The sequence below is a fragment of the Coregonus clupeaformis genome, chromosome 28 (assembly GCF_020615455.1).
Source record: "Coregonus clupeaformis isolate EN_2021a chromosome 28, ASM2061545v1, whole genome shotgun sequence".
NCBI classification, from domain to species: Eukaryota; Metazoa; Chordata; class Actinopteri; order Salmoniformes; family Salmonidae; genus Coregonus; species Coregonus clupeaformis.
Window position 1 is genome coordinate 17,985,712 of NC_059219.1, and position 138,134 is coordinate 18,123,845.

General features: G+C 43.8%; 4 protein-coding genes and 1 long non-coding RNA gene across 6 annotated transcripts; 4 read left to right on the forward strand and 1 right to left on the reverse strand.

Annotated features, from left to right (window-relative positions):
• Positions 1-24,382: 24,382 nt before the first annotated feature.
• LOC121586030 (cytosolic non-specific dipeptidase) lies at positions 24,383-29,076 on the forward strand. The gene is made up of 12 exons (XM_041902449.2): positions 24,383-24,489; positions 24,671-24,801; positions 24,912-25,055; positions 25,268-25,430; positions 25,879-25,967; positions 26,148-26,345; positions 26,454-26,538; positions 26,765-26,925; positions 27,190-27,354; positions 27,652-27,793; positions 28,328-28,475; positions 28,650-29,076. The coding sequence occupies exons 2-12, from the start codon at positions 24,673-24,675 to the stop codon at positions 28,720-28,722; spliced, it is 1,497 nt and encodes a 498-aa protein (XP_041758383.1). The 5' UTR covers positions 24,383-24,489; positions 24,671-24,672; the 3' UTR covers positions 28,723-29,076.
• Positions 29,077-29,245: 169 nt separating this feature from the next.
• On the forward strand, positions 29,246-34,426 carry LOC121586031 (beta-Ala-His dipeptidase). 2 transcript variants are annotated; one of them, XM_041902450.2, is made up of 12 exons: positions 29,246-29,340; positions 30,014-30,154; positions 30,546-30,689; positions 30,838-31,000; positions 31,346-31,434; positions 31,731-31,928; positions 32,024-32,108; positions 32,352-32,512; positions 32,822-32,986; positions 33,352-33,493; positions 33,587-33,734; positions 33,897-34,426. In XM_041902450.2, exons 2-12 carry the CDS (start codon positions 30,014-30,016, stop codon positions 33,952-33,954), a joined length of 1,494 nt encoding a protein of 497 aa, XP_041758384.1. In that variant the 5' UTR covers positions 29,246-29,340; the 3' UTR covers positions 33,955-34,426. The 2 variants fall into 2 exon arrangements, with proteins under 2 accessions (XP_041758384.1, XP_041758385.1); XM_041902451.2 differs by lacking the exon at positions 29,246-29,340 and adding an exon at positions 29,700-29,923.
• Positions 34,427-38,253: 3,827 nt separating this feature from the next.
• On the reverse strand, positions 38,254-40,404 carry LOC121585468. The gene is made up of 2 exons (XR_006003843.1): positions 39,883-40,404; positions 38,254-38,344 (listed from the first exon to the last, which is right to left on the reverse strand). It is a non-coding gene; the product is annotated as an uncharacterized LOC121585468 (long non-coding RNA).
• A 1,125-nt stretch (positions 40,405-41,529) lies between these two features.
• LOC121585467 (G-protein coupled receptor family C group 6 member A-like) lies at positions 41,530-53,492 on the forward strand. The gene is made up of 8 exons (XM_041901812.1): positions 41,530-41,825; positions 45,790-45,955; positions 46,098-46,232; positions 46,680-47,468; positions 47,609-47,821; positions 51,105-51,228; positions 51,422-51,726; positions 51,955-53,492. The coding sequence occupies exons 1-8, from the start codon at positions 41,629-41,631 to the stop codon at positions 52,819-52,821; spliced, it is 2,796 nt and encodes a 931-aa protein (XP_041757746.1). The 5' UTR covers positions 41,530-41,628; the 3' UTR covers positions 52,822-53,492.
• A 26,832-nt stretch (positions 53,493-80,324) lies between these two features.
• LOC121585333 (G-protein coupled receptor family C group 6 member A-like) lies at positions 80,325-120,315 on the forward strand. The gene is made up of 8 exons (XM_045208342.1): positions 80,325-80,358; positions 96,785-96,885; positions 96,979-97,149; positions 108,977-109,115; positions 117,689-117,882; positions 118,605-118,728; positions 118,921-119,225; positions 119,458-120,315. Exons 1-8 carry the CDS (start codon positions 80,325-80,327, stop codon positions 120,313-120,315), a joined length of 1,926 nt encoding a protein of 641 aa, XP_045064277.1.
• The last annotated feature ends 17,819 nt before the right edge of the window (positions 120,316-138,134 follow it).

Genomic DNA, 138,134 nt, shown 5'->3' on the forward strand with positions numbered 1-138,134 from the left:
TTGAATTCCACGCTGTCACAGTCACTAGCCCATTTAAGCTTAATATCCTTGTCATCTATCGCCCTCCAGGTTCCCTTGGAGAGTTCATCAATGAGCTTTACGCCTTGATAAGTTCCTTTCCTGAGGATGGCTCACCCCTCACAATTTCTCTCTGCCTCCTTCTTTCCACTCCTCTCCTCTTTTGACCTCACCCTCTCACCGTCCTCCCCTACTCACAAGGCAGGCAATACGCTTGACCTCATCTTTACTAGATGCTGTTGTTCTACTAATCTCACTGCAACTCCCCTCCAAGTCTCCGACCACTACTTTGTATCCTTTTCTCTCTCCCTCTCCTCCAACACTACTCACTCTGCCCCTACACAGATGGTAATGCGCCGTTGCAACCTTCGCTCTCTCTCTCCCGCTACTCTCTCCTCTTCCATCCTATCATCTCTTCCCTCTGCTCAATCCTTCTCCCTCCAATCTCCTGATTCTGCCTCCTCAACCCACCTCTCCTCCCTTTCTGCATCCTTTGACTCTCTATGTCCCCTATCCTCCCGGCCGGCTCGGTCCTCCCCTCCAGCTCCGTGGCTTGATGACTCATTGTGAGCTCACAGAACAGAGCTCCGGGCAGCTGAGCGGAAATGGAAGAAAACTAGACTCCCTGCGGACCTGGCATCTTTTCACTCCCTCCTCTCTACATTTTCTTCATCTGTTGCTGCTGCTAAGGCCACTTTCTACCACTCTAAATTCCAAGCATCTGCCTCTAACCCTAGAAAGCTCTTTGCCACATTCTCCTCCCTGCTGAATCCTCCCCCCTCCTCCCTCTCTGTGGATGACTTCGTCAACCATTTTGAAAAGAAGGTTGACGACATCCGATCCTCGTTTGTTAAGTCAAATGACACTGCTGGTCCTGCTCACACTGCCCTACCCTATGCTTTGACTTCTTTCTCCCCTCTCTCTCCAGATAAAATCTTGCGACTTGTGACGGCAGGCCGCCCAACAACCTGCCCGCTTGACCCTATCCCCTCCTCTCTTCTCCAGACCATCTCCGGTGACCTTCTCCCTTACCTCACCTCGCTGATCAACTCATCCTTGACCGCTGGCTATGTCCCTTCCGTCTTCAAGAGAGCGAGAGTTGCACCCCTTCTCAAAAAATCACCACCTCAAGCTGAACCTTGGCAAGACGGAGCTGCTCTTCCTCCCGGGGAAGGACTGCCTGTTCCATGATCTCGCCATCACGGTTGACAACTCCGTTGTGTCCTCCTCCCAGAGTGCGAAGAGCCTTGGCGTGACCCTGGACAACACCCTGTCGTTCTCCGCTAACATCAAGGTGGTGACCCGATCCTGTAGGTTCATGCTCTACAACATTCGAAGAGTACGACCCTGCCTTACACAGGAAGCAGCACAGGTCCTAATCCAGGCACTTGTCATCTCTCGTCTGGATTACTGCAACTTGCTGTTGGCTGGGCTCCCTGCCTGTGCCATTAAACCCCTACAACTCATCCAGAATGCCGCAGCCCGTCTGGTGTTCAACCTTCCCAAGTTCTCTCACGTCACCCCGCTCCTCCGCACACTCCACTGGCTTCCAGTTGAAGCTCGCATCTGCTACAAGACCATGGTGCTTGCCTACGGAGCTGTGAAGTGAACGGCACCTCCGTACCTTCAGGCTCTGATCAGTCCCTACACCCAAACGAGGGCACTGCGTTCATCCACCTCTGGCCTGCTGGCTCCCCTACCTCTGCGGAAGCATAGTTCCCGCTCAGCCCAGTCAAAACTGTTCGCTGCCCTGGCACCCCAATGGTGGAACAAGCTCCCTCACGACGCCAGGACAGCGGAGTCACTCACCACCTTCCGGAGACATTTGAAACCCCACCTCTTTAAGGAATACCTGGGATAGGATAAAGTAATCCTTCTACCCCCCTCCCCCCCTTACTTTGTTGTTGTGCACTCTCATCAAACAATAGCATGGTATTTTTTTCACTGTACTAGCTACTGTAAATTGGACAGTGCAGTTAGATTAACAAGAATTTAAGCTTTCTGCCCATATAAGACATGTCTATGTCCTGGAAAGTTTGCTGTTACTTACAACAGTCATGCTAATCACATTAGCACATGTTAGCTCAACTGTCCTGTATACGGGACACCGATCCCGTAGAGGTTAACAAATAGATTAGCTGACTCAGATCGCTAGCGGCTGCCAAAAATCATTAAAGGGACATGACAAAGAAGTATACCGCATAGAGATACAACATAATATTAGAGTGGTCTATGTCTTACAGGAGCAGGACAAAACACACTCTTTTTGACTGATGAATGATATAAGGGCATGTACTACTTCCAGCTTATGTAAGTCGCTCTGGATAAGAGCGTCTGCTAAATGATGTAAATGTAAATGTAAAATGTAAATATACTATAAACATTTTACGGACACAATCTATTTGACAATACTTATACTTTCTTTGTTTTTAGTCCTTCCTCTATCCTCAACCTCTCCCATCTATTTATGATGTCCATCCAGTTTGATTTCTATTTGCCATATATTTTTGACTGTGCTGTTTCACAAAAGTTCTGAACCTATATACATTTCACAGACAAAGTATATTTACATTTACATCTTGTTGTTATTAGTCCCACCCTTCAGCTCCATTCAACCCCTCCCATCTATCTCTTAACACCATCCATATTGGATTTCTATTTGCAATATATTTTTCAGTACTGTGATGCTTCACAAAAGTTCTGAACCTTTCTATTCTCATAGTTTCTACAGATTGTAAATGAAAGATAAACATTTTGGCTAAAAGTATTATTATATTATTGATCGATTGGCTATGAATTTTCAAATCATCCAGTATTGCTATCTGCAGCGTTAGCTCCAGGTAAATGTTGCAATTCTTCAGCCATTCCTGGACCTGTGACCAAAAGTGTTACCGAATTTTGCTAGGACTGTCTGGGAGTGGTCTGAGTGGGGAGGGGAAAACTGAAAACTAGCTGTTATTGGCAGAGAGGTTTGGTCTATTAACCAATTTACCATATGGTGATGACACCATGGAAAGCCGAAATTCCTGCTCATGTAAACCTGCTAATTAGAAGATCCTCTGTAGATCGTATTTTCAACTAGCAACTATCAGGAAATAACACTGATACATTTTTTCCCACACTTTTACAGTGTTAGTTTCTTCAGCTGTTGTGCAATAAGATACAAAACACAGGAAAAATATAATTTTGACTGCACTGGGCCTTTAAAGGAGATAAACATATTGCATAATCCAGCTGCATGTCTGATGATTGTTTCAAAAAGTTTAGTAATGGTGATTTGCCACATTACTGTCGCCCTGCCAATAGAAGTTGGTTAAGATTATCTTCTGGCTTCAATCTGCACAATGACTAGGCTAATTGAAAGAGACTGACCCACAATGCAGGACTGATCCTGTTCCATGTTACACCGTCTTATAGCAGAACTTAATGACATAGGAGTGACATTTAAATTAAATAACGTAAGCAGTGAAAGGAACTTCGATAAATATGTACAACAATTAAATGATAATCAACTCATCAAATACACAATTTAATCCATATGAACAGAATAGCTGTTTATGGGTCCAACATGGACAAAAATGGCCAAAACCATCCTTAGATAGGTCTGTACTGTCATTATTGAAACCTCCATTACATCCTTGCTCTCTTCAGGAGACCCACTATGAGTAACTAGAGCTTGCCACCTTGTGGTGACAGCCTACCCACAGGTCCTGAAAAGTATAGGAACATTGTTGCCTACAGCCAGTGAGAAAGGTTCCCTGCTACAAAACCAAATAGTACAACCTTCTCCTTCAAGTCGAAATGATGCTATGCCAATATGTTTGCAACACGGTGACAAATGAGGAATAGGAAAAAATACCATGCTATTGTTTGAGGAGAGTGCACAGCAACTGTAGCGGGTGATTTTGGACGGAGTCAGGCGCAGGAGGGTAAATCACAGTATATATGGTTTATTCTGCAATACGGTGGTACGCAGCAATGCGTAAAACACTCCAGTGCGGTAATACTGCGCACTGGAGAAAACAAGTCACACGGGTGAATATCCCGGCGATACAAAATATAATATAGCTCCACCGAGCTATAGTCACCTCCACAATAAACAATCACACACAAAGACATTGGGGGCAGAGGGAATACATATACCGATACTGATGAGGGGATATGAACCAGGTGTGTGTAATAAACAAGACAAAACAAATGGAATGATGAGATGAGGAGCTGCAGTGGCTAGAAGGACGGTGACGACGAATGCCAAAGCCTGCCCGAACAAGGAGAGGAGGCAGCTTCGGAGGAAGTCGTGACAACAACAAAAAACGTATAACGGCAACTGGTTTGATACATTCACCTCTGAAGGTAAATAATGTACCTATATTCAGTAATCTTGCTCAGATTTTTTTTTTGGGGGGGGTAGATCAGCTTTTAATATTGCAGATAGATTGTAAATTCATCAATGTAATTGTCTGCATCACTTCCAATCCCCCATATGTTTTTATTCTCGCAAATATATATAAATACATATACATACATACACATACATATACACATGCAGTGGCTTGCAAAAGTATTCACCCCCCCCTCCCCCCCCTTGGCCTTTTTCCTATTTTGTTGCCTTACAACCCAGAATTAAACTTGATTTTTGGGAGGTTTGTATCATTTGATTTACACAACATGCCTACCACTTTGAAGGTGCAAAATATTATTTATTGTGAAACAAATAAGAAATAAGAAAAAAACTTGAGCGTGCATAACTATTCATCCCCCCCAAAGTCAATACTTTGTAGAGCCACCTTTTGCAGCAATTTCAGCTGCAAGTCTCTTGGGGTATGTCTCTATAAGCTTGGCACATCTAGCCACTGAGATTTTTGCCCATTCTTCAAGGCAAAACTGCTCCAGCTCCTTCAAGTTGGATGGGTTCCACTGGTGTACAGCAATCTTTAAGTCATACCACAGATTCTCAATTGGATTGAGGTCTGGGCTTTGACTAGGCCATTCCAAGACATTTAAATGTTTCCCCTTAAACTACTTGAGTTTTGCTTTAGCAGTATGCTTAGGGTCATTGTCCTGCTGGAAGGTGAACCTCCGTCCCAGTCTCAAATCTCTGGAAGACTGAAACAGGTTTCCCTCAAGCATTTCCCTGTATTTAGTGGCATCCATCATTCCTTCAATTCTGACCAGTTTCCCAGTCCCTGCTGATGAAAAACATCCCAACAGCATGATGCTGCCACCACCATGCTTCACTGTGGAGATGGTGTTCTCGGGGTGATGAGAGGTGTTGGGTTTGCGCCAGACATAGCGTTTTCCTTGGGAGCCAAAAAGCTCATTTTAGTCTCATCTGACCAGAGTACCTTCTTCCATATGTTTGGGGAGTCTCCCACATGCCTTTTGGCGAACACCAAACGTGTTTGCTTATTTTCTTCTTTAAGCAATTACTTTTTTCTGGCCACTCTTCCGTAAAGCCCAGCTCTGTGGAGTGTACGGCTTAAAGTGGTCCTATGGACAGATACTCCGATCTCCGCTGTGGAGCTTTGCAGCTCCTTCAGGGTTATCTTTGGTCTCTTTGTTGCCTCTCTGATTAATGCCCTCCTTGCCTGGTCCGTGAGTTTTGGTGGGCGGCCCTCTCTTGGCATGTTTGTTGTGGTGCCATATTCTTTCAATTTTTTAATAATGGATTTAATGGTGCTCCGTGGGATGTTCAAAGTTTCTGATATTTTTTTATAACCCAACCCTGATCTGTACTTCTCCACAACTTTGTCCCTGACCTGTTTGGAGAGCTCCTTGGTCTTCATGGTGCCGCTTGCTTGGTGGTGCCCCTTGCTTAGTGGTGTTGCAGACTCTGGGGCCTTTCAGGACAGGTGTATATATACTGAGATCATGTGACAGATCATGTGACAATTAGATTGCACACAGGTGGACTTTATTTAACTAAATATGTGACTTCTGAAGGTAATTGGTTGCATCCGATCTTATTTAGGGGCTTCATAGCAAAGGGGGTGAATACATATGCACGCACCACTTTTCCGTGATATATTTTTCAGAATTTTTTGAAACAAGTTATTTTTTTCATTTCACTTCACCAAGTTGGACTATTTTGTGTATGTCCATTACATGGAATCCAAATAAAAATCCATTTAAATTACAGGTTGTAATGCAACAAAATAGGAAAAATGCCAAAAGGGATGAATACTTTTGCAAGGCACATATAAATACATATACATACACATATATACTTATCCTTTTTAAAAATATATTTCCCTTCATTACTTTCCAACCCCACCACCCCTTCCCTAATTGGAGTAAACTAGTGAACAACAATGCTTAGGCCTCTACTTCCAGCTTATACATACTATATACAGTGAGGGAAAAAAGTATTTGATCCCCTGCTGATTTTGTACGTTTGCCCACTGACAAAGACATGATCAGTCTATAATTTTAATGGTAGGTTTATTTGAACAGTGAGAGACAGAATAACAACATAGCAGACCTTTTCAAAGTCTGCTATGAATTGCAGGCCTCGTTTCCCAGATTTTTCATAGTGTTCTATTGTTTCCAGTACTTGCCTTATATCATCTCCAATGTATCGTCCATGTAAAAAACCTGTCTGATTAGAATGAATAATGTCCGACAATACATTTTTAATTCATGCGCTATACATTTTGCTAGAATTGAAGTGTAAGGGGCCTCCAATTTCTTTATATTTCCCACTTGTATCCTGTTTCAGTAATAATGAAATCAGACCTTCTTCTTGAGTGTCTGATAATCTACCATTTACATAGGAGTGGTTAAAACATGCTTATAACGGTCCTCTGAGTATATCAAAAAAAGGTTTGGTATACCTCAACTGGTATGCCATCCAACCCTGGAGTTTTTTCGGACTTAAAGTCTTTAATTGCATCCAGAAGTTCCTCCTTTGTAATTTCACCTTCACATGAGTCTTTCTGTATGGCTGTTAATTTTACATTATCAATAGAAAAAAAATCCCTACAATTAGCTTCAGTTAGAGGAGATGGAGGCGACTGAAACAAAAATATATGCTTAAAGTACTTTGCTTCCTCCTTCAAAATATAATTTGGTGAATCATGGGTGACTCCGTCATTTGTAACCAGTTTCAGTAAATTATTTTTGGTAGCATTTCTATGTTGAAGATTAAAAAATTATTTGGTGCATTTTTCCCCATATTCCATCCAGTTTGCTTTATTTTTATAATATATTACACTTGATCTTCTTGAATAATTTCTTCATTTATTTTTGTTTTTCCTCTAATTTATTCTGAGCCTCTATGTTACAGTTTTTATTGCTATCTATCTGTTCTGTTAGACCTTCTATTTCCTTTGATAGTATGGACTCTTTTGACCTAAATTGCTTTTGTTTTCGAGATGAGTACTTAATTGCATGGCCTCTAAAGGCACATTTAAAAGTGTCCCATACAATAAGGGGATTTACAACAATGTCCCATACACTAAGGGGTAAGAATTTTAAGCAGGTCAACATTCACAAGACCGCAGGGCCAGACGGATTACCAGGACGTGTACTCCAAACATGTGCTGACCAACTGGCAAGTGTCTTCACTGACATTTTCAACATGTCCCTGACTGAGTCTGTAATACCAAAATGTTTCAAGCAGACCACCATAGTCCCCTTGCCCAAGGACACTAAGATAACCTGCCTAAATGACTACCGACCCGTAGCACTGACGTCTGTAGCCATGAAGTGCTTTGAAAGGCTGGTCATGGCTCACATCAACAGCATTATCCCAGAAACCCTAGACCCACTCCAATTTGCATACCGCCCCAACAGATCCACAGATGATGCAATCTCTATTGCACTCCACACTGCCCTTTCCCACCTGGACAAGAGGAACACCTACGTGAGAATGCTATTCATTGACTACAACTCAGCATTCAACACCATAGTGCCCTCAAAGCTCATCACTAAGTTAAGGATCCTGGGACTAAACACCTCCCTCTGCAACTGGATCCTGGACTTCCTGACGGGCCGCCCCCAGGTGGTAAGGGTAGGTAACAACACATCTGCCACACTGATCCTCAACACGGGGGCCCCTCAGGGGTGCGTGCTCAGTCCCCTCCTGTACTCCCTGTTCACCCATGACTGCATGGCCAGGCACGACTCCAACACCATCATTAAGTTTGCCGACGACACAACAGTGGTAGGCCTGATCACCGACAACGATGAGACAGCCTATAGGGAGGAGGTCAGAGACCTGGCCGTGTGGTGCCAGGATAACAACCTCTCCCTCAACGTGACCAAGACAAAGGAGATGATTGTGGACTACAGGAAAAAAAAGAGGACTAATTGGCTTTGATTACATTTCCAATATCCTCGCCCACGTGGAAATTCAGTAAGAGTAATGTATATGCCAATTATATGATGGTCCGACCGCATTCTGTCCCGTATCAACACTTTTAAAACTTTTGGTGCCAACGAGAATGACATAAGAAAGAAGTCAAGACGACTAGCTTGATTGAGTCTCCGCCATGTATATCTCACTAGGTCAGGATATTTAAGCCTCCATATACAGTATCTACTAGTTCTAATGTATCCTTGACATTCATGATTTCCTTAAGAGCATGAGGGTGATAGTTTGTAGAGTGATTTCCTTTACGGTCCATTGAGCTATTTAAAACACTATTATAATCTCCCACCATAATAATAGAGTCTTGTATTGCTTGCAGGGTTGATAATGTATTGTAACGACCCGGTATTGTGTTCTGTGTTCGTGGGTGTGTTATTGTTCTCATGGGTGCTAGCAGGGGTTAAATATGCCAGGACAGACGGAAAGGTTGGGGGGTACGATGGGTAATCCCGCGGGGTTTTGAAATGCATAAATAGGAACTGTCTCATCTCTCTCTCTTCTGTTCGGGACCCTGGTCTGCTCCTATGAGGGTGACCCTTAACTTGACATGGTATATGTGTGTAAGTTCGGAATTTAGCGTCGTGGGCTGTGGCCTGAACAATAGCCCAGTTTAGGAATAAACCTGTGTTCTGCCCTGCACACCTGGTGTCCGTCTCTTTTTCCTTTATGACTCAGCTGGGTCATTACAGCATTATATATATTTTCAAAGAAGTGTGGATCATCATTATTTGGTCCATAAAGGTTAATGAGCCATATCTGTTTATGGTCCAACAACATTTAAAATCATCCATCTTGCATATCTGTTTGGACAATTTGCACATTTGGATCGAAATTACTGTTAATTTATATCATCACCCCTTTTGAGTTTCTTTGCCCATGGGAGAAGTATATTTCCAACCCCCCCAGTCCTTTTTCCACACAACTTCATCTAGAATTGTTGAATGAGTTTCCTGTAAATAATATATATTGTATTCCTTCTCTTTGAGCCATGTAAATATTATTATTCTTTTGTTATTATCTGCTAAGCCATTACAATTATAACTGGCTATACTTATTTCACCACTTACCATAATGAGATACAAGTTTCAAATCAATTTATCGTAATATATGATTGTAAATTGACCAATAAAAAATACCATGGTGATTGAGTGTCCATATAAACTCAGCAAAAAAAAGAAACGTCCTCTCACTGTCAACTGAGTTTATTTTCAGCAAACTTAACATGTGTAAATATCTGTATGTAAATAACAAGATTCAACAACTGAGACATAAACTGAACAAGTTCCACAGACACGTGACAAACAGAAATTGAATAATGTGTCCCTGAACAAAGGGGGGATCAAAATCAAAACTAACAGTGAGTATCTGGTGTGGCCACCAGCTGCATTAAGTACTGCAGTGCATCTCCTCCTCATGGACAGCCCCAGATTTGCCAGTTCTTGCTGTGAGATGTTACCCCACTCTTCCACCAAGGCACCTGCAAGTTCCCAGATATTTCTGGGGGGAATGGCCCTAGCCCTCACCCTCCGATCCAACAGGTCCCAGACGTGCTCAATGGGATTGATTGAGATCCGGGCTCTTCGCTGGCCATGGCAGAACACTGACATTCCTGTCTTGCAGGAAATCACACATAGAATGAGCAGTATTGCTGGTGGCATTGTCATGCTGGAGGGTCATGTCAGGATGAGCCTGCAGAAGGGTACCACATGAGGGAGGAGGATGTATTCCCTGTAATGCACAGCATTGAGATTGCCTGCACTGACAACAAGCTCAGTCCAATTATGCTGTGACACACCGCTCCAGACCATGACGGACCCTCCACCTCCAAATCGATCCCGCTCCAGAGTACAGGCCTCGGTGTAACGCTCATTCCTTGGACGATAAACGTGAATCGACCATCACCCCTGGTGAGACAAAACCGCGACTCGTCAGTGAAGAGCACTTTTTGCCAGTCCTGTCTGGTCCAGCGACGGTGGGTTTGTGCCCATAGGCGACGTTGTTGCCGGTGATGTCTGGTGAGGACCTGCCTTACAACAGGCCTACAAGCCCTCAGTCCAGCCTGTCTCAGCCTATTGCGGACAGTCTGAGCACTGATGGAGGGATTGTGTGTTCCTGGTGTAACTCGGGCAGTTGTTGTTGCCATCCTGTACCTGTCCCGCAGGTGTGATGTTCGGATGTACCGATCCTGTGCAGGTGTTGTTACACGTGGTTTGGCACTGCGAGAACGATCAGCTGTCCGTCCTGTCTCCCTGTAGCGCTGTCTTAGGTGTTTCACAGTACGGACATTGCAATTTATTGCCCTGGCCACATCTGCAGTCGTCATGCCTCCTTGCAGCATGCCTAAGGCACGTTCACACAGATGAACAGGGACCCTGGGCATCTTTCTTTTGGTGTTTTTCAGAGTCAGTAGAAAGCCCTCTTTAGTGTCCTAAGTTTTCATAACTGTGACCTTAATTGCCTACCGTCTGTAAGCTGTTAGTGTCTTAGCGACCGTTCCACAGGTTCATGTTCATTAATTGTTTATGGTTCATTGAACAAGCATGGGAAACAGTGTTCAAACCCTTTACAATGAAGATCTGTGAAGTTATTTGGATTTTTTACGAATTATCTTTGAAAGACAGGGTCCTGAAAAAGGGACGTTTCTTTTTTTGCTGAGTTTAGCTGTACCATGATATTTGCAACGCTACTAAGTAACCTTCCAATTGTTCTCCACTATTCCCCCCGCTAAAGCACCTCCACATCCCAAGTTGGGTTGCCATCCCATTGATCGGCATACCACCCCCGTCCCCCCGGATCCCTTGGCCCCCCAAGAGGCCAGGACCCATCCTTCGAAAACAGCACACAGTGCCACCCATAAAACAGAAGCAGGTCAACCGCCAAAAACATTTCCAATGCTCTCACCTCAATATATATATAGCTATTAAAAATATATATCTATTCAAATATCTTGTATATCTTAAATTCTGTCATTATCAATTAATATGCGTAATAATGTCAGCAGTTCATGCGAAAGATTGTTACCTATAACCCAATTGCCATTGTATTACATTACATTTTTGTCAAGCAATTATTATTTTAGCGAACAATTATTGTGGTTCTTCCTATATTCTCCCTAACATCCGTACCCCCTTGCAACAGATGTGGGATACACACACACACACACACACACTCGCACACACTCAACCCCTTTCCTCCACAATCAACCATAAGCTCAGATGCTCAACGGTTGTTACATCCCAGAGCCCAACTCAAGAAAGGACCTGATTCACGAATGCATATACAGTTACAGCTGTTTGAGAAAGCATGCAAGATTGAGTAAAAATTGACAAATATTTTAGATTTGATTAACCTATGTCAAGTCCTAGGTGATGGAGATCAGATCCACACTCTTCCCCTGAGACACAAACACTCTGGTCCCCTGTTGTAACTATTTTTCCCAAGCATCCAGGACCACAATAATATGCCCCCTCTCTGATTGTCCGAGTGTGACCCCCTCCCCATGGGTTACTGCAGCCAGTGTTGCCAGCACTGCCACTACCAGGGTTGGGGTACCCCACCGGAATCCCCACCGGCTAGGTACAAAGTCGTCAAGGTTCCCATTAGCAGCTTTGAGAATTTCCTTGTATATTATGCTCTCCCATCAGGGGGCTCTGGCTTTGTAGGACCAACCCTGCCAGGCAGGCTCAGAATCTTGAGGGGGTGGTGCTGCTCTAGTAGGTCTCTGACCGCATTTATCTTTCTGTTTTGGCTGCATAGAGGCAACTTACAGCAGGCCCATAAAACAGATGGGGACTTCTCTTTGGTGTATGGGTCGCTCAGGTGGTGTCTAGGATAGAGGGTTGGGGACCGTTCCATCATGATAGGACAATAAAAAAATTGATTAGATGTATACTTTATTTTAAAATGTATATCCCTCAACTGCACAAAATTGAAAGCTCTCTTTCACAACCCCTGCTCAGAGACACACGTTGGTTCTGGGATATGCAACCATTTCCTTTCTCACTCACTTAATGCCACACTTTTCCAAACACAAAAATGCACACCACACCTTCCATCACAATACATCCACACATACCCACATACTGTGCCTTCTATGTCTTCTGTTTGCTATGTTTTTATCTCTACTATGTTGATTGAGTACTTGTGTTCTAATTAGTTATATTTGAAGATGTATTATTTCGCTTGTTATCCTTTCTTGCTCTGATTTGTCATCCTGAGGGTCCCAGAGATAAAATGTAGCATAGTTTTGTTTGATAAAATCAATTTTTACATTCAAATGTAGGAACTGGGTTCTACAGTTTGAACCCTTGCTGTCTCTGGCTCCCCACCCACCCCGCCCGGCCAGATGTGTGAAAGTTAGTGTATAAGCTAATGATCCATCATGTATGACATTCCTAGGAGTGTGTAAACTTACATTTTGTATTACCATATCATTTTTGTATGTTCTCTATAGTTATGTACTTGAAAATGTATCAATTGACCAATTTGGCACATTTGGGCAGACTTGATACAAAATAGTCCAGTATTGCAATGCTTCACTGGATCAATCTGAAACTTGGCACGCACACTGCTGACATATAGTGGCCAAAATCTAAATTGCGCCTAAACTGCAATATTATATTGTGGTCTTTCTCTTGCATTTCAAAGATGATAAAAAATAAAATAAAAATAGGAAAACGCATGTTTTTTTTGTTTGTATTATCTTTTACCAGATCTAATGTGTTATATTCTCCTATATTAATTTCACATTTCCACAAACTTCAAAGTGTTTCCTTTCAAATGGTATCAAGAACATGCATATCCTTGCTTCAGGTCCTGAGTTACAGGCAGTTAGATTTGGGTATGTTATTTTAAGCGAAAATTGAAAAAAAGGGTCCGATCCTTAAGAGGTTATTAATACTGTTAGTTTTTTATTAAACTTCCTTTTTCGTCAGCATGCTAGGCTAGCTAATGCTAAAGTAGCCCATTGGATTGTATGAAATGTGATGCATAGCATTGGGGTGAGTAGCTGCTGGAAGTGTTGTGGAATCCAATGGGCTGCTTTAGCATTAGTTTGGGGAAATGTAAGATCACCATTGAAAAGGAAAAGGCACAACGCTCACTCACCATTAAAAACTTGTTATTTTATTTAAGCAACTATTAAAAGCTTGATGTTTCAGCCTTCAACAATGGCCTTCATCAGAACGTTGTTATGGATTTGTCTCATATCTGTTGATACTGTGATTGACGCCAGGCTGGAGATCCTAGTACAAGGACGAGGACACACTGATTATTCACTGTTGTATTGTACAGTATTGATGACATTCTGTGGACACTGTGTGATTCTGTAGCAGCTGACAAAGTCACTGTCTTATGGTTTGATGTGATATGTGACATTTATGTGGTTGTCTCACCTAGCAATCTTAAGATGAATGGACTAACTGTAAGCTGCTCTGGATAAGAGCATCTGCTAAATGACTAAAATGTCAAATGTAAATATTTTACACACAGATCCCATATTACTGTATTTATTTTATTTTTTATCATTAAATATTGATGTCACAAATGTATCATTTGTACAGTTCTTTATTACAAATGTAATTATTTGTCACATTTGATTGTATAAAACCTAGCAGGACTACTTATTTCTCTGAGAGTGAGGTGGATATATAGTGTTTTGCACACGTTTTTTCCACGAACCTGCACATCATAATCTTCTCTCTTTTGTGGCACCAATGTGAGGGTTTATGGCAGGGGAAACAGTGTTGCAGTAGTCTAGTGTGTCTAGTGTGTGGTACGGGAATAATGACAAGCGAACCTGGGGAGCTTTGTGTTCCCATTGCCCTAAAAAAGGAAACCGGACCGCGGAATTCAAGCAAACGGAAACTCAGGACACCTCTCGAGATGGTCTCAGTTCGGTTTGCTTCGGGGGCTCTTTTGAGAGGTCTGAGTTCCTTTGGAGTGTTCACACTGCACAAAAAATTCAGAGAACCGCACTGAGTTCACAAAAAATGGCTGAAAGGGACCTAGTGTGAAAACGCCCTAACATCACCATTGAAAAGGAAAAGGTGCAACGCTTGCTCACCATTAAAAACATGTTTTTAAAAGCTTGACTATTCAAAAGCTTGACTATTCATCCTTCATCAATGACCTTCATCAGAACATTGTTATGGATTTGTCTCATATCTGTTGATAGTGATTGATGTCAGACTGGTGGTATAAGAACCGAGGACACACTGTTTATTCACTGTTGTATTGTATTGATGACATTCTGTGGACACTGTGATTCTGTAGCAGCTGACAAAGTCACTGCCTTTTGTTTGATGTCCTACAAGTCTTTGGGCTGGTGTTTACAGAACTTTTGGTGCTGTCTGATTAGGAGATAAAGGGCCTGTACCCAAGTGGCCAGTTAGACATCTTCTCTGCTTCTGTGCTGGGTGGTGTCTCCCTTTTGCAACTTGTAGTAAACCGGATAGATTTTTGATTGACTTTATCAACGACTACTCAACTTTTTGAACACCTGGAAATTCCTATTGCATTAGCCTAGCATGCTGACAAAAAAGGGAAGCTTATTTATAAACTATAAGTATTTTAATATTCTTGATTTCGCAACTGGGATAAATAGGAGTACAGCGACATCTTCCATCTTCGAAATAAGGTACGCTTTCAAGCCATATCCTTCATTTGTCACAACGGTGCCAACAAATTGGCATAGCAACGTTTCGACTTGAAGGAGAAAATTGAACTTACCACTGAACCTCAAGTAGGATCCATTCTGGCTAGGTAGGCCTACGTATTTCATTGACCTGGAATCAGAGATAATGAAACCATCGAAAAGGGGAAAGAGAGAGAGAACTAAGAGACACAAAGAACAATACAGAGCAAAGTAGGCCAAATCAAACAGTTTTCTGGTTAACAATGCAAACTTTTAAAGAAAAGTAAACCCTTATTTTCCAACCTTTTAGGATACATACATGTCTTGTATGTCAGTTTAAAGGGTCCTTGATCTTGCTATTTTTAATTAATCTGATTTTCAGCTCTGTAAATAAAGTAGTGATGGGGTGCATGCTTTATTGCCTAGTATTTAATCTCAAAGGAATGGGCTTAATCTGTTTCCCTAGAAACACTCTACATCACAAACACACACAAGACTGCTAAAAGAGACTAGCGTATACCTTGTTTTGGTGTTGTCACAAGTGTACTATTGTTATGCATTTTCATTTAAAGACACACTTCAGGCTCCTTTTCACCTCATTTATCACCTGATTTACTTAACAAAAGGCACATCTCAATAGGGGGTCCAGGTATGACATGACATGGCACAAGTGGGGCGGATTGGCCTTTCCTCTTTTGTCCTCTATTGCTCTTCTATTGTTCCCACAAGCAAGGGTGGATGCCGATGACATCAGAGTAAACGCATCAGACCAACTCCTTGAAAGGCCAACTCTTGAAGTTTCCAGTTGTGTCCCAAAAAAAACAATTTTACTCAAAACATATTGTTTTACCCTTGTGTACATGACTGTATTTATACTTGGAGTATTGTTTTTCAACAGGAGAAGGTCAAAAATAGCTGGATTGCATCTTTAACTTATTTTAAACTGTCTGGCTGTGTTTACACAGGCAGCCCAATTCAAATATTTAGCAAATTTTTTTGGAAGCATCCAGCTGCAGATTTTGTGGGCTGAAGCTACCTGGTCTGTGAATATCAAAGTGCATGCGCATGTGTCTCAGATGGTATTTTTGCATCTAAGAAGGTATGTTCGTGCGCAATCTGAACTCGAGCCGTAACATAGTAGACGTTTTCTTGTATCCCTCCATTTCAAATGATATATTACGTTTCTATGATATGTATGCACTTGTAGCTGTCCCTACAATTTGTACGTTATGTTACACATTTGTGGCTAACATTAGCTAGGTGTCAGTGTTAGTATCATAGTGGTTGAAATTGGGAGAGTGAGCTGATTGTTCAGGATTATTTTAGTTTTGTCATACAATGTCAATACCATACTTGTACTTTTTTGGCGAAAATCACTACAATCAATCGAAACCAAGCTTTAGCTGTCACCTTGATAAATTGGCTACACTAGCTAGCTAGCTAGAAGCTAGCTCTCTGGCACTATTCAACATCCGTTCTCAGCTCGCATGTCTCACAGCATCTGTGTCCTGAGAAGGTATATGCTGGAGCCAGACCCTATTTAATTATTTGGCATACTGATACCTATCTGATCTTTCCCTAATGTTTAAACAGCAATAGTTTGGGTAGCCATGATTAGCTGTTCAGGAGTCTTATGGCTTGGGGGTAGAAGCTGTTGAGAAGTCTTTTGGACCTAGACTTGGCACTCCGGTACCGCTTGCCATGCGGTAGCAGAGAGAACAGTCTATGAATAGGGTGGCTGGATTTTGAGGGCCTTCCTCTGACACCGCCTGGTATAGAGGTCCTGGATGGCAGGAAGCTTGGCCCCAGTGATGTACTGGGCCGTACGCACTACCCTCTGTAGTGCCTTGCGGTCGGAGGCCGAGCAGTTGCCATACCAGACGGTGATGCAACCAGTCAGGATGCTCTTGATGGTGCAGCTGTATAATTTTTTGAGGATCTGAGGACCCATGCCAAATCTTTTCAGTCTCCTGAGGGGGAATAGGCTTTGTCGTGCCCTCTTCACGACTGTCTTGGTGTGTTTGGACCATGATAGTTCGTTGGTGATGTGGACACCAAGGAACTTGAAGCTCTCAACCTGTTCCTCTACAGCCCCGTCGATGAGAATGGGGGCGTGCTCAGTCCTCTTTTTTATCCTGTAGTACACAATCATCTCCTTTGTCTTGGTCACGTTGAGGGAGAGGTTGTTATCCTGGCACCACACGGCCAGGTCTCTGACCTCCACCCTATAGGCTGTCTCATCGTTGTCAGTGTTGTGTCGTCCGCAAACTTGATGATGGTGTTGGAATCGTGCCTGACCATGCAGTCATGGGTGAACAGGGAGTACAGGAGGGGACTGAGCACGCACCCCTGAGGGACCCCCGTGTTGAGGATCAGTGTGGCAGATGTGTTGTTACCTACTGTTACCACCTGGGGGCGGCCCGTCAGGAAGTCCAGGATCCAGTTGCAGAGGGAGGTGTTTAGTCCCAGGATCCTTAGCTTAGTGATGAGCTTTGAGGGCACTATGGTGTTGAATGCTGAGCTGTAGTCAATAAATAGCATTCTCACGTAGGTGTTCCTCTTGTCCAGGTGGGAAAGGGCAGTGTGGAGTGCAATAGAGATTGCATCATCTGTGCATATTGGAGTGGGTCTAGGGTTTCTGGGATAATGGTGTTGATGTGAGCCATGACCAGCCTTTCAAAGCACTTCATGGCTACAGATGTCAGTGCTACGGGTCGGTAGTCATTTAGGCAGGTTATATTAGTGTCCTTGGGCACGGGGACTATGGTGGTCTGCTTGAAACATGTTGGTATTACAGACTCAGTCAGGGACATGTTGAAAATGTCAGTGAAGACACTTGCCAGTTGGTCAGCACATGCTTGGAGTACACGTCCTGGTAATCCGTCTGGCCCTGCGACCTTGTGAATGTTGACCTGCTTAAAAGTCTTACTCACATTGGCTACGGAGAGCGTGATCACATAGTCATCTGGAACAGCTGGTGCTCTCATGCATGCTTCAGTGTTGCTTGCCTCGAAGCGAGCATAGAAGTGGTTTAGCTCGTCTGGAAGTCTTGTGTCACTGGGCAGCTCGCGGCTGTGCTTCCCTTTGTAGTCTGTAATAGTTTTCAAGCCCTGCCACATCCGACGAGCGTCAGAGTCGGTGTAGTACGATTCAGTCTTAGTCCTGTACTGACTCTTTGCCTGTTTGATGGTTCATCGGAGGGCATAGCGGGATTTCTTATAAGCGTCCGGATTAGAGTCCCGCTCCTTGAAAGCGGCAGTTCTAGCCTTTAGCTCAGTGCGGATGTTGCCTGTAATCCATGGCTTCTGGTTGGGGTACGTACGGTCACTGTGGGGATGACGTCATCGATGCAGTTATTGATGAAGCCAATGACTGATGTGGTGTACTCCTCAATGCTATCTGAAGAATCCCGGAACATGTTCCAGTCTGTGCTATCAAAACAGTCCTGTAGCTTAGCATCTGCGTCATCTGACCACTTTTTTATTAACCGAGTCACTGGTGCTTCCTGCTTTAGTTTTTGCTTATAAGCAGGAATCAGGAGGATAGAGTAATGGTCAGATTTGCCAAATGGAGGGCGAGGGAGAGCTTTGTATGTGTCTCTGTGTGTGGAGTAAAGGTGGTCTAGATATTTTTTTCCCTCTGGTTGCACATTTAACATGCTGATAGAAATTAGGTAGAACAGATTTAAGTTTCCCTGCATTAAAGTCCCCGGACACTAAGAGCGCTGCCTCTGGATGAGCGTTTTCCTGTTCACGTATGGCCTTATACAGCTCATTCAGTGCAATCTTAATGCCAGCATTGGTTTGTGGTGGTAAATAGACAGCTATGAAAAATATAGATGAAAACTCTCTTGGTAAATAGTGTGGTCTACAGCTTATCATAAGATACTCTACGTCAGGCGAGCAAAACCTCGAGACTTCCTTGAGCATTGCATCTGTGTGCTACTTCAGAGGCTACATCAGTGTGAATGTGCACATATGATATGGGTCACATATGCTGTGTTTACACAGGCAGCCCAATTGTGACATCTGTAGAGTAGTGTGAATCCCAGTGGGATAGGCTACAGTGAAACATCTATAAAGTTGGCTTTGGGCTCTACCTCTCATACTGGGAGGACTACAGAGACACAAAAGAGCAGGAAGCAACGTTTCTATTTTTAAAAGCACTAATTGTCCAACTGTCATGCAGGATAATGGGATTATACTTGGTTTTCCAATTAGTTGGTTTATTATTTGGTGTCCATACTGTGTGCACAGCGTGACCACAAGGGATTCCCTCAATTCCGTGGGCCATTATTGGTGGTGATTATTCTGCATCAACAGGCAATACAGTTATGCAAAAGTTACATTATTGACTTCATTGAGAGATTTGTGCTAAAATCCGATTAATGCGCGGAAATCTTAAATTAGTATTCGGCAATGTTAGAGGAGAGTGCAGCCTAGTTGGACGCCGACAGTTTGTTGCTCTGTTAATATTAGCACTTGTTATCTTGTCTTTTGTCAAATAAATGTCACCAATACAAATGTACGAAGTGCAGATGTTTTGGTAATTAGTCCGCTATTTACATTTTGTAAACCAGCCCCCGAAATTACTCTCAACAATACTGTATGCAAGGATTCCTTTGTCTTCTCAGGAATTCTTCCTTTTCTGTGTTGCTATCTCTAAGCCCCCATCTTGACACCTCTGGGAAGCAGAGATGCTGTTGTGATCACATCCTGTAAGCCTGATGATCTGATTGGAAGTTAACGTAAAGACGTCCTCCAGCAATTTTTGAACTTTTACTGCTGAAAAGCGAGGTAACACTATATTTTAAGGTTCTGTAATAAACAATTTATAAGGCATTTGATGTCATCAGCCTTCCCCTTGCTTGAGGAATAATAGAGGAGCAATAGAGAACAAAAGAGGAAAGGCCCACCTCCTCCACTTGTGCTACTGTATGAGCCATGGTTTCTTTGTCTCTCTCTCCCTCTCTGATCATGCCTAGATTTTGACTGCCTTAATGCCAGTGATGCCTTGTAACTTATGGTTTTGCCTTGTATAAAGGATTCCTTAACCTCTTACAATGAAATTAAATATTTAGTCTTATTACGGGTCGCAGGTGAGGTATATATGAAAAAGATTCCAGCACTACAATAACAAGAAATGTTTGCAAACTTACCTGTAGTGTATATTGTTGGAATTTAAGAGGTGAATTCTTTATTCCTATACTATGCTTGGGTAGGGGGATTTGAATTTCCGAAACAGCTGCATCTCAGAAGCGGCAATTATCATGGGTGTTGGGTGGTGACAACGTTTCTAATTGACCAATACTGGTGTGGTCCAGTTACATGCCACATTAGAAGGACATTTAAGCGCCTTTATTTCTGTCCTGAGGACTGAGAAGACATCGTGAGGTTGACGTAGGTTCAGGCATTTATCAAAGGTGCGCACGATTTAGGAGTTAGGTGAAAGGGTTAAGGTTAGGGTTAGGGAAAGGGTTAGCTAACATGCTAAGCAGTTGCAAAGTAGCTAAAAAAGTAGTAAGTAGTTGAAAAGTTGCTAATTAGCAAAAATGTTAAAGTTGTCTCTGATGAGACGCCCACCAATAGATTTTTGAACTCACAACCTTTGGTTTGCTAGATGTTCACATTATACGCAAATTAAGGCGTTTTTGTTACCATAAAAGGTGAATGGAGGGTGTTTTACAGGCAGGGTTGTAGCGCTCTATCATGACGCACAAATATAATATGGCTCTACAGTGGCAGTCGGTTACATTTAAGATGAGGGAGGAAGATACATTATTTTAATGAGCATGGCCTTATTTCTATTACAGCATATTGGATGACTGTCATTCATACCCAGCTCAATGTAACGTCGATAGGTTTAGGCTACTACATGATACTTGAATTTTCCCTATTCAGATCATGAGTTTGCTACAACATAGCCTATGAATGAACGTTTACAACGTAGGTTCCCAGGTTGAGAGACAAATTTGAGTATTCAAGGTGGCAGAGAGTGACACATTCAATACCGCCTTGCACACTCTTGCCTGCATCTAGCTGATCTAGGGTGTAATCATTAGTCCAACAGTTGCAAACAAGAGTTTCTATTGGGCAAATTCAGGTGTGTTTATCCTCGTTTCGTTCCATTTGCTTCCGTTTAAGAAAAGTTTTTCAACAGAATCGGCGGAATGAATACACAACCTGATCACACGCAAACACAGGTCACTTTCATAGCAGTCACATACAAACAGCATGCTCATTTTGCTCATTGTAGAATTCCTTCTCGCATCTACGTGCTCTGCTCCTCTCACCTTTTCCCTTTGCTTGTGGACTTCAGTGCACAACACATCAGCTGTCTGTGACCAGGCGGAAAAAAACAAGCCAAACCTACATATCATAACCGCTAATCGCTACACACAGCCTACCTACATAATCGTAGCTACTAGAACTAACGTGTTGGTAAACCCGCTACAATCATGCAGTACAGTGTAGGCAGCAAGCAGTTTAGCAGTTACACCGGCAGGCCCCAACGGCAATAAATTAATAAAACCAAAAGCTTACCTTGACTTGGAAGAGTTCCAGTGTTGGATAGCCATAGCCAGCAAGCTAACATAGCATCCCTCTCTGTTTGAGCCGGGTGTTTGAGTAGGCTAAACTAGCTAGCTGCATTCACTAGCTACAGTGCCTTGCAAAAGTATTCATCCCCCTTGGCGTTTTTCCTATTTTGTTGCATTACAACCTGTAATTTAAATTGATTTTTATTTGGAAGTGAAAAAAAATAAAAAAAGTTTTAAAGAAAATTCTAAAAATTAAATAACAGAAAAGTGGTGCGTGCATATGTATTCCCCCCTTTGCTATGAAGCCCCTAAATAAGATCTGGTGCAACCAATTACCTTCATAAGTCACATATTTAGTTAAATAAAGTCCACCTGTGTGCAATCTAAGTGTCACATGATCTGTCACATGATCTCAGTATATATACACATGTTCTGAAAGTCCCCAGTGTGATGAGGTGATGTTGAAGGAGTCAAGCGCAGGAGGGTAAACCACAGAATAACAGGCTTTATTCTGCAAATACAAAGTTACGCAGTAATGCGTCAAAAACAAGGCACACGGGAAAATATCGCGGCGATACCAAATACACGGAGCTCCACCGAGCTTCACTATCCTCCACAATAAACAATCACACACAAAGACAAGGGGGCAAAGGGAACACTTATACAGGTACTGATGAGTGGATATGAACCAGGTGTGTGTAATAAACAAGACAAAACAAATGGAATGATGAGACGAGGAGCGGCAGTGGCTAGAAGGCCGGTGACGACGACCACCCAAGCCTGCCCGAACAAGGAGAGGAGGCAGCTTCGGAGGAAGTCGTGACACCCAGAGTCTGCAACACCACTAAGCAAGGGGCACCACCAAGCAAGCGGCACCATGAAGACCAAGGAGCTCTCCAAACAGGTCTGGGACAACGTTGTGGAGAAGTACAGATCAGGGTTGGGTTATAAAGAAATATCCGAAACGTTGAACATCCCACGGAGCACCATTAAATCCATTATTAAAAAATTGAAAGAATAGGGCACCACAACAAACCTGCCAAGAGAGGGCCGCCCACCAAAACTCACGGACCAGGCAAGGAGGGCATTAATTAGAGAGGCAACAAAGAGACCAAAGATAACCCTGAAGGAGCTGCAAAGCTCCACAGCGGAGAGTGGAGTATCTGTCCATAGGACCACTTTAAGCCGTACACTCCACAGAGCTGGGCTTTACGGAAGACTGGCCAGAAAAAGCTATTGCTTAAAGAAAACAATAAGCAAACATGTTTGGTTTTCACCAAAAGGCATGTGGGAGACTCCCCAAACATATGGAAGAAGGTACACTGGTCAGATGAGACTAAAATTGAGCTTTTTGGCCATCAAGGAAAACGTTATGTCTGGCGCAAACCCAACACCTCTCATCACCCCGAGAACACCATCTCCACAGTGAAGCATGGCGGTGGCAGCATCATGCTGTGGGGATGTTTTGGATCGGCATGGACTGGGAAACTGGTCAGAATTGATGGAATGATGGATGGCGTTAAATACAGGGACATTCTTTCAGTCTTCCAGAGATTTGAGACTGGGACAGAGGTTCACCTTCCAGCAGAACAATGACCCTAAGCATACTGCTAAAGCAACGCTCGAGTGGTTTAAGGGGAAACATTTAAATGTCTTGGAATGGCCTAGTCAAAGCCCAGACCTCAATCCAATTGAGAATCTGTGGTATGACTTAAAGATTGCTGTACACCAGTGTAACCAATCCAACTTGAAGGAGCTGGAGCAGTTTTGCCTTGAAGAATGTGCAAAAATCCCAGTGGCTAGATGTGCCAAGCTTATAGAGACATACCCCAAGAGACTTGCAGCTGTAATTGCTGCAAAAGGTGGTATTGTGTGTTGATTGATGAGGGCATTTTTTAAATTTAATACATTTTAGAATAAGGCTGTAATGTAACAAAATGTGGAAAAAGGGAAGGGGTCTGAATACTTTCCGAATGCACTGTATATAGTTTTATAGTTTTATCTAAAAATGATATATTTTTTAATGTTTCACTCTTTTTATTTTTATGAAATTCACTTAAGAGGATGGTCCTCCCCTTCCTCCTCTCAGGATCCTCGACTGTGCTCTGATTTATCAATGAAAACATGCGTAGCCTCTGGCACATCCTAGAATCTCCACGTACGCCAGAATTTAAGTAAGAAATGTATGCATGGTTGATAAATGAGGCCCCAGATTAGGCCTACTGTATTATGATTTGAGTTAGGCCACTTCAGTTTTTGGTTGCTGTTTCGTTCATCGTCCTGTTTGTTATTTTTGTTTGTAGACTACATTCTGATCCTCACTCCACCACCAAGAGTGCCATTTTCATAGGCACAGGCCAAGGCTCAGGCTATAGAAAGAAAAGGCTTTTAGATGTTTGGGAAACTGAATCCATTACTCTGGAATATAATAAGGCATAGGTCAAGAGCTAGGCAGAATGTAGACCTACATGTTTTACTCTATAACCATTTTATTTTGTATAATGTGGCCAGATAAAGACACAGCCGTTTATTAAACCCTGCCAGAAGTTATGCTTCCAGTGTAGCAGGTGAACAAGTGTAGTGCTTCTACAACTCCCCTGCTAGGCAAGGCCCCACAAATTACCTGACTATTAAGTCCTTCACTGTAATTTGTTCATGACTTAATGTTGTTCATGTCGAGGGGACGCAGCATGCATTCTTTCTTAGAGTTGGATCAATTGTGCCACAATTGTGCCTGTCAGCAAGAAAATGTAATTTGTCAGCTTTCTTGGCTTCTCTCCAGGAAAGGCTTGACCTCGTGACCCATCCCATCAGGAGGTGAGCCAGTTACCGGAGGTATAAAAACCCTGTGTGCCCCCGGAGACTGCAGTCCAGTGGGTTCTGAAGACAAGTGCAACATTAAAGAAGGTCCAAACTTACAAGGCTACGGTAAGACTTATTTTCTTTGTCGTTATAGTTTAAAAGTTTAAAAGCAGAAGAGTAGTGAGACATTATGAGATATAACAATTAGCTTTTTAAGAATGTAATAATTTGTTTATTAATATCTCCTTATTAAATTGCTTTCATCATTGCTTAGTTTTCAGTGAAATAATCCTTCTATTCTTTCTAGAGATGAAGATCTGGCAACTGCCTTCCATGCTCCTTGTTTTTATATCAAGTGTCTCTCCTCACCCTCATCACTTATTTGAGTATGATGAGCTAAGCCAGTATGTTGACAGCCATCAGGAGGAATATGTACAGGCAAGTTTCTTAACAGGATCATGATGTTGTCTGTTTTATTATCTGATAATACAATATTCATTTTAAATAAATGCTGTGTGTGTGTGTGTGTCTGTGCGTGTGTGTGTTAGACTCTGAGGGACTGGGTTGCTGTAGAGAGCGACTCCAGTGATGTCTTGAGGAGGCCAGACTGCCATCGCATGATGGATATGACGGCTGAGAAACTACAATCCATGGGAGGGAAGGTGGAACTAGTGGACATCGGCGTACAAGAGGTCAGTTTTCTGGAATGTGGTCAACTTAATGAGTATGTTATAGGATCTTTTAGTTTGCTTTTAACTTAGTCTTTAGAGTCCTTTAGTATCAGATCAGACTGGTTTGCAGAAATCAATACTAAAAGTTGGGTGTTGACAGAAATGCTCCCTGCCTTGCAAACTGTATTCAGGTTATTTTCTGTATCTACCATGTCTTTTATCATCATGCTTAGCTGCCTGATGGCAAGACATTGGCCTTACCCAAGGTTGTGACAGCCCAGTTTGGCAGTGACCCCAGTAAGCAGACAGTCTGTGTGTACGGACATGTGGATGTCCAGCCTGCTAAACTAGAGGACGGCTGGGCCACTGAACCCTACAACCTGACAGACATCAACGGTAGGTTATGGCTTCCAACAGTAGTCTATGGGTTCAAACGGTAGGCCATGGGTTCCAACGGTAGGCTATGGGTTCCAACGGTAGACTATGGGTTCCAATGGTAGACTATGGGTTCCAACAGTAGGCTATGGGTTCCAATGGTAGGCTATGGATTCCAGGCGTTCACAATCACAGCAATCAAATGTATTATAAGGATTTTTTACAGTACTTTACAGTGATCCATTCTAGACCCAACACACATAAACATCTATCTACAACTAACAGCCATTAGATATTATAGCTAATGTGAAGGAAAGAAGCAAGTACTTGGGTGTGGGATGATTTTTACCATGCGTATTTTGAACCAATGAAATGTAACTGGTGTAATTGATACATGCATATTAAATGTCAATGTGAGGTGAAGAATGGACATGTATCTGAAAATAATGACTTTGAGTCTACCCCTAAGGAAACCTCTACGGCAGAGGGGCGTCTGACAACAAGGCCCCTGTCTTAGCCTGGATCCATACAGTGGAGGTCTACCAGGCCCTCAGCATTGTGAGTTTCCAGTAAGAAAATATATCAGAGTGAACTCATAGGAGATGTAGAGACATAAGACATGTGGTGAAACAAGTTGAGTTGCAGTCTAACTGACCATTATTAGCGAGCCACCCTTTGTTATAACAATTCTTATTTTTTCCCCTCCTCCTGTCCACCCCCTGCCCTCTCCCCATGCAGGACCTGCCAGTCAATGTGAAGTTCATCATCGAGGGGATGGAGGAGACCGGGTCCAATGGCCTGGACGCCATGATCGTGGCGCAGAGAGACACGTTCTTCTCCGATGTCGATTACATCATCATCTCGGACTGTGGTTGGCTGAGCCGACGCCCCGCCCTCACCTACGGGACCAGGGGGAACTGCTACTTCTTTGCTGAGGTAGGATGGGCTGGGGGCATTGCCAATTCTGTGGGAATTTCCAAGGAAACTCCTTTACTTTTTCAAGATCATTAATGAATAGCCATGGTGACTTTGTATGTTTGGTAGGTAGAGGGCCCCAAACAGGACCTACACTCAGGGGTGTATGGAGGCACTGTTATAGAGCCTATGACAGATCTGATCGGCATATTGGGTGAGTTTTTAACCTCTATGAATGACAGAATGTAATACTATCTTAACACCAAATGTATAGCTATCTCAGGCTCATGTTTGCATGAAAAGCTGCCGTCCGTGTGTCTGTGTGAGCTCTCTGTTGGCACAAATAATAAAGAATTTGATATTCCTACAAATGTGTGTCCATAAGGACTGCTTGTGTGTTGACCTATGTTGTTTTCCTATCCTCCATCTCTTCCCCACAGACACACTGATCAGCCCCAGTGGAAAGATCCTCATCCCAGGCATCAGAGAGGCCGTCGCCCCACTCTCAGACGAAGAGTGGAAGATGTACCAGGACATTGACTTTGACATTGAGAGCTATAAGTCCAAGATCGGCGTCAGCCAACTCATGTACAGCAACAAGGTAATGCACAGGGGAGTGGATTTTTTTGGAATGTTTTTTTTTCAGTTTTTCACTCCTCCTATCTCTGTTTCTCTGTTTGTATATAGCCTGTATGTATATAGTAACACAATATATTTTATTGTGATACTATTTAATTTTTATCTATTTGTACATTTTAGTACTTTTTAACTGCATTGTTAGGAAAGGGCTCGTAAGTAAACATTTCTCGGTAAAGTCTGCACTATTCGGCGCATGTGACAAATAAGATTTGATTTGATTTCTCAGGTAGATCTGCTGGCCCATCGTTGGCGCTACCCTACTGTTACTATCCATGGCATCGAGGGGGCCTTCTCTGGCCCTGGCACCAAGACGGTCATCCCTGCTAAGGTCATTGCCAAGTTCTCCATCCGACAGGTCCCCAACATGGACCCAGCAGTGGTCAAGAAACAGGTGGGTGGTACACGCCTCTCACCAACTGCATTGTACAGTTGCATGACAACACAATTACATGCAGTTACACACAGTTACACAAACATTTCTGGAATTGTTCTAACCTTCAGACTCTCTTTATACAATACATCCAAGAAAAGGGAACATTGATCCAGGTTGTTACACTATTATAATGTCCCTCATTCTGCTCATTCAGTTAATTTACTATTCAGTTATTCACTATTTCAGTTTGGTTTCAGTTAATGAAATAGACGTGAAGACTGCATGTATGCCTGTTACGTATTTGTTCTATTGCAGGTCACAGACTACCTGAACTCTGTGTTTGCCAAGAGAAAGAGCCCCAACAAGCTGAAGGTGACCATGATCATCGGGGCTAAGCCCTGGTTAGCAGACACCAAGCACCCCCTGTACGAGGCAGGGAAAGCAGCCGTGAAGAGAGGTACACTTAGTCAACTCTGTTCTGGACAAACCTTCATGTTCAGAGGACCTTTCTTATGCTGTCTGTGTGTGTGTTTGTATGAACAGTGGTCATAGGGGTAATGATTACCGTATAGTAGCTGACTGGACATTTATTGCACAACAGCAGCTTCACAGTGATAGGCCTATCTGTAGTCGTTAGAGTTGTTAAGTTACCAGACATAGATAGATATCCTTATCACTAAAAGAAGCCAGTGTGCTGTGGTTGTACTGTAGACCTATCAGTGGTTAAGGCATGACAGTGCAGCGATATTGTAATGTTTGTGTAGCAGAAGGGATTTGGAATCACAATATCGCGAAGAGGTAGCCCTGTCTGAGACTTGTATGCCCAAATAACACCCTTGGACCTTGCAGATGTACTCTTGGTCTAAAGGTTAAGGCATTGACTTGGTGAGCAGGAGACCTAGCTTCTAATCCCACTGGTTACATTTGGTTTTCCTCTACTGCAGGTATAATGCATTATGACGCAGTCAGACTTGTCATTGTTTTCCTCTAGTGTTTAACATGGAGCCAGACCTGATCCGTGAAGGGGGAACCATTCCCATCGCCAAGACCTTTGAGGATGTGACCGGGAAGAGCATCATCATGTTGCCCATCGGAGGCTTCGACGACGGCCTCCACTCCCAGAATGAGAAGATGAGCAGGTTAGCCCTTCAATCTCCTAATACTTTATGTATACATTTTTTAACGATGAACATCTATTGATTTTTACGCATGCATGCACGGACACACACCCACAGATGTATCAACAGTGTCTTATTTCCTTTTAAAGGATTGGTTGAGGACATATTGTTTTCTCTCACCCATTCCTTTCCCAGGTACAACTACATAGAGGGGACCAAGTTGTTCATCGCCTACCTCCATGAAGTGGCCCATCTCAAGAAGAACTGAGAGCACCTCTTTTTTTTCACCACCATTAAAAGACAGTTCTATCATGTTTAGCTTGTATGAGTTCCCGTCAGTGGAGTCAGGCTTTTCTTAGCCTTTTTCCTGATGTTATGTTGTAACTTTTCTTGTTTCTTTCCCTCTAAGCAAAACATTCCAGAAACCATGTGAGTTCTTGGCATCTGATATAGCCTCAACACTCCGCTTCTCTCTCTTGCTCTCTCGCTCTCTCTCTGTATCTTTCTTCCTCCCTCACTTTCCTCCTTTCTCTCTCTCAATGTCTCTCTCTCTCAATTTCTCTCTCTCATTCACACACAAATATCTACTTGAAACAGCAAATAAAACTGGTTTGACACACTATATGTTTTCTAAATCTTTTATGTTTTCTAAATCTTTTTTTATCTGGGATTCTTTAGAAATAACATTTTCAAGTGTTAACCAATATCCACCACTCCAAGACATAATGAAGTGTTTCACAATACCACCCCTGAAACCAAGACATAATGAAGTGTTTCACAATACCACCCCTAAATATAAAATCAGCCATAAAAACAAAGAGCAGCAAATATTACAGTTCTCTCTTTTTGTTTGTCACACGGAAACACTATTTTCTTCAGCATTACGGTGAGTCTTTACTATTTTAGCAAAATATGTGTACATGTTTTTCATGGACTTCCTTAATTAAGTGCACTACTAAAGACTTGGTCAGGGAAAACCAGAAGCTGCATGTTCATAGAAGGTGTGATAAAGAAGATGAAGAACGGTGAAATTACATTCAACATAACAGAAAAATGTGTGTGATATTGAACATCAGTATGATTGTGTGATGACCTGAGTGGGGTCGTGAGTGTGTATGCATGCATTATTATGGCATCACCAACTTTAGCTTATGTTATCATCCTTCCCAGTCTCTGTATTAGTTCCGTTAGAAAGTTAAATAGTAATCCCAGTTGAGACAGTGCTAAGTCGTGTGTTGGGTCACACTGCACTCTGATCTTTGATCCTCGAGCCCTGGCAGAGTCCATTCAAGTCAATCAGATACCAGAGACTACCTACAACCATAGAAATTGAATTACTAGAACAGACAATCCTATTCAAGTCACTGCTCTGTGTTGTTTGGGAATTCTATTTCAATGCCCCCACACTCTCAGGAGGAACATCGAAATCTACACTCACCAAACCAGTAGTTAGAGACAAGCAGAAGCAGGTAGAATGAGCTTGACGCAGATATTGCTAGAATGTACGGTATGGAGTAAGTTATTAATAGCTTCCTGTGGCGTCTTACTATCCTTCACAGATGAAGCCCATTGTTGTTGCGTTGCTCTTACTCCACACATCGGCTTCCTCTTCTTCCACCTCTTCCTCTTCCCCTGGAGCTGCAGGCATGTTGAAACCACTGTTTCAATACATAGATGACCACCAAAATCAGTTTGTTCAGGTGAGGGACGGGCACTTTTATGACATTCTACTTGGAGTTGGGACTCATACCTACTCGCTGTTACTGAACTGTACAATGACACAAATATACATGTTTATGTGCTGTAGCGAGGTGAATAGAGAGAAACCGAAGCAAACTAATGAGAGAGATAGAGAATGGGGGGAGTGAGAGAGAGAGCGAGATGGGGGGGATGGGAATGTGGTTGAACACTTTAAAGATAAATACTGTGGTATCTGATTAAGTCATCAAAATGATTCTGAATGTGGGTCAGTGGTGCTGTTGCAGTGTTCTCTGCAAATATTCCTGACCTAGATAGTCTATGGCTGTGTCCAGTTATTATAATACAATCTATGCCATATTCTGACCCTCTCCTGGTTGCTGCCTGACTCAGAGGCTGACGGAGTGGGTTGCTGTCCAGAGTAACTCAGGAGATCACACAAAATGGGGAGAAGTTGAAAGGATCCTGAACATGACAGCAGTGAGGATCCAAGAGATGGGAGGCATAGTGGAGTTAGCAGATGTAGGCACTCATCAGGTAGACTACAATACACACTCAGTTTGTGTGAAAACACTCACCACCAGTCATACGTATTATTCTCCAGATAATGTCATACAAATGGGAGTAATAATCTGTCTTAAAATACATTTTAAAAAGCATGTACCTTTCCGGTCTATCACACAAGCTGCCCAGTGGGGAGACTGTGCAGCTTCCACCAGTGATACTGGCTGAGTTTGAGAGGGACCCAAATAAATCTACTCTCTGTATCTATGGCCATGTGGATGTCCAGCCAGCCAAGATGGCGGACGGCTGGACCACTGACCCCTTCAATCTAACAGAGATCAGAGGTATTGCTGCATGTTACATGCCATGAATGGAGGGGTTTGATGTAGGTCCAAAACAAAAACAGGAGCTGGACAAAAATAAAGTCAATTTTGAGAAAACGTAATGTTTTGCTGGGCCAAAATGGGATCTTTTTAACAAATTAAAGTTTGATTACTTAGAAAAAAGAGGAAAGTCCACTCACTGTTTTGCTGCTCCCATATGGCATCTTTTAATAAACCTTAGATGACATAATCACAACCAGGTTGCCTGCCTGCCATTCATAGGCCAGCTTCAACTAGCTCATGTACCCTGGTATTACAAGTGTGATAATATGAGGATGGTGGTGGCTCAAGGTTTTGGTTCCCTAGGTAACCTGTATGGGCGAGGGGCCACGGACAACAAAGGGCCGGTCCTGGCCTGGCTTCATGCTGTGGAGTCCTACCAGGCCACAAAAAAGGTTAGGATTTGCCCTGAAACAACACAGCTGAAATCTGAATCTGAATCTTTATGTTTCGCTAGCAGTCTCTAGTTAGTTTTCAGACATTCTCTAACCCATTCAGCGTTGCTTTACATAGCAATGGTTATTAAAGGGTTTCTGTAATCTATGTATCATAACCTGAGTGTTTGGGGTAATATGTGAGTCTGAGTATAAAACAATTTATGTGATTGTAGTGGATTGTAGTGGAGTCAAACAGTATATGAATAAGAGAAGAGTGATTTACTGGTAGGATTGCCTGGATCTATTGATTTCAGGAGATACCAGTAAATATAAAACTCATCATTGAGGGTCTGGAGGAGGTGGGCTCATACGGTCTGTTGGAGTTGACCAGGAAGAGAAACGACAGCTTCTTTGCAGATGTGGACTTCATAGTGATCTCTGACAATGTGTGGGCGACCAGAACCCCAGCCCTGACCTACGGAACCAGAGGGAGCAGCTATTTCTTTGTGGAGGTGATGATATAGCTCATTTGATTGGTCAAATTAAAATATGACACACTCTACCAGGGTACCATTTGTTCAGTATCTTTCTCTGTTATGTGTTTTAGGTTGATGGCCCTAAACTGGACCTCCATTCTGGAGTGTACGGGGGTTCTATCCAGGAGCCCATGTCAGATCTGATAGCCTTACTGGGTGAGATACAGAGGCGTTTGACTGACAGCTCTTCCAATCCTCAAGAAGATATAGGCTCTACTCTCTTGTCTGATAGTAAAAATTAACATTTCATTCCATTATAGTTCAGGTCAGAAGTCCCTGCACCAAGCAAGAAATTAAGATAACGTTGTATATGAGCTAAGGTGCTTACCCAAACTCAGTTCTAGTGAAAACATGTTTGATCCAAAAATGTCTTCATTATTTCTTATTCCTCCCAAGCAGGAAGTCTGTTGGACCACACAGGTAAGATCTTAGTTCCTGGGGTCACTGATGATGTCGCGCCCCTCACTGAGGATGAGAGGAAGCTCTATGACAATATCAGCTTTGACCTGGAGGAGATGAAGAGGGTGGCTGGGGTCAAACACTTCCTACAGGACACTAAGGTACTGGGTACTGGTGCAACCCTTTAGGAATGACAGGTGCAACTGTGACTCAGGTTTGGCTTGGTTGAGAGGACTAGCCTAGCCCCAGGCTGTTTCTGCTGTCTTACCAATTATGGTCATTGTCATGCCAAACATAACAACCATTGGAGTTGGCTATACTAAACTAATCTGGGCGTGAGGAGGAAGACGTGTTTGGTCAGTGGATACTGTAGAAGTCGCTGTTTGACAGAGGGTGATTACTCTTTTTTGGATACACACTATCTGAGCTATATAACATGATACAAACAAACAGTGTTCATTAATATGCAGGAGGATGTCCTCATGGCTCGATGGCGCTACCCATCCCTGTCCATCCATGGGATCCAGGGGGCCTTCTCAGATCCAGGCACCAAAACTGTCATCCCCAAACAGGTCACAGGGAAGTTCTCCATCCGACGGGTCCCCAACATGGACCCTCCAGATGTGGAAAGGAAGGTACAGAGTGTCTACCTGTCATGGTTTGAATTACAGGGGTACCAGGGTTGTTGGGACAGGAGCATACCCACAACAAACACTTTAAGGATCAAAATACAAGCATGGACACCCTCGTAACCCCTGTAACCAGTGAGTGAGTAGTAAGTGACTATAAGTTGCTCTGGATAAGAGCGTCTTCTAAATGACCAAAATGTAAATATATTAGTCTCTGAGTAAGTGTACAGTATAGAAACGGTGGCCCACTCGATCTTGGTCACTCCAAGAGTCAATGTGTATATTTAAAACCCTGAGACGAATGCTTACTTAACCACCCTCTCCAAGCCTCCATGCCCAACTCTCCCCTGTTACAATGCCATGTTTCACAGGTGAAGGAGCACCTTCAGCAGGTCTTCTCCACTCTAAACAGCCATAACAGGCTGAGGGTGACTGCAACTGTTGGGGCTAAACCATGGGTGGCTAACCTGAAGGACCCACAATACATTGCCGGACAAAGAGCGGTCAGAGAGGGTCAGTTGTAGAGGCCATTTACATAACCGCTCTCATTTGAAACCATGTCTAACTTTATTGTTTAAGTTAAGACGTGGTTTACCCTTGTGTTAGTGTTTGGAGTGGACCCGGAGCTGATCCGTGAGGGCTCCACCATCCCTATCGCTCAGAACTTCCAGGAGGAGACAGGCAAGAGTGTGATGATGCTGCCCATAGGTGGCCATGACGACGGAGAGCACTCTCAGAATGAGAAGATCAGCAGGTAAGAGGAGATGAGAAAAATAAGAGATACGATTCCAGACCTGTTTTCACCCCTAAATTCGTTTTTTAGTTTGTACACTGCAAATAAATCATGACAAACATCAACACAGATGTAGTTCAGCTCTTGTTCAGTAAAATACTGAATCCTGTTTTTCTCTCTCAGGTACAACTACATTGAAGGGACGAAGCTGTTTGCGGCTTATTTTTATGAGCTCTTGTAGTGCCTAAAAGAAACACTTTTGCTGGTCCATGCTTGTGATGATAAAGGAATCCGCCGACACTGTACTCTGTTTTCAAAGGTTTATTATAACAAAGAGTTTACAGCATCGAATTTTGACCAACACCTGCAGATGTCTGGAGATAGCCCGAGCCAATCTGATTAGCTATATCCATTCTATTGTTCAAGACATGCTTTTATATCCTACATGGCCAGAGCATGGCGTGATTCTAACATCCAATCCCTGGCCATTACATATCCTCTTTTCCAGGAATTTAGTAATGCTTTCCAGATGTTTCCAGCACAGTAGAGTACACCATTTTGCCACATCAGCAAAATCTTAGGGCCAAGTTCCCTCTATCACACTTTCTGCAACAATCAGCATTTCTAGACTGTTTAAGATACTACATATTCCCCCCTTCGAGACTAATTAAGTCTCGAAAACAAAAAGAATAGGATTATGACAAATAACAATTCTTGCTCTTGAGTAACTTTAACAATAAACCAAAATTAATGGAGATTAAACACATGTTTATATAGACACATTTTTGTATGTAGTGTAAATACATTATTATGGAGTGTAAATAAATTGTCATGGAGTGTAAATGAATTGTCATGGAGTGTAAATAAATTGTCATGGAGTGTAAATGAATTGTCATGGAGTGTAAGAGCGAAAAACCTGTCTGGCAGCTTTCATTCCAAATATCCATCAGTCAGTCAAGACAGGAAAATTCTCTCACGGCCCCTCTGCCCTAGGCGACCACCTAAGTACTCCAGATCAATTCACACATCTTCATGAATACATTTTAAGCTATGATGCAATTGAATACATATGAAAAACCCCAGCAAACAAAATACAATCAAAATGTCCACATTCAGGCTGGTCGACCCATCGGACCCTCCTGTGGATTCTCTCTGTCCTTGCCTAGACCCCATATCCCTAAACTTCAACGAAATAAACAAAAACATCTGAGGTCCCCACATGTACCCAACACAGAAAACATAATTGTTCAGAAATTAATACAGAAAGAATATAACACTGGAATGTAGTCCACTACACTTCATCTCCTCCACAGTGTCAACTTTCAATGCGACGTTGATGATGGAATCGGAACATTTCCACTCCTTCCTTGTTCCACTTCCTCCAGTCCATTCATATTGTCCATGTTTGAGTATTTGAGTCCCTCTACTTATTCCCCCATATGCTTCTGGAAGAAAAGAAAATACCAAACAGTATCTTTTGCAAAACAACATATGCAAATTAAAACATCAATGTCAACTAAAAATGATATATAAAATTAGATATAAAATGAATCACATTCCATTTCCCCCCTTTGATTCATCACAATAATATAATCATCCCACAATCAGATATTCCAAATTTCCTAGAGTTATTTCAACCCTAGTTTTCATAACATTTTAGTCTGACTTTTTCCAATTTTTTTTCTTTCTCTAATTTTTCAAAAACCATTTCACTGATTTATTCACAAAACTCTTTCCCATTTTCTGAGGATATTAAATCGGGAAATTCCCACCTGCTGATGACTTCTTTACACAATAACTTTGCAACCGACTGAGCATCTTTTAGCTTAGTTGAACATCTTATGCACCACTTGGTATATGAATGTAACCAAGAATAACAGTCACACATTATTTTTCAGACAGATTATGCACCTACCTATGACACAGTCAATCTATTCAAGAAAATATGGTTCCCAAAAACTCTACTCCTTTGTGATCTTTATCCTAATCTCCCCTTTTACAACATTAGCTAACCCATAGGTTACTAAATCATCATGGTTTCTCCAAAACAATATTTGATTGCTACTCTAACGATTTTTCTCTTTCATTGTCTTCAAAACACTTGCTTTCGAAAGTCCTTCCATTTATGGTTCAATCCCTTGACTTGCTTCATCTTTCAATGGATACTGATTCTTCCAAGGATGTCTTCCTCCTCAACTTTCACCTCAATTGGGCTGATTTCACAAATCCAATATCAGTCCTACTTTGATATCTCAAATATTCTTGAACCTTTTTCAACATCTCTTCTTCCATAGATTCTCAATCCATCTTCACACTTCAAACACATTCATTTATCTTCCGTACAGCTTATGACTCTCCTTGTCCTTGAGCCAAAATCATCATTTTCAGAAATCGCTGATTTTCACTCCTCCAAATCCTTCTCATAATTTAGTTGATTTGACATAGTGAGATGTGTAACCTCTTCAGGCTGAACACAGATAAAAGCCTTTCTGCTATCCATCATCACTTCCCATAGTCCATTGTTTATTTTCACTTCCATTGTTGGATCTTTTTCTCTTCTTCTCTAATCGGTGCTATCAGTTGAAACTCCTCCTTTCGGATCTTCTGGGCACCTCTAGAATTCTTGCTCCTTTCCTCTAAAGGGTTCACCTGTCCTCCAGATGATCTTCACTTGCTCCTGTATCTTCCTCTGAAATTATTTCTTTCCAGAAACTATCTATGGATATGAAACAACTTGTACCACTAGTTGTGGCTGGTACAGTTGCATTTGACCTTGTTCAGTTGAAACTGTAGCAGTGATTGTTGATTCGGTTCCCTCTGATTGATCATAACCAACACTTCTTTTCTTCTTCTCCACCAGTTGTATGATTTAGTTTTCAGAGTTTCTTCGTCTTGTTCTTTCTTGTTGTTGACATATCAGTATTCTTCAAAAGGTTCTCTTCTAAGTTCTGTTCTTGAAATATCATCTTCTTACCAGTGGCCTTTCCTTTGGCCTCACTGTATTATTATTTTCCTTCAATTCTTGAGGTCTTCATCCAGTCGTGTTACTTCTTCCACTTCTCCATTTCTTCTTTCCTCTCTTGCCAACCTCTGTCTGATGACAGGGTCATATCCACCCATGATCTCTTCTGAATCACTCTCATCTTCATCATCCTCTTCTCCTTCACGTTCCAGACATCTCATTTTCTTCCGTCTTCTGGATTCATCTTCATCGTTGTTTCTGCGGGTACCCTATCTATTATTAATCTATATTTCTGATGCAATAATCACTCCTGGATGATCATTGTAAGCTGAGAACAAACATCCCCAAGCTCTACTTTTTGAACCTATCTTATCGCTGAAATATTTTATCAATTTCTGTTTGAGAATGAAGGGCAATTTTTGTTTCACTTGCCGGATAACCTAGCAACACTTTAATTAAAGGATTACCCCTATTTCAACCCGTGTAATGACTTTCATAGTCCTGATATCTTTTTCCCCATTGTAATGACTATGTTATGTGTTTCCCTCTTGTTTCCCTCCTTTTTTTTTTTTTTTTTTTTTTTTAATTAAAAAATAATTAATCAATTAATCGAATCAATCAATTAACCAATTAAATCAATCAAAAATCAATCAATCCAATCAACTAACTAAACAAAATCAATCAATCAATTACTAATCAAATCAATCAATCAATTAATCCAATCAATCAACCAATCAATCAAATCAATGAACTACTAATCAATCAGTCAACTAATCAATCAATAAATCAATCAATCAATTGATTACCAATCAAATCAATCAATCAATCGATCATCAATGAAATCAATCAATCAACCAGTCAATCAATTAATTAACTAAATCAATCAATAAACTAACTAAATCAATCAAACAATCAATCCAATCAATCAATCAACTAATTACTTCAATCAACAAATTTAACCAATCTACTAATCTGATCAATCAATAATCAACCCAACTCAATCCAACCAATCAATCAAATCAATTAATTAAAAATAAAATCAATCAACCAATTCAATCAATAAATCAATCAATCAATTAATCAATTAACCACACCAATCAACCAATTAACTAAATCAATCAATCAATTAATTAATTAACCACATCAATCAACCAATTAACTAAATCAACCAATTCAATCCATCAATTCAATCAATATATCAATTTGTTTGTGAATTCTATTTTACCAAATTATTGATTGGTGGCAGTCTTACCACATCCGATCAGGAAAGGTAAAGGAAAGTAGTCAACTCCAGAGCAATTAAAAATAAAAGATCTGTACCAACTCACAACCCAATTGCTTAATAAGCACCTAATTACCTTAATTTTACAGAATAATGTTAATGCTGGATTTCCAAGACAACTCTAATCAATACAAGTCATTCACGGAAACTGTAATGTGCAATTATCAATTACATAAAGTCATCAGTCTGTTGCCAAGCTCTTGCGAAATGGTCACAACATGAAATATTCTATGTAAACACAATGTATCAATTATATCCTGTGAGGGAAAGTAGATTTGTGAATAATAACAGCACTGGCCTTGATTTGGACTGGGTTGCCGTCACTGGTGTCAGTTGATGTCAGCCCCTCCTCTTTCTCTCTCTCTCTCTGTCTCCTCCTTCTCGTCTCTCGTATGACAGAAAGACAAAAGAACAAAGAAGAGTTTAGTTTATACTTTTTTTCCACATTCACGCTAAGAAATAAGCAAACAGCTTAATTCAAGAATATTATAAATAGCTCAATAACATTTTATTTTATTCATTTATTTTATTATTATTATTATTAATCCGTCAATATATCTGTCATTCACCAACTCAACCGATTATCAACCAAACAGTTTTACAGTCAAGCAATAGTTAATTCAAGAGAAGATTTCACTTGTGTGCAAAATTCCCCCTCCCGTTTTCTATTTTGTCTGCACTGAAAACGGACTCTCCCGTTCTCTCTCCAGTTCAGTGCAGGGGAGTGGCTAACTCATGAATCCTACGCGTGCGCAGTTCAGTCACCAATGTGATTTCAGAGTGGTAGGAGCTATAAAAAGTTGCTCCGTTCTCTTCTCCCATAGACAATAACTGTTTAGACTTTAACAGAGCTCACAAACTGAACACATAGAACATACAGAACACAGAACACAAACCCACTACCAAGCTTGTTATCTTTCACTTATCTGCAGATTTATAGTTATGCTGTTATCAATTACAAAACATCTCTATACACTCTTAAAAAGTCCTCCCTGTAGGCTCATGATTAGTTAGTAAACTATAGAGACTCATAAGATCTTTAAACTTATAGTCCTTCCAGGGGGCTCATAGTTTATATAGTTTAAGAATTACAAACGTTCTCACAAACAGAGACTCATAAGATATTTAACCTTAACTGTGTTGTAGGGGTTTTCAACTTTTTACTCTAGGGGCTTAACATTTGAAAACCAAGATACCTAACACATTTATTTACAAGAGACTAAAAAGTCTGCTCAAAATCTTAGTCGACACACATCTGGAAGTCATCAAGCACGCAGCCACACTCACTCCGTTTCACCCAAACACACACACACTTGCTGACAGAGAAATGTGCTTTTTCCTCCTCTTAGACACACACATAGTTACATACAGGATCCATTAATCGCCGTTCCTATCTTATTTTTTGCTAAATTTCTGCTACCTTAAGTTGACGACATTAAATGAGAGGCGACATTGGATATACAATTCGTCAACCATATCCCAAGAGGTTACATACAATTTAATATATGTCGTACAAACTCACTGTTCCCAGAACAGACCAGAGAGTCAATCTAACAACTCCCCTGGTTTTACGGCCATCATATGGATGCCTTGGTCTCACAAGGGCTTCCTTAAATTAACGGCGCCCTAAAAGTATACTGTTGACTCATATCACGCGTTATCCTCTAAGCCTTTCATTGGACACTCCTTTCACTTTTATTCAAGGCAAAATATGCGTGTCCAAATCGGTGTGCCCTACAGACACTCCCCACTGTTTGCGTTGTTCTCAACGCAAACTAATTCAGAAAATTTAGAACGGAACTCCTACCACACAGCAAAAAGAACCAGCAAAATGCACGCATAAGTAATTTAACGGTACATCTCTAACGCACACACTCTCTGGACTCACAAAACGGCCAGCGTCCAATGTAAGGGATTAAACTCACCTTATTTTTTCCGGCTTCTTTGAGCGGTAGTCGTTTTGTAGCCCAGGAATGGAATGCAAAGAAGAGACATAGCACGTCCCAAAGAACAATAAAACAAAAACCTCGTCGCCATTAAATGTAGTGCCTAAAAGAAACACTTTTGCTGGTCCATGCTTGTGATGATAAAGGAATCCGCCGACACTGTACTCTGTTTTCAAAGGTTTATTATAACAAAGAGTTTACAGCATCGAATTTTGACCAACACCTGCAGATGTCTGGAGATAGCCCGAGCCAATCTGATTAGCTATATCCATTCTATTGTTCAAGACATGCTTTTATATCCTACATGGCCAGAGCATGGCGTGATTCTAACATCCAATCCCTGGCCATTACATATCCTCTTTTCCAGGAATTTAGTAATGCTTTCCAGATGTTTCCAGCACAGTAGAGTACACCATTTTGCCACATCAGCAAAATCTTAGGGCCAAGTTCCCTCTATCACACTTTCTGCAACAATCAGCATTTCTAGACTGTTTAAGATACTACACTCTCACTACTACAGTAGATGCAGGATATATTTCCATCCAAACTGTGACCATGATAATTATACTGTAGGTGACAGTATTGAGCTAATTGAGTGCCTGGCTGATCCCATGCCGTGACTCAACTCTCCCAGGGTGTCTCAGGAGGAGTGGGATATGAAAAAAACACATTTCCATTTCACCACACAATGAATAGGTTACACACTTGTACATGTGTGAAACAGGACAAATATAAGCACCCCTATTTGACCTTTGAAGTTGTATTATTATACAGCCCGTATGAGGGTTATTACTTACCATAAGAACAACATTTTAGCACCCTCAAGAATAACTATTTCTACCATTTGTATTTCATGAATGTATTCTACTGTGTATTAACTAATAAAAGACAAATGTGGCATGTCTTGTGAATTCAATGTGTTGATGTTGAAGGAGTGGCTAACAGGAGACAGTCAATCAATCAATTTCTCTCTGAAATGTTACGCTTAAACATTGTGACTCAATAAACACTTAAGTGTTACTCAAGTGTTAAAAGACCCACGTGTTGAAAAAAACCTTGGGTATTGTGAGAACGTTTCAGGAAAAGAGGTGTCAGCACACTTGTGTCTTTCACCTTTAGCTGGAGGCAAGTGTGTCAGTCAGTGTGGATGTCTCTCAAAGAGAGTGGGCTGGGCTGGGAGGGGGCAGGGTTATGCATGCATTAGCTGAGATTAGGAGGAAGCAACAGGTGTGTGTTTACTGAAGATACTGACATGTCACTCAGTCAGTCTGCTAGAGGAGCTTACAGAGTGAGAGAAGGAGAGAGAGAAAGAGAGACAAGGACAGGGAGACAGTGAGAGGAAGGGAGAGAGGAAGAGAGAGAGAGAGAGAGAGAGAGAGAGAGAGAGAGAGAGAGAGAGAGAGAGAGAGAGAGAGAGAGAGACGGAGGCAGTGAGAGGAGGGGAGAGAGAGTAGGAGGCAGTGAGAGGAAGGGAGAGGAAGGGAGAGGGAGAGAGAGAAAGAGAGAGACGGAGGCAGTGAGAGGAAGGGAGAGAGAGAGAGACGGAGGCAGTGAGAGAGAGAGAGAGAGACAGAGAGAGGAAGAGAGAGAGACAGAGGCAGTGAGAGAGAGAGAGGGAGAGAGAGACAGACATACACAGTCAGGGAGAGAGAGGGAGAGTGTGAGAGCAACTGCAAAGGAGAGACACCGAAATTGAGAATTGGACAGTACCTACAGAGAGACGTGATGGAACCCATGGGTGATGTTCTCCATCTTTTAGTCATCCTGTCCTTTTTGGAGACAGGCAATGCCAAAGTGAGAGACTTCAAAGCAGCAGGAGCTACAGCACCAGGAGATATCATCATTGGAGGGCTGTTTTCCATCCATGAGGGAGTAGAGGAATCCCTGAACCTCTCAGCACCCCATGCATCACAGTGTGTCAGGTAGGGTAAGTGCCAAGATAAGATTGGGTGTTGTAAAGAGATTTTGAAAGAGTCTGTCTGTCTGTCTGTCTGTCTGTCTGTCTGTCTGTCTGTCTGTCTGTCTGTCTGTCTCTCTCTCTCTCTCTCTCTCTCTCTCTCTCTCACCCCTCCAATTATCTCTCTCTCTCTCTCTCTCTCTCTTTCTCTCTCACCCCTCCAATTATCTCTCTCTCTCTCTCTCTCTGTCTCTCTCACCTCCTCCAATTCTCTCTCTCTCTCTCTCTCTCTCTCTCTCTCTCTCTCTCTCTCTCTCTCTCTCTTCCATTTCAATCTAAGGGCTTTATTGGCATGGGAAACATATGTTAACATTGCCAAAGCAAGTGAAGTAGATAGTAAACAAAAGTGAAATAAACAATAAAAATTAAAAAAAAAAAAACATTACACTCAGAAGTTCCAAAAGAACAAAGACATTTCAAATGTCATATTATGTATATATACAGTGTTGTAACAATGTGCAAATAGTTAAAGTACAAATGGGAAAATAAATAAACATAAATATGGGTTGTATTTACAATGGTGTTTGTTCTTCACTGGTTGCCCTTTTCTTGTGGCAACAGGTCACAAATATTGCTGCTGTGATGGCGCACTGTGGTATTTCACCCAGTAGAAATGGGATTTTATCAAAATTGGGTATGTTTTCGAATTCTTTGTGGATCTGTGTAATCTGAGGGAAATATGTGTCTCTAATATGGTCATACATTTGGCATGAGGTTAGGAAGTGGAGCTCAGTTTCCACCTCATTTTGCGTGCAGTGTGCACATAGCCTGTCTTCTCTTGAGAGCCAGGTCTGCCTACGGCAGCCTTTCTCAATAGCAAGGCCATGCTCACTGAGTCTGTACATAGTCAAAGATTTCCTTAAGTTTAGGTCAGTCACAGTGGTCAGGTATTCTGCCACTGTGTACTCTCTGTTTAGGGCCAAATAGCATTCTAGTTTGCTCAGTTGTTTTGTTAATTCTTTCCAATGTGTGAAGTAATTCTCTTTCTGTTTTCTCTTGATTTGGTTGGGTCTAAATGTGTTGTTGTCCTGGGGCTCTGTGGGGTCTGTTTGTGTTTGTGAACAGAGCCCCAGGACCAGCTTGCTTAGGGGACTCTTCTCCAGGTTCATCTCTCTGTAGGTGATGGCTTTGTTATGGAAGGTTTGGGAATCGCTTCCTTTTAAGTGGTTATAGAATTTCATGGCTCTTTTCTGGATTTGGAAAATTAGCGGGTATCGGCCTAATTCTGCTCTGCATGCATTATTTGGTGTTTTTCGTTCTACACTGAGGATATGTTTTGCAGAATTCTGCATGCAGAGTCTCAATTTGGTGTTTGTCCCATTTTGTGAATTCTTGGTTGGTGAGCGGACCCCAGACCTCACAACCATAAACGGCAATGGGTTCTATAACTGATTGAAGTATTTTTAGCCAGATCCTAATTGGTATGTCGAATGTTATGTTCCTTTTGATAGCATATAAGGCCCTTCTTGCCTTGTCTCTCAGATCGTTCACAGCTTTGTGGAAGTTACCTATGGCACTGATGTTTAGGCCAAGGTATTTATAGTTTTTTGTGTGCTCTAGTGCAACGGTGTCTAGATGGAATTTGTATTTGTGGTCCTGGCAACTGGACCTTTTTGGAACACCATTATTTTTGTCTTACTGAGATTTACTGTCAGGGCCCAGGTCTGAACGAATCTGTGGAGAAGATCTAGGTGCTGCTGTAGGCCCTCCTTGATTGGTGACAGAAGCACCTGATCATCAGCAAACAGTAGACATTTGACTTCAGATTCTAGTAGGGTGAGGCCGGATGCTGCAGACTGTTCTAGTGCCCTCACCAATTTGTTGATACAGTGGGGAGAACAAGTATTTGATACACTGCCGATTTAGCAGGTTTTCCTACTTACAAAGCATGTAAAGGTCTGTAATTTTTATCAAAGGTACACTTCAACTGTGAGAGACGGAATCTAAAACAAAAATCCAGAAAATCACATTGTATGATTTTTAAGTAATTAATTTGCATTTTATTGCATGACATAAGTATTTGATCACCTACCAACCAGTAATAATTCTGGCTCTCACAGACCTGTTAGTTTTTCTTTAAGAAGCCCTCCTGTTCTCCACTCATTACCTGTATTAACTGCACCTGTTTGAACTCATTACCTGTATAAAAGACACCTGTCCACACACTCAATCAAACAGACTCCAACCTCTCCACAATGGCCAAGACCAGAGAGCTGTGTAAGGACATCAGGGATAAAATTGTAGACCTGCACAAGGCTGGGATGGGCTACAGGACAATAGGCAAGCAGCTTGGTGAGAAGGCAACAACTGTTGGCGCAATTATTAGAAAATGGAAGAAGTTCAAGATGGCGGTCAATCACCCTCGGTCTGGGGCTCCATGCAAGATCTCACCATTAGTAACACACTACGCCGTCATGGATTAAAATCCTGCAGCACACGCAAGGTCTCCCTGCTCAAGCCAGGCCTGTCTGAAGTTTGCCAATGACCATCTGGATGATCAGGGGAGGAATGGGAGAAGGTCATGTGGTCTGATGAGACAAAAATATAGCTTTTTGGTCTAAACTCCACTCGCCGTGTTTGGAGGAAGAAGAAGGATGAGTACAACCCCAAGAACACCATCCCAACCGTGAAGCATGGAGGTGGAAACATCATTCTTTGGGGATGCTTTTCTGCAAAGGGGACAGGATGACTGCACCGTATTGAGGGGAGGATGTATCGCGAGATCTTGGCCAACAACCTCCTTCCCTCAGTAAGAGCATTGAAGATGGGTCGTGGCTGGGTCTTCCAGCATGACAACGACCCGAAACACACAGCCAGGGCAACTAAGGAGTGGCTCCGTAAGAAGCATCTCAAGGTCCTGGAGTGGCCTAGCCAGTCTCCAGACCTGAACCCAATAGAAAATCTTTGGAGGGAGCTGAAAGTCCGTATTGCCCAGCGACAGCCCCGAAACCTGAAGGATCTGGAGAAGGTCTGTATGGAGGAGTGGGCCAAAATCCCTGCTGCAGTGTGTGCAAACCTGGTCAAGACCTACAGGAAACGTATGATCTCTGTAATTGCAAACAAAGGTTTCTGTACCAAATATTAAGTTCTGCTTTTCTGATGTATAAAATACTTATGTCATGCAATAAAATGCAAATTAATTACTTAAAAACCATACAATGTGATTTTTCTCTCACAGTTGAAGTGTACCTATGATAAAAATTACAGACCTCTACATGCTTTGTAAGTAGGAAACCTGCAAAATCATCAGTGTATCAAATACTTGTTTGAGTCCCCTCAAAGCCTACCATTGACTATGTACATACCCAGCGTGCGACAGAGCTGCAGGAGTTGTGACCCGTTTTTGTTGGTTATGTTGTCGTAGGGGGGCATATGGGGGAGGAAAGGCTGTCATGTCTAGGTAGGTGTTTGTCCCCCCTGTGTGCTGAGGATGTAAGGCTCTTGTCCAGTTCTGGCATTTAGGTCGCCACAGACTAGTACATGTCCCTGGGCCTGGAAATGATTGATTTCCCCCTCCAGGATGGAGAAGCTGTCTTCATTAAAATATGGGGATTCTAGTGGGGGGATATAGGTAGCACACAGGAGGACATTTTTCTCTGTTGAGATAATTTCCTTTTGAATTTCTAGCCAAATGTAAAATGTTCCTGTTTTGATTAATTTAATAGAGTAAGTTAGGTCTGCTCTATACCAAATTAGCATACACCCTGAGTACACCCATACATCCTGCTCTTTAGGCCAAAGGCCGGTGACCTCAGGCCTGGGATATTCCAGGATGAGACTCTCTCTCTCGCTCTCTCTCTCTTTCGCTCTCTCTCTAATGTATGACTAAGTGTTCGTGAGAGAGAGTTGATTTACTCTGAAAGGTGATGATCAAACCATGCCTTATGTACCTTGAACAAACACACACACTCAAATGCACACAAACACAGGTTCAACACGGATGGGTTCACCCAGGCATTGGCTATGATCCACGCTATAGAGTCGGCCAACAGATCCCCTGTCCTGACTACACTAGGGATCTCTCTGGGGTACCGTATCCACGACTCCTGCTCTGATGTCACCACCGCTCTGAGGGCCTCAGCTGACTTCACACAGGTATAAGCTCTTTAGCCAAAACGTTGGTCAAATCAATCCACAGCAAGGATAGACGACTGTGTGACCTCTTTTTGATTTGTATAGTTTATCTTCCATTAGCCAGTATCTCATATAAAGGGTGTACATTCTTTACTTCACACAGGAGCCAACCACTGACTGTGTGGGAGGGGCCAACACCTCTACCTGTCTCCCGCCCATCATGGCCGTCATAGGGGCCTCTTCCTCTGAGATTTCCATCTCCGTTGCCCAGCAACTCAACCTGGAGCTCATTCCTCAGGTAAGCAGTCAAAACCCACCCACAGAGTGACGATTGATGGACAGTAACAAAAGGGTTGATAAAATAATGAATAACCGAGTTGTGTCAAAAAAATGACAGACAGCAATGATGATACAGATAAATGACAAAATCACTTCAACATAGGACCACCGGAAACCGTGTGGCCAGGCAGCATTTTTCTGTCCATCACATCGGAGTGCTGCTGTACACTCTTTGCGTGTCTTGACTAATCAGATTCACGGAAATTGCAGGTCGCGCGGGCAGGGCACAAAGCTCAAGGTGTTTTTTAAAACCATCGGTCCTGATTAGAAAAACTCTGGTCCCATCATAGCCCATATTAAATATTTTTAGAACAGATAAATCACGTCATACCGTGTAAGGTCCTGAGTTTTACCTGGTTAGGTTACTTCTGATCCAACATAACCTTATCTATTTGAATCATCACAGATCAGTTACGCCTCCACCGCCATCATCCTGAGTGACAAGATCCGTTTCCCCGCGTTCCTGAGGACCGTGCCTAGCGACCTGTACCAGACGCGTGCCATGGTCCGGTTGCTTAGCGACCACAAATGGACCTGGGTGGGCATGGTCACCACAGATGGAGACTACGGCCGCTCAGCCCTGGAGAGCTTTGTCTCCCAGGCAACCGCCTCAGGGATCTGTGTGGCTTTCAAGGAGATCCTTCCTGATTCGCTGACCAGCCCTGACATCATCTCAGCCGTCATAAATGCCAGCAACACCATCCGCAGCAACCCCAAGGTCAAGGTGGTGGTGTCATTCGCCAAGCCTACTCACATGACGTACCTGTACCGGGAGCTGAGGGGTCAGGGGCTGGGGTCGGGGCTGGGGGAGAGGGTGTGGGTGGCCAGTGACAGCTGGTCCTCGTCCAAAGAGGTCCTGGGAAAGATGGACCTCCCAGATATCGGCCATGTGGTGGGTTTCACCTTCAAAAGAGGGGACCTGGCTCCTTTCCATCACTACCTGATGAATCTGAGTGACAGCAATGATGTCATAGGAAACAACTCCTTCCTAAAGGAGTTCTACTCCCTGCCAAACAGGTCGGGAGACCCCGGGGTTGTGTCCTCCTCCACATCCGCAGCAGAGATCCTGCTAAACAACAGCCATGCAGACATAGTCTTCAGTGTGGAGATGGCTGTCAGTGCCATCGCCCATGCAGTGGCTGATATCTGCAGCAAAAAGGACTGCAAGACAGCAGGCACTGTCCAACCCTGGAAGGTAGCTACTGCACAACTCCTCATGTCTACAGCACATCAAACTGAACTTATATACTGTGTGTCATCTAATATATCTAATGTATTTGGGATATGGCTTTGGTCTACGATATGTGAACGAACTTGCATTTTCATTTGTTTCAGGTGCTTCAAGCCCTGAGGGGAAGTCGGTTTGAGCTGGAGGGGAAAAGCTATACGTTTGACCAGAAAGGGGACATCAACCTGGGCTATGATGTAACCGTGTGGAGGTCTGTGAGAGGGGTCATCAACATCAATGACGTTGTGGCTGAGTACCATCCAATCAACAACAGCTTCAGCTACACCAGCAGACACACCAAAAATATCACTGACCTGAGGGTAAGGGTTAGGGTTAGGTTGAGGCAGTGGCGGCTCCTGAAAAAATTCTCAGGAGGGGCAATTTTTCTGATGATTTAGGTGACCTACACACATTTAAAAAAAGATATGTCCAGCAACAACATGAAGACAGGGGCAGCATATAAGTCAATACCAGAAGCATTTATTGACTGATCTCAAAAGTGTTGGCTTACCAGGGTTGGTGGAGCCCTCAGTTTCATCTTTGCCTCGCAAAGCTAACTCAAACACTCCGCAAAACTTCACACACTGGATTAGCCGGCTGAGGATGTGGCGGTTCTTGCTAATGTCGTAGTAAATATATTTGTTATAGTGAATATGGAATATGATATGTTGAGTAAAATGTTGTGCTAAGATCTATTTAGGTCAGGAGCTGGTTATAAGTTCTGTTCCTATCCAATAACAATGGACAAAAGGGTCCTATCTTGTCAGCCTTGTCAGCAGGTGGCCAAGGACAACACCCACGCCATAGGCCTCTCAGTTCTTCCAACTCACGAGTTCTTGCTCTGAGGACACACACACACACAAACACACACACACACACATCATCACTGTTAAACACACACACACACACACACACATCATCACTGTTAAACACACACACACACACACACACACAAAAATCCCCTCTCTTAGGCTGAACATTTGAAGACAGAGAACCCGACTCAGAGCCAATGCAACAGTGACAGTAGCCTGCAGGGGTCCTCGCCCAACTCATCAGGACCAATCAGAAGATCAGAACTACTAGATTGAACCTACTTCATTTATTGCATAAAATGTCTGCACACAATGTTTCGGGGCTCTCTTCAGATAATAATAATAATAATAATAATAAAAATAATAATAATAATAATATGCCATTTAGCAGACGCTTTTATCCAAAGCGACTTACAGTCATGCGTGCATACATTTTTGTGTATGGGTGGTCCCGGGGATCGAACCCACTACCTTGGCGTTACAAGCACCATGCTCTACCAGCTGAGCTACAGAAAGTGGATACTCATGGATGCGCATTGCAATTGTAAAATGTCAACACAATTGGAGACACCACGTCATTTTTGGAGACATGTTATTGACAGTAAACTATTGTAGATGCGACTGCTAACTAACTAAAACATTTTAGCTGGCTAGCTAATCATCTTAGCTAAATGTGGGGCAAACAATTCAGTTATTTACCGTTAATTTGAGGGATTGGGGTGAAAGAAATCGAGTTACATAGTGATACTTTACGATATACTGTATTGACAATATCGCAATATTTTAGCGCTAGTTGGCTGTACCTGCACCAAAACACCATTATTGTTCCTTCATAGCTTGTTCTCAATCTTTTCACATTGGGAGCCAATTTGTTTTCAGCACTTTTATTTCCATGACTGATCAAAACTCGTTCTCATGGCTTTCTGATCCCTCTGCAACAGACATATGGTGCGCAATAAAATCACAGTATCGAATCGCAATACGTATAGAATCATGAGACTCGCAATGCTGATGCATATATCTTATCGTGAGGTTCCTGGCAATTCCCAGCCCAAGTTCATTTGCCACAACAAATCTCTTCGCTAGCAAACGCGATGTCTTCTCCAAAACGGCAATGTGTCTCCAGCAATGTTTACTTTTTTGACGTTCTATGGCATCTCCACTTTCCAAGCATATATGACCACATGTAATATTTTGGTAAGTGATGCAAATAGTGAACTATGTAGGGCCAGGATGTAAAATATATGTAGCTGCAGCAATTTCTCTTATCTGATATGGTAAGTAATGGGGCTTAATTTATAGCTCCCTAAGAGTTTGACGAACGGGTCCGTGAACGCGATTCCAGATATATTTACCTCTGAATAAACTGCCTTTATTACACCATATCCACATCCAGTAAACTTGTGATTATCAACACTAACCTCATCGTTGTGGCGGCGGACAGCTAGCCTGTATCCCTCGTCATCCAGTTGAGTGAGTGGCAATGTCTTTTTTCGTTCCGTACCAATTTTTGGAAAATCCTCGGGTGTAGGACTTTCCGCCTTTAGTAGAAACCTGTTGAATTATTAAATTTGGTCTGGGAGGTCCTAATTGTTTCGTTGCCAATTTATCTTCATTTGTTCGCCGACAAAAAGGAACTTCTTTCAAACAATCCACTCTTTTCTCAGTTACGTTCATGGTTACGTAACGTATGACGAAAGCGCGTAAGTGCAAGCCCACAGACACCCATTGAGATTGTATTGAAGGCTCTGAAATTTGAAAAAATAGATTTTACATGGGAGTCTATGACAGAAGTTCTGGGCGATTTTCAATCTGACTGAAATCGCCCCAAAAGGGGGTGGAGCCATTTGAAGCACGACTTTAGCCTGATTCGACATTTAGTGGCAGTGTGGCACTGTGGCAGATCAGACGTATAGATTACAACACTGATAACTACTGTTGCCGTGATATAATTGATTAGAAAAAAAATCCCTTCCTTTTCCCGTTTGGCAGTGCGTCGCCCATATCGCCCTATTGAACAGGCCGTCCCTGGGTTGAGGGTTAGGGTTAGGGTTAGGGTGAGGGTTAAGGTTAGGTCTCAATCTATTTTAGTCTGTCTGCTAGGCTGCCACACAAAGGTTCATGTACACATCCACGTTAACCGATTATCACACTTGACATAGAGAGACACAAGCACAAACAGATCGGAAGGTCAAACAATCTACTTTTTCTTCCGCAAAGTGACTAAAGAAAACTAAACATACCTGTTTTAGAGACATCTCTGCAAAACTGGAAAACAAATAGAGATGGAAATTCAATAACCCCTGATCAGTTAAACAATGGGCATTGTTTGAATATGAAAACCAAGTACCTTGGCACACACTGGGTGCACCTGTATCACACATTCATGTTAGATATCAGTGATGCTCTAAAAACAAAAGTAAAAACTGTTGTGTAACAAACACAATACTCAGAAGAATATAATCAGTGGTTGAATAGTTTGTATACGCCTCCCTTACAGAAAAACTACATGATTTCACGTGGAACATCACATGATTTTACATGTGAAATCATGTGAAAATGTGTTTATGGAACACTTCACGTGATTACGTTTTCACATGTGTAGTTTCATGTTATCACGTGTTGCTTTACATGTTGTCACATGGTTTTAAGTCGACAGCTAGGTTTAACTGTGCCCAGGAAACTGGCCATACATGTAAAGGCTTGCTTGAAAACTACAATTAATAGATTTCAGTCACTTCAGTTCTTCTTGGGTCAGCCATTTAAATTAGTGCATTGTTTCCTGATGCAGGATGTGGTGTCTGTGTGCTCAGCAAGCTGTAAGCCTGGGGAGTTCAAGAAGACTGCTGAGGGTCAGCACACCTGCTGCTATGAATGCATCAACTGCACTGAGAACCACTACTCCAACAACACTGGTGAGTTCTCCTGTACTATCTCTCTATACACACCAGTGTACTCTAACTATCATCAGTTCACACAATCTTCCAACACTGTCCTTATCCAACACTGTTAGTACTAGGCAACAACAAATATATTTCTAAATGCTAAACAGTTGTTCAAGCACTATCCTCCCTTCCAACCCTTTGTGTGCCTCTGTCTCCTCTCCAGACATGGACCAGTGTCTGTCTTGTGACACAAAGAGAGAGTGGTCCTTGGAAGGGAGCTCTGGGTGTACCAGTAAGACCCTGGAGTTCTTCTCCTGGCAGGATGGCTTTGCGGTGGTGCTGCTGGCACTGGCGGCCCTGGGCATCATCCTGGTTCTCCTGGTGGGGGCGCTCTTCCTACACCACCACCAGACCCCCGTGGTGAAGGCTGCCGGGGGGCCTCTCTCCCAGCTCATCCTGCTCTCCCTAGTGGGAAGTTTTGTTAGCGCTGTGTTCTTTGTAGGTCATCCCAGCAGCCTCCAGTGTAAGGTATGTACGGTACACACAGTTTGGGAAACACTTCTGTAATGTACTGTCTGTGACATTGATCTGATTGTACCAGTGTCAGTTTGTGAATTCATGGTTTATTGTGTGTGTATTGTTCTGAACCTTTTGTAACTTTGCAGTAAGGAATTTCGTTTGTAGATGCAAAGAAAATGTAAATACAAAGAGATAATCAATTTCTGTCTCATTGTCTCATCTCTTCTCATCTTCAAGACGCGTCAGGTGCTGTTTGGCCTCAGCTTCACCCTGTGTGTTTCCTGCATCCTGGTCAAGTCCCTGAAGATCCTGCTGGCCTTCCAGCTCAACCCTGACCTGAAGGACATTCTCCGCCGCCTCTACCAACCCTACGCCATCATTTGTCTCTGTGTGGCCCTTCAGGTTCTCACCTGCACCCTGTGGCTGGTCCTGCAGAGCCCCCGGGAGAAGGCCACCGTCTTCGCCACCACCGTGCTGGCCGAGTGTGACGAGGGCTCCTACGTGGCGTTTGGCGTAATGCTGGGCTACATCGCTGTCCTGGTGCTCGTCTGTTTCGCCTGTGCATTTAAAGGCCGCAAGCTGCCACAGAATTACAATGAGGCCAGGTTCATCACCTTCAGCATGCTCCTCTACCTCATGTCCTGGGTAATGTTCGTGCCCATCTATGTGACCACCTCAGGGAAGTACCTGCCAGCGGTGGAGATGGTGGTCATCCTCATTTCCAACTACGGCGTCCTCAGCTGTCATTTCTTCCCCAAGTGCTACATCATCCTCTTCAAGAAGGAGCACAACACCAAGAGTGCCTTCATGAAGAACGTGCAGGACTTCTCCTTTAAGAGCATTACTGACTCTAGCTCTGTCTCTGAGACTTCAGTCTCTCAGACAGAAGGGAAGTGTACCAGTCACACTTATTCCATCAGTTCACCTTCTTTCTGCATGTCTCCTCCACCAATAGAACCCACAGCACCTCAGAATTTCTGGTCCGTTGGCCAAAACATTCAGAGCATTGACACTGCAACCTATTGCACCATATTTGACCATGGAGTGTTTGTCACAGGTCAGCTGACCCGACCATACCGTCTGAGGAGAAGCATGAGCCTATGAGTGGAGTGGACCACAGTCTGGAACTTTAACTTCTCACGGTACATCACACAGTGTGTCTATGGTTCTCTCATTGGTTTGACTGTTCCCATTTTGCTTAGTCTGCTGGTATGTTTTTTGCCCAAGTGGGTTGTTGATTTGAACATTCAAGGCAATTTGGGTAACACTTTATTTGACACTGATATGGACAGTGTCATAAACAAGAAAAAACTCAGTCATATGGTGTTATGTTCATCTATCAATATTTGTACTGGTTAAGCATTATTTGTGAACTGCATATGGTGTCGATACTGTGTGAAACATTCTAACTAAACATCATGGGGGATGTTGGTATTTGCTATGGACAAACTGTCATGTTGTGTGTTGGATCCCTGAATAGGCCGTTTCTATGTGTAATGTGTACAGTAACCAGCATTTCTCTCTATTATGGGAGCTGATGCAGCAGGATACATATGAGATATTACATTTCATTTTGAAAACATGTATACGATGAACACTATATGGGAATTTGTGTCACTGTTTCTTAATGCATGCTTGGTTTGTCAGTGGACGTTCTTGAAGTTCTTACATATTTCTAAATACTTTGAAATCTATTTCCACATTATTCATGTATATTATGAACTGTATATATCCACATTACTTAATGTACAGTATATTAAAAGTTTGAATGTGCAGTTGACTTTCAGTTGCTTTTTCCATTCTCTACATACACACCCATTCAAATATTTACCAATTTAAACAGGTGTAACTTCTCTCTCTGTTGACATCTTGACAGCGTATCTGCTTCTTCTCACTGTCTGCTCTGTTTGCAGATCCCACCTGATGAGCACACATAAATCAAATCAAATTACAATTTATTTGTCACATGCGCAGACTACAACAGTTGTAGTCTTTCCCCCTTCTGATAACCAGGTGGCGAATTGCATCTCTGCACGTCTGGCAGACATATCAGTGTGGATGTCGGATCACCACCTCAAGCTGAACCTCGGCAAGGCGGAGCTGCTCTTCCTCCCGGGGAAGGACTGCCCGCTCCATGATCTTGCCATCACGGTTGACAACTCTGTTGTGTCCTCCTCCCAGAGTGCAAAGAACCTTGGCGTGACCCTGGACAACACCCTGTCATTCTCCGCTAACATCAAAGCGGTGACCCGATCCTGTAGGTTCATGCTCTACAACATTCGCAGAGTACGACCCTACCTTACACAGGAAGTGGCACAGGTCCTAATCCAGGCACTTGTCATCTCCCGTCTGGATTACTGCAACTCGCTGTTGGCTGGGCTCCCTGCCTGTGCCATTAAACCCCTACAACTCATCCAGAACGCTGCAGCCCGTCTGGTGTTCAACCTTCCCAAGTTCTCTCACGTCACCCCGCTCCTCCGCACACTCCACTGGCTTCCAGTTGAAGCTCGCATCTGCTACAAGACCATGGTGCTTGCCTACGGAGCTGTGAGGGGAACGGCACCTCCTTACCTTCAGGCTCTGATCAGTCCCTACACCCAAACGAGGGCATTGTGTTCTTCCACCTCTGGCCTGCTGGTCCCCCTACCTCTGCGGAAGCACAGTTCCCGCTCAGCCCAGTCAAAACTGTTCGCTGCTCTGGCACCCCAATGGTGGAACAAGTTCCCTCATGACGCCAGGACAGCGGAGTCACTGACCACCTTCCGGAGACACTTGAAACCCTACCTCTTTAAGGAATACCTGGGATAGTATAAAAGTAATCCTTCTACCCCCCCCCCCCCCAAAAAAAAACAACACACATATAATACAATGAACATTAAAAATATACTCTACAAATAAAAATTCCAAATAAAATTAATAAAAATGTGTAAAGTGGTTGTCCCACTGGCTATCATAAGGTGAATGCACCAATTTCGTAAGTCGCGCTGGATAAGAGCGTCTGCTAAATGACGGAAATGTAATGTAAATCTGTAGACCTTACAGTGAAACGCTTACTTACAAGCTCTTAACCAACAATGCAGTTAAGAAAAATAAGTGTTAAGTAAAAAATAGATAAGTAAAAAAAAAACAGCTGGGCCCCCTACCTCTGCGGAAGCACAGTTCCCGCTCAGCCCAGTCAAAACTGTTCGCTGCTCTGGCACCCCAATGGTGGAACAAGTTCCCTCATGACGCCAGGACAGCGGAGTCACTGACCACCTTCCGGAGACACTTGAAACCCTACCTCTTTAAGGAATACCTGGGATAGTATAAAAGTAATCCTTCTACCCCCCCCCCACCCCACCCCACAAAAAAAACAACAACATATATAATACAATGAACATAAAAAATATACTCTACAAATAAAAAATTCAAATAACAATAATAAAAATGTGTAAAGTGGTTGTCCCACTGGCTATCATAAGGTGAATGCACCAGTTTGTAAGTCGCGCTGGATAAGAGCGTCTGCTAAATGACGGAAATGTAATGTAAATGTGTAGACCTTACAGTGAAACGCTTACTTACAAGCTCTTAACCAACAATGCAGTTAAGAAAAATAAGTGTTAAGTAAAAAATAGATAAGTAAAAAAAAAACTAAAAAACAACTTTAAAAAAATAATAATAATTAAAGAGCAGCAGTAAAATAACATTAGCAAGGCTACATACAGGGGGTACCGGTACAGAGTCAATGTGCAGGGGCAGGCTCGTGTCACTGGGCAGCTCGCGGCTGTGCTTCCCTTTGTAGTCTGTAAGAGTATGCAAGCCCTGCCACATCTGACGAGCGTCGGAGCCGGTGTAGTATTATTCAATCTTTGCCTGTTTGATGGTTCGTCGGATGGCATAGCGGGATTTCTTATAAGTGTCTGGGTTAGAGTTCCGCTCCTTGAAAGTGGCAGCTCTACCCTTTAGCTCAGTGCGGATGTTGCCTGTAATCCATGGCTTCTGGTTGGGGAATGTACGTACGGTCACTGTGGGGACAACGTCATCAATGCACTTATTGATGATGCCAGTGACTGATGTGGTGTACTCATCAATGCCATCGGAAGAATCCCGGAACATATTCCAGTCTGTGCTAACAAAACAGTCCTGTAGCTTAGCATCTGCATCATCTGACCACTTCTTTATTGACCGAGTCACTGGTGCTTCCTGCTTTAGATTTTGCTTGTAAGCAGGAATCAGAAGGATAGAATTATGGTCACATTTGCCAAATGGAGGGTGAGGGAGAGCTTTGTTCGCATCACTGTGTGTGGAGTAAAGGTGGTCTAGAGGTTTCTTTCCTCTGGTTGCACATTTAAGAAATTAGGTAAAATGGATTTAAGTTTCCTTGCATTAAAGTCCACGGCTACTAGGAGCGCCGCCTCTGGATGAGCGTTTTCTTGATTGCTTATGGCCTTATACAGCACATTTAATGCAGTCTTAGTGGCAGCATCGGTTTGTGGTGGGAAATAAACAGCTACGAAAAATATAGATGAAAACTCTCTTGGTAAATAGTGTTGTCTACAGTTTATCATGAGAGACTCTACCTCAGGCGAGCAAAACCTTGAGACTTCGTTAATATTAGATTTCGTGCACCAGCTGTTTACAAATATACACAGACCGCCACCCCTTGTCTTACCGGAGGCAGCTGTTCTATCTTGCCGATGCACCGAAAACCCCGCCAGCTGTATGTTATCCATGTCGTCATTCAGCCACGACTCGGTGAAACATAAGATATTACAGTTTTTAATGTCCCGTTGGTATGATATTCTTGATCGTAGCTCGTCCATTTTGTTGTCCAATGATTATACCTTGGCTAATAGGACTGACGGTAGAGGCAGATTACTCACTCGCCATCGGATCCCCGACCTACGTCCCCGATATCCCCATCTCTACTTCATGCGAATGACGGGAATTTGGGCCTTGTCGGGTGTCTGAAGTAAATCCTTCGCATCCGACTCGAGGTGAGTAATCGCTGTCCTGATATCCAGAAGCTCTTTTCGGTCATCAGAGATGGTGGCAGACACATTATGTACAAAATAAGTTACAAATAACGCAAAAAAACACACACAATAGCACAATTGTTTTGGAGCCGGCGCCATTCTTCTTCTATGCTGTTTATTTAGGCTGCAGGCCTAATGCCACAGTGACATGGGAAGAAAGAGAGAGTGAAAGTTCTGCTGGCATTTTCCTAGTGCCCAAACACATGTGCTTTTAATAACTGTATGAACACTGAGCTCTTCCCTCCATAGTCTGGAGCCCTGTCCTTCAAAGCTCAAATATCCTGGGCTCTACAGTAGTAGAATATATCATGAATGAACTCTGGGCTACTGCTATGTTGCTAAACAGTAGTCTCAGAAACCTGACCCTAGGCAAAAGCAGAGACTAGGGTCTGGTTTCAATGACAAACTCTTTTGGCAACTTCGATAAGGTGAAAAAAATTCAGACAGAGAACTCTCTTAACAAATCACGAGGAAGACATGCCAGAACGCGGCGATTCGAAACCAAAGCTTGCAGGCAAAACCTTTGCAGTGGTTTTAGTGAAAGTAGTTGGTCCAAACTTGCAAAATGCACATGTCAAAAACAACCTCTGTGATCTCCATCTTGCTAGCTACTATTTTGGAATTTATTCAAGCGGATAAGGTAGTGACGTAGGTCCTCTATGTCAAAAGATTCCGTTACTGAAACTAGACCCTAGTCACTGCTGTTGCCTAGGGTCGGGTTTTCGAGACTAGATGAACAGCATCTCTGCTCTATGTCGCTATGTCTTTGTGGTAAAAGAGCAGTTTGTAGAACAGAGAGCACATTTCTATGCAAACGGATAGGCCCAAATCCATGCTTGTAACTCAATGCATTATTAACAAGAAAGTTTGAGTTAAGTGCACACATCTGAAGTTAGAAGATTCATCTCATCTCTGTTGTCTCCTCCTCATCAGTAACTCCAGTAAACATCAACTCCTGTCCCTGCTATTGTCACCAGACTTATCAATCATTTCAGGCTGATGTTGACTTTGGCCATGTTCAGAGCATCAACACCGTGTATCATGGGTAAATTGTGACTGACTAACTGATACACTAATAACAATAATAATGAGTAGTTATTTATGATGCAACGTGATTTGTAGATCAGTCAGTCTCGACGCCTTCAAAGATGGCTGAAATGTCAAACGCCCTTGTAGTATCTAAACAGTTTATGACTTTGCTGACGTTTGCAAATGGTGTGTTAGAGGAAGTTGACTCAGCTTGCGGAAGCATCTGGAAAGCATTACTATAGGGGCCCCCTAAAACAGAGGAAGTCTGTTATGTGAAGGCCAGGGATTGGTCTATTCAAATCACGCCATATTATGTTACATATTATAAATACCATGGTTGGAACAAAGGACGGGGAGGAACAACATATTAGAGATTGGGTCAGTTGTTCTCCGGATTTTCTGCAGAAATCTGTAAATTGACGCTGAAATCTTTGATGTAACAAACCATTATAATCGAGGACAGTGTCAGCGGATTTCTTGTCATCACAGCATCTCAGCATCGTTATCTCGACACTACATTAATGGCGATGAGGAAGTTGGGATGTGTTGCGTCTTTTCTCAGCGTTCCATTCATGGGCGCCGAGCTGACTCCCGCTCAAGAGGCATGCAGATACGGTGAGCTTTCTCACAAACTTTGGGCGCTGGTCAGTTCGTGTGCTTGTGTGTGTGTGCGTTGAATGAATGTACCGTTAAAAACTTGCGTGTGCACTTTGCTGTTATTTGCTGTGTGATAAGGTTCCATTCTAAATTTCTAAATTTGTTTGCGTTGAAAACAACGCAAACAGGGGGGAGTGTCTATAGGAATTGATAACACTGGGCACAGGGATATTTGGCTTGAATAAAATTAAAGGGAAAAGGAATAGCATGAAGGAATAAGGCCAGGAAATAAGGAAAATGTATACTAATTAGGACGTCGCTGATCTACGGAAGCCCTCAAAAGAGGCGATCATTAGGATGGGCCGAAAATCCTGAAAACTCACTAGGTTGATTTTTAAGGTCAGTTCTGGGAACTGGAGTTTGTGGAAGATACATTCAGTTGCATGTTACCCCTCGACATATAGTTGACGAGGTATATGTTCGAAGTAACCTCTCATTGAATATCTGCAACTCGAGGTAGCAGAAATTTAGGAAGGAACGATGACAAATAAGGAGCGACGGTAGCATGCTTTAGAGGACCGTAGGAACGGATGCATTCCTCTTGAATTGTGTGAGTGTGTGTGAAAGAGAGCCTGTGCATGTGTGAAAACAAAGGGGAGGTCTCTGCTGTGTGTCGACTAAGGATAAGATAACAGGGGTTTTAGTTTTTTGTAAGGAAATATGTTAGTTAAGGTTAAAATCTTATGAGTCTCTATAAAAAGAAAACGTTTAATAATTGTTAAAAAACGATGAGCCCCTGGGAGGACGATTATTTGTAATGGATAAGAAAATAACTATAAGTCTGCAGATTAGGATAAGTGAAGTTAACAAACTTCAAAGTACGATTTGTGTTCTATGTTCTGTGTTGGTTTGTGAGTTCTGTTAAGTGTTACTGTTTGTCTGTGTTGGGGAATAACGGAGGGACAGCTGGTCTGTCTGCTTTCTGTTGTTTAGCTTGGGAGCTCTTCTCACTCTGAAATCGCACTGGTGAATGAACTGCGCATGTGTGGGATTTTATGAGTTTAGAGTTACGTAGAGCAAATATGCCACTCCCCTGCCTGCACTGAGCTGCTGTGACATGCAGACAGAGAAGGAGCGGGAGACTTACACACTAATAAAGTATTATTTACATTTTAGTCATTTAGCAGACGCTCTTATCCAGAGCGACTTACAGGAGCATTTAGGGTTAAGTGCCTTGCTTAAGGGCACATCGACAGATTTTTCACCTAGTCGGCCCGGGGATTAGAACCAGCGACCTTTCGGTTACTGGCACAACGCTCTTACCCACTAAGCTACCTGCCACCCTGTTTGTTAAATCGGCTGTTGCTTAATTATTAAACTATTTGATTGAGATCTATTGAATTTATAAATGAGAGATATGTTAACGGATTAAAAATTAAAATAATTAAATAAGCTATTTATAATATTCCTGTGTTAAGCTGTTTGCTTATTTCTTAGCGCGAATATGAACATAGGTATGCATAAAATACTAAATTATTGTCTGTGTTCTTTGTTCTCCTGTGATGTGAGAGACGAGAAGGAGGAGACAGAGAGAGAGAGGAGGTGCTGACGAGTGCGTCACGTGGCAGTGTGTGCTGCTCCGGATCCAGTCCAATCAAGGCCAGTACTGCTCTGTTCACAAAACTTACTTTCCCATAGAGGATATTGTGTGTGCCTAGCATATTTCATGTTGTGACAATTTGACAGGGACTTGGCAACAGACTGATCAATTGATGTAATTAAGAATTGCACATTGGAGTTTTTTGTGCATGGGTTGGTTTGATTAGAGTTGTGTTGGAAATCCAGCACTGACATTATTCTGTAAAATTAAGGTAATTGGGTGCTTATTAAGCAATTGTTTTGTGAGTGCTGTAGTGTTGCTGGATTACAGGTCTTTCTTTTTTTGGATTGCTCTGAAGTTGACTACTTTCATTTACTTTTCCTGATCGGCTGTGGTAAGATTGTCACTAATCAATAATTTGGTAAAATAAAATAAAATAAAAATTAAATAAATTAATAAATTAATACAAATAAATAGATATATTGATTAATTAATTAATTAATTGATTAATAAATAAATTATTTAATTAATTTAAATTTAAAAAAGGAGGGAAACATAAGCTACACAGTCTAAAGTATTTTTGGGTTTACAAATTAATTGTTTTAAAATAATAATAATAATAAAATAATTCACAATAAAGGAATATAAAAGAGTTGTTACAATGGGGAAAAAGGACATCAAAACTATTAAAGTAATTACTCCTGTTGATGTAGTACAAAATAGTAATCCTCTAGTTAATGGTATTGCAAGGTTATCTGGAAAATGGAATACATGTTGGCCTGACATTGAACAACCATGGCCAGTGGAAGGGACTCTTAACCCAGACGTCATCAACATGATGAAAGTGCTTGTATAATGGAGAGAGGACAAGCAGAAACGAGCATAAAGATGAATCCAAAACTCCAAAAGTAAGAAGAAAACAAGATGTCTGGAAACTAAGGGTGGAGTGAGGTTCAGGAGGATGGAACTTGAAGATGATGATGATGATGATCAGAGTGATTCAGAAGAGATCATGGGTGGATATGACCCTGTGATCAGATGGAGGTTGGCCTGAGAGGAAAGAAGGGGTGATGGAAGTTGGAAGAGGAAGGATACAAGAGATTCGATCTCTGATGAAAGTGAAGATGGAGACAGCGATGAAGATTTGGAGATTAAAGGTGCTTCATGTTCAAGAGGATTTTATCCTACAATGAAGGGAGCACAAGTAAGAAGATGATGCCAGTGATAATTTGAGGACAGAACCTGGAGTATAAGCCTTTGAAGAATACAGATATGTCAGATGTACTTGAGAAGCTCCCTACTCTTCAAGATGGAGCATATCCTTGGATTTCAAAATTGGAAGAAATTACGGTGGGAACACAGTCTGCCATAGGAGACATTAAGAGACTTTTGGCTAATCTCCTTGGGATTCCAGATATGGGAGATATTTTTCAGAGAGCTGGACTTAATAGATATGTGGAGACTGCGGTGAATGATCCTGAATTGTTGGCTGCAAGTAGAAATCGGCTGTGGAGAGCACTGAAAGATATGTTTCCAACAAATGTGCATCCTGACAACATTCTGATTGACCCACTAGGACAACAAGAAAATCCGAGAGCCTATGTGTCAAGAGTTCATCAAGTGTGGAGAAATATTACCGGAAATGATCCAGATGTGAGTCAAGTTGAGCAGTCAATTTTGAGAGCTAAACTGCAGATGGGACTGCCCTCACCAGTAAGGAGCAAACTGGCAGAGGTGGTTGGACTTGGAAGCATGACAAAAGGTGTCTATACAGATCAATAGCCCATCGAGTGGATCTACATAGGAAAAAGGAACACAACCAGAAAGAACAGGACCAAGAAACTCTCAAAAACTCAATCAAATACAACTGGTGGAGAATAAGAAGGAGAAGAAACAAGCTTTGGTTATGCAGAATCAGTGTGCACCAAATCAACAATCACTGCCACAGCTTCAACTGAACCAGATCAAATGCAATTGTACCAGCCACAACTAGTGGTACAAGTTGTTTCATATCCATAGCCAGTTTCTGGACAGACACAGAATTGGAGAGGAAGAGGACGAGAAGGCTTAGGAAGAGGAAGAGGAGGAAGATTTAAGCCATACTTTCAGCAATCTTCAGAAGTGTGTTATGATTGTGGACAGGTTGGTGACTTTGCTGTGAGTGTAATGGGCCAGGAGGAAACACCAGAGGGAATTTCAGAGGAAGATACACTGGCCAGTCAAGATCATCTGGAGGACAGGTGAACCCTTATAGGGGCCCGGAGCAAGGATTCTAGGGGTGCCAAGAAGATCCGAAAGGGGGGTGTCAGCTGGTAGCATCAGGACCGGAAAAAGATCCAACAATTGAGGTGAAAGTAAACAACCGACCATTGGAAGTGATGGCGGATAGCGGAGCTGCTTTTATCTGTGTTCGGCCTGAAGATGCTACACATCTCCCTATCAACTAATTAGGACAATTGGATTTGAGGGAGTGAAACAGCTGATTCCTCTTACGGAACCAATTGATCTCTGCTATGAAAATCAGAAAATTACAATACCCATACTAGTATCAGAACATACACCTATTGCATTGTTGGGAAGAGATGCATTGTGTAGATTGAATTGTACAATAAAATGTACACCAGACGGCTGTCTGGTAGAAGTGTCAAAGGAAAAGGTTTACCAATTGTTGATGACGACAGAGATGGATTCTTCTTCAGTATTCTGGATTGGAAATCTCAGTGAAGATTTTTTGAAGCAGGCTAAGATATGGGAGAAATTCATTGTGGCAAATATGCCAGATACGAGGCTTCGGGAATATCCATTTCATTGTACGCTCAAGTATTTCAAGAATGCTGCCCAATCGAACTCAGAGGAATGGTTGAGTCATCAACCAAAGAAAGTTCAACTCAGCTCATGTTGCGTAATTTTAGGACCAAAAGGAGCAGCTATGAAGATAAACACAGATGATTATCTTGATAAAGAATTTGAGATTGAGAAGAGTGTGCCACATGTGACCTTGTTGGTTTCTGAAGGCTATGAGCAGAAGCAAATAGGAGAAATGATGACAGAAGCAGAGAAAGCTGTTTTCGTACCGATGAAAGAGAATTTGGGGATTTGGAGGAGTGAAGATCAGCGATTTCTCAAAATAATGATTTCGGCTCAAGGACAAGGAGAGCCATAAGCTGTACGGATGACACATGAATCTATTTGCAGTGCGAAGATGGATTCAGACCCTATGAAAGAGGAGATGTTGCAACAAGTTCAAGAATGTTTGTGGTCTCAACACAGTACCGATATTGGACTTGTGAAATCAGCCCAATTGAGGTGAAAGTTGAACTTCGACCAGGAGCCAGACCTCCTTGGAAGAATCAGTATCCATTGAAAGATGAAGCAATCCAAGGGATTGAACCACAAATTGAAGGACTTTCGAAAGCAGGTGTTTTGAAGACAATAAAAAATCCTCAGAGTAACACAACTTGGTTGTCTTTGGAGAAACCATGAGGGGTTGATAGTAGCGCCTCTAGACCTATTAGGTCTGATGATTTAGGAAGCTATGGGTTAGCTAATGTTGCAAGGGGGGAGGTTAGGAGAAAGATCACAAAGGAGTATGGTTTTTGGGCACCATATTTGCTTGAACAGGTTGACTATGTCATAGGCAGGTGCACAATCTGTCTGAAAAATAATGTTCGCAGGGGTGTGACTGTTATTCTTGGTTACATTCCTACACCAAGAGGTGCATAAGATGTCCAACTAAGCTAAAATATGCTCAATCGGTTGCCAAGTTCTTGTGTAAAGAAGTCATAAGCAGGTGGGGACTACCCGATCGAATATCCTCAGACAATGGGAAGGAATTTGTGGATAAATCAGTGAAATTGATGTTGCAAAAATTGGGAATTAAGCAACGTCTTGGAGCAGTTTATCACCCACAAAGTCAAGGCATTTGTGAAAAAATTAACGGTGTCTTGAAAAATCGCATTGTCAAAATTTGTCAGCATACGGGTCTAAACTGGATAGCGGCGCTTCCTTTAGCATTAATGGTGTGTCGCTCAAGTGAGTTGTGTGATCTACGTATGACACCCCATGAACTGGTAACAGGAAGAAGGATGCCTACGCCTTGTTTGCGAACAAGTGGAAAGGGTCCAAGCTTGGCTCTTTTGGAAGATGAAATGAGAGCGTATGTTACATATATGGCCAATTTTCATAAAAAATTGTCCACATATGTTTCTGACAGGCAAAGAAAAGAAGAGGTGCAGGAGAAGCTTGATGTGCAAAAAAGGAGTACAGTGCAACCTGGGGACAAGGTGTTCGTGAAGGTATTTAGAAGGAAGTGGTATAACGAACGTCGTGAAGGACCATTTGAAGTTGTTCGTAGTACTGGAACAGCTGTCTAGGTTAAAGGCTATCCAATGTGGTATCATTTGTCACATTGTGTTAAAGAGCCTGGAGAAGAGGTGCCATGCGCAGAGAGACAGGATGTTGAAGGCTCAAGAGAGCAGGATGAAGATAGGGGAGAACAGGCAGAAGGAGGGATGCATGACAATATCCAGAGAAAAAACCCAGAAGGAGAGATTGTCCATGTTGTGGACAACGTTGATGATAATGTTTACACTTCTGATGATGCCAGAGATGACTCTGCAATGGATGGAAAGGAAAGGAGATTTGGGGACATTGATTTTCAATACGTCCCAGAAACAACAGGGAATATTTCAGTGGAATGTGAAACAGCGGAGATCGCCAAGGGCAACTCTGTTACAGGAGAAGCTGGTGATTCAGTTAGACAAAGTAGGCCTAGACCAGTTAGGAGAAAAGTCAGACCAAAACGTTACGAAAACTAGGGTTGAAGTAACACTAGGAAAGTCAGCTCAGCTTCCATGTCAGTGCAAGAGAGAGAACAGTGGTGAAGGGAAATGTAGAGTTCAGTGGGAAGATAGCTATGGCAGGAGTTTAGATCTGTTAGGAGCAGTTGCATTGAGAAAGTATGCGTTGCTGAATGATAAGAGAAGACTGAAGATTGAGGGTGATTGCAGTCTCTATGTGTACAATTCCCAGCAGGAGGATCAAGGTGATCATACATGTATTTTTTATAATCCACAGTTTGAAAGTGTGGGATTAGAGTTGGGACTGAGAGTTAATGTAGTGAGACTAGTGGTGATAGATGGAAATACAAGTAAAGAGCTCCAAGCTGTAGGGAAAATAGATGAATCAACAACAATGACATCAACACTTCAGCCTAATACAACAACAGTGAGAAGCAATTCAACTCTTTCAACATTGACAGATATTAAAGCTATAAATGTATCACATTTGATTACAATGGCGCCTCAGAAAATCGCTCCAACACCAATTTTAGAAGAAAAGACTGTAATTAGGGTTAGGATGGGTGGTACAGCTCATCTTCCTTGTAGATGTGAGAGACGGAGTGGGGGTGGTGACATTCCTCCCACGTGGAGAGATAATTATGGAGAAGAAGTGTTGTTATCAGGACCAGAAGTAGAGGCTGTGCCATCTAGTCAAAGGAAGTATATTTTGTACAACGATATGAAGTGGAAGAGGGTTATGAGTGATTGCTCACTTATTTTGCGTAATGTTACATGGGAAGATCAGGGAGAATATATGTGTACTTATTTAGAGCCAGCGTTAAAATTTATTCCGGTTAAGAATGATTGGTTAGAAGGCTATGTAATTTGTAAGGTGACGCTTATGATGGAAGATTTAAAGTCTGCTGAAGTTTCCACAGTCACCAAAGGAGTTCAGGAGCAGTATATTACAGTAGCCACTCCAACAGTAAATAATACACAGAGGATATCTGTCACTTTGCCACTGGAAATAATTAAGAGTGTTAATACATCAACTAAAGCCACTATTTTAACAGTAACTTTGAAAGAGATTAATGTTACGACGGCGATAACAAATTTCGGAAATGTGACACAGACACCAACAACAACTTTTCTGAAACTAAAGGATTTAGTAAGAGTGACGCAGAAGTTTATGATACAGATGGAGAGTGCTGTGAATGGTAGTAAGGATAGTGTTGAAATAGGAGAGCAGATGGTAGTAGAGAATGATGTAGATTCATCTGAAATAGTGCAGAATACTATCCCGGAGGTAAAGGATGAGTTCTTTAATTTTAATGGAACACCAGAAGATATATCTGATCAATACCGCTCGTTAGGGAAGAGAGAAATTAAATGGAAGGCATATGGATTTGATTCTTCTGTTTTGCAAATTAAAGATGGATGGGCAGGTGGGAATCTATGGTTCCAGCAGTTAACTCATTCTGTAAGATCAGTGAGGAATCTTGAGGGTCCATGTCTGTTGAGAATTCCAGCACCAGGCACATGGGGTTCAATCTTAGAGACGGTGGCTCAACGTCTATAAACTACGTGTCAATCTTATGCTTTATCATGGCTGTTGTATCAGCAACAATCATTAGCAGATATAATGATGTCGTTGTCGAAGCATTTGTTTAGGCCTAGGTTTAATTGTTCTGGGTTAAATGAATTACCCTATGTGAATTTGTTAGATCGGAAGGAAAATCAGTTAACCGCGATTCCTGAAGCATTGGAGGTGAAACCCGTGAGGGCTAAAAGCTGTTTTTGTTCAAATAAAACATATGATGGACCGGGTATGTTTATGGGAATATCAGATTGTGATGATTATATGATGACTTTGGGTAAGCATGAATGTAAGGTTAGTAATGAGAAATATAAAGTAACTTTTTATGTTCCATTTAGTAAGAAGAGCAGGACTTTGATGGTGAAAGATCAGCTTTTGCCTGGCAATGTGACTATTGGGAATTTTCGAGATATTTGGTGGGTTTGTGGTGATAAAGCATATATATTCTTACCCTATGGATGGACAGGATGTTGTTACATGTTGACGTTGAAGCTTCCATATGAGGTTTTTACCATTCAAAGAGGGGAAGCACCGGACACAGATAAATCTGATTCTAGGTCTGGAAATAGGGTGAAAAGGGAAATGGCGCAATTTCATAGTCTGGAATCCTACCATTGGAGGATAAGTCTAGGAGAGAAGTGGGGACTTGGACTTTTTCCATGGTATGGTGTAACATTTTTGGCAGATCACATTGATAATATTACCTATACTTTGCAGTGTTTTGCAAATGAAACGATATGAGGGTTTAACCTTCTGTCAAATACTCAAAGAAGTCACAGACTGACGCTGTTGAAACATGACATGGCTCTTGACTATATTTTAGTCAAACAAGGTGGCTTATGTTTGACTATGACCTTGACGGGGGATGATTGTTATACTTTGATCCCCGATAGTTCCGATAATATCACTAGTGTTATAGATGCATTGAAGAATATAAGGGATGCGTTTGGTAGATCTGAAGGAGCTGGATGGTCAGCGAAGGCTTGGTTGCAAGATCAGTTAGGCCCAGTGGGAGAAGTGATAGTTCAGATTTTAGTGGCCGCTCTTGTAGTGCTGTGTGTGATGTTTTGCTTTTGTACTTTGTTATTGACTTTTGCGAAGGCTATGATATTGAGATGGGTTGGAGTTGTGATGCCTGGAGACAACACTCAGATGCCATTGTTAACTGTTACTGATCTAGATGGAGATAAACAAGTGGGACTGGATGGAGTATTGATGGATATATATCCATTTTGAATATCCGATCATTTTTCACATCTTTACATATTATTGTGATATTTAGTATTTTGTTATGAATCAAAGGGGGGAAATGGAATGTGATTCATTTTATATATCATTTTTATATTATTGTTGATATTGATGTTTTAATTTGCATATGTTGTTTTGCAAAAGATACTGGTTGGTGTTTTCTTTTCTTCCAGAAGCATATGGGGGAATGTGTAGAGGGGATTCAAATACTCAAACATGGACAATATGAATGGACTGGAGGAAGTGGATCAAGGAAGGTGTGGAAATGTTCAGATTCCATCATCGACGTTGCATTGAAAGTCGACACTGCTGAGGAGCTGCAGTGTAGTGGACTACATTCCAGTGTCTGCAATGATATACAGTGGGGCAAAAAAGTATTTAGTCAGCCACTATTTGTGCAAGTTCTCCCACTTAAAAAGATGAGAGAGGCCTGTAATTTTCATCATAGGTACACGTCAACTATGAAAGACAAATTGAGAAAAAAAAATCCAGAAAATCACATTGTAGGATTTTTTATGAATTTATTTGCAAATTATGGTGGAAAATAAGTATTTGGTCACCTACAAAGAAGCAAGATTTCTGGCTCTCACAGACCTGTAACTTCTTCTTTAAGAGGCTCCTCTGTCCTCCACTCGTTACCTGTATTAATGGCACCTGTTTGAACTTGTTATCAGTATAAAAGACACCTGTCCACAACCTCAAACAGTCACACTCCAAACTCCACTATGGCCAAGACCAAAGAGCTGTCAAAGGACACCAGAAACAAAATTGTAGACCTGCACCAGGCTGGGAAGACTGAATCTGCAATAGGTAAGCAGCTTGGTTTGAAGAAATCAACTGTGGGAGCAATTATTAGGAAATGGAAGACATACAAGACCACTGATAATCTCCCTCGATCTGGGGCTCCACGCAAGATCTCACCCCGTGGGGTCAAAATGATCACAAGAACGGTGAGCAAAAATCCCAGAACCACACGGGGGGACCTAGTGAATGACCTGCAGAGAGCTGGGACCAAAGTAACAAAGCCTACCATCAGTAACACACTACGCCGCCAGGGACTCAAATCCTGCAGTGCCAGACGTGTCCCCCTGCTTAAGCCAGTACATGTCCAGGCCCGTCTGAAGTTTGCTAGAGTGCATTTGGATGATCCAGAAGAGGATTGGGAGAATGTCATATGGTCAGATGAAACCAAAATAGAACTTTTTGGTAAAAACTCAACTCGGTCGTGTTTGGAGGACAAAGAATGCTGAGTTGCATCCAAAGAACACCATACCTACTGTGAAGCATGGGGGTGGAAACATCATGCTTTGGGGCTGTTTTTCTGCAAAGGGACCAGGACGACTGATCCGTGTAAAGGAAAGAATGAATGGGGCCATGTATCGTGAGATTTTGAGTGAAAACCTCCTTCCATCAGCAAGGGCATTGAAGATGAAACGTGGCTGGGTCTTTCTGCATGACAATGATCCCAAACACACCGCCCGGGCAACGAAGGAGTGGCTTCGTAAGAAGCATTTCAAGGTCCTGGAGTGGCCTAGCCAGTCTCCAGATCTCAACCCCATAGAAAATCTTTGGAGGGAGTTGAAAGTTCGTGTTGCCCAGCGACAGCCCCAAAACATCACTGCTCTAGAGGATATCTGCATGGAGGAATGGGCCAAAATACCAGCAACAGTGTGTGAAAACCTTGTGAAGACTTACAGAAAACGTTTGACCTGTGTCATTGCCAACAAAGGGTATATAACAAAGTATTGAGAAACTTTTGTTATTGACCAAATACTTATTTTCCAACATAATTTGCAAATAAATTCATAAAAAATCCTACAATGTGATTTTCTGGATTGTTTTTCCTCATTTTGTCTGTCATAGTTGACGTGTACCTATGATGAAAATTACAGGCCTCTCTCATCTTTTTAAGTGGGAGAACTTGCACAATTGGTGGCTGACTAAATACTTTTCTTCCCCACTGTATGTAGTATCTAAACAGTTTATGACTTTGCTGACGTTTGTAAATGGTGTGTTAGAGGAAGTTGACTCAGCTTGCGGAAGCATCTGGAAAGCATTACTATAGGGGCCCCCTAAAACAGAGGAAGTCTGTTATGTGAAGGCCAGGGATTGGTCTATTCAAATCACGCCATATTATGTTACATATTATAAATACCATGGTTGGAACAAAGGACGGGGAGGAACAGCATGTTAGAGATTGGGTCAGTTGTTCTCCGGATTTTCTGCAGAAATCTGTAAATTGACGCTGAAATCTTTGATGTAATAAACCATTATAATCGAGGACAGTGTCAGCGGATTTCTTGTCATCACAGCATCTCAGCATCGTTATCTACACCTGCTTTGACTTGACCAAGTTTTTGAGGTGTGAGGCATTGAGGAAATGTTGAAACTTAGGTCTGTCCTAAATTCCACCAAACAACAGGTGATGATGAAGACTGCAAAATCATTGGAACGGTAAACAAACTATTCACAATGTCCGGAAAAAACATTGAGAGACCCATACATGCATGCAAACCAGTGAAATAGGATATGGATGGAATTATTCTCTTAGAATACCTAGTCACTGACACTCTGAGGAAATAATCGCCCTTGAGCAGGGAGAGCCAGCTTTAACTGGGAGTGTTTATACTTTACTATTCTATGACAGCAATCTTAATTCTGGATTGCTAATCAACTTGTTTGTGAGAAAAGGTGACAATGTGTTATACGAGGGATAGTTTAGGTGTTTTTTGTGTGCAACACAACAGTTAGAACTGCAGGGCAAATTATGCGAGCTCTGTAGACCTGCTATCATGATGTGAACAATAAATATACTTCCACTGTCATAATAAACACAATAAACAAGGAAGTTTCCTTTGATGGGAGACATTTTGAGACGCAGACTCTGTCTTTCAAGCCGTGGTAAACTGTGGTGTGAAGTGAAGTTGTCGTTGTTGTTTTACAGTGGATGCCTCCAGTCCTGTGACGTATGACACTCTCAGGTAGACTTCTTGTGATCACACTGAGGTTGGGTTAGGTGAAAGGGCATGGGGGTGGAACTGGATCAGCTGGATAGACAGCACCCATATACAGAAAGTGTCTGGAGGTTTTCTTCCTTCTGTCACACATAGGACTAATGCCTCCAGGTAATGTATGCACTGTTACCTCAGACAAAGATGTTCTGATAACAGGGCCAGGACCAGACTTCTAAAACCAGCTGCAGTAACAGTCATTACTAGTCACCATGAGGAACTGTAACAGGCTAGAGAAGGTATATTGTAAGGTCCACTGTGTGTATGTGTGTGTGTGTGTGTGTGTGTGTGTGTGTGTGTGTGTGTGTGTGTGTGTGTGTGTGTGTGTGTGTGTGTGTGTTTCATAGGAATTGAACAAGTTCTGTCGAAACCATCATTGCTTTTGTGCAGAAGAATAGACAGATGTCCTGATGACAAAATCCACTAAATGTAATCTGACAAGAGGCCTTACGTGTAACAGATCATTTTATTTATTTTTTCTTTATTATTACAGTCAAGTCCACATTAACCCATCATAGAAGAGCCAGACAACAGCTCGATGAGTAACACGGTCCAGCTTTACACACAGCCCTCTGTGGTCCACTGGGTTAAAGGAAACAGAACCACAATGGTGGCATGATACGGTCATCACCTAAACTAGGGGATTCTGGACAGAATACCCCAGATGTCCTTATAGCCTCTGCATCAAAGCCATAACAAAAACACAAAACAATTCCCAAATGGGGGAGAAATAAATCAACCTAAAACATAAAAAAATATATATCATCCAATCGTGAGAAATATTAGAAAACTATACATTATTTTTAATGTGCTTGACAAAATGCAGCACTAAACAGTTTCCATCTCACGTAAATGTATATAAATATATATATGGTAATCAAAATGTACACAGCATTTTTTTTACATGTCAAAAGTAAAGAGCCAGGTTTCAGGAGTGGATTAAAACTAAAAGAAAAGGAGAATGCTGAAATACTGTGCTTGGGGTCACACACACTAATAAAGACTCAGCAGTTCAGTATAGCCAGGTTGGGTTTCCTCCACCAATAAAGCGTTCATACACTGCTCAAAAAAATAAAGGGAACACTTAAACAACACAATGTAACTCCAAGTCAATCACACTTCTGTGAAATCAAACTGTCCACTTAGGAAGCAACACTGATTGACAATATATTTCACATGCTGTTGTGCAAATGGAATAGACAACAGGTGGAAATTATAGGCAATTAGCAAGACACCCCCAATAAAGGACTGGTTTTGCAGGTGGTGACCACAGACCACTTCTCAGTTCCTATGCTTCCTGGCTGATGTTTTGGTCACTTTTGAATGCTGGCGGTGCTTTCACTCTAGTGGTAGCATGAGACGGAGTCTACAACCCACACAAGTGGCTCAGGTAGTGCAGCTCATCCAGGATGGCACATCAATGCGAGCTGTGGCAAGAAGGTTTGCTGTGTCTGTCAGCGTAGTGTCCAGAGCATGGAGGCGCTACCAGGAAACAGGCCAGTACATCAGGAGACGTGGAGGAGGCCGTAGGAAGGCAACAACCCAGCAGCAGGACTGCTACCTCCGCCTTTGTGCAAGGAGGAGCAGGAGGAGCACTGCCAGAGCCCTGCAAAATGACCTCCAGCAGGCCACAAATGTGCATGTGTCTGCTCAAACGGTCAGAAACAGACTCCATGAGGGTGGTATGAGGGCCCGACGTCCACAGGTGTAGAATAATAGTTTAGACATCAAAACTATGAAATGACACATACAGTGAGGGAAAAAAGTATTTGATCCCCTGCTGATTTTGTACGTTTGCCCACTGACAAATAAATGATCAGTCTATAATTTTAATGGTAGGTTTATTTGAACAGTGAGAGACAGAATAACAAAAAAATCCAGAAAAACGCATGTCAAAAATGTTATAAATTGATTTGCATTTTAATGAGGGAATTAAGTATTTGACACCCTCTCAATCAGAAAGATTTCTGGCTCCCAGGTGTCTTTTATACAGGTAACGAGCTGAGATTAGGAGCACACTCTTAAAGGGAGTGCTCCTAATCTCAGTTTGTTACCTGTATAAAAGACACCTGTCCACAGAAGCAATCAATCAATCAGATTCCAAACTCTCCACCATGGCCAAGACCAAAGAGCTCTCCAAGGATGTTAGGGACAAGATTGTAGACCTACACAAGGCTGGAACGGGCTACAAGACCATCGCCAAGCAGCTTGGTGAGAAGGTGACAACAGTTGGTGCGATTATTCGTCAATCTCCCTCGGCCTGGGGCTCCATGCAAGATCTCACCTCGTGGAGTTGCAATGATCATGAGAACGGTGAGGAATCAGCCCAGAACTACATGGGAGGATCTTGTCAATGATCTCAAGGCAACTGGGACCATAGTCACCAAGAAAACAATTGGTAACACACTACGCCGTGAAGGACTGAAATCCTGCAGCGCCCGCAAGTCCCCCTGCTCAAGAAAGCACATATACAGGCCCATCTGAAGTTTGCTAATGAACATCTGAATGATTCAGAGGAGAATTGGGTGAAAGTGTTGTGGTCAGATGAGACCAAAATCGAGCTCTTTGGCATCAACTCAACTCGCCGTGTTTGGAGGAGGAGGAATGCTGCCTATGACCCCAAGAACACCATTCCCACAGTCAAACATGGAGGTGGAAACATTATGCTTTGGGGGTGTTTTTCTGCTAAGGGGACAGGACAACTTCACTGCATCAAAGGGACGATGGACGGGGCCATGTACCGTCAAATCTTGGATGAGAACCAAGAAAAATGGGTTGTGGATGGGTATTCCAGCATGACAATGACCCAAAACACACGGCCAAGGCAACAAAGGAGTGGCTCAAGAAGAAGCACATTAAGGTCCTGGAGTGGCCTAGCCAGTCTCCAGACCTTAATCCCATAGAAAATCTGTGGAGGGAGCTGAAGGTTCGAGTTGCCAAACGTCAGGCTCGAAACCTTAATGACTTGGAGAAGATCTGCAAAGAGGAGTGGGACAAAATCCCTCCTGAGATGTGTGCAAACCTGGTGGCCAACTACAAGAAACGTCTGACCTCTGTGATTGCCAACATGGGTTTTGCCACCAAGTACTAAGTCATGTTTTGCAGAGGGGTCAAATACTTATTTCCCTCATTAAAATGCAAATCAATTTATAACATTTTTGACATGCGTTTTTCTGGATTTTGTTGTTGTTATTCTGTCTCTCACTGTTCAAATAAACCTATCATTAAAATTATAGACTGATCATGTCTTTGTCAGTGGGCAAACTTACAAAATCAGCAGGGGATCAAATACTTTTTTCCCTCACTGTACTTGGTCTTTTACCAAATAGGGCTATCTTCTGTATACCACCCCAACCTTGTCACAACACAACTGATTGGCTCAAATGCATTAAGAAGGAAAGAAATTCCACAAATTAACTTTTAACAAGGCACACCTGTTAATTGAAATGCATTCCAGGTAACTACCTCATGAAGCTGGTTGAGGTGACCAAGAACCCGATGGTCACTCTGACAGAGCTCCAGAGTTCCTCTGTGGAGATGGGAGAACCTTCCAGAAGGACAACCATCTCTGCAGCACTCCACCAATCAGGCCTTTATTGGAGAGTGGCCAGACGGAAGCCACTCCTCAGTAAAAGGCACGACAGCCCGTTTGGAGTTTGCCAAAAGGCACCTAAAAGACTCTCAGACCATAAGAAACAAGATTCTCTGGTCTGATGAAACCAAGATTGAACTCTTTGGCCTGAATGCCAAGCTTCATGTCTGGAGGAAACCTAGCACCTCCCTACGGTGAAGCATGGTGGTGGTTGCATCATGCTGTGGCGATATTCTTTGGCGGCAAGGACTGGGAGACTAGTCAGGATCGAGGGAAAGATGAACTGATCAAAGTACAGAGAAATCCTTGATGAAAACCTGCTCCAGAGCACTCAGGACCTCAGACTGGGGCGAAGATTCATCTTCCAACAGGACAACGTCCCTATGTACACAACCAAGAAAACGCACGAGTGGCTTCGGGACAAGTCTCTGAATGTTCTTCAGTGGCCCAGCCAGAGCCCGGATTTGAACCCGATCGAACATCTCTGGAGAGACCTGAAAATAGCTGTGCAGCAACGCTCCCCATCCAACTTGACAGAGCTTGAGAGGATCTGCAGAGATTCAATGGGAGAAACTCCCCAAATAGAGATGTGCCAAGCTTGTAGCATCATACCCAAGAAGACTCGAGGCCGAAATAACTGCCAAAGGTGCTTTAACAAAGTACTGACTAAAGGGTCTGAATACTTATGTAAATGTGATATATACGGGGGGCGGGGTTATTTTATACATTTGCAAAAATACCTAAAAACCTGTTTTTGCTTTGTCATTATGGGGTATTGTGCGTAGATTGATGAGGTGGAAAAAACAATTTAATAAAGTTTAGCATAAGGCTGTAACCTATCAAAATGTGGAAAAAGTCAAGGGGTCTGAATACTTTCCGAATGCACTGTATATCACTATGTCTTTGTAGTGAAGAAGCGGTTTGTAGACCGGTGAGTACATTTCTGTGCAAACGGATAGGCCTAAATCGTAACTTGAGATCCATGCTTGTAACTCAAGAATTCACTATAATCTTCCATTCACATCAATGCATTATTAACAAGAAAGTTTGATTTAAGTGCACACATCTGAAGTTAAAAGTTTTATCTCATCTCTGTTGTCTCCTCCTCATCAGTAACTCTAGTAAACTTCCACTCCTGTCCCTGCCATTGTCACCAGACTTATCAATCATTTCAGGTTGATGTTGACTTTGGCCATGTTCAAGAGCATCAACACCGTGTATCATGGGTAAATTGTGACTGACTGACTGATATACTAATAATAATAATGAGTAGTTATTTATGATGCAACGTGATTTGTAGATCAGTCAGTCTCGACTCGCTTCAAAGTTGGCTGCAATGTCAAACGCCCGCATTGACTTGAACAAGTTTTTGAGGTGTGAGTCATTGAGGAGATGTTGAAACTTCGGTCTGTCCTAAATTCAACCAAACAACAGGTGATGATGAAGACTGCACAATCATTGGAATGAGGAAAAAAACTATTCACAATCTCTGGAAAATACTTTCAGAGACCCATACAGACATGCATGCAAAACGACAGACATTCAAAGAGTCACACGGATACATCAAATCAAATCAAATCAAATCAAATTTTATTGGCCACATGCGCCGAATACAACAGGTGCAGACATTACAGTGAAATGCTTACTTACAGCCCTTAACCAACAGTGCATTTATTTTTAATAAAAAAGTAGAATAAAACAACAGAAAAGTGTTGAGAAAAAAAGAGCAGAAGTAAAATAAAATAACAGTAGGGAGGCTATATATACAGGGGGGTACCGGTGCAGAGTTAATGTGTGGGGGCACCGGCTAGTTGAGGTAGTTGAAGTAATATGTACATGTGGGTAGAGTTAAAGTGACTATGCATAAATAATTAACAGAGTAGCAGCAGCGTAAAAAGATGGGGTGGGGGGGCAGTGCAAATAGTCCGGGTAGCCATGATTAGCTGTTCAGAAGTCTTATGGCTTGGGGGTAGAAGCTGTTGAGAAGTCTTTTGGACCTAGACTTGGCACTACGGTACCGCTTGCCGTGCGGTAGCAGAGAGAACAGTCTATGACTAGGGTGGCTGGAGTCTTTGACAATTTTGAGGGCCTTCCTCTGACACCGCCTGGTATAGAGGTCCTGGATGGCAGGAATCTTGGCCCCAGTGATGTACTGGGCCGTACGCACTACCCTCTGTAGTGCCTTGCGGTCGGAGGCCAAGCAGTTGCCATACCAGGCAGTGATGCAACCAGTCAGGATGCTCTCGATGGTGCAGCTGTATAATTTTTTGAGGATCTGAGGACCCATGCCAAATCTTTTCAGTCTCCTGAGGGGGAATAGGCTTTGTCGTGCCCTCTTCACGACTGTCTTGGTGTGTTTGAACCATGATAGTTTGTTGGTGATGTGGACACCAAGGAACTTGAAGCTCTCAACCTGTTCCACTACAGCCCCGTCGATGTGAATGGGGGCGTGCTCAGTCCTCTTTTTTTTCCTGTAGTCCACAATCATCTCCTTTGTCTTGGTCACGTTGAGGGAGAGGTTGTTATCCTGGCACCACACGGCCAGGTATCTGATCTCCTCCCTATAGGCTGTCTCATCGTTGTCGATCAGGCCTACCACTGTTGTGTCGTCTGCAAACTTAATGATGGTAATGGAGTCTTGCATGGCCATGCAGTCATAGGTGAACAGGGAGTACAGGAGGGGACTGAGCACACACCCCTGAGGGGCCCCCGTGTTGAGGATCAGTGTGGCAGATGTGTTGTTACCTACCCTTACTACCTGGGGGCGGCCCGTCAGGAAGTCCAGGATCCAGTTGCAGAGGGAGGTGTTTAGTCCCAGGATCCTTAGCTTAGTGATGAGCTTTGAGGGCACTATGGTGTTGAATACTGAGCTGTAGTCAATGAATAGCATTCTCACGTAGGTGTTCCTCTTGTCCAGGTGGGAAAGTGCAGTGTGGAGTGCAATAGAGATTGCATCATCTGTGGATCTGTTGGGGCGGTATGCAAATTGGAGTGGGTCTAGGGTTTCTGGGATAATGCTGTTGATGTGAGCCATGACCAGCCTTTCAAAGCACTTCATGGCTACAGACGTCAGTGCTACGGGGCGGTAGTCATTTAGGCAGGTTATCTTAGAGTCCTTGGGCACGGGGACTATGGTGGTCTGCTTGAAACATGTTGGTATTACAGACTCAGTCAGGGACATGTTGAAAATGTCAGTGAAGACACTTGCCAGTTGGTCAGCACATGCTCGGAGTACACGTCCTGGTAATCCATCTGGCCCTGCGGCCTTGTGAATGTTGACCTGCTTAAAAGTCTTACTCACATCAGCTATGGAGAGCGTGATCACATAGTCATCCGGAACAGCTGGTGCTCTCATGCGTGCTTCAGTGTTGCTTGCCTCGAAGCGAGCATAGAAGTGGTTTAGCTCGTCTGGAAGTTTTGTGTCACAGGGCAGCTCGCGGCTGTGCTTCCCTTTGTAGTCTGTAATAGTTTTCAAGCCCTGCCACATCCGACGAGCATCAGAGCCGGTGTTGTACGATTCAATCTTAGTCCTGTATTGACTCTTTGCCTGTTTGATGGTTCGTCGTAGGGCATAGTGGGATTTCTTATAAGCGTCCGGGTTAGAGTCCCGCTCCTTGAAAGCGGCAGCTCTACGCTTTAGCTCAGTGCGGATGTTTCCTGTAATCTATGGCTTCTGGTTGGGGTATGTACGTACGGTCACTGTGGGGACGACATCATCGATGCACTTATTGATGAAGCCAGTGACTGATGTGGTGTACTCCTCAATGCTATCTGAAGAATCCCGGAACATGTTCCAGTCTGTGCTAGCAAAACAGTCCTGTAGCTTACCATCTGCGTCATCTGACCACTTTTTTATTAACCGAGTCACTGGTTCTTCCTGCTTTAGTTTTTGCTTATAAGCAGGAATCAGGAGGATATAGTTATGGTCAGATTTGCCAAATGGAGGGCGAGGTAGAGCTTTGTATGCGTCTCTGTGTGTGGAGTAAAGGTGGTTTAGAGTTTTTTTTTCCTCTGCTTGCACATTTAACATGCTGGTAGAAATTAGGTAGAACAGATTTAAGTTTCCCTGCATTAAAGTCCTCGGCCACTAGGAGCGCTGCCTCTGGATGAGCGTTTTCCTGTTGACTTATGGCCTTATACAGCTCATTCAGTGCAATCTTAATGCCAGCATTGGTTTGTGGTGGTAAATAGACAGCTATGAAAAATATAGATGAAATCCCTCTTGGTAAATAGTGTGGTCTACAGCTTATCATAAGATACTCTACCTCAGGCGAGCAAAACCTCGAGACTTCCTTAGTATTTGATTTTGTGCACCAGCTGTTGTTTACAAATATACACAGACCGCCACCCCTTGTCTTACCGGAGTCAGCCGTTCTATCCTGCCGATGTAGCGTATAGCCCGCTAGCTGTATGTTGTCCATGTCGTCGTTCAGCCACGACTCGGTGAAACATAAGATATTACAGTTTTTAATGTCCCGTTGGTAGGATAACCATAATCTTAGGTCATCCAATTTATTCTCAAATGATTGAAGATTGGCTAATAGGATTGATGTGAGTGGCAGTTTACTCGCTCGCCGTCAGATCCTTACAAGGCACCCCGACCTGCGTCCACGATATCGCCGTCTCTTCCTCATGCGAATGACGGGGATTTGGGCCTTGTCGGATGTCTGTAGGATATCCTTCGTGGCCGCCTCATTGAAGAAAAAATCTTCGTCCAATACGAGGTGAGTAATCGCTGTCCTGAGATCCAGAAGCTCTTTTTGGTTATAAGAGACGATGGCAGAAACATTATGTACAAAATAAATTACAAATAACGCGGAAAAACACACATAATAGTACAATTGGTCAGAGGGCTGTAAAACGGCAGCCATCTTCTCCGGCGCCATTATTATTAACATAGATTCATAAAGATAATAACAGATCATTGTGGTCAGTCTGCTAGCATGAGATGCTAACAGCTTCTGGGAAATCTACTGTCATGTAGTTTCTTCTACTCTGAGAATTCTCCATTCTGAACCTGCCTGTCTGGTTATGACACAATAACACCATGAGGAGAGAGACAGGGAGAGGGAGAAAGAGAAGGGATAGAACTAGAGAGAAAAAGAGAAAGAGACGGAGAGAAAGAAAGAGAGACAGAGTTGGTGAGGTACAGAGATTGTAACAGGTGTCCCTAGGGATAGTTTCTTGTGGCAGCCTTGAGATTAGAGGCAGCGTCAAAATGAAACCATGATCTCTCTATGTCAAGAATATCTTTATCAAGAATGTTTGTTCTCATCAATTCTTATGATATCATCACTAAGTACATAACAGCTAAATAAATATGTCATAAAGAATTCCACAGAAACTCAGCTTACACCATTCTCCCACTTCGAACCAATCTCAACAGACCGTAAACTCAATTCTGGTTAACTGACATTGGACAAATACTACACTAAAATAAGATATGAATGGAATTCTTCTGTTAGAATGCCTAGTCACTGACACTCTGGGGAAATAATTGCCCTTGAGCAGGGAGAGCCAGCTTTAACTGGGAGTGTTTATACTTTACTATTCTATGACAGCAATCCTGATTCTGGATTGCTAAACAACTTGTTTGTGAGAAAAAGTGACAGTGTTACAAATATGGATAGTTTAGGTGTTTATTGTGTGCAACACAACAGTTAAAACGACAAGGCAAAATATGCAAGCTCTGTAGACCTGCTATCGTGATGTGAACAAAATAATGCTTCCTCTGTCTCAATAAACACAATAAACAAGGAAGTTTACTTTGATGGGAGCAATTTTGAGATGCAGACTCTGTGTCTGTCTAGCCGTGGTAAACAGTGGTGTGAAGTGAAGTTGTCGTTGTTGTTTTACAGTGGATGCCTCCAGTCCTGTGACGTATGACACTCTCAGGTAGACTTCTTGTGATCACACTGAGGTTGGGTTAGGTGAAAGGGCTGGGGGGTGGAACTGGATCAGCTGCATAGACAGCACCCACATACAGAAAGTGTCTGGAGGTTTTCTTCCTTCTGTCAAACATTGGACTAATGCCTCCAGGTAATGTATGCACTGTTACCTCAGACAAAGATGTTCTGATAACAGGGCCAGGACCAGACTTCTAAAACCAGTTGCAGTAACAGTCACTACTAGTCACCATGAGGAACTGTAACAGGCTAGAGAAGGCCTATAGTAAGGTCCTCTCTCTGTGTGTGTTTCATAGGAATTGAACAAGTTCTGTCGAAACCATCATTGCTTTTGTGCAGAAGAATAGACAGATGCCCTGAAGAAAAAATCCACCAAATTCCATCCGACAAGAGGCCTTATCTGTAACAGATCATTTTGTGTATTTATTTTTCATTATTTTACAGTCAAGTCCACATTAACCCCTCATAGAAGAGCCGGACAACAGCTCCATGAGTAACACAGAGAGGAGCTGTTTAGTCGAGGTTCACGCACTGCCCTTTGTTGTCCATTGGGTTAAAGGAAACAGAACCACAATGGCGGCATGATTAGGTAATGACCTAAACTAGAGGATTCTGGACAGAATACCCCAGAAATCCTCATAGCCTTTGTATCAAAGCCTAAATGAAAACACAAAACAATTCCCAAATGGGGGAGAAATAAATCAACCTAAAACATAACAAATATATATCATCCAATCGTACGCCATCCATCATTCCTTAAATTCTGACCAGTTTCCCAGTCCCTGCCAATGAAAAACATCCCCACAGCATGATGCTGCCACCACCATGCTTCACTGTGGGGATGGTGTTATCGGGGTGATGAGAGTTGTTGGGTTTGCGCCATACATAGCGTTTTCCTTGATGGCCAAAAAGCTAAATTTTTGTCTCATCTGAACAGAGTACCTTCTCCCACATGCCTTTTGGCGAACACCAAATGTGTATGCTTATTTTTTTCTTTAAGCTCTGGCTTTTTTCTGGCCACTCTTCCGTAAAGCCCAGCTCTGTGGAGTGCACGGCTTAAAGTGGTCCTATGGACAGATACTCCAATCTCCACTGTGGCGCTTTGCATCTCTTTCAGGGTTATCTTTGGTCTCTTTGTTGCCTCTCCTTTTAATGCCCTCCTTTTAATAACCCAACCCTGATCTGTACTTCTCCAAACTTTGTCCCCGACCTGTTTGGAGAGCTCCTTGGTCTTCATGGTGCCGCTTGCTTGGTGGTGCCGCTTGCTTGGTGGTGCCCCTTGCTCAGTTGAGTTGCTGACTCTGGGGCCTTTCAGAACAGGTGTATATATACTGAGATCATGTAACAGATCATGTGACACTTAGATTGCACACGTGGACTTTATTTAACTAATTATGTGACTTCTGAAGGTAATTGGTTGCACCAGGTGTTATTTAGGGGCTTCATGGCAAAGGGGGTGAATACATATGCACGCACCACTTTTCCGTTATTCATTTTTTAGATTTTTTCGAAACAAGTTATTTTTTTCATTTCACTTCATCAATTTGGACTATTTTGTGTATGTCCATTACATGAAATCCAAATAAAAATCCATTTAAATTACAGGATGTAATGCAACAAAATAGGAAAAACGCCAAGGGGGATGAATACTTTTGCAAGGCACTGTATACAGTACCGTTCAAAAGTTTGGGGTCACTAAGAAATGACCTTGTTCGAAAGAAAAGCATTTTTTCTGTCCAATAAAATAACATCAAATTGATCAGAAATACATTGTAGATATTGTTAATGTTGTAAATGGCTATTGTAGCTGGAAACGGCTGATTTTTAATGGAATATCTACATAGGCGTATAGAGGCCCATTATCAGCAACCATCAGTCCTGTATTCCAATGGCACGTTGTGTTTGCTAATCCAAGTTTATCATTTTAAAAGGCTAATTGATCATTAGAAAACCCTTTTGCAATTATGTTAGCACTGGCAGCTTCATTAAATAGTATCCGCAAAACACCAGTCTCAACGTCAACAGTGAAGAGCCGACTCCGGGATGCTGACCTTCTAAGCAGAGTTGCAAAGAAAAAGCCATATCTCAGCCTGGCCAATAAAAATAAAAGATTAAGATGGGCAGTCTGAGATATGGCTTTTTCATTGCAACTCTGTTTCTCAAGCTACACACTCTAATGTATTTGTCCTCTTGCTCAGTTGTCAAATCAAATCAAATCAAATCAAATTTTATTGGCCACATGTGCCGAATACAACAGGTGCAGACATTACAGTGAAATGCTTACTTACAGCCCTTAACCAACAGTGCATTTATTTTTAACAAAAAAGTAAAAATAAAACAACAACAAAAAAAGTGTTGAGAAAAAAAGAGCAGAAGTAAAATAAAATAACAGTAGGGAGGCTATATATACAGGGGGGTACCGGTGCAGAGTCAATGTGCGGGGGAACCGGCTAGTTGAGGTAGTTGAAGTAATATGTACATGTGGGCAGAGTTAAAGTGACTATGCATAAATAATTAACAGAGTAGCAGCAGCGTAAAAAGATGGGGTGGGGGGGCAGTGCAAATAGTCCGGGTAGCCATGATTAGCTGTTCAGAGTCTTATGGCTTGGGGGTAGAAGCTGTTGAGAAGTCTTTTGGACCTAGACTTGGCACTCCGGTACCGCTTGCCGTGCGGTAGCAGAGAGAACAGTCTATGACTAGGGTGGCTGGAGTCTTTGACAATTTTGAGGGTTTTCCTCTGACACCGCCTGGTATAGAGGTCCTGGATGGCAGGAATCTTGGCCCCAGTGATGTACTGGGCCGTACGCACTACCCTCTGTAGTGCCTTGCGGTCGGAGGCCAAGCAGTTGCCATACCAGGCGGTGAATCAACCAGTCAGGATGCTCTCGATGGTGCAGCTGTAGAATTTTTTGAGGATCTGAGGACCCATGCCAAATCTTTTCAGTCTCCTGAGGGGGAATAGGCTTTGTCGTGCCCTCTTCACGACTGTCTTGGTGTGTTTGGACAATAATAGTTCGTTGGTGATGTGGACACAAAGGAACTTGAAGCTCTCAACCTGTTCCACTACAGCCCCGTCGATGAGAATGGGGGCGTGCTCAGTCCTCTTTTTTTTCCTGTAGTCCACAATCATCTCCTTTGTCTTGGTCACGTTGAGGGAGAGGTTGTTGTCCTGGCACCACACGGCCAGGTCTCTGACCTCCTCCCTATAGGCTGTCTCATCGTTGTCGGTGATCAGGCCTACCACTGTTGTGTCGTCAGCAAACATAATGATGGTGTTGGAGTCTTGCCTGGCCATGCAGTCATGGATGAACAGGGAGTACAGGAGGGGACTGAGCACGCACCCCTGAGGGGCCCCCGTGTTGAGGATCAGTGTGGAAGATGTGTTGTTACCTACCCTTACCACTTGGGGGTGGCCTGTCAGGAAGTCCAGGATCCAGTTGCAGAGGGAGGTGTTTAGTCCCAGGATCCTTAGCTTAGTGATGAGCTTTGAGGGCACTATGGTGTTGAATGCTGAGCTGTAGTCAATGAATAACATTCTCACGTAGGTGTTCCTCTTGTCCAGGTGGGAAAGGGCAGTGTGGTGTGCAATAGAGATTGCATCATCTGTGGATCTGTTGGGGCGGTATGCAAATTGGAGTGGGTCTAGGGTTTCTGGGATAATGCTGTTGATGTGAGCCATGACCAGCCTTTCAAAGCCCTTCATGGCTACAGACGTCAGTGCTACAGGGCGGTAGTCATTTAGGCAGGTTATCTTTGTCACGGTTTACTAAGCCAGAACCCAGAAGCAGACCAGGACAAGGTACGTTGAGACAAAGATGAGTGTTTATTTAATAGATTCCCGAGTGAGGTTGAATAATCCAGGGAACAGAGCGGGTGGCGTGGATGGGTTGTTGAGGGTGCAGTGGTTGGTCCGGTAATGGCTCGGCAGCCGCCGACCATCAGGCAGAGGTTGGGAGAAGGTTCCGGGTGAGAGACTGTAGATAGAAACAAACGGAGGTAAGTACACGGCAAGCCAACAAGGTGCAAAACAACAAAACTAACACTAGTAGCTCAGAGGCTGATACGCTGACAAACATACTGTTCATGGCTAACGATCCGGCAGGAACTGGATGTTAGGCCAGAGCCTAAGAAGGGTGATGATCAGGACCAGGTGTGCAGATTGCTGATGGGATGCAGGTGCGGAAATCAAGAGCGCTCCCCGGAGCGTTCCCGAACCCTCGGGAAACTGGAGATCACGAACAGAAACACTAGTCACCAGACAGGACCCGACTCAGACTGCCGGGATCGTTACAGTACCCCCCCTCCGACGAACGCCACCGGGCGGACTCCCGGAGCGCCAGGATGGAGGCGGTAGAAGTCACTGATGAGGTCCGCATCTAGGACCTGTCGCCGCGGAATCCAACTCCTCTCTTCAGGGCCATACCCCTCCCAGTCCACGAGATACTGGAAACCCCGGCCCCGCCGTCTGGAATCCATGATGCGACGCACCGTGTAGGCAGGACCACCTCCGATCATCCGAGGAGGAGGAGGAGGAGGCGGAGGAGGCAACAGAGGACTGAGGAAGACAGGCTTGAGGCAGGAGACATGAAAGGTGGGATGGACTCTGAGCGTCCTCGGTAGTTTGAGTCGAACTGCCACTGGATTGATCACCTTCTCCACCACAAACGGACCAATGAACTTCGGTAACAACTTCCTAGACTCAGTCCGTAACGGAAGATCCCGTGTGGCCAACCAAACCCTATCTCCGATGGTATAGGTGGGAGCGGGGATCCGGCGACGATTCGCCTGGAGCTGATACCGGTCCGAACCTCTAAGGAGTACCTTTCTGGCCCGATGCCAGGTCCGGTGGCAACGACGAATATGGGCCTGAACAGAAGGCACTGAGAGCTCCTTCTCCTGAGAAGGGAACAGGGGAGGTTGGTAGCCATACAGGCACTGGAAGGGAGACATCCCAGTGGCAGATGTAGGGAGAGTATTGTGGGCATACTCAACCCAAGGCAACTGAGAGACCCAGGAGGTGGGGTTGGAAGAGACCAGACAGCGTAGCGTGGATTCCATCTTCTGGTTGGCTCTCTCCGCCTGACCATTGGATTGGGGGTGAAAACCAGATGTGAGACTGACTGTAGCTCAATCAAACAGAAGGACTTCCAGACAGCAGAGGTAAACTGAGGGCCACGGTCGGAAACGATCTCACTGGGCAAACCGTGGACCCTGAAAACCTCCCTAACCAGGATCTCGGACGTCTCCGAGGCAGAGGGAAGCTTGGCAATTGGCACAAAGTGGGCGAACTTGCTGAATCTGTCCACGATAGTCAGAACGACCGTGTTCCCCTCAGAAGCGGGCAACCCAGTGACGAAGTCCAGGGCCAGATGCGACCATGGTCGCCGGGGAATAGGAAGGGGGGTGAAGTAGTCCAGAGCTGGGCCGATTGGTACTCTTATTCTGCGCACACACTGGACAGGCAGCAACAAAACCCCGAGTATCCTCGGCCATGGCAGGCCACCAAAAACGTCTGCGAAGAAACGCCATTGTCCGAGCCACGCCAGGGTGACAAGCCATCTTGCTGGCGTGGGACCATTTGAGGACAGCAGGACGAACCGACTCAGGCACAAACAACCGACCGGGTGGACCGTTACCGGGACCGGGCTGAGTCCGAAGGGCCGCCAGCACCTCCTCCTCAATCTTCCACATAACTGCTCCCACGACGCAGTTCCGGGGAGAATAGTCTCGGTCTTGGACCCACTCTCCTCCGTCTTGGAGAACATCCGGGACAAGGCGTCCGCCTTGCCGTTCTTAGATCCAGGTCGGAACGTCAGGGAAAACTTGAATCGTCCGAAAAACAACGCCCACCTGGCCTGACGGGAGTTGAGACGTTTAGCCGATTGCACGTAAGCAAGATTCTTGTGGTCAGTCCAGACAGTAAACGGTTGCTCCGCCCCTCCAACCAGTGGCGCCACTCCTCCAAGGCAAGTTTCACCGCGAGAAGCTCCCGGTTACCCACATCGTAATTCCTCTCCGCAGGCGAAAGGCGACGAGAGTAGTAGGCGCAGGGATGGAGTTTACTGTCCGTGGAGCATCGCTGCGACAGGATGGCGCCAACTCCCACATCAGACGCGTCCACTTCAACGACGAACTGACGGGCCGTGTCCGGTTGAGAGAGAATCGGTGCGTTGGTGAATCGCCTCTTCAAATCCAGAAACGCTCGATCCGCCTCCGGATTCCACTTGAAGGTCCTGATACTGGAAGTCAAGGCAGTTAACGGAGCGGCCACACGGCTGTAATCCCGGATGAATCTACGGTAGAAATTCGCAAACCCCAAAAATCTCTGGAGCTGCAATCTCGTACCGGGCTGGGCCCATTCCAGAACCGCTCTAACCTTCTCCTGGTCCATCCTAATCTCTCCCTGGAGATGATGTACCCGAGAAAGGATGTCGTGGTGGGCGTGAAACTCGCACTTCTCGGCCTTCACGAACAGGCGATTCTCCAACAATCGCTGCAGAACCTGCCGGACATGCTGGACGTGGTCGGAAGGTTCCTTCGAGAAGATCAGAATGTCATCCAGGTAAACAAACACAAAGAGACCGATCATATCTCTCAGGACGTCGTTCACCATACTCTGGAATACCGCTGGAGCATTGGTCAGTCCAAACGGCATCACCTGATACTCGAAGTGACCCATCGGTGTATTGAAACCCGTCAACCACTCGTCCCCCTCTCTGATCCGGACCATGTGATACGCATTGCGTAGGTCTAGCTTGGTGAATACCGTAGCACCCTGTAAGGAGTCGAAGGCAGAACTCATCAAGGGCAGGGGATACTTGTTCTTGACCGTGATGGCATTCAACCCCGATAATCAATACACGGTCGAAGAGAGCCATCCTTCTTACCCACAAAGAAGAATCCTGCCCCCAGGGGTGATGACGAGGGACGAACGAGACCAGCCGCTAGGGACTCCTTGATGTAGGTCTCCAACGCCTCACGTTCAGGTCGGGAGATACTGTATAACCTTCCCTTGGGGTAGACAGCTCCCGGGAACAGGTTGATGGCACAATCATATGGTCGGTGGGGAGGGAGTGACAGAGCCTTCTGCTTACTGAAAACTTCCCCAAATCGTGATATGTCTCGGGAACCAGGGACAAATCTGGGGGTTTAGCCTCAATCACCTGACTGGGAACCGAGTGGGGGCAGGCAGTCTTGAGACAGTTAGCATGACAATCAAGGCTCCAACTCGTTACCTTGCCCGTCACCCAATCGAACGTGGGATTGTGTTCCTTCAGCCAGGGGTATCCAAGGACCAGAGGAACATGGGAAGACGGCAGAATGAAGAATGAAATCATCTCAGAATGATTCCCCGACAACCGCATCTTAACCGGTTCAGTCCTCATCGTGATACGTGCCAGACTACTGCCGTTCAGAGTGGTCGCTTCAATGGCTTCCGGCAATTGCTCCTTGGAAAGCCCCAGCTGTTCCACCAACTCGGCATCAAGAAAGCTTCCACCGGCACCTGAATCGATAAAAGCGTTAATCGCTAAGCTTTGATTCCTGTTCACAAGGGTAGCCGGGAAACGGGGTCTGACAGAGGTACTGAGAGGTTGAAACTGGCTCGCTAAAAGTCCTCCCAACTTTAGCGAGCCGGGCAGTTTGACGACCGCCGGGAACAAGTGGAGATGTAATGTCCCGAGCGACCACAGTAGAGGCAGCAGTTGGTCTTACGTCTATGTTGACGCTCCTCCTTGGTTAACCCGTGCCGCCCCACTTGCATGGGTTCAGAATCGGGAGAGAGGTCCTCTCCACTAATCCTTTGTGGTGGAGAATGATCGACGTGTTCTGGTCCACCACCCGACCCGACTGGGAACTGAGAAGCTGATCGATTGGACGGACCCCATTGCTTCTCCCTCCTTCGCTCTCGGACTCGATTATCCACCCGAATAGACAAGGCTACCAAGCTGTCCAGGTCACTAGGCTCCGGATAGGAGATCAACTCATCCTTGAGCTGCTCCGACAGACCCTGGTAAAAGACCGCTTGCAGAGACTCCTCGTTCCACCCACTCTCCACAGCCAACGTCTTGAACTCGATCACGAAGTCGGCCACGCTGCGAGTTCCTTGGTGAAGAGAAAACAGGCGCCTAGCTGCGTCCCTCCCTCGGACGGAATGGTCGAAGAGCTTCCTCATCTCGGCCGTGAACCCCTGGTATGAAGCCATGCAGGGATCCTGTCGTTCCCAAACGGCTGAAGCCCACTCCAGCGCTCGCCCACGCAGCAACTCAATCACAAAGGCTATCCTAGCCTTGTCTGTGGCATAAGAGTAGGGCTGTAGATCGAACACTAATCCACACTGCATAAGGAAGGAACGGCATCTTCCCAGCTCCCCCTCATATTTATCCGGCGTCGGAACCTTGGGCTCACGGAGGGACACAACTTCAGAAGCGGCAGGCGAGATGGGTGAAACCGGTAGTGGATCCTCCACCGGACACTTGCGTTGGTTCTGGACCTCCGTCAGACCGGTAGAAAGGTTCCGAACTGACAACGCGATCTCCTGTAGTACCGTGCTATGATGGCCCAACATCTTCTCCTGCTGGGTAATGGCATGGCGAACAGAGTCCAGGTCCGCTGGGTTCATTACTGGCCGGATCGTTCTGTCACGGTTTACTAAGCCAGAACCCAGAAGCAGACCAGGACAAGGTACGTTGAGACAAAGATGAGTGTTTATTTAATAGATTCCCGAGTGAGGTTGAATAATCCAGGGAACAGAGCGGGTGGCGTGGATGGGTTGTTGAGGGTGCAGTGGTTGGTCCGGTAATGGCTCGGCAGCCGCCGACCATCAGGCAGAGGTTGGGAGAAGGTTCCGGGTGAGAGACTGTAGATAGAAACAAACGGAGGTAAGTACACGGCAAGCCAACAAGGTGCAAAACAACAAAACTAACACTAGTAGCTCAGAGGCTGATACGCTGACAAACATACTGTTCATGGCTAACGATCCGGCAGGAACTGGATGTTAGGCCAGAGCCTAAGAAGGGTGATGATCAGGACCAGGTGTGCAGATTGCTGATGGGATGCAGGTGCGGAAATCAAGAGCGCTCCCCGGAGCGTTCCCGAACCCTCGGGAAACTGGAGATCACGAACAGAAACACTAGTCACCAGACAGGACCCGACTCAGACTGCCGGGATCGTTACAATCTTAGAGTCTTTGGGCACGGGGACTATGGTGGTCTGCTTGAAACATGTTGGTATTACAGACTCAGTCAGGGACATGTTGAAAATGTCATTGAAGACACTTGCCAGTTGGTCACCACATGCTCGGAGTACACGTCCAGGTAATCCGTCTGGCCCTGCGGCCTTGTGAATGTTGACCTGCTTAAAAATCTTACTCACATCGGCTACGGAGAGCGTGATCACATAGTCATCCGGAACAGCTGGTGCTCTCATGCATGCTTCAGTGTTGCTTGCCTCGAAGCGAGCATAGAAGTGGTTTAGCTCGTCTGGAAGTCTTGTGTCACTGGGCAGCTCGCGGCTGTGCTTCCCTTTGTAGTCTGTAATAGTTTTCAAGCCCTGCCACATCCGACGAGCGTCAGAGCCAGTGTAGTACGATTCAATCTTAGTCCTGTATTGACTCTTTACCTGTTTGATGGTTCGTCGGAGGGCATAGCGGGATTTCTTATAAGCGTCCGGGTTAGAGTCCCGCTCCTTGAAAGCGGCAGCTCTACCCTTTAGCTCAGTGCGGATGTTTCCTGTAATCCATGGCTTCTGGTTGGGGTATGTACGTACGGTCACTGTGGGGACGACATCATCGATGCACTTATTGATGAAGCCAGTGACTGATGTGGTGTACTCCTCAATGCTATCTGAAGAATCCCGGAACATGTTCCAGTCTGTGCTAGCAAAACAGTCCTGTAGCTTAGCATCCGTGTCATCTGACCACTTTTCTATTAACCGAGTCACTGGTGCTTCCTGCTTTAGTTTTTGCTTATAAGCAGGAATCAGGAGGATAGAGTTATGGTCCGATTTGCCAAGTGGAGGGCGAGGGAGAGCTTTGTATGCGTCTCTGTGTGTGGAGTAAAGGTGGTCTAGAGTTTTTTTTCCTCTGGTTGCACATTTAACATGCTGGTAGAAATGAGGTAGAACGGATTTAAGTTTCCCTGCATTAAAGTCCCCGGCCACTAGGAGCGCTTCATCTGGATGAGCGTTTTCCTGTTGATTTATGGCCTTATACAGCTCATTCAGTGCAATCTTAATGCCAGCATTGGTTTGTGGTGGTAAATAGATAGCTATGAAAAATATAGATGAAAACTCTCTTGGTAAAGTTGTGCACCAGGGCCTCCCACTCCTCTTTCTATTCTGGTTAGAGACAGTTAGCGCTGTTATGTGAAGGGAGTAGTACACAGCGTTGTACGAGATCTTCAGTTTCTTGGCAACTTCTCGCATGGAATAGCCTTCATTTCTCAGAACAAGAATAGACTGAAGAGTTTCAGAAGAAAGTTATTTGTTTCTGGCCATTTTGAGCCTGTAATATATATATACACACACACTACTGTTCAAAAGTTTGGGGTCACTTAGAAATGTCCTTGTTTTCGAAAGAAAAGCAAATTTTTTGTCCATTAAAATAACATCAAATTGATCAGAAATACAGTGCCTTGCAAAAGTATTCATCCCCCTTGGCGTTTTTCCAATTTTGTTGCATTACATCCTGTAATTTAAATGGATGTTTATTTGGATTTCATGTAATGGACATACACAAAATAGTCCAAATTGGTGAAAAAAAAGAACTAGTAAAAAAGAAATCTACAAAAGAAAAGTTAATATGTATTCACCCCCTTTGCTATGAAGCCCCTAAATAACATCTGGTGCAACCAATTACCTTCAGAAGTCACATAATTAGTTAAATAACGTCCACGTGTGCAATCTAAGTGTCACATGATCTCAGTATATATACACACACCTGTTCTGAGAGGCCCCAGAGTCTGCAACACAACTGAGCAAGGGGCACCACCAAGCAAGCGGCACCATGAAGACCAAGGAGCTCTCCAAACAGGTCAGGGACAAAGTTGTGGAGAAGTACAGATCAGGGTTTAAAAAAAAGATCAGAAACTTTGAACATTCCACGGAGCACCATTAAATCCATTACTAAATATGGCACCACAACAAACCTGCCAAGACAGGGCAGCCACCAAAACCCACGGACCAGGCAACGAGGGCATTAAAGGGAGAGGCAACAAAGAGGCCAAAGATAACCCTGAAAGAGCTGCAAAGCTCAACAGCGGAGATTGGAGTATCTGTCCATAGGACCACTTTAAGCCATACACTCCACAGAGCTGGGATTTACGGAAGAGTGGCCAGAAAAAAGCCATTGCTTAAAGAAAAAAAAAAGAACACATTTGGTGTTCGCCAAAAGGCATGTGGGAGACTCCCCAAACATATGGAAGAAGGTACTCTGGTCAGATGAGACTAAAATTGAGCTTTTTGGCCATCGAGGAAAACACTATGTCTAGCGCAAACCCAACACCTCTCATCACCCCTATAACACCATCCCCACAGTGAAGCATGGTGGTGGCAGCATCATGCTGTGGGGATGTTTTTCATCGGCAGGGACTGGGAAACTGGTCAGAATTGAAGGAATCATGGATGGCGCTAAATACAGGGAAATCCTTGAGGGAAACCCGTTTCCGTCTTCCAGAGATTTGAGACTGGGACGGAGGTTCACCTTCCAGCAGGACAATGACCCTAAGCATACTGCTAAAGCAACACTCGAGTGGTTTAAGGGGAAACATTTAAATGTCTTGGAATGGCCTAGTCAAAGCCCAGACCTCAATCCAATTGAGAATCTGTGGTATGACTTAAAGATAGCTGTACACCAGCGGAACCCATCCAACTTGAAGGAGCTGGAGCAGTTTTGCCTTGAAGAATGGGCTAAAGTCCCAGTGTCTAGATGTGCCAAGCTTATGGAGACATACCCCAAGAGACTTGCAGCTGTAATTGCTGCAAAAGGTGGCTCTACAAAGCATTGACTTTGGGGGGGGTTGAATAGTTATGCACGCTCAAGTTCTGTTTTTTTGTGTTATTTCTTGTTTGTTTCACAAAAAAAAATATTTTGCAACTTCAAAGTGGTAGGCATGTTGTGTAAATCAAATGATACAAACCCCCCCAAAAAATCAATTTTAATTCCAGGTTGTAAGGCAACAAAATAGGAAAAATGCCAAAGGGGGTGAATACTTTCGCAAGCCACTGTAAGTGTGCAAAGACTCAACCATAAGTAGAACACCACTGCATATCTCAGTCAGAAAACACACACTGCATTTAATCATTGTTACGAACCCCGTGGCTTTAAAAGTCTAGGGTGGATGTAAAAGAGGCCCGTAACATAACTCTAAGCTAATTAGAATATAGCCTACGAACAGTGAGAACAAAAATACGCCGACAACCAAAAAGCTACCGTCAAACACAATTTTTTTTATTATAAACACACGTTAAAGGTTTGGGGTAAAGGGGCTGAGCCGGACCCAAGGAATGAAACAATAATGTCAAAAAACCCTAAACTGATCTTGCCTGCCTCAAGAACCGCTAAGCTTACTACTAACTACACAAAAATACAGTGGGTGGTCCGCTCAGGTCTAACTAGTGTTTTTAGACAAAGTTTTCCTACTGGTAGTGTATGCCCAAGGGCGACTTGCTAAAAAAATCCCCTTTTCTCAGGAACAAATAATAATATGCCATTTAGCAGACGCTTTTATCCAAAGCGACTTACAGTCATGCGTGCATACATTTTTGTGTATGGGTGGTCCCGGGGATCGAACCCACTACCTTGGCGTTACAAGCACCGTGCTCTACCAGCTGAGCTACAGAGGACCACGAACAACATAGTTACCATATGGCGTAAACAGCAAATTAGTGAGTACACAAAAAACCAAGACACCACAGTATCCATACTCACAAACAAAAAGAGTCTCTGTCAGAAAACACAACTGACTGGCTTTTAAAACAAGGGGATATGTGATGTGATTGGGTAATGAAAACCAGAAACAGGTGGTGCAATCAGGAGAAGTGGCCACTGATTGGTCCACCTCAGCAATCAGCAGATGAACTGATGACTGACAGGTGGGACACACCAACGACCTCCAATCAGGAACACAAAAGACACCTGTGATTAGGGCAGAAGGAGAGGAAAAACTGTAAAACACAAACAGGATACCTGTAACCGTAACACATTCACACCTTCCAATTAGTAGGTATTTTATATAATTTATGTAATATGTATATCTCATATACTGAGCATTTTCTATCAATGTCCAACAGCATTACGTAAGTCCATGCAAGGTTAACCACCACTGATAAAACAAAAAGACTGCAGGCAAAACAAATAAGTCTGAGAGCCTGGGTTTTTATTCACCTGGAGATTGTTACAGACAGACGCTGCATCACACAGACGCTAGTCACTGAACCTAACCCGTCTGGCCCTGTACTGTGGCTGGCTGGTGGCGCTTCAATAATGAGCACTCACATAAGCAGACCACTCCTTAACGTTACCCTAACGTTGTCACAATCCTACAGTAACGTTGTCACAGATAAGCATAACCCTGGCTGAATGCTATGCTAACTTACACAGCAAGTTACATGCAGTGCTGTTCTACACTATGCATCTACATTACTGCAGCCAGTTCGATGCAACTGGTGTCCTGAATGTTATTCTAACGTTAATATTGCAGCCAGGGCTAAGCAGTGGAGAGGAGCAGATAATAATAATTACCATTTTTGACCATCTCTCTCTCAAATGAGCAGAAAGATATTTCAACAGAATAAATAAGATTAGGAATCTCCAGGTCAACCATAGTCCATTTCCCCATTGAATAGAGACCCCAGAGAAAGAGATGTGCAGCTGCTTTCCAAAGTAAATAATAATATGTCACTGGAATACACACATCAATATCATCTTGAGACAATGTACTGTACATCCTTCAATGAAAACAGTACAACTATATTGAGGGGACGAAGCTGTTAGCTGCTTATTTTTATGAGCTCTCACTACTACAGTAGATGCAGGATATACACTGCTCAAAAAAATAAAGGGAACACTTAAACAACACAATGTAACTCCAAGTCAATCACACTTCTTTGAAATCAAACTGTCCACTTAGGAAGCAACACTGATTGACAAAACATTTCACATGCTGTTGTGCAAATGGAATAGACAACAGGTGGAAATTATAGGCAATTAGCAAGACACCCCCAATAAAGGAGTGGTTCTGCAGGTGGTGACCACAGACCACTTCTCAGTTCCTATGCTTCCTGGCTGATGTTTTGGTCACTTTTGAATGCTGGCGGTGCTTTCACTCTAGTGGTAGCATGAGACGGAGTCTACAACCCACACAAGTGGCTCAGGTAGTGCAGCTCATCCAGGATGGCACATCAATGCGAGCTGTGGCAAGAAGGTTTGCTGTGTCTGTCAGCGTAGTGTCCAGAGCATGGAGGCGCTACCAGGAGACAGGCCAGTACATCAGGAGACGTGTAGGAGGCCATAGGAGGGCAACAACCCAGCGGCAGGACCGCTACCTCCGCCTTTGTGCAAGGAGGAGCAGGAGGAGCACTGCCAGAGCCCTGCAAAATGACCTCCAGCAGGCCACAAATGTGCATGTGTCTGCTCAAATGGTCAGAAACAGACTCCATGAGGGTGGTATGAGGGCCCGACGTCCACAGGTGGGGGTTGTGCTTACAGCCCAACACCGTACAGGACGTTTGGCATTTGCCAGAGAACACCAAGATTGGCAAATTTGCCACTGGCGCCCTGTGCTCTTCACAGATGAAAGCAGGTTCACACTGAACACATGTGACGCCGTGGAGAACGTTCTGCTGCCTGCAACATCCTCCAGCATGACCGGTTTGGCGGTGGGTCAGTCATGGTGTGGGGTGGCATTTCTTTGGGGGGGCCGCAAAGCCCTCCATGTGCTCGCCAGAGGTAGCCTGACTGCCATTAGGTACCGAGATGAGATCCTCAGACCCCTTGTAAGACCATATGCTGGTGTGTTTGGCCCTGGGGGCCTCCTAATGTAAGACAATGCTAGACCTCATGTGGCTGGAGTGTGTCAGCAGTTCCTGCAAGAGGAAGGCATTGATGCTATGGACTGGCCTGCCCGTTCCCCAGACCTGAATCCAATTGAGCACATCTGGGACATCATGTCTCGCTCCATCCACCAACACCACATTGCACCACAGACTGTCCAGGAGTTGGCGGATGCTTTAGTCCAGGTCTGGGAGGAGATCCCTCAGGAGACCATCCGCCACCTCATCAGGAGCATGCCCAGGCGTTGTAGGGAGGTCATACAGGCACGTGGAGGCCACACACACTACTGAGCCTCATTTTAACTTGTTTTAAGGACATTACATCAAAGTTGGATCAGCCTGTAGTGTGGTTTTCCAATTAAATTTTGAGTGTGACTCCAAATCCAGACTTCCATGGGTTGATAAATTTGATTTCCATTGATATTTTTTTGCTGTTGTGATTTTGTTGTCAGCACATTCAACTATGTAAAGAAAAAAGTTTTTTATAAGATTATTTCATTCATTCAGATCTAGGATGTGTTATTTTAGTGTTCCCTTTATTTTTTTGAGCAGTGTATTTCCATCCAAGCTGTGACCATGATAATTATACTGTAGGTGACAGTATTGTGCTTCTTGAGTGCCTGGGTTGCCGTCAATAATGGCTGATCCCATGCCGTGACTCAACTCTCCCAGAGTGTCTCAGGGGGAGTGGGATATGCAAAAAACACATTTCCATTTCACCACACAATGAATATGTTACACACTTGTACATGTGTGAAACAGGACAAATATAAGCACCTCTATTTGACCTTTGAACAGTTATAATTACATAGCCCGTATGAGGGTTATTACTTACCATAAGTACAACATTGTAGCACCCTCTAGAATAACTATTTCTGTAATTTGTATTTGATGAATGTGTTCTACTGTGGATTAACTAATAAAGGGGGCAAAGACAAATGGTGGCATGTCTTGTGAAATCAATGTGTTGATGATTAAGGAGTGGCTAACAGGAGACAGTCAATCAATCAATTTCTCTCTGAAATATCACGCTTAAACATTGTGTCTCAATAAACACTGAAGTGTTATCCAAGTGTTAAAAAAAACCTTGGGTCTTGTGAGAACGTTTCTGGAAAAGAGGTGTCACCACACCGGTGTCTTTCCCCTTCAACAATAAATGTTTATATTGCACTTCAGATAAATATCAGCTGTGACATATTTGTGTGACTGTCTGTCACTTTTAGTTGGAGGCAAGTGAGTCAGCCAGCATAGCTGTCTGTCAGAGAGAGTTAGCTGGAATGGGAGGGGCAGGGTTATGCAGAAATTAAAGGACATTAGGAGGAAGCAACAGGTGTGTTTTGCTGAAGATGTCACTGTGTCAGTCTGCTAGAGGAGCTTACAGAGAGAGAGAGACAGACAGAGACAGATAGACAGCGAGAGGAAGGGAGAGAGCAACAGAGAGGGAATTAGAGACAGACAGACAGACACAGTCAGGGAAGGAGAGAAGGAGTGTTAAAGAAACTGCAAAGGAGAGACACCGAAATTGAGAATTGGACATTACCTCCAGAGAGAAATGATGGAACCCATGGGTGATGTTCTCCATTTGTTAGTCATCCTATCCTTGTTGGAGACAGGCAATGCCAAAGTTTGAGTTTTCAAAGCAGGAGCTACAGCAACAGGAGATATGATCATTGGAGGGGTGTTTCCCATCCATGAGGCAGTAGAGGAATCCCACAACCTCTCAGCACCCTATGAATCACAGTGTGACTCAGACTCTCACAGACTCTCTCTCTCTCTCTCTCTCTCTCTCTCTCTCTCTCTCTCTCTCTCTTCTCGACTTATTTACATTTCACAAACACACAGGTTCCACACGAACGGGTTCACCCAGGCATTGGCTATGATCCACGCTGTAGAGTCGGCCAACAGATTCTCTGTCTTAACTACACTAGGGATCACTCTGGGGTACCATATCCACGACTCCTGCTCTGATGTCACCACCGCTCTGAGGGCCTCAGCTGACTTCATACAGGTGTTACGTGAATTATTTAACAAACTATTTCAGTGTCTCTGTGCGTCTCCCAAAAGGTTGTAAGTCTTTTGGGATTTAAATAACAGACAGAGTCCCGATCTGCATAGTCAGAGATCTTTATTCATTGAGAATTCTAAAACAAAATGGTGGTACAATCCTTTTATACACATAAGTCATACGAAAAATCCTGCCCCCCCTTAGGCGGCCTGTATTTTTCCACTATACACATCTTGTAAGCACACACACACCTCGGCTCAGCTCATGTTTTCCTCTGCTCTCCTGACCATCACTGTTCTTATCTTTTCCCACTCCTTGCTCGGCCAGGTGCAGATATCGCATCCTCCTTAAATTGGGAGGCACCTTTATCTTGGTTTAGACAGTTCTCCATTGTTGTCTGGTCTAACTCTTACTCACATTGCTAAATAGTAGCTCAATGGTAGCTTACTGGTCCTACACTCACACATTTCTAACACATTATACACAGTTTCAGGGTGTAATAATTAGTCATTAATAATGAATCTATCAATCCACCCTTTGACTAAATATTACGCACATACAAAATATATGTTGTTATAGAAATGAATCACACTCATTGAAGTATATAAGTTGGTTTGCATATAAAAACATTAAAAAGTGTCTCATTCAATACAGGTTCATCAGGGTTACCCCATGATTAAAAGTGTAATGTTACTCTTTAGCAATGGTACCTAACCTGTTTACCCACTATCTGGAAACAACAGTCTAAGCCTATAGTGAAGAACATTTGCTTCATCACATCCTGCAATATTGATTAATTAGTACATCATACTTAAAACAAGACATTAATACACAAAAGTCATTACAATAACATTTAAACTAGAGATTTGTAGTTCTAGGTTAACATCCAATCACAGCTCTTCGTTAGATTTTCACTGCAATCTTCACACATTAGAACTAAGAAAAGTTTCATCCAGTCTCAAACTATCTGAATCGTCGTCATCCTCCACCAAGCCTGGTAGGTCATATCCTTCATTCCTTAGGTCGGAGTCCGGGATTGGGCCGTATCTCACCATCTGTTGGGAAACTGCCCTCTCCATTGCCTTGCTCACCAACCCTCGGACACAGGGAATAAGACAACATCCACAAAGAACAAGTATACCCATAGAAGCTATAACTTCACCCAGAATAGTTACAACAATAGTTTTCCATTTACCAAATATGTTATCAAACCAACCGTTTAGTGAGCTATCAATACCAGAGTTCTCAGCCAGTTTGTTCGCCAGCGTGGTGAGGCCCTGAAGCGCTTTGGTCACGGACCTGTCCGGTGCTGTATTGTTGGGGATGAAAGTACAGCACATAGATCCAAACAGAACACAAACTCCGCCCCGCTCAGCCAAAAGCATATCTAAAGCTATTCTATTCTGCCATGCCATTAAGCTAGTTGCCGCAGTCTGCTCAGCCAATCCCTTTATTGCATCACGAGGGTGGTTTATAAATCTTTGATGGTTATAGTAAATATAATTGATCCAATCTACATTTTTATTAATTGTTGACCACCAGAAAAGACTTGATTCAAACCCAGCTGCAATCTGATTCCTAGCTTTGAATTCTTCTGGAACCCCTTGAGGTACTCCTATCCCATCAATATATATCCTTTCATCAAAGGATCGCGGGAGGAGGTCCCACTTTCTACGTGACAACTCACCAGTCTCTGACACGTTTGATTGTTTGCGTATGTAGGTGAGTTCACAATCTGTTATCACCACACAACCATCAGATGTCAGCATGGGCCTGGTTTTGGTTCCTAAAATCCTCTGGCTGCAACAAAGAGGAGAGATTAGTCATAGTCTCTTTAGTTGTGACATTCTCTGTGTGGGAGCAGGAGCTAAGATGCCCTACCCTGTATCCTATCTTATTAGTCCTAGAAAAACAATAATAAGAATCCCCTGAGACTTCAAACAGAGGCAACCTAGGTCGGGGTGACTTTGTTATCGGGGAATACAGATAGTGCAAGTTACTACAAGACTCCTTCACCACATTCCCAGGTGGCTTGAACAATTTAATCATGGAGGATAAACCTGACGGAGAGTTAAAGCCTGTCAAGGGGAACGGAGTAGTTGTTAACCTTGGTTTGGCTGTCCCACAGGCATAACAGTCCTCTTTAGACATAGTTCTTGCCGTATACTGAATCCATTCCAACCACAGGTTAGGATCTCTATACCCCGTCTCCACCTGTACTACTTCCTTCAGGTCTATAGTTTGCACTGTCTCACTACCTCCCTCAGAGAGGTTTACTCTATAGGGTGCCCCAGTTGAAGAGGATATCTCACTTGTCAGGTCTGTAACCTGTTTTAGCGTAATTCAGACTTTCAGACAGTACCTACCCTTATATGGGTCGCACTGCCATTTCTGGTAATTCCCTACTTTCACAATACTACACCTGTCCTTAAACTGTGTATGGAGATTGACATATCCCCCCCCCACTCAGTATGAGCAACTACATAGTCCCAGGATGTACATGGTGACATACATATATATTTCCCATCCTTTACGATACTACCAGCCAGTAGTCCCCAACTGGTCCACAAAGACCTCAAAAGGTGATGTCCTTCCCTAAAGTCCCTAGTACTTCCCCTTTCCCTACGTCTAGCTGTCTCCTATGCCTTCGTAGACTGTGCTCAGGTATTATTTTATCAACTTGTGTTAGGTTAACTACTACTTCTGGCGGATCAGGAGGGTTTGAGTGTGTTAGGAATATGGCCCCCACAATCAGACAGCTACCTACCGTCAGGAGACCTGTGAATCCCCACCCTCGCCCTGAGAACATGTCAGACGCTGGAGGCCAACCCATTGCTTTACCTTCTATCGAACTCACACAGGGATGATCAGACAGGGTAAGGGAATCTTCGTTAAGGAGCCAACCCCCGAGCCCTAGTGGTGATCGGTTCTTTCTCCTAACTCTGTGTTTGTTCGTCAGGTGTAGCTGGGTTTACCTTTTTACAGTGTGTGACATGCACCCAGGTGGATCTTTCCGCAATTCTTACAGCGAAGGCTGTCACCAACAGGACCTGATATGGACCTTCCCAACGGGGCTGCTTCCAGTCTTTCTTCTTCAAGGATTGGATCCACACCCAGTCACCTGGTTGGATGGAGTGGGTTACCTTCTCCTTTAGTTCTCCTGTGGGGCACAAAATCTTTGACATACGTGTTTGGTTAATGAACAGTCTTCTCATGTGTTGTGCCAACGTGTCTTCTACTTCTACAGTGAGGGAAAAAAGTATTTGATCCCCTGCTGATTTTGTACGTTTGCCCACTGACAAAGAAATGATCAGTCTATAATTTTAATGGTAGGTTTATTTGAACAGTGTGAGACAGAATAACAACAAAAAAATCCAGAAAAACGCATGTCAAAAATGTTATAAATTGATTTGCATTTTAATGAGGGAAATAAGTATTTGACCCCCTCTCAATCAGAAAGATTTCTGGCTCCCAGGTGTCTTTTATACAGGTAACGAGCTGAGATTAGGAGCACACTCTTAAAGGGAGTGCTCCTAATCTCAGTTTGTTACCTGTATAAAGACACCTGTCCACGAAGCAATCAATCAACCAGATTCCAAACTCTCCACCATAGCCAAGACCAAAGAGCTCTCCAAGGATGTCAGGGACAAGATTGTAGACCTACACAAGGCTGGAATGGGCTACAAGACCATCGCCAAGCAGCTTGGTGAGAAGGTGACAACAGTTGGTGCGATTATTCGCAAATGGAAGAAACACAAAAGAACTGTCAATCTCCCTCGGCCTGGGGCTCCATGCAAGATCTCACCTCGTGGAGTTGCAATGATCATGAGAACGGTGAGGAATCAGCCCAGAACTACATGGGAGGATCTTGTCAATGATCTCAAGGCAGCTGGGACCATAGTCACCAAGAAAAGAATTGGTAACACACTACGCCGTGAAGGACTGAAATCCTGCAGCGCCCGCAAGGTCCCCCTGCTCAAGAAAGCACATATACATGCCCGTCTGAAGTTTGCCAATGAACATCTGAATGATTCAGAGGAGAACTGGGTGAAAGTGTTGTGGTCGGATGAGACCAAAATTGAACTCTTTGGCATCAACTCAACTTGCCGTGTTTGGAGGAGGAGGAATGCTGCCTATGACCCCAAGAACACCATCCCCACCATACATGGAGGTGGAAACATTATGCTTTGGGGGTGTTTTTCTGCTAAGGGGACAGGACAACTTCATCGCATCAAAGGGACGATGGACAGGGCCATGTACCGTCAAATCTTGGGTGAGAACCTCCTTCCCTCAGCCAGGGCATTGAAAATGGGTTGTGGATGGGTATTCCAGCATGACAATGACCCAAAACACACGGCCAAGGCAACAAAGGAGTGGCTCAAGAAGAAGCACATTAAGGTCCTGGAGTGGCCTAGCCAGTCTCCAGACCTTAATCCCATAGAAAATCTGTGGAGGGAGCTGAAGGTTCGAGTGGCCAAACGTCAGCCTCGAAACCTTTAATGACTTGGACAAAATCCCTCCTGAGATGTGTGCAAACCTGGTGGCCAACTACAAGAAACGTCTGACCTCTGTGATTGCCAACAAGGGTTTTGCCACCAAGTACTAAGTCATGTTTTGCAGAGGGGTCAAATACTTATTTCCCTCATTAAAATGCAAATCAATTTATAACATTTTTTACATGCGTTTTTCTGGATTTTTTTGTTGTTATTCTGTCTCTCACTGTTCAAATAAACCGAACATTAAAATGATAGACTGATCATGTCTTTGTCAGTGGGCAAATGTACAAAATCAGCAGGGGATCAAATACTTTTTTCCCTCACTGTATGTCTGCCTGTTCTGGCCCTGCCAACTGTGGCATCCTGTAAGGTCTTCCAAACACTTTCTCAAAGGGGGACAATCCATTCTTATCTGGCGTTATTCTGATAGTCATTAGTACGATTGGCAGACATTGTACCCAATTCCTTCCTGTGCTCATGTGAGTTTTTCGTAATCTAGCCTTAATTGTCTGATTCATGCGTTCGATAAGTCCAGCCGATTTCGGGCTATACGAACAATGCTTCTTCATGTTTATTTGTAACTTCTGTCCAATATTATATATTACTTGATTGGAAAAATGGGATCCATTATCAGAAAAAATAGTTTCTGGAAGGCCGAACCTTGGTATTATATCATGGCATATTGCTTTTGCTACTGTTATAGCATCTGCTGAGGTGGTAGGGAAAGCTTCTACCCATTTAGTCTATTTGTCTATTATAGTCAAACACCACTTCTTTCCCTCACTCCTGGTCAGCTCTATAAAGTCCATTTCTAATTGTTGAAAGGGGTACTTAGCCGGAGGGTACTCACCCAGAGGTGCCCTTTGTCTGCCCTGGTGATTACTTTGAGCACAGATAACACATCTTGAACAAAAGTTTTTTAAATAATTTGTAATCCCATATGCAACAAAGTGTTGTCTAATCTGCTCTACCATCCCTCCGGTTGACACATGGCTCTGCCCGTGTGTCAATATTGCAGCATATCTAAACAGTGATTTCGGGAGAATTGGTAAGCTATCTTTGACCCATATTCCCTCCTTATTTACTGCGCCTTGCTTTACCCATCTGTGAACTTCCTTAATTGGTGCCCTACTGTAGCTCTCTATAAGTAGATCTCTGTCTATCGAAACGTCCTCTTTTGACAGCTGACTGGAACCAGAGAAGTGTTTTGACCCAGCCTTCTTAGCTTCCTCATCTGCCTTTGCATTCCCCAAAGTAATGCTATCCTTCCCTGTAGTATGCGCCTCACTCTTACATATTGCGAGCTTTTTTGGTAATAGTACTGCATCTAGGAGGTCAAGAATCAACTCTGCATGTGTTATTGGTTTACCCGAAGTCGTAACCATTCCTCTATTCTTCCACTGGGCAGCAAAGACATGTACGGTATTAAAGGCATATGCACTGTCGGTATAGATAGTTATAACCTTCCCTTTACCCAGTTGGCATGCTTTTGTTAATGCCACTATCTCTGCCTGTTGGGCAGAGTAGTTTCTTGGCAATGGTTCGGCAGCTAGAACCTCGTTCTCTGTCACTACAGCATAACCAGTTGCATTCGTGCCATCAGGATTCTTCCTAGAAGATCCATCAACAAACATTGTTACTTCACAACATGGTATAGCTAAGTCTGTTAAGTCAGGCCTGGGTAGTACTATTTTTTCAGTTTCTTCAATACAGTTATGGGGACTACCATCATTCATAACTGCAACCAATGTTGCAGGATTCAGCGTTGTACATCGTTCAATAGTTAGATTTGGCATGTTCAGCAATCTTATCATACAAGATAGGTGTCGTGCTGGTGACATGTCCGCCATCTTGTGTTCCAATAGCAGAATTGACACTGCATGTGGAACTTTTAAGGTTAGATCATGGTATAGTACTATTGAAGCTGAGTCCTGCACTGCATTAGCAGCTGCCACAACTGATTGCAAACAGACAGGCATTGCCTGAGCCACCTCATCAAGTCTTGAAGAAAAATATGCTACCGGTTTATTTTTGTCCCCATGTTTTTTGTGTCAGTACTGATGTCATATATCCCTCTCTACAATCCACAGTTTGAGTGAATGGTCTGTCATATCTAGGGAACGCCAGCACCGTTGAAGAGGTCAATAATTGCTTAATTTCCTCAAATTGCAAATCAGCCTCGTTATTCCAGATTATTTTATCATGTGCTGCCATAGCTTTTCCATAGATAAGATCACTAAATTTTCCAGTGTGTAATGCATAATGGGGAATCCATGCTCGACAGTAATTTATCATTCCCAAAAAGCTCATCATTTGTTTCTTATTCAGAGGTTTAGGAGCTTCTAATATTGCTGTTTTTCTTGACGAGTTTAGGGTTCTCCCATCCTGCGTTATCGTGTGACCTAGATATATTACCTCTTTCTGCCAGAGTTGTAGTTTTTTTTTACTGACCTTGTGCCCTTGTCCTGCCATAAAAGTTAAAAACTGGTATCCTTTTTACACCCCTCCTTCGAGGGGTTTGCTACCAGTATATCATCGACATATATAAAAATTTGGCTCCCCTCTTGGGGTTCAAACATTCCCAGGTTACGTGTGATAGCCTGGGAATTTTTTTGGGGACTTTCCGAATAACCTTGTCGAAGTCTCGAGTATGTGTATTTCTGACCTTTGAAGGTAAAGCCAAACCATCCTTGACTATCAGGATATACAGGTATACTAAAGAAAGCATTAGCTATGTCTATCACAGTAAAGTAAGAATGTTCTGGTTTCAATTGGTTCAATAGAGTGTGTGGGTCTGGAACACAGGGTGCTCTTGGAATAATGTTCTTATTTACCCCCTGTAGGTCCATTACCATTCGCCAATCATTGCTTGGAGCTGCCTTCTTTACTGGAAATACAGGTGAATTACACTGTGCCTCATCCCCCGGGATTACCACTCCACCTTTTAGTAAGTGGTCAAATGTGGGAGTAATCCCTATAATGGCTTCTGGTTTCATTGGATATTGTTTTTGGTATGGCCTATGGTTTGACCGCGGAACCACCTGGACTGGAGTTACTCCCTTAATTAACCCCACATCGGCTTGTCCCTTAGACCACAACTTTAGAGGTACAATCTCAAGGTCTCTTTCTTGTTCCTCTGTGAGGAAAATATCTGGTCATCAATTATCACATCCTATGTCTAGGTGCACAGCGGGTGTGCAACCTGCTTTCCAATTCAACTTCCTACGATATCGGCCGGTTGATTGGCTATGTTGGTCCCCGTTAGGAGCAGTCTGCCAGTCTTTAACATACTTTGCCTGTGTCACCCATTTCCCCAGATCTAACCACTCCTCTTGAGCTTCCTTTGCCAAGGAGACATGTGGGCTCCATCTCTCTCTATAGAATTGCTGACTCTGTGGCCCCAATTCGACTTCTGCTGCTGCATGGGTGTCATCATAATGAAACCATTTCAAGCCTATTGTCCTTTCTGTGGTTTTAAACAGAGCTTCCGCATATTCTTTACTAGGGCCAGAGTGTGTATTATACCACAGAGTTTAATGTAAGTCATCCTCTGTCATTTTAGGTGAGTCAGGTACTAGGGTTTTAGTCAAGTCTACTAAGGTCTTTGGTATGTCTGAGTTACCTCCCCTCAACAGGTCCTGGCTATACCAATAACATGGTTCCCCTTCACCACGTACAACCATATTATCCTTTATCACATGAGCCTGCATTCCCCTCACTGTCGGTCTTACTTCTATGTTTAACTGCGTCATCGCATCTCTTCCCAATAGATTAACAGGACACTGTACTGAAATCAGTACAGGCAGAGTAGCTTCACTCCCTGTCTTTACATGTTTCAGTGTTACTGGTGCAGATAGTTGTTCAATACCTTTATGACCAGAGGCTGATCGCACTATAATTTTTTCTCCATTAATGTCAATTCCCTCTGGTGCATTATCTTTACAAATACAGGTTCGGTCTGCCCCAGTATCACAGAGAAATGTTATCTTTTTACCCATTACTGTCAATGTTAGGTATGGTTTCTGTTCCTGTTGTAATGCCAAATCTATAAGTGACAGATCAAACACCTCCAGTTCTCTCTCCTGCTTCTCCTGATTTCTCTCTTCCTCCCACTCTAGTCATGCCTCCTCTTCTTCCTCTGATTCTGGCTTTCTCCCCCTGTCTCTTCCTCCTCTGCCTGGATTATCCTTTCCTCCTTTTCCTCTCTTCCCCTTCTGCTTACATTTTCTTGACTGGTGCCCTTTCCTTCCACAGTCATAACACGGTTCCTCACATTCTTTAGCAAAATGTCCCTTTTTATCACAATTGAAACACTTCCATTCACTCCTGTCTCCACTATTACCGTTGCCTCTCTTCTCTCCTAGGTTCTTCCAGTCTCTCCTACCTCCCATTTCCCCTAGGACTGCCACTAGGTACTCAGCTCCCTTCGCTTCCTTTCTCTTGTTTCGTTCCTTTACATTCTGTTCATGATGGATTGCATAACGTTTAACCTCAGCTAAGGTAGCCGTCCCCCAGCCAATTAGGGTATTTTTTTATTGTTCGAGAGATTTCTGGCCTCATTCCACTTAGGAAGGCAATCTTTAACTGTTGGTGATACGGACCCTCTGGTGCCCCTGGTCCTGGATCTATTAGCCCACTGTTTGCATTGAACACATCTCTCAGTCTCTCTAGGTATTGACTAATAGTCTCACTGTCTCCCTGTTTACACTCATGGACTTTGGAGAAGTCGGCATGTCTGTGATAATATTCTCTCAGATTATCACAGAGTTGTGCCAACTTATCTCCATAAGCCCCTCCTTCTGCCCACTCTAGGACCTGCGCATTCCCATCTCCGGGAACCCAGTTCCCTCTCACTGTCGCCCAGTCTTTTAACACTATCTGTCTGACTGCCCTCTCTAGTTCCCCTGTATTCAGCTTAAAGCTGGCGGTCAGCCCTTCCATATCTCTTCTGAACTGGTGTACCCCCGTCTTGGGGTGGGGTATCCCTTCCACTGCTCTCACTACATCTCTCTGAGTCCATGCTCTGTATACTTGTAAGGTATCAGGCTGGTTGTCTTCTCCTGCTCTGGGGTTTGGCAGGGCTATTAAGGGATATGATTGCTCCATTTTACCCTTACCACTGCCAGCCCCATCTGATTCTTCCCCTTCTGACTCATCATTCCCCTTTCTCTTGGCCTCAGCCCTGTGCCTCTCTAGCTTTTTCCTTTTCTCTTTCTCCCTTTTAGCCTCCTGTCTGACTTTCTCTGCCCTTGTCCTGTACTCCTCTACCTCTGGCTCTTCCTCACCTTCATCTTCCCTTCCTCCTCCAGCCCCTTCTTCCTCATAGGGAGGTGGGGCCGGTGGGGGGGCGATATTATTCCCCTGCACTCTCCTTCTCCTCCCTACCTATTCATCATCTGGATTTTCTCTCCATGCCTGGTCTGCCAAGTTTGGATATAACCTTTCTGCCCTCTGCTCTGGGGGAGGCACGGAGACCTCAACCTTCACTTCTCTTTCACTCTCACTTACTTCTCTTTTCTTTCTGCCTTCTTCCCGCTTTCTAGCTTCTACTAGCCACACCCTGGCTGTTTCTAAGCCCTCTCTTTTCTGTTTCTTTAGATCGGTACCACAATTTACATGCATTTGTTTAATCATGGTTGCCAGTTTAATTACATCTAGTCGCCCAGTAAAGCCATATTTCTTCCTCCAAATATGCCCATAATACACATTTCGTTTGTCTCGCATTTCCATGAATTTCTCGTCCCCAGTAAATTCTGGGACCTCTTGTGAGGATTTGCCCCCCATGGTTAGTACTGTTAAAAATCCCTTAGCCACCTCTTCTATATAACAAGTCAATATGACAAGTAATTCAAAACAGCTTCACACCACAACACCTGGAATCACCCCTTCCTGTATATATGTAATCTTGACTAGTCCCCCAGAATTATCTCATACTTTACGGAGGATTTTATCCCCACAATGTAATCTTGATAATTCCTGACAGTCTCATACAACAGGAATGGGTTCTCCCTCTTCTCTATACAACCACCTGAAACCACCCCTTCCTGTACATGTAGTCTTGACTAGTCCCCCAGAATTATCTCATACTTTATGGAGGAATTTATCCCCACAATGTAATCTTGATAATTCCTGACAGTCTCATACAACAGGAATGGGTTCTCCCTCCTCTATTCAACCACCTGGAATTATTCATAGATGTGACTTTTGAGCAAACATTAGGTCTCACACATATACAACCATACATGATTATTGGTTAACACCATCGGTAACCTGGAGTTTATAAGGCTCCAGAACGGATAGAGTTAGAGCAAAATCTACAGTTGTTTGTGACTTTTGACTTTACTAATATTCTATTTCTCACACATGCTATTTTAATTCCTTCTGGTGTACTTTTTGTATTTGTTTAACCCTGATTATTTGTTGACTGTTCTATAATCTCTTACAGGTTACATCCCATAGGTGCACTTTTAATAGTTCCTTCTATTTCAACACCGGGTAGTTTCTTTTGGTAATGGCCTATTACCGTGAATCGTTACGGACCCACCAACCTTAAATTGGCTAACAACCTTAAATCGGCTACCGGCTACAACCTTAAATTGGCTACCTTAAAATGGCTACGCATTGATCAATTTGCTACTTTAAATTATGACGTTACCCTCAGTCAATATTTTAGCAAGTTCTCAAATCAATTTCACCAACTAATGAATAAAGACTACTGACCTTATCCTTGCAGCCGAGATTCAATGTAGGTTTGGATTCCATCACCGTCTCTGTCATTAATCAGGTGTCCTCTGGCCTGTTTTAACCCTTAATGTCAAAGGGCAGGACTTTCTATTTACGAATGTATCATTCGCCCGTCGACGGTTTTCAGAGTTACCTGGAATGACAGAAGCAGGGTATTGGAATCCGGCTCGAAGGACCAAGATGTTACGTGCTTTCCTGACCATCACTGTTCTTATCTTTTCCCACTCCTTGCTCGGCCAGGTGCAGATATCGCATCCTCCCTAAATTGGGAGGCCCCTTTATCTTGGTTTAGACAGTTCTCCATTGTTGTCTGGTCTAACTCTTACTCACATTGCTAAATAATAGCTCAATGGTAGCTTACTGGTCCTACACTCACACATTTCTAACACATTATACACAGTTTCAGGGTGTAATAATTAGTCATTAATAATTAATCTATCAACAGGTAAAAGCTCTTTAGCCAAAACGTTGGTCAAATCAATCCACAGCAAGGATAGACGACTGTGTGACCTCTTTTTCATGTGTATAGTTCATCTTCCATTAGCCAGCACCTCATATAAAGGGTGTACATTCTTTACTTCACACAGGAGCCAACCACGGACTGTAGGAGAGGGGCCAACACCTCTACCTGTCCCCCGCCTATCATGGCCGTAATAGGGGCCTCTTCCTCTGAGATTTCCATCGCTGTTGCCCGGCAACTCAACCTGGAGCGCATTCCTCAGGTTAGCAGTCAAAACCCACCCACAGTGTCGATTGATGTACAGTAACAAAAGGGTTGATAAAATAATGAATAACCACAGAGTTGTGTAAAATAAATGATAGACCAGCAATGATGATATAGATTAATGACATAATCACTTCAACACAAGAATGCCGTAAACCATGTGGCCAGGCAGCATTTGCCACAGCACTTTTTATTAAGTTTAATCAAATATATAGACACAAAGCATTAAAAAGAGGGGCAAAGTGCTGTTTTTTAGACTCACGCTGGCTGGGAACAACGAACAAAGCTCAAGGCACGCTCGCCACTTTCCTCCGGTATTTATTTAGCAGCTCTGATAGCACATTACTCCGAACAGACACAAGCAAAAACTCGTACATAAATGTAGCAGCCTATACACCTAAACATTAGTGATCTGACATGCTGTATTGCATACAAACATGGTCTCTTTTTTGCTTTCCTGAGTAAGGCAACTCCAAAATGCAGGTGTTTCAGCCTAGCTCAGTGCTTTCTGTGGTGGAGAGGCAGCCAGCGGAAAATACAGAGTGTAGGCGTTGGTAATCTTCTCTAGTTGCGCCATGATTGGCTCAGTGTTCTGTCACTCATGGGGACACTATGTCACAGCAGAATCTACAGGGAGAGCTAGGCAGTTCAAGCCCCCTTGGGTGCTACCTTAGATTTACATTAGAAGTGCCCATCTAAGAAGGCTCAAGGTCATTGGCCACAGATAAAATGGCATTAAATCCCGTTATATCTACCGTAGCTTTGATTGGACTGATCATGTCAACATCATACTTTCAAAATCTTAGTTAGCAAGCTACACAAGCTGTCATCATCATGAATCACGTCGACAATCTACTGGCAAATCCTTTTCAATCCTTGTCATATGAAGAGAAATCATAGATAGAAGGTATCGGTGCTCATCGGCCATTGGACATAAACATAACACAACAAGTTGGATAAGCTGCATAAATTATGTAATATGCCAGGGAGATATGTATACTGTAGCTAAGAAAGTAATACTAAGTGTTTGTTGTGTAGTAAGCTGTTAGTAGCCCATGTTTCTCACCCTAATAATTTGGTCCCTTTCCCCCTCATAACTTAGCCTACTGTTCTGACTTGTAGCCTATACCCTGTTTTAGAGAAAAGTCATCATTGAATATTGTAAGAGCTTTCATTGTCTGCTTATATGTCCCCTTTATTTCTCTATGGTTCTGACTTGGTGTACAGGGAGAACACCGTAAGAATGGCCCATGTTCTGAATTCTGTCGCTGTACATTTCAAAAGTGCTGAACAAATAGTTATATTGACTACGTCCGTCTTAGCTCGCTCATTAATGTCTTCATCGAAATGACAGGTTGCCTCTTATCCACTCATCATTCCCTTATGCCATAGTTTGTACATCTCAATTGTCAGTAGAAACCACATTTGTTTAAGCAAGTCAGCCATATCAGCTATGTTTTTTTAAAAGGCAGTAAATGAGGCTGAAAGGTTGTTTCGCTGCCAGACAAGGCTCTGCTGATAGCCAGGTGAAGTGGTGGTAAAGAATAACTATGTTGTGCTGAAAAGAAAGCTCTGCTGTTGGGACAGCTTTATGTAGGCCCTAACAGTTTGTGGGCACCGTTTGTCACCGTTATAGTGCAATTAATGTATTGTTTAGTGTTGTGTTGTGTAGTGGCTTTGCTGGCATGAATCTAAAACAAAAATGGGAGTTTGCTCACCAAGATTGACATGTGTCACGCCCTGACCTTGAGAGCCCGGTTTTCTCTAGTTGGTTTGGTCAGGGTGTGAATTCTGTTATCTATATCTATGTTGGCCGGGTGTGGTTCCCAATCAGAGGCAGCTGTCGATCGTTGTCTCTGATTGGGGATCATACTTAGGTAGCCATTTTGCCTACCTATGTTGTGGGATCTTGTTTCTGTTTGTTTGGCTTGGTTGATGTATAGCCTTTAGAACTTCATGTTCAGTTGCTTTGTCAAGTGTTTATTATATTTATTAAACATGTATGCATACCACACTGCACCTTAGTCTAATCCTTTACTCAACGAACGTGACAACATGCTAAAATCACCACTGGTCTGTGTATAGGAAATTGATTAGAAAAACTCTGGTCCCATCGTAGCCCATTAAATAATATATACACTGAACAAAAATATAAAAGCAACAAGTAAAGTGTTGGTCCCATGTTTTCCATATCACAAAAGGTTTATTTATCTCAAATGTTGTGCACAAATTAGTTTACATCCCTGTTAGTGAGCATTTCTCCTTTGCCAAGATAATCCATCCCTCTTGACAGGTATAGCATATTAAGAAGCTGATTAAACAGCATGATTATTACACAAGTGCACCTTGTACTGGAGACAATAAAAGGCCACTCTAAAATGTGCAGTTTTGTCACACAAAACAATGCCACAAATGTCTCAAGTTTTGAGGGAGTTTGCAATTGGCATGCTGACTGCAGGAATGTCCACCAGAGAATGGCCATCTCCAACGTTGTTTCAGAGAATTTGGCAGTTCGTCCAACCGGCCTCACAACCGCAGACCACGTGTATAGGTTCGTGTTGGCAAGAATTTTGCTGATGTCAACGTTGTGAACTGAGTGTCCCATGGTGGCGGTGGGGTTATGGTATGGGCAGGCATAAGCTACGGACAACGAACACAATTGCATTTTATCGATGGCAATTTGAATGCACAGAGATACCGTGACGAGATCCTGAGGCCCATTGTTGTGCCATTCATCTGCCGCCATCACTTCATGTTTCAGCATAATAATGCACAGCCCCATGTCGCAAGGATCTGTACACAATTCCTGGAAGCTGAAAATGTCCCAGTTCTTCCATGGCCTGCATATTCAGACATGTCACCCATTGAGCATGTTTGGGATGCTCTGGCTCAACATGTATGACAGCGTGTTCCAGTTGCTGCCAATATCCAGCAACTTCGCACAGCCATTGAAAAGGAGTGGGACAATATTCCACAAACCACAATCAACAGCCTGATCAACTCTACGCGAAGGAGATGTGTCGCGCTGCGTGAGGCAAATAATGGTCACAAAAGATACTAACTGGTTTTCTGATCCACACCCCTACCTTTGTTTTAAGGTATCTGTGACCAACAGACACATATCTGTATTCCCAGTCATGTTAAAAACTCTTAAATATAATGGCAAAATGTCGATTTCCGCCTAAATAGACATTCCCAAAAGTAACTGCTATTCATGTGTAATTACATGATTCTGACATGCCAAAACTTGGTATATTTGGAAAGAAGACATATGGGAGATTATAAGGAAATGATCAGAAGATAGATAGGAGTTACATCGTTCAGAATACACAAGATCAAGCACACACAAAATAACCTTTTTTATAATTTTTATTTTGAAAGTCATCTTTCATTGACAAGATATGAGTGAATTATTGATGCCCAGAGCTGGAAGCACATCAGATGGCTTCCACAAAATGTGAACAATATCAGAAAAAAATGTGATTGATAGACCTAACAACTAGAAATGAGCAGATGTTTTAGTAAGTGGGTGTCAGGTATGGTCACGGAATGTTTCCAAGTGTCCCTAAACCTCTCCAAAGTGGCATATGTCTAAATTAGATAATTCCAGTGCTATTACATATTTGCAATCCCTAAATGCTATTTGTTCAGTATAAAAACACAATTTCTACCATATCAACCTCACTCAAACATTGTGGTGGTGTTATGGGGTATCCAGGGTACATTCAAGTGTCCTTTCAACCTCTCGAAAGTGTCCGAATGTGGTAATTGCACTGTTTCTGCACACTGGATGTGCCTAAAAGTTATTGTTCACTATAAAAACTAAATTTCTACAACACCAACCTCTCTCAAGCATCGTGGTGGTGTTGGGGGACATACAGGGGATATCCAAATGTTTTTTCAACCTCTCCAAAGTGCCTGAACGTTTAGCCTAGGCATATTCAATGTATTGGTCCCACATACAAATGAACTGTTTACAAAAACAATATAAAAACAACAGATATACATAAAAATATATAAAAATGTCTTATCAAACACAAACTTGGATACACACGTGTCCTTCACTAAAAAAGGTGCCAAAATATAAATAAGCTGAACTATTTACAAATGGCATTCGTTTTCGTTTGATTAGATTTCACTTTCACCGTAGCTTATGCATGTCGTGACAGTCTTTGAAGCAGTCCCTCTCTGCCAGGAAACAAAAAGCAAACTGGAATTTCGGACATAAGATCTGGCATTTCCCCCTTTTTCCCCAGTGTTTTGTGCAGTTCTTCCTTTTGTCTTTTGGCATGTGTGTTGAATAGTGGCGCTCACCTTGAGTGGGGGGTCATGTGATGGTTGTGAGGTTGCTTTGGGCCCCCATTTCAGTCATTTCCAACACCAGCTGCTCTCGGAATGCCAACTGGGAGAGAGGAGTTTGACCTTTTGCTTTGGCCATTTGCTTGTGGAGAATGAAAGCATTTACTGTAACAATGTCCACAAAGTGGTAAAAAAAAGTATTATACCACTTCCTGGTCTTGTGGAGGACCTGGTAGTAGCCTATCAGAGCATCAGATAGGTCGATAACCCCCATGCTGGCATTGTAGTCCTTCACAGAAACAGGAAGGGAGACATTCTTCTATTTTCACCCTCCTTGAGACATTGTCGTTATTGAATGCCTTATGCGGTGTGGTGAGCACGGTTACTTCCCTTTCTTTGTGTCTTTCCGTTTCACAAAAAGCAGCTTGTTAGATCTGATCCAATGTATTGTCCCCCTCTCCTCTGTCTTTGTCATAATATATAATATATGCCATTTAGCAGACACTTTTATCCAAAGCGACTTACAGTCATGTGTGCATACATTTTTAGGTATGGGTCGTCCCGGGGATCGAACCCACTACCCTGGCGTTACAAGCGCCATGCTCTACCAATTGAGCTACAGAGGACCACTATGTCGTTTACCTTGGTCTTCGGGAAACCGATTATTTTAGGACCAATGGTGCCACAAGCCACTATTTTCATTTTCAAGAGGTCTATGAAAAGTGGGTGTAGAACCATCCGACAGGGTGATTGACATAGCAATGGGGGGTGAAGACCTTGACCGGCGCTTGCTGGGGAGGGGTGGCTCCCAAACGTCATCATCCAAATCCTCTGTATCCTCCACTCTGTGGTGAATAAAATAAAGGGATATATTGTTGTAAGACACACAGAATTACAGTTGACTGAATTTACAAAACGGCATTACTTTAAAGTAAAAACACCAAGCCTAAACTTTATCTGTACAGTGACTCACATAGAAGGTGTGAAGAACACACACAATGCAAACAGTAACACTTTGTAGACAAAGGCAGATGTGAGAACCACAAATAAACAATGGCCATGAGAGTTTAGCAAACAGTGAACTAATATGAAACATAGACAATAACTACTTTGGAATTATATAACATTGAAATGACTTGTTACATACAGTGGGGGAAAAAAGTATTTAGTCAGCCACCAATTGTGCAAGTTCTCCCACTTAAAAAGATGAGAGAGGCCTGTAATTTTCATCATAGGTACACGTCAACTATGACAGACAAAATGAGGGAAAAAAATCCAGAAAATCACATTGTAGGATTTTTAATGAATTTATTTGCAAATTATGGTGGAAAATAAGTATTTGGTCAATAACAAAAGTTTCTCAATACTTTGTTATATACCCTTTGTTGGCAATGACACAGGTCAAACGTTTTCTGTAAGTCTTCACAAGGTTTTTCGCACACTGTTGCTGGTATTTTGGCCCATTCCTCCATGCAGATCTCCTCTAGAGCAGTGATGTTTTGGGGCTGTCGCTGGGCAACACGGACTTTCAACTCCCTCCAAAGATTTTCTATGGGGTTGAGATCTGGAGACTGGCTAGGCCACTCCAGGACCTTGAAATGCTTCTTACGAAGCCACTCCTTCGTTGCCCGGGCGGTGTGTTTGGGATCATTGTCATGCTGAAAGACCCAGCCACGTTTCATCTTCAATGCCCTTGCTGATGGAAGGAGGTTTTCACTCAAAATCTCACGATACATGGCCCCATTCATTCTTTCCTTTACACGGATCAGTCGTCCTGGTCCCTTTGCAGGAAAACAGCCCCAAAGCATGACGTTTCCACCCCCATGCTTCACAGTAGGTATGGTGTTCTTTGGATGCAACTCAGCATTCTTTGTCCTCCAAACACGACGAGTTGAGTTTTTACCAAAAAGTTATATTTTGGTTTCATCTGACCATATGACATTCTCCCAATCCTCTTCTGGATCATCCAAATGCACTCTAGCAAACTTCAGACGGGCCTGAAAATGTACTGGCTTAAGCAGGGGACACGTCTCGCACTGCAGGATTTGAGTCCCTGGCGGCGTAGTGTGTTACTGATGGTAGGCTTTGTTACTTTGGTCCCAGCTCTCTGCAGGTCATTCACTAGGTCCCCCCTGTGTGGTTCTGGGATTTTTGCTCACCGTTCTTGTGATCATTTTGACCCCACGGGGTGAGATCTTGCGTGGAGCCCCAGATCGAGGGAGATTATCAGTGGTCTTGTATGTCTTCCATTTCCTAATAATTGCTCCCACAGTTGATTTCTTCAAACCAAGCTGCTTACCTATTGCAGATTCAGTCTTCCCAGCCTGGTGCAGGTCTACAATTTTGTTTCTGGTGTCCTTTGACAGCTCTTTGGTCTTGGCCATAGTGGAGTTTGGAGTGTGACTGTTTGAGGTTGTGGACAGGTGTCTTTTATACTGATAACAAGTTCAAACAGGTGCCATTAATACAGGTAACGAGTGGAGGACAGAGGAGCCTCTTAAAGAAGAAGTTACAGGTCTGTGAGAGCCAGAAATCTTGCTTGTTTGTAGGTGACCAAATACTTATTTTCCACCATAATTTGCAAATAAATTCATTAAAAATCCTACAATGTGATTTTCTGGATTTTTTTTCTCTCAATTTGTCTGTCATAGTTGACGTGTACATGTGATGAAAATTACAGGCCTCTCTCATCTTTTTAAGTGGGAGAACTTGCACAATTGGTGGCTGACTAAATACTTTTTTTCCCCACTGTAGGCCTATGTAAACTAAATCCAAAGCACAAAAACGTATAAAAAACGAAATACATATAGTAAATTAGCTCTATAAAGTCATTAAATTAATTTACTTACAGATCTAAAAGTGGATCCAATCCTTCTTGAAAGCAATCTTCGTCGGCGGAGTTAAAATCCTCGTTGTCCAAATTGCTCCGACCCGTATTTTATTAAAAGCTTCTATGTCGGTATACTCATTCATAGCTGCCTTCTTTTTAGCTTCCTGTTCGATATTCTTAGCAACATTTCACTTTTTCATCACTTTTATAACACATTAAATGATATTTTCCACAACTAGGACATCTCGGTTTCTCCCTTCTGCAAACCCTTGACACATGACCAAAAGCTTTACAATGATCACACTGCATTGGTCTTGGGATAAATGCTGTGACTTTGTAGTTTATATACCTCAACTGCAATTGAGTACGTGTAACAGTGTTGCTTCCGTCCCTCTCCTCACCCCTACCTGGGCTTGAATCAGGGACCCTCTGCACACATCGACAACAGTCACCCTCGAAGCACAATTACCAATCGCTCCACAAAAGTTGCGGCCCTTGCAGAGCAAGGGAAACAACTACTTCAAGGTCTCAGAGCGAGTGACGCCACCGATTGAAACGCTACTATCGTGCACCGCTAACTAGCTAGCCATTTCACACCGGTTACACTCACCCCCCTTTGACCTCCTCCTTTTTCCGCAGCAGCCAGTTATCTGGGTCAACAGCATCAATGTAACAGTATTGCTTCCATCCCTCTCCTCGCCCCAACCTGGGCTTGAACCAGGGACCCTCTGCACACATCGACAACAGTCACCCTCGAAGCACGGTTACACATCGCTCCACAAAAGCAGAGGCCCTTGCAGAGTAAGGCAAACAACTACTTCAAGGTCTCAGAGTGAGTGACGCCACCGATTGAAACGCTACTATCGCGCACCACTAACTAGCTAGCCATTTCACACCGGTTACATGTCAAAAAACTAAAGAACAGATAAACTCTTCACTTTTTCATCATTCACCACTCGAGTCATCCGACGTGCATCAAATCAAAACAAAACCGCCTTTCGTGATCCTCACATCCTTCACTTTACCCATCACGCTCTCCACCAGTTTGGATAGCTCAAATGGATTCTTCAAGATTGGTATTTCGATAAGCTGCTCCTCATTAACAAACCTTACTCCTACAAGACATAAAGGGACATTCTCCGCACTGTACCCTACTTTGCTCCTTTTCCCATTTTTTGAACAATACCCTCGACTAACCGGTGACTTGACTTGGTACCGGTACCCCCTATATATAGCCTCGCTATTGTTATTTTACTGCTGCTCTTTAATTATTTGTTAGTTTTATTTCTTTTTTTTTAGGTATTCTTTCTTAAAACTGCATTGTAGGTTAAGGGCTTGTAAGTAAGCATTTCACTGTAAGGTCTACACCTGTTGTATTTGGCGCATGCAACAAATAACATTTGATTTGATTTGATTTACTTCAATCCTCCTTGATTCTTACGTTTTTAGATTCACAATCCACTTCATCGTCCGCCTCCACCATCTTTTCGAATCTATCATACCCTGGCCTTGGCTATGATGTAACCCTGTGGAAGTCTGTGAGAGGGGTCATCAACGTCAATGACATTATAGCTGAGTACCATCCAATCAACAACAGCTTCAGCTACACCAGTGGACACACCAAAAATCTAACTGACCTGACGGTAAGGGTTAGGGGTTAGGGTTAGGGTTAAGTTTAGGAGTTAGATTAAAGGGTTAAGGTTAGGGTTAGGGTTAGCTAAAAAGGTTAAGGTTAGTGTTAGCTAAAAGGGTTTGGGTTAGGGGAATGGTTAGCTAACATGCTAAGTAGTTTCAAAGTAGTAAGCAGTTGAAAAGTTGCTAATTATCTAAAATGCTAAAGGTTTCCATGATGAGTTTCAAACTTGCAACCTTTGGGTTGCTAGATGTTCGCGTTATATGCCAACCCATACACCCAGACCCAGTCTTATGTAGCTATACCAAACGTAACATATCATACTCATTTGAGTGTTCTAGATGTATTTTTACTATGTTACAACTAGTCTATGAGACCAGGCTGTGAATACACCTCCCTGACTGAAAAACCACATGATTTTACATGTGGAAAATCACATGATTTCACTTGAAATTTCACATGTGGCTTTACATACTCTCACATGTTATCACATTAACTTCACATACGATAACGTGATCACATGAAAACATGTTTTTGGAACACTTCACATGTGATCACGTGAAATTCATGTGTTTTTTCTGTAAGGGTCTGCTCAATTGAACATGGTTTTAAGTTGAGAGCTAGGTTAAACTGTGCCATGTAAAGGCTTGTTTGAAAACTACTATTAATAGATTTCAGTCACAGTTTTTCTTGGGTCAGCCATTTAAATTAGTGCATTGTTTCCCGATGCAGGATGTGGTGTCTGTGTGCTCAGCTAGCTGTGAACCTGGGAAGTTCAAGAAGACTGCTGAGGGTCAGCACACCTGCTGCTATGAATGTATCAACTGCACTGAGAACAACTACACCAACAACACTGGTTAGTTCTCCTGTACTGTCATCTATACACACAAGTGTACTCTAACTCTCCTCAGTTCACACAATCTTACAACACTGTCCTTATCCAACACTGTTAGTACGAGGCAACAACAAATATATTTCTAAATGCTAAACAGTTGTTCAAGCACTATCCTCCTTTCCAACCCTTTGTGTGCCTCTCTCTCCTCTTCAGACATGGACCAGTGTCTGTCTTGTGACACAAAGAGAGAGTGGTCCTTGGAAGGGAGCTTTGGGTGTACCCATAAAACCCTGGAGTTCTTCTCCTGGCAGGATGGCTTTGCGGTGGTGCTGCTGGCGCTGGTGGCCCTGGGCATCATCCTGGTTCTCCTGGTGGGGGCGCTCTTCCTACACCACCACCAGACCCCCGTGGTGAAGGCTGCCGGGGGGCCTCTCTCCCAGCTCATCCTGCTCTCCCTAGTGGGAAGTTTTGTTGGCGCTGTGTTCTTCGTAGGTCATCCCAGCAGCCTCCAGTGTAAGGTATGTACGGTACACACAGTTTGGGAAACACTTCTGTAATGTACTGTCTGTGACATTGTCTGATTGTACCAGTGTCAGTTTGTGAATTCATGGTTTATTGTGTGTGTATTGTTCTGAACCTTTTGTAACTTTGTGGCAAGGAAATTAGTTTGTAGACGCAAAGCAAATGTAAATACAAAGAGATAATACAGTTCTGTCTCATTGTCTCATCTCTTCTCATCTCATTGTGAAGGTGCGTCAGGTGCTGTTTGGCCTCAGTTTCACCCTGTGTGTTTCCTGCATCCTGGTCAAGTCCCTGAAGATCCTGCTGGCCTTCCAGCTCAAGCCTGACCTGAAGGACATTCTCCGCCGCCTCTACCAACCCTACGCCATCATTTGTCTCTGTGTGGCCCTACAGGTTCTCACCTGCACCCTGTGGCTGGTCCTGCAGAGCCCCCGGGAGAAGGCCACCGTCTTCGCCACCACTGTGCTGGCCGAGTGTGACGAGGGCTCCTACGTTGCGTTTGGTGTGATGCTGGGCTACATTGCTGTCTTGGCGCTCGTCTGTTTCGCCTGCGCGTTTAAAGGCCGCAAGCTGCCACAGAAGTTCAACGATGCCAGGTTCATCACCTTCAGCATGCTCATCTACCTCATGTCCTGGGTGATCTTCGTGCCCGTCTATGTGACCACCTCAGGGAAGTACCTGCCAGCGGTGGAGATGGTGGTCATCCTCATTTTCAACTACGCCGTCCTTAGCTGTCATTTCTTCCCCAAGTGCTACGTCATCCTCTTCAAGAAGGAGCACAACACCAAGAATGCCTTCATGAAGAACGTGTATGAGTATTCCAGAAAGGGCATTTCTGACTCTAGTGCAGTCTCTGAGACTTCAGTCTCTCAGACAGAAGGGAAGTGCACCAGTCACCCTTACTCCATCAGTTCACGTTCTTTCTTCATGTCTCCTCCACCAATAGAACCCACAGCATCTCAGAACAGCTGGTCCATTAGCCAGAACATTGACACTGCCACCCAGTGCACCGTAGTAGACCATGGAGTGTTTGTCACAGGTCAGCTGACCCGACCATACCATCTGAGGAGATGCATGAGCCTATGAGTGGACCACTGTCTGGGACTTTTACTTCTTACGGTACATAACACAGTGTGTCTCTATGTTTCTCTCATTGGTTTGACTGTTCCATTTTGCGTAGTCTACTGGTACGTTTTTGCCCAAGCGGGTTGTTGATTTTTACATTCAAGGCAATTTGGGTAACACTTTATTTGACATTGATATGGACAGTGTCATAAACAGGTATAAACTCTGTCATACGGTGTTATATTCATTTATCAATATTTGTATTGGTTAAGCATCAGTGATGTACAGGGTTGATTGATTTGTGAACTGCATATGGTGTCTATGCTGTGTGAAATGTTCTAACTAAACATCATGGTGGATGTTGGATACCTGAATAGTTAGTTTCTATGTGTAATGTGTACAGTAACCAGCATTTCTCTCTATTTTGGGAGCTGATGCAGCAGGATACATATGAGATATTACAGTTCATATTGAAAACATGTCTACGATGAACACTATAGTTGGAATTTGTGTCAGTTTCATAATGCATGCTTGGTTTGTCCGTGGACGTTATAGGAGTTCTTAAAAATTTCTGAATACCTTTAAATCTATTTCCACATTATTCATGTACATTATGAAATGTATATATCCACAGTATTTTATGTATATTAAAAGTTTGAATGTGCAATTAACTTTCAGTTGCTGCTTCCATGCTCTACATACACCCATTCAATTATTTATCAATTTAAACAGGTGTAACTTCTCTCTCTGTGTCTGTTGACATCTTGACACCGTATCTGCTTCTTCTCACTGTCTGCTCTGTTTGCAGAGCCCACCTGATGAGCACACATATGCTGTCTATTTAGGCTGCAGGCCTAATGCCACAGTGACACGGGAAGAAAGAGAGTGAGAGAGAGTGAGAGTGCTGCTGGCATTTTCCCAGTGCCCAAACACATGTGCTTGTAATAACTGTATGAACACTGAGCTCTTCCCTCCATAGTCTGGAGCCCTGTCCTTCAAAGCTCAAATGTCCCGGGCTCTACAGTCATAGAATATACCATGAATGAACTCTGGGCTACTGCTATGTTGCTGAACAGTAGTCTCAGAAACCTGACCGTAGGCAACAGCAGAGACTAGGATCTGTTTTCAATGACAAAATCTTTTGGCAACTTCGATAAGGGGAAAATGAATTTCTGGGGTCGGTCCTCTTCAGACAGACAACTCTCTCAACAAATCACGAGGAAGACATGCCAGAACGGCGCAGTTTGAAACCAAAGTTTGCAGGCAAAACCTTTGCAGTGGTTTTAGTGAAAGTAGTTTAACCAAATTAGCCACTTGCAAAATGCACTTATTAGAAATAATTTATGTTATCTCCATCTTGCTAGCTACTATTTTGGATTTTATTCAGGCAGATAGGGTAGGGACCTAGGTAGTGGAGTAGTTCCTCTATGCCAGAAGAGTCCGTTATTGAAACCAGACCCTAGTCACTGCTGAGAACAGCATCTCTGCTCTATATCACTATGTCTTTGTGGTAAAAGCGCAGTTTGTAGACCGGAGAGCACATTTCTTTGCAAACGGATAGGTCTAAATCGTAACTTAACATCCATGCTTGTAACTCAAGAATTCCCTAAAATCTTCCAATGACATCAATGCATTATTAACAAGAAAGATTGAGTTAAGTGCACACATCTGAAGTTAGAAGTTTCATCTCATCTCTGTTGTATCCTCCTCATCAGTAACTCTAGTAAACTTCCACTCCAGTCCCTGCAATTGTCACCACTCATCAATCATTTCAGGCTGATGTTGACTTTGGTCAAGTTCGAGAGCATCAAAACCGTGTATCATGGGTAAATTGTGACTGACTGACTGATATACTACTAATAATAATGAGTAGCTATTTACGATGCAACGTGATATGTAGATCAGTCAGTCTCGACTCGACTTCAAAGTTGGCTGCAATGTCAAACGCCCGCTTTCACTTGACCAAGTTTTTGAGGTGTGAGTCATTGAGGAGATGTTGAAACTTCGGTCTGTCCTAAATTCCACCAAACAACAGGTGATGTTGAAGACAGCACAATCATTGGAACAAGGAACAAAACTATTCACACTCTCTAAAAAATATGTTCATAGACCCATACAGACATGCATGCAAACCGACAGACATTCAAAGAGTCACACGGATACAAAGATTCACAAAGATAATAACAGATCATTGTGGTCAATCTGCCAGAGTGAGATGATAACAGCTTCTGAGAAATCTACTGTAATGTAGTTTCTTCCACTCTGAGAATTCCCCATTCTGAACCTGCCTGTCTGGTTATGATGAGGACAAAGACAGGGAGAGGGGGAGAGGGGGGGGTAGAGAGAGAGCAAGAGAGGGATAGAAAGAGTGAGAGACAGAGAGTTGGTGAGGTAGAGAGAGGGTAACAGGTGCCCCTAGGGATGGTGTCTTGTGGTAGCCTTGAGTTAGAACTACAGGGCAAAATATGCAAGCTCTGTAGATCTGCGATCATGATGTGAACAAAAAATATGCTTCCACTGTCGCAATAAACACAATAAACAACAAAGTTTCCTTTGATGGGAGCAATTTTGAGACGCAGAGTCTGTGTCTGTCAAGCCGTGGTAAACAGTGGTGTGAAGTGAAGTTGTCGTTGTTGTTTTACAGTGGATGCCTCCAGTCCTGTGACGTATGACACTCTCAGGTAGACTTCTCGTGATCACACTGAGGTTGGGTTATATGAAAGGGCTGGGGGGTGGAACTGGATCAGCTGTATAGACAGCACCCACATACAGAAAGTGTCTGGAGGTATGATTCCTTCTGTCACACTGTCACGAATTCAGCCAAGGCTGCCCCTCCTCCTTGCTCGGGCATGTTAGGCTATGGTTCAACCCAGCACTCAGAGAAACAACACGACAAAGGGAGTGGAAGAAACAAAAATATTTAATCAAAGTTAAAATTGTCTTAGTCCAAAAACAACTGAAGTAAAGGAACAGAGTGGGCTAGTCGGCTCCGGAGGAAGGAGAGGCTGAGGCAGGCAGGCAGGCAGGCAGGCAGACCGACAGGCAGGAAGGCAGGCAGGTTGGGAGATATGTCCGAAACTAAAGACAAAACAAACGACAGGTTAAGGAGAGTGGAGAGCCAGGCTGAAGACAAAGACAAAATAACTTTACTGGTGAGCCAAGTTACCGCTCTGGTAAGAACAACGATCTGGCGCCGGTGGAGAGCCATGCCCAGGAATAAGTAGTGCAGGTTGATGAGAGAATAGGATGCAGCTGCGTAGGCAGGAATCACTGGAAACAACCCGCAGCTGCACAGGAGAGGCAGATCCTGAGCACGCCCCCTGATCCACTCCAGACACACCCACATAAAGGGGACAAACACACATACAGATACAACAGAAAAAGAGGGGACAAAACAAGGAGGAAGGGAAACAGAAAAGGGAGAGACAAGCTGCCCACATAACAGGGCAGGCTTCGGCGTTCGTCGTCACCGGAGTACTAGCTGCTACCGATCCATGTTGCTATGTTCTACTTGTTTTGTCTGTATTGGTCTCACCTGTTTCCCATCATGTAATTATGTCTTCCCTATTTAACCCTCTGGCTCACACTGTGTGTTCTGGTTGTCGTATGTGAGCGGGTTTGTTCCTCCCTGCGTGGAGGTATGTTCTTTAAGATACCTAAGAGTAAAGTACGTTTTTCGATTAGCTCTGTGTCCTGTGCCTGACTTCGTCCTACCGCATTACACTGACGCCTTGACACACACATAGGACTAATGCCTCCAGGTAATGTATGCACTGTTACCTCAGACAAAGATGTTCTGATAACAGGGCCAGGACCAGACTTCTTAAACCAGCTGCAGTAACAGTCACTACTAGTCACCATGAGGAACTGTAACAGGCTAGACAAGGTATATTGTAAAGTCCTCTCTGTGTGTGTGTGATTGTGTGCGTGTGTGTGTTTCATAGGCATTTAACAAGTTCTGTCGAAACCGTCATTGCTTTTGTGCAGAAGAATAGACAGATGTCCTGATGACAAAATCCACTAAATGTCATCTGACAAGAGGCCTTACGTAACAGATCATTCTATTTATTTATTCTTCATTATTTTGCAGTCAAGTCCACATTAACCCCTCATAGAAGAGCCAGACAACAGCTCCATGAGTAACACAGAGAGGAGCTGTTTAGTCGAGGTTCACACACTGCACTCTGTGGTCCATTGGGTTATGTGACGATCCCGGCTGTCTGAGTCGGGTCCTGTCTGGTGACTAGTGTTCCTGCTCGTATTCTCCAGTTTCCCGAGGGTTCGGGAACGCTCCGGGGAGCGCTCTGGTTTTCCGCACCTGCATCCCATCAGCAATCTGCACACCTGGTCCTGATCATCACCCTTCTTAGGCTCTGGCCCAACATCCAGTTCCTGCCGGATCGTTAGCCATGAACAGTATGTTGTCAGCGTATCAGTCTCTGAGCCAGTAGTGTTAGTTTTGTTGTTTTGCACCTTTTGACTTGCTGTGTACTGACCTCCGTTTTGTTCTGTCTGCAGTCTCTCTCCCGGAACCTTCACCCAACCTCTGCCTGATGGTCGGCGGCTGCCGAGCCAGTACCGGACCAACCACTGCACCCTCAACAACCCATCCACGCCACCCGCTCTGTTCCCTGGATTATTCAGCTGCACTCGGACTCTATTAATAAACACTCACCTTTGTCTCACGTACCGTGTCCTGGTCTGCTTCTGGGTTCTGGCTTAGTTAACCGTGACAGAACGATCCGGCCAGTAATGAACCCAGCGGACCTGGACTCTGTTCGCCATGCTATTACCCAGCAGGAGAAGATGTTGGGCCATCATAGCACGGTACTACAGGAGATCGCGTTGTCAGTTCGGAACCTTTCTACCGGTCTGACGGAGGTCCAGAACCAACGCAAGTGTCCGGTGGAGGATCCACTACCGGTTTCACCCATCTCGCCTGCCGCTTCTGAAGCTGTGTCCATCCGTGAGCCCAAGGTTCCGACGCCGGATAAGTATGAGGGAGAGCTGGGAAGATGCCGTTCCTTCCTTATGCAGTGTGGACTAGTGTTCGATCTACAGCCCTACTCTTATGCCACAGACAAGGCTAGGATAGCCTTTGTGATTGAGTTGCTGCGTGGTCGAGCGCTGGAGTGGGCTTCAGCCGTTTGGGGAACGACAGGATCCCTGCATGGCTTCATACCAGGGGTTCACGGCCGAGATGAGGAAGCTCTTCGACCATTCCGTCCGAGGGAGGGACGCAGCTAGGCGCCTGTTTTCGCTTCGCCAAGGAACTCGCAGCGTGGCCGACTTCGTGATCGAGTTCAAGACGTTGGCTGTGGAGAGTGGGTGGAACGAGGAGTCTCTGCAAGCGGCCTTTTACCAGGGTCTGTCGGAGCAGCTCAAGGATGAGTTGATCTCCTATCCGGAGCCTAGTGACCTGGACAGCTTGGTAGCTTTGTCTATTCGGGTGGATAATCGAGTCCGAGAGCGAAGGAGGGAGAAGCAATGGGTTCCGTCCAACCGATCAGCTTCTCAGGATCCAGTCGGGTCGTCAAACTGCGCGGCTCGCTAAAGTTGGGAGGACTTTTAGCGAGCCAGTTTCGACCTCTCAATACCTCTGTCAGACCCCGTTTCCCGGCTACCCTTATGAACAGGAATCAGAGCTTAGCGATTAACGCTTTTATCGATTCAGGTGCCGATGGAAGCTTTCTAGATGCCGAGTTGGTGGAACAGCTGGGGCTTTCCAAGGAGCAATTGCCGGAAGCCATTGAAGCTACCACTCTGAACGGCAGTAGTCTGGCACGTATCACGATGAGGACTGAACCGGTTAAGATGCGGTTGTCGGGGAATCATTCTGAGATGATTTCATTCTTCATTCTGCCGTCTTCCCATGTTCCTCTGGTCCTTGGATACCCCTGGCTGAAGGAACACAATCCCACGTTCGATTGGGTGACGGGCAAGGTAACGAGTTGGAGCCTTGATTGTCATGCTAACTGTCTCAAGACTGCCTGCCCCCATTCGGTTCCCAGTCAGGTGATTGAGGCTAAACCCCTAGATTTGTCCCTGGTTCCCGAGACATATCACGATTTGGGGGAAGTTTTCAGTAAGCAGAAGGCTCTGTCACTCCCTCCCCACCGACCAAATGATTGTGCCATCAACCTGGTCCCTGGAGCTGTCTACCCCAAGGGAAGGTTATACAGTATCTCCCGACCTGAACGTGAGGCGTTGGAGACCTACATCAAGGAGTCCCTAGCTGCTGGTCTCGTTCGTCCCTCGTCATCACCCCTGGGGGCAGGATTCTTCTTTGTGGGTAAGAAGGATGGCTCTCTTCGACCGTGTATTGATTATCGGGGGTTGAATGACATCACGGTCAAGAACAAGTATCCCCCTGCCCTTGATGAGTTCTGCCTTCGACTCCTTACAGGGTGCTACGGTGTTCACCAAGCTAGACCTACGCAATGCGTATCACCTGGTCCGGATCAGAGAGGGGGACGAGTGGTTGACGGGTTTCAATACACCGATGGGTCACTTCGAGTATCAGGTGATGCCGTTTGGACTGACCAATGCTCCAGCGGTATTCCAGAGTATGGTGAACGACGTCCTGAGAGATATGATCGGTCTCTTTGTGTTTGTTTACCTGGATGACATTCTGATCTTCTCGAAGGAACCTTCCGACCACGTCCAGCATGTCCGGCAGGTTCTGCAGCGATTGTTGGAGAATCGCCTGTTTGTGAAGGCCGAGAAGTGCGAGTTTCACGCCCACACGACATCCTTTCTCGGGTACATCATCTCCAGGGGAGAGATTAGGATGGACCAGGAGAAGGTTAGAGCGGTTCTGGAATGGGCCCAGCCCGGTACGAGATTGCAGCTCCAGAGATTTTTGGGGTTTGCGAATTTCTACCGCAGATTCATCCGGGATTACAGCCGTGTGGCCGCTCCGTTAACTGCCTTGACTTCCAGCATCAGGACCTTCAAGTGGAATCCGGAGGCGGATCGAGCGTTTCTGGATTTGAAGAGGCGATTCACCAACGCACCGATTCTCTCTCAACCGGACACGGCCCGTCAGTTCGTCGTTGAAGTGGACGCGTCTGATGTGGGAGTTGGCGCCATCCTGTCGCAGCGATGCTCCACGGACAGTAAACTCCATCCCTGCGCCTACTACTCTCGTCGCCTTTCGCCTGCGGAGAGGAATTACGATGTGGGTAACCGGGAGCTTCTCGCGGTGAAACTTGCCTTGGAGGAGTGGCGCCACTGGTTGGAGGGGGCGGAGCAACCGTTTATTGTCTGGACGGACCACAAGAATCTTGCTTACGTGCAATCGGCTAAACGTCTCAACTCCCGTCAGGCCAGGTGGGCGTTGTTTTTCGGACGATTCAAGTTTGCCCTGACGTTCCGACCTGGATCTAAGAACGGCAAGGCGGACGCCTTGTCCCGGATGTTCTCCAAGACGGAGGAGAGTGGGTCCAAGACCGAGACAATCCTCCCCCGGAACTGCGTCGTGGGAGCAGTTAGGTGGAAGATTGAGGAGGAGGTGCTGGCGGCCCTTCGGACTCAGCCCGGTCCCGGTAACGGTCCACCCGGTCGGTTGTTTGTGCCTGAGTCGGTTCGTCCTGCTGTCCTCAAATGGTCCCACGCCAGCAAGATGGCTTGTCACCCTGGCGTGGCTCGGACTATGGCGTTTCTTCGCAGGCGTTTTTGGTGGCCTGCCATGGCCGAGGATACTCGGGGTTTTGTTGCTGCCTGTCCAGTGTGTGCGCAGAATAAGAGTACCAATCGGCCCAGCTCTGGACTACTTCACCCCCTTCCTATTCCCCGGCGACCATGGTCGCATCTGGCCCTGGACTTCGTCACGGGGTTGCCCGCTTCTGAGGGGAACACGGTCGTTCTGACTATCGTGGACAGATTCAGCAAGTTCGCCCACTTTGTGCCAATTGCCAAGCTTCCCTCTGCCTCGGAGACGTCCGAGATCCTGGTTAGGGAGGTTTTCAGGGTCCACGGTTTGCCCAGTGATATCGTTTCCGACCGTGGCCCTCAGTTTACCTCTGCTGTCTGGAAGTCCTTCTGTTTGGCCATTGGAGCTACGGTCAGTCTCACATCTGGTTTTCACCCCCAATCCAATGGTCAGGCGGAGAGAGCCAACCAGAAGATGGAATCAACGCTACGCTGTCTGGTCTCTTCCAACCCCACCTCCTGGGTCTCTCAGTTGCCTTGGGTTGAGTATGCCCACAATACTCTTCCTACATCTGCCACTGGGATGTCTCCCTTCCAGTGCCTGTATGGCTACCAACCTCCCCTGTTTCCTTCTCAGGAGAAGGAGCTCTCAGTGCCTTCTGTTCAGGCCCATATTCGGCGTTGCCACCGGACCTGGCATCGGGCCAGAAAGGCACTCCTTAGAGTTTCGGACCGGTATCAGCTCCAGGCGAATCGTCGCCGGATTCCCGCTCCCACCTATACCATCGGAGATAGGGTTTGGTTGGCCACACGGGATCTTCCGTTACGGACTGAGTCTAGGAAGTTGTTACCGAAGTTCATTGGTCCGTTTGTGGTGGAGAAGGTGATCAATCCAGTGGCAGTTCGACTCAAACTACCGAGGACGCTCAGAGTCCATCCCACCTTTCATGTCTCCTGCCTCAAGCCTGTCTTCCTCAGTCCTCTGTTGCCTCCTCCGCCTCCTCCTCCTCCTCCTCGGATGATCGGAGGTGGTCCTGCCTACACGGTGCGTCGCATCATGGATTCCAGACGGCGGGGCCGGGGTTTCCAGTATCTCGTGGACTGGGAGGGGTATGGCCCTGAAGAGAGGAGTTGGATTCCGCGGCGACAGGTCCTAGACGCAGACCTCATCAGTGACTTCTACCGCCTCCATCCTGGCGCTCCGGGAAGTCCGCCCGGTGGCGTTCGTCGGAGGGGGGTACTGTGACGATCCCGGCTGTCTGAGTCGGGTCCTGTCTGGTGACTAGTGTTCCTGCTCGTATTCTCCAGTTTCCCGAGGGTTCGGGAACGCTCCGGGGAGCGCTCTGGTTTTCCGCACCTGCATCCCATCAGCAATCTGCACACCTGGTCCTGATCATCACCCTTCTTAGGCTCTGGCCCAACATCCAGTTCCTGCCGGATCGTTAGCCATGAACAGTATGTTGTCAGCGTATCAGTCTCTGAGCCAGTAGTGTTAGTTTTGTTGTTTTGCACCTTTTTGACTTGCTGTGTACTGACCTCCGTTTTGTTCTGTCTGCAGTCTCTCTCCCGGAACCTTCACCCAACCTCTGCCTGATGGTCGGCGGCTGCCGAGCCAGTACCGGACCAACCACTGCACCCTCAACAACCCATCCACGCCACCCGCTCTGTTCCCTGGATTATTCAGCTGCACTCGGACTCTATTAATAAACACTCACCTTTGTCTCACGTACCGTGTCCTGGTCTGCTTCTGGGTTCTGGCTTAGTTAACCGTGACAGGTTAAAGGAAACAGAACCACAATGGTAACATGATATGGTAATCACTTCAACTAGGGGATTCTGGACAGAATACCACAGAAGTCCTTATAGCCTCTGAATCAAAGCCATAACGAAAACACAAAACAATTCCCAAATGGGGGAGAAATAAATCAACTTAAAACATTTTTTAAAAATATCATCCAATCGTGAGAAATATTAGAAAACTATACATTATTTTTAATGTGCTTGACAAAATGTAGCACTAAACAGTTTCCATCTCATGTAAATGCTTATATATAATTTCCAACTCCTTGGATCAATTAATATGGTACTCAAAATGTATACAGCATCTAGATATTTATCAGGAGTGTGTTTGATGAGATTAAAACTAAAAGAAAAGGAGAATGCTGAAATGCTGTGCTTGGGGTCACACATACTAATAAAGACTCAGCAATTCAGTACAGTTGTCCGTAGAGCTCCGAGACAGGATTGTGTCGAGGCACAGATCTGGGGAAGGGTACCAAAACATTTCTGCAGCATTGACGGTCCCCAAGAACATAGTGGCCTCCATCATTCTTAAATGGAAGAAGTTTAGAACCGTCAAGACTCTTCCTAGTGCTGGCCGCCCGGCCAAACTGAGCAATCGGGGAAGAAGGGCCTTGGTCAGGGAGGTGGCCAAGAACCCGATGGTCACTCTGACATAGCTCCAGAGTTCCTCTGTGGAGATGGGAGAACCTTCCCGAAGGACAACCATCTCTGCAGCACTCCACCAATAAGGCCTTTATGGTAGAGTGGCCAGACGGAAGCCACTCCTTAGTAAAAGGCACATGGCAGCCCGCTTGGAGTTTGCCAAAAGGCACCTAAAGGACTCTCAGACCATGAGAAATAAGATTCTCTGGTCTGATGAAACCAAGATTGAACGCTTTGGCCTGAATGCCAAGCGTCATGTCTGGAGGAAACGTGGCACCATCCTTACGGTGAAGCATGGTGGTGGCAGCTGTGGGGATGTTTTTCAGCAGCAGGGACTGGGAGACTAGTCAGGATCGACGGAAAGATGAACGGAGCAAAGTACAGAGAGATCCTTGATGAAAACCTGCTCCAGAGCGTTCAGGACCTGAGACTAGAGGCGAAGGTTCACCTTCCAACAGGACAACTAGCCTAAGCACACAGCCAAGACAACGCAGGAGTGGCTTCTGGACAAGTCTCTGAATGTCCTTGAGTGGCCCAGCCAGAGCCCGGACTTGAACCCGATCTAACATCTCTGGAGAGACCTGAACATGACCAAGACAAAGGAGATGATTGTGGACTACAGGAAAAAAAAAGAGGACTGAGCACGCCCCCATTCACATCGACGGGGCTGTAGTGGAACAGGTTGAGAGCTTCAAGTTCCTTGGTGTCCACATCACCAACGAACTATCATGGTCCAAACACACCAAGACAGTCGTGAAGAGGGCACGACAAAGCCTATTCCCCGTCAGGAGACTAAAAAGATTTGGCATGGGTCCTCAGATCCTCAAAAAATTCTACAGCTGCACCATCGAGAGCATCCTGACTGGTTGCATCACCGCCTGGTATGGCAACTGCTTGGCCTCTGACCGCAAGGCACTACAGAGCGTAGTGCGTACGGCCCAGTACATCACTGGGGCAAAGCTCCCTGCCATCCAGGACCTCTATACCAGGCGGTGTCAGAGGAAGGCCCTCAGAATTGTCAAAGACTCCAGCCACCCTAGTCATAGACTGTTCTCTCTGCTACCGCACGGCAAGCGGTACCGGAGTGCCAAGTCTAGGTCCAAAAGACTTCTCAACAGCTTCTACCCCCAAGCCATAAGACTCCTGAACAGCTAATCATGGCTACCCGGACTATTTGCACTGCCCCCCCCACCCCATCCTTTTTACGCTGCTGCTACTCTGTTAAGTAAGTACTTATGCATAGTCACTTTAACTCTACCCACATGTACATATTACCTCAACTACCTCAACTAGCCGGTGCCCCCGCACATTGACTCTGCAACGGTACCCCCCTGTATATATAGCCTCCCTACTGTCACTTTATTTTACTGTATATATAGCCTCCCTACTGTCACTTTATTTTACTTCTGCTCTTTTTCTCAACACTTTTTTTGTTGTTGTTTTATTCTTACTTTTTTTGTTTAAAATAAATGCACTGTTGGTTAAGGGCTGTAAGTAAGCATTTCACTGTAATGTCTGCACCTGTTGTATTCGGCGCATGTGACCAATAAAATTTGATTTGATTTGATTTGATTTGATTTGACATAGCTGTGCAGTGACACTCCCCATCCAACCTGACAGAGCATGAGAGGATCTGCAGAGAAGAATGGGAGAAACTCCCAAAATACAGGTGTGCCAAGCTTGTAGCATCATACCCAAGAACACTCGAGGCTGTAATCGCTGCCAAAGGTAATTCAACAAAATACTGAGTAAAGGGTCTGAATACTTATGTAAATGTGATATTTCAGTTTTTTATTTGTAATACATTTGCAAAAATGTATAAAAACCTGTTTTTGCTTTGTCATTATGGGGTATCGTGTGTAGATTGATGAGGGGGAAACAATTTAATCAATTTTAGAATAAGGATGTAACGTAACAAAATGTGGAAAAAGTCAAGGGGTCTGAATACCGTATATAATATACAGAGCATTTTTTAACAACGTCCAATAACGTTAAGTAAGTCCAATGCAAGGTTAACAGTACCCATTTTTCATACTTGAGTTAAAAGTAAAGATACCTTAATACAAAATAATTTTAGTAAAAGTGAAAGTCATCCAGTAAACTTCTACTTGAGTAAAAGTCTAAAAGTATTTGGTTTTAAATATACTTATGTATCAAAAGTAAAAGTATAAATAATTTCTAATTCCTTATATTAAGCAAACCAGATGGCACCATTTTTTTTTTTTTTTTTTCGGATAGACAGGGGCACGCTCCAACACTCAGACATCATTTACAAACGAAGCATGTGTTTACTGAGTCCACCAGATCAGACGCAGTGGGATGATCAGGGATGTTCTCTTGATAAGTGTGTGAATTAGACAATTTTCCTGTCCTGCTAAGCATTCAAAATGTAACTAGTACTTTTGGGTGTCAGGGAAAATGTATGGAATAAAAAGTATATAATTTTTTTTGGGATGTATTGAAGTAAAAGTAAAAGTATAAATAACAAAGTAAAGTACAGATACCCCAAAAAACTACTTAGGTATGTCAAGGCGTCAGTGTAATGCGGTAGGCGAAGGCAGGCGCAGGACACAGAGCTAATCAAAAAGCGTACTTTACTCGAAGGTAAAATGAATGAACAAAATCTCCACGCAGGGAGGGAAAAAACCTGCACACTAACAACAACCAAAACATGAACAAACACGCACAACACACAGTGTGAGACAGAGGGTTAAATAGGGAAGACATAACTACATGATGGGAAACAGGTGTGACCAATCAAGACAAAACAAGTCGAACATAGAAACATGGATCGGTAGTAGCTAGTACTCCGGTGACGACAAACGCCGAAGCCTGCCCGAGCAAGAAGGAGGGGCAGCCTCGGCTGAATCCGTGACAAGGTAGTATGTAGTATCGAGTAAATGCTGGCAATTATTGCTGATAAACAAAGGAGTCCGCTCATACTGAACCTTTGATCATAAGTTTTATTCATATCACAAGATTTCAGCATGAGGTTACAGGTGTCATGACCACCCGGAGAGCGACGTCCCAGATTGCAATGGCCGCTCTAACCTCTTCGTTGTTTTTACCCAGTATATACAGTGGGGCAAAAAAGTATTTAGTCAGCCACTATTTGTGCAAGTTCTCCCACTTAAAAAGATGAGAGAGGCCTGTAATTTTCATCATAGGTACACGTCAACTATGAAAGACAAATTGAGAAAAAAAAATCCAGAAAATCACATTGTAGGATTTTTTATGAATTTATTTGCAAATTATGGTGGAAAATAAGTATTTGGTCACCTACAAAGAAGCAAGATTTCTGGCTCTCACAGACCTGTAACTTCTTCTTTAAGAGGCTCCTCTGTCCTCCACTCGTTACCTGTATTAATGGCATCTGTTTGAACTTGTTATCAGTATAAAAGACACCTGTCCACAACCTCAAACAGTCACACTCCAAACTCCACTATGGCCAAGACCAAAGAGCTGACAAAGGACACCAGAAACAAAATTGTAGACCTGCACCAGGCTGGGAAGACTGAATCTGCAATAGGTAAGCAGCTTGGTTTGAAGAAATCAACTGTGGGAGCAATTATTAGGAAATGGAAGACATACAAGACCACTGATAATCTCCCTCGATCTGGGGCTCCACGCAAGATCTCACCCCGTAGGGTCAAAATGATCACAAGAACGGTGAGCAAAAATCCCAGAACCACACGGGGGGGACCTAGTGAATGACCTGCAGAGAGCTGGGACCAAAGTAACAAAGCCTACCATCAGTAACACACTACGCCGCCAGGGACTCAAATCCTGCAGTGCGAGACGTGTCCGCCTGCTTAAGCCAGTAAATGTCCAGGCCCGTCTGAAGTTTGCTAGAGTGCATTTGGATGATCCAGAAGAGGATTGGGAGAATGTCATATGGTCAGATGAAACCAAAATATAACTTTTTGGTAAAAACTCAACTCGTCGTGTTTGGAGGACAAAGAATGCTGAGTTGCATCCAAAGAACACCATACCTACTGTGAAGTATGGGGGTGGAAACATCATGCTTTGGGGCTGTTTTTCTGCAAAGGGACCAGGACGACTGATCCGTGTAAAGGAACGAATGAATGGGGCCATGTATCGTGAGATTTTGAGTGAAAACCTCCTTCCATCAGCAAGGGCATTGAAGATGAAACGTGGCTGGGTCTTTCAGCATGACAATGATCCCAAACACACCGCCCGGGCAATGAAGGAGTGGCTTCGTAAGAAGCATTTCAAGGTCCTGGAGTGGCCTAGCCAGTCTCCTGATCTCAACCCCATAGAAAATCTTTGGAGGGAGTTGAAAGTCTGTGTTGCCCAGCGACAGCCCCAAAACATCACTGCTCTAGAGGAGATCTGCATGGAGGAATGGGCCAAAATACCAGCAACAGTGTGTGAAAACCTTGTGAAGACTTACAGAAAACATTTGACCTGTGTCATTGCCAACAAAGGGTATATAACAAAGTATTGAGAAACTTTTGTTATTGACCAAATACTTATTTTCCACCATAATTTGCAAATAAATTCATTAAAAATCCTACAATGTGATTTTCTGGAATTTTTTTCTCTTATTTTGTCTGTCATAGTTGACGTGTACCTATGATGAAAATTACAGGCCTCTCTGATCTTTTTTATTGGGAGAACTTGCACAATTGGTGGCTGACTAAATACTTTTTTTCCCCACTGTATAATCTTCCCAAGATAGGGGTGGCTCCCTCTACTGTCCAATCCCCTGTCTACAACACACAGACTTCTCTGTCCTATCCGGGGTGTCACATTAAAACCATTCCCTCTGACACTAAAATAAACATCCTCTCCGGTTCCACTTAAACATTAACAACGTCATAATCTTAATACACTACAAGTACTTTCAAGTATTTTTACTTAAGTATTTTACACCACTGAAGGTTAACCACCACTGATAAAACAAAAAGACTGCAGGCAAAACAAATATGTCATGATATCATAATAACTCATGGTGAGATGAAGGAAAAAACAACAACTACAAAATAACTCTGAGAGCCTGGGTTTCTATTCACCTGGAGATTGTTACAGACACACGCTGCATCACACAGACGCTAGTCACTGAACCTAACCCATCTGTGTTATGTGGGCAGCTTGTCTCTCCCTTTTCTGTTTCCCTTCCTCCTTGTTTTGTCCCCTCTTTGTCTGTTGTATCGGTATGTGTGTTTGTCCCCATTATGTGGGTGTGTCTGGAGTGGATCGGGGGGCGTGCTCAGGATCTGCCTCTCCTGTGCAGCTGCGGGTTGTTTCCAGTGACTCCTGCCTACGCAGCTGCATCCTATTCTCTCATCAACCTGCACTACTAATTCCTGGGCATGGCTCTCCACCGGCGCCAGATCGTTGTTCTTACTAGAGCGTTAACTTGGCTCACCAGTAAAGTTAAATTGTCTTTGTCTTCAGCCTGGCTTTTTACTCTCCTTAACCTGTCGTTTGTTTTGTCTTCAGTTCAGACATACCTCCCAACCTGCCTGCCTGCCTTCCTGCCTGCCTGCCTGCCTGCCTCAGCCTCTCCTTCCTCCGGAGCCGACTAGCCCACTCTGTTCCTTTTCTTCAGTTGTTTTTTGGACTAAGACAAATTGAACTTTTATTAAAATAATTTTTGTTTCTTCCACTCCCTTAGTCGTGTTTTGTTTCTCTGAGTGCTGGGTTTAACCATAGCGTAACAATCTGGCCCTGTACTGTGGCTGGTGGCGCTTCAATAAAGAGCACTCACTCAATCAGAACACTCCTCAACATTACCCTAACGTTGTCACAATCCTACCGGAAAGATCAGCAGTATCTATGCTGCAGTAGTCTATGTGCCGGTGGGCTAGGATCAGTCAGTTATATCTGGTGTTATTCTCCTGTCTTATCCGGTGTCCTGTGTGAATTTAAGTATGCTCCCTCTAATTCTCTCTCTCTCCCTCTCTCCCTCCCATCCCGGAGGACCTGAGCCCAAGGATCATGCCTCAGGACTACCTGGCCTGATGACTCCTTGCTGTCCCCAGTCCACCTGGTCGTGCTGCTGCTCCAGTTTCCACTCTTCTGCCTGCGGCTATGGAACCCTGACCTGTTCACCGGACGTGCTGCCTTGTCCCAGACCTGCTGTTTTCAACTCTCTCTCTACCGCACCTGCTATTTCAACCTCTAAATGCCCGGCTATGAAAAGACAAGTGACATTTACTCCTGATGTACTGACCTGTTGCAACCTCTACAACCATTGTGATTATTATTTAACCCTGCTGGTCATCTATGAACGTTTGAACATCTTGGAGAAAAATCTGGCCTTAATGGCCATGTACTGTTATAATCTCCACCCGGCCACCCCTCAGAGCCTGGTTCCTCTCTAGGTTTCTTCCTAGGTTTCTGCCTTTCTAGGGAGTTTTTACTAGCCACCATGCTTCTACATCTGCATTGCTTGCTGTTTTGGGTTTTAGGCTGGGTTTCTGTATAGCACTTTGTGACATCTTCTGATGTAAAAAGGGCTTTATGAATAAAATGTGATTGATTGATTGATTGATTGATTGATTGATAAGCCTGGCTGAATGCTATGCTGATTTACGCAGCAAGTTACATGCAGTGCCATCCAACACTATGTATCTACATTACTGCAGTCAGTTTGATGCAACTGGTGTCCTGAATGTTATTCTAACGTTAATATTGCAGCCAGGGCTAAGCAGTGGAGAGGAGCACATAATAATAATTACAGTTTTTGACCATCTCTCCCTCAAATGAGCAGAAAGATATTTCAACAGAATAAATAAGATTAGGAATCTCCAGGTCAACCATAGTCCATTTCCTAATTGAAGAGAGACCCCAGAAAAAGAGATGTGTAGCTGCTTTCCAAAGTAAATAATAATATGTCACTGGAATATACACATCATTATCATCTTGACACAATGTACTGTACATCCTCCACTGAAAACAGTACAACTACATTGAGGGGACGAAGCTGTTTGCTGCTTATTTTTATGAGCTCTCACTACTACAGTAGATGCAGGATATATTTCCATCCAAACTGTGACCATGATAATTATACTGTAGGTGAGAGTATTGAGCTAATTGAGTGCCTGGGTGATCCCATGCCGTAACTCAACTCTCCCAGGGTGTCTCAGGGGGAGTGGGATATGCAAAAAAACACATTTCCATTTCACCACACAATGAATAGGTTACACACTTTTACATTTGTGAAACAGGACAAATATAAGCACCCCTATTTGACCTTTGAACAGTTATTATTACATAGCCCATATGAGGGTTATTACTTACCATAAGTACAACATTGAAGCACCCTCTAGAATAACTATTTCTGTAATTTGTATTTGATGTATGTATTCTACTGTGGATTAACTAATAAAGGGGGCAAAGACAAATGGTGGCATGTCTTGTGAAATCAATGTGTTGATGATGAAGGAGTGGCAAACAGGAGACAATCAATTTATCTCTGAAATGTCAAGCTTAAACATTGTGACTCAATAAACACTTAAGTTTTATCCGAGTGTTAAAAGACCCAAGTGTTAAAAAACCACTTGGGTATTGTGAGAACAGTTCCGGAAAAGAGGTGTCAGAACACTTGTGTCTTTCACCTTCAACAATAAATGTTTATAATGTACTTCAGATAGAGATCAGCTGTGACTTATATTTGTGTGACTGTCTGTCTGTCACTTTAAGATGGAGGCAAGTGAGTCAGCCAGCGTAGCTGTCTGTCAGAGAGAGTTAGCTGGAATGGGAGGGGGCAGGGT

Bases quoted from the DNA above. Each gene is read 5' to 3' on its own strand.
- LOC121586030 (XM_041902449.2), top strand. From the start codon at position 24,673: ATGAAGATCTGGCAACTGCCTTCCATGCTCCTTGTTTTTATATCAAGT. The intron at 25,968-26,147 runs GTGAGTTTCCAG...CTCCCCATGCAG, and splicing joins TCTACCAGGCCCTCAGCATT to GACCTGCCAGTCAATGTGAA. The intron at 27,355-27,651 runs GTGGGTGGTACA...GTTCTATTGCAG, and splicing joins CAGCAGTGGTCAAGAAACAG to GTCACAGACTACCTGAACTC.
- LOC121586031 (XM_041902450.2), top strand. From the start codon at position 30,014: ATGAAGCCCATTGTTGTTGCGTTGCTCTTACTCCACACATCGGCTTCC. The intron at 31,001-31,345 runs GTATTGCTGCAT...TTGGTTCCCTAG, and splicing joins CAATCTAACAGAGATCAGAG to GTAACCTGTATGGGCGAGGG. The intron at 31,929-32,023 runs GTGATGATATAG...TATGTGTTTTAG, and splicing joins GCAGCTATTTCTTTGTGGAG to GTTGATGGCCCTAAACTGGA.
- LOC121585467 (XM_041901812.1), top strand. From the start codon at position 41,629: ATGGAACCCATGGGTGATGTTCTCCATCTTTTAGTCATCCTGTCCTTT. The intron at 45,956-46,097 runs GTATAAGCTCTT...TACTTCACACAG, and splicing joins CCTCAGCTGACTTCACACAG to GAGCCAACCACTGACTGTGT. The intron at 47,469-47,608 runs GTAGCTACTGCA...CATTTGTTTCAG, and splicing joins GCACTGTCCAACCCTGGAAG to GTGCTTCAAGCCCTGAGGGG.
- LOC121585333 (XM_045208342.1), top strand. From the start codon at position 80,325: ATGAGGAACTGTAACAGGCTAGAGAAGGCCTATA. The intron at 109,116-117,688 runs GTCAAAACCCAC...TTACGTTTTTAG, and splicing joins GCGCATTCCTCAGGTTAGCA to ATTCACAATCCACTTCATCG. The intron at 117,883-118,604 runs GTAAGGGTTAGG...TTCCCGATGCAG, and splicing joins AAAATCTAACTGACCTGACG to GATGTGGTGTCTGTGTGCTC.